The sequence below is a fragment of the Dasypus novemcinctus genome, chromosome 19 (genome assembly GCF_030445035.2).
Source record: "Dasypus novemcinctus isolate mDasNov1 chromosome 19, mDasNov1.1.hap2, whole genome shotgun sequence".
Taxonomy (NCBI): domain Eukaryota; kingdom Metazoa; phylum Chordata; class Mammalia; order Cingulata; family Dasypodidae; genus Dasypus; species Dasypus novemcinctus.
The window spans coordinates 83,872,471-83,986,923 of record NC_080691.1 but is presented as its reverse complement, the minus strand read 5'-3'; the positions used below and the strand labels follow the sequence as shown (position 1 = coordinate 83,986,923).

Sequence of the window (114,453 nt, the reverse complement as noted above, 5' to 3'; positions counted from 1 at the left end):
CCCGCAGAGGCTTCAGCTGGGGAGTGGGCAGGGCCAGGGCGAGGATCAGACCCCAAGGCCCACCCACCTCTCGTCCAGGGGAGGACACTGAGGTCTGTGAAGGAAAAGATGGCACCTTGGGAATGTCTGGGAGAGCATTTCGTTCCAGGCGGGCCCAGGCACAGCAGTGCAAAGACCCCGTGGCAGGAAGGGGCTTGGATGGTGGGAGGGAGGATCTGGACAGGGCTGGGGGCGAGGGGGCAGGCAGGACGCCGGAGCACCGCGGGGCCCAGTCCTCGGGGACTTGCACTGGAGCTGCCCGTGTGAGTCAGCCAAATGGGTGCTGATGCAAAATACCAGAAATCTGCTGGGTGTCACAAAGGGTATTTACTTGGGGTAGGAGCTTACAGACATCAGGCCACGAAGCATAAGTTACTTCCCTCACCAAAGTCTATTCCCATGTGTTGGAGTGAGCTGGACACCCATCTGCGAGGGTTCAGGCTTCCTGGGTTCCTACATTCTGGGGCCTTGCTTCTCTCTGGGTTCAAGGTTCCTCTCTTCCTGGGGCTGGCTTCTTCCTGGGCTCAGGGCTCCTCTCTTCCCGGGGCTGGCTTCTCTTTCCTCTGTGAGCTGACTTCCCAGGGCTCCAGCTTAAGGCTTCAGCATCAAACTCCAACATCAAAACTCCAACATCAAAAGCCCTCACATCAAAAGCCCCAACTCTGTCCTTTGCCTTTTATCTGTGAGTCTCCACCCACCAAGGGCTGGGGACGGGGTGGGGACTCCGTGCCCTAAGGATAACTCAGTCATGCCCAGGTACAGATCAGATTACAAACATAATCCAGTATTTCTTTTTGGAATCCATCAATTATATCCAACTGCTACACTGGCCCTGCCCCGGAGCTGGGCCCTCAGCCTCCTCCTCCACCCTACGGGCCCAGGGCGCAGCTGGACGCCAAGGCCTCAGGCTCCTGGGAGCACGTCCCTGGCGCAGCTGCCCACGCAGGCCCGAGCGCCGTGAGGCCAGCGGCCGGGGACGTCCCCCAGACCGCAGCGTCCTCCGAACGCCAGGCCCCAGAGCAGCGCGCCCCCTGTTGAAGCCTTGTGGTGGGAAGGCCGCTCTCCTGCTTCTCATCTGAGCCCGGGGACCCGTCTCGGGGGAGGCCCGGTCCCCGGCAGCGGCCTGTCTCAGCGCGGGGCCGCGCCGGCGCCTGCTGCCGCTCACCCGCCCTTCTCACGGCGGCGCGTCCGGCGGTGGCCCCGGCTTCCCGCCTTTGACAGACCCCTTCCTCGTGATGCTGGGGCGGGGAAAACCCAGGAGCAGACAGAGCCAGAGAATGTGGCGCACGCGGTGCCGCGAGGCTGAAGTTTGAGAAACACTGTGTTTCAGGCCCTGTCCCCCTGTCCTACATCAGTTTTTCGAGTTCTCACCCAAAACGTCCCGCCTGAATCGAGAGCCGAGATGCCCAGGCACGTCTGAGGGGCTCTCTCCGGGGCGCTGGCCGGGCCCCTCAGGGGCGTCCGTGCGGGAAGGCGGGCAGCTCTCGGCAGGCGAGGACGAGCTCCCGTGGGCTCGAGGTCCGGGGCGCCAGAGGCTGCGCCCCCAGAGCCCTCCCCCGCCGCCCGGCTCGCGGCTCCGCTCTGGCCCGTGGCCGCCTCGCCGTCCGAGCCGAGCCCTCCCGCCCCCTCCCTTGTAAAACGCTTGTGCTGGAGCTTAGAGCCGACCAGGTGAACTGAGCCGTCCCACCTCAGGCTCTTAACTGCATCAGCCAAGACGCTTTTTTTCCCCAAATAAGGCAACACTCACAGTTTCCAGGCATCAGAACGTGGACGTATTTTGGGGAAGCTGCCTCTCGGCCTGCCAGGATGCACCATGGCCCCTGACCATGGCCTTTGGATCAGGAAAAAAGCTGCTAAAGGATGCTCCGGGGGGCGGATGCAGCTCAGCGGTTGAGCACCTGCTTCCCACGTACCAGGTCCTGGGCTCAATCCCTGGTACCTCTGAAAATACTGCAAGAAAAGGACGCTCCGGGGACAAAGGGGACACTTGGGTGTGAACCGGATCTGAGCTGGTGATGGAGAAGGAGCTCGCTTGGACGCTCGCCGAGCTGTCTAGAGCCGGAGAGGCCCGTTGCCTGCGGCGCACTTTAAAATCCTGAAGCCGTTTGGCCGGGAAGGTTTCGCGTCTGCCTTCAAGGGTGTGACGGCTACGCGAACAGGGCACGAGTCGGGAGTGCAGCCCGAATGTTTTCACAAACCGAACACACCGGGGACCAGCCCCGACGAGCAGGAGCCCCCCCGCCCCTGCCGGCCCCCCCACCCCGACGCGGGTCGTCACGTGCATGGGCCAACGTCACACCGTGAGACCCGTCGCGCTGTGGCGTTGTTGGGAATTAGTTCTTGTTGGAGGCTGCGTCACATCTGCTCGAGTTGATTTTCCCGTCCTCCTGGTGCACGGTCTAAACACGCAGAGCCGAGGGGTCCGGACGGGGCTTTTCTTGGGAAAAGATGCCGCTGTGAGATGCCCCCGCCGGGGCAGCTGGAACCAGGCGCGTGGAGAGCGCGAGCGCCGGCGCGGCTGGGGAGGCCTGAGCTCCAGCGCGTCACTGAGGCAGCGTCCCCTGGAGCACCGACACGGGGCGCTGCATCGGGCTCTGGAAAGGTTACGCAGAGCTGCCACGTGACCCAGCAGTGAGAAATGAAAACGCGTCTGCACCCAAACTCGTACCCCAGTGTTCACAGCGTGTGATTCACAGCAGCCAGAAGGCGGGGGCGACTCCGGTGTCCGCCAACAGGTGAAGGATAAACAAATGGGCTCCATCCACAGGGCGCAACGCCAGCCACAGAAGGGAACGGAGCTTCGAGCCACGCTGCCACCTGCAGCAACCACTGCCACCCACTGCAACATGCTGCAATACGCTACAATGTGCTGCAAACCGCTGCCACCCACTGCCACTGGCTGGAACGCACTGCAAACCGCTGCAATGCGCTGCAAACTGCTGCAACATGTTGCAATGCACTGCAAACCGCTGCCACCCACTGCAACCCACTGCCACCCGCTGCAACATGCTGCAAACTGCTGCCACCTGCTGCCACACATTTCAACACGCTGCGACCCACTGCCACTGCTGCAAACCACTGCCACCCCCTGCCACCCACAGCAACATGCTGCAACCCGCTGCAAACTACTACCATCCGCTGCAACACACTGCCACCTGCTGCAACGCACTGCAACCCACTGACCTTTGCAGACACGGCACGGAGTGGAAGAAGCCACAACGAAAGGACAGTTCTGATGGCTCTGATGCGAGGCAGTGTCCAGGAGAGGCACATGCCAGGGGGGATTAGATTAGTGGCTGCCAGACCTGGGCTGGGAGTGGCTGCTGAGTGGCTGCTGATAGCGCAGGACTTCTGTTTGGGGTGATAAGAATATTCTGGAACCAGGAAGAGGCGTGGCGCACGAATCTTGTGGCTGAGCTGGAAACCACTGAGCTGCCCGCTTTAAGGGGGTGAATGGGGCGACGTGAGAGCTGCGTCTCATTCAAGCTGTTATCAAACAATCAGACACACAGCCACCCGGCAAAATCGCCTTGGGGGCCCCGGCGTCCCCATCCTGACACGCCGGCGGCAGCTGACGAGGGACCCCGCGTTGTCGCCGTGCAGGGCGAGGGCCCAGCCCCCCAGGAGGGGCAGGCGGCGCAGGAGGGCAGGGCTCCCCGGGGGGGTGCGCCAGCCCCTGCTGGACGAGGCCACGCTCCGCCCCCCGTTACCAGCCCAGGGTCCAGGGAGGAGCGGGGGCTCGGGGGTGGCCGGGCGGCGCGTGCTGGCCCCGTGGCCCCAGGGGCGGAAGGTGCTCACGAGAGCCCCCCTCCGCCGCGCCGAGGGTTCCGAGGCCCCGCTGAGCTTCTTTCCCGTTGGCCTAATTTCTGCGGCTTCCTCTGTGCTCCCTGGCCCCTGCAGGAGGTCAGCCAGACCTTCTCAGTTCTGCTTACAGGTCAAGGTCACGTCTCAAAGCAAAACTGGACCGAACGGGTGGGAACCTGCAACTTCCCAGACACAGAGAGCTGGACGTCCTGGGGCGGCGGCCGAGCAGGGGGCCGGGGGGCTGCGCCCTGCACAGCAAGTCCAGGCTGTGGACGTCCCGCCGCTGACACCCAGGCCGAGCCGAGCGCGTGGAGCCTGCGCGGGGGAGGACGCGCTGGTGCCCCCTCACGGCCCCAGCAGCGCTCGTTCTCTAACTGCCTTTTCTTCTTAGCGACCTTTTCCCTTTCTTTCCTTTTTCCCTCTCTCCCCCGTGAACACCCGGCTCCTGTTCTCACTCTGAACGCGTGTGGGGAAGGCCCCATGCCCCGCTTGCCCGAGCCGCCTTCCCACCGCGACGTGCGGGTCCTCGCGGCGCTGCCGGGCGGCCTTGCGGCAGGACCCCCGGGCGCTCCCCCGTCTCAGTCTTGGGGTCGAGGGGCGGGCGTCGCCCCCTTTGCCCCAGCCCCTGACCCTCCTGGCGGGAGGAGGGTGTCGGGGAAGCCCGGGCCACCACGAGGCACCCAGGCATCCGGCGGGACCCAGGGAGCCCCGAGGGCCCCTCGAGAGTCCCCTGAGAGCCCCCAGGCCGGGCTGGCCCCCGTCTTCACCCCATGCTGGGTGAGGGTCCTCCCACGGTGGGCAGGGGAGGGGGACATGCGGGGGACACGCCTGGGCCGGGAGCCCGGTTGGGGGCTCCTCAAGGCCCTCAGTGGAGCCGCAGTCGAAGCAGAGTGAACGATGACGGCTGGTCCTGAGCAGGCGGCCAGCGGGGCGCGGGGCAAGAGCGGGGTCTAAGGGGGCGCGCGGGGTGCGGGGGGCGGGTGCGGGGAACGAGTGGGGCTTGGCAAAGTGGGTGCGCAGGACATGGGGGGTGAGGGGAGGGGGGCGCGGGGTTGCGGGGAGCGAGCGGGGCACGGGAGCTAGAAGGGCGCGGGGGCCGCGGAGCGCGGGGGGCGCAGGGCCATGCGCCGGTGCCCGGGGCTCAGCCTGGCGTGGCAGCTGCTGGCGCGGATGCCCAGCGCCACGGGGACCCCGGGCGGGCCGCGGAGGCGCCTCTTCTCCACTCACTCCTCCTGCGCGTGCACCCCGGGGGCTGCGTACGGGGCACGAGGGCGCCAAGGCCGGCCACTGCGGCGGCGGCGCCTGCGGGGGTGGCGGGCGCGGGGCTGCGCTGGCCTGGGCGGTCTGGCCCGGCAGTGCAGAGGGGGGGCCGCCCGGGTGGCGGAGGGGCTGGGCAGTGGAGGCCAAGGACGCGGAGGACGCTCGGCTCAGGAAAAGGGGCCTGTGCTCAGCCCCGTGGCTGGGGTCCCTGGGCGAGAAACTGAGGCTCGGGGGGGGCAGCCGGGGGGGCCGTAGGGGCAGCGCTTGGTCAGGACTCAGGCCCCTCCCACTGCATAACCAGTCAGGACCCGCCCGCGCTGGGGACTCTTGTTCTTCTTTCCATGTCAGATGGGGAAACCGAGGCACAGAGAGAGGGCAAGTGACCAGCCCTGGTCCCACCGCCGGGGGGAGGGCGGAGCTGGGGCTGCAGAGCTGTGCCAGGCTGAGGTCGCCGTCCCTGCAGCCCTTCCGTGGCCCCGGCAGGGGGGCTTGGGGCCGACCGGGGGCCTCGGGGGGCAGGTGGCCCCTGGGCCGGCCTCTGCTGGCGGGCAGCTTGGGGAGCTAGGGAGGGGGCCGCCACCCGAGCCACGGGCAGCAGGTGGGTGGTCGCCCCTGCTCTCCCCCGGCTCTCGGGGCCTCCACAGGCTGCCGACAGGGTGCCAGGGGACCGGCCGCCGGTCAGCGGTGGGCGTGGCCGGGCGGGGCGCTCCGGGCAGGGGGGCGCCTGCCTCCGCTGAGCCATCCGGGACAGCTGCTGCCTCTGCCTCGGCCTCCCCATCTGCACGGCGCCCCCTCCTTAGTTAACTGGTAGTTATTAATGGGGTGCAGTTAAAGTGAACAGATAGTGTGACTTCAGCGGGGGTGCCGGGACGGCTGCTCCAGCTGGACGGTGGGGGGAAGCAGCGGGGGGCACCCGAGGGCTGCGCGGCCGGCGGGAAACGGCCTGTGCGAGGGCCCCGCGGCGGGAAAAGACAGGCCAGCCCCAGGAGCCGGGGGACGGCTGCGCGGAGCGCGGCGACCCCGTGGGGCCGCGTCAGAGGGCACTGGGCAGCCACAGCAGGACTTTGCGCAGAGGAGGGGTGGGCTGATTTGTGTCTCAAGAAAAACCTCTCTGGCCACCACGAGGGGTGAGAGGGAGGCCCAGAGGGTCAAGCCCAAGGCTGTCTGATGCCCCTCCTGGGGGGGTTGTTCCAGTGGGCAGACTGCAGCTAGACCGGAGGAGGAACTTCCTGAGCCAAGACAGGAGGGGACGGGAGCCCACAAGCCCAGTGCAAATCTGCCCCCTTTGCTCCGTCCCCAGCCCACCTCGGGGTCTTCCGGCAGGGGGAGCGGACAGGGACAAGGCTGGACCTGAGGTTGGAGTGGGCAATGCGGGTCGAGTTTGCAAACCCACGGCGCCCAGGTGCTCCCATGAGCAGGCCAAGGGGGCGGGGGGCCAGGAGAGGACAGGTCAGCCCCGTCGGACACTGTCCAAGATGCCCGGCATTGAAATACTCCCATGGCTCAGGTAGTGAGCTCCCCGTCACCCCAGGCATCCAAGTCTGGACTTGACCTCAGATTAGGCTCAGTGACTGGGTAGTCCCCGGGCAGGAACGGGCAGCTCAGAGCAGGGCAGGGCTCGCCCCGGGTCACCAGAGAGGCCGGCTCTGCCACGCTCGCAGCCTGTTTCCCCACCTGGAGTGGGCCGTCAGAGCCTCCTTCCTGGGAGTCGGTGGCTGCCGCAGCTCCCCGCACCCGCGCCCCGGCCTCTCCAGCCCTAACTGCTTGCGGCGGCGGAGGGCAAGCGGGCGCTTGGCGCAGGGACGGCTCCCGGCGCCGCAGCCCCCTCCTGCCCACCCTGGCCCGGCCCGGACCCGCTCCAGCCCTGCCTGGCTCCCGGGCCCTCCCCGCGTGCCCCCCGCCCCGCATCGTGGAGATCCGCCCCGTGCGCGGGGCCGTCGTGGGCCCGAGGCCGTCTACACGGGCGTCCACGTGGCCACGGACCGTGGGGGGGGGCGCATCTATGGTCTGTGAGTCCCCGGGGCAGGTGCGTCCCAGGGAGTGCGGGCCTAGGGGTGGGGACAGCGGTCAGGGCTGCCCCCCTGCAGGGGGTCTACACGGGCGCCTGCAGTTTCCAGGAGCGCCTTGAGGAAGGCGGGTCCAACACCGACGGGGCGCGGCGCCCCCGTGGGCGCCCCATGCTCGCCGCGCTGCGCACCCGAGGGCCCCCCCACCCCCTGACGCGGCGGCACCACCGCCCGCCCACTTCCTGCCCGCGCGGGTCTCCTGAGGCCGCGGGCCAGGTGCCCCAGGCGGGCCCAGGGCTGGACGCGGGCTCTGGAAGGTTCCGCGAAGGCGTGGCCCCGGGTGGGCCCCTGGGAGTCCATCCCAGAGGGGTGGCCGCGGGGGGCCGCTGGGTGGGGCCCGTGTGGCCGGGCAGGTCTGTGGGATGGGGAAGGCACCCCGTGGGGGCAGCGCGTGGGGAAGGGGCGGCGGAGAAAGCTTGATGCATCCAGCAGGGCCCCGGGGTGGGCAGGGCTGGGGCTGTGCCCTCACGGCAAACGGGGCTCCGGGGATGGGGCTGGTGGGGGCCTGGGGGGGGTCCTGGTGCCGTTTTTTTTTTTTAATACTCTGATGGCTTTTTTTTTTCCCTAAGATTTAATCTTCATTTCCCGCACCACCCCCCTCAGCTCTCCGTGTGTGCGGCGCCATTCCTGGGCAGGCTGCACTTTGTTTTGCGCTGGGTGGCTCTCCTTACGGGGCGCACTCCTTGCGCGTGGGGCTCCCCTACGCGGGGGACACCCCTGTGTGGCAGGGCACTCCTTGCGCGCATAAGCACTGCACATGGGCCAGCTACCCACGGGTCAAGGCGGCCCGGGGTTTGAACCCTGGACTCTCCGTATGGTAGGTGACGCTCTATCCGTTGAGCCACGTCTGCTTCCCAGGTTTTCCTCACTTCAGGGGAAAGGCCCCCCTGGCTGTCACCTGGCCGCCCCTCACCCCCCCAGCCTGCCTACTGCTCCTCTAATTCCTCACTCTAAGTTCATATTTACAAACTCTGGTGTCCTTCACATAGCACGTTTCCGTATAATTACCGTCATTTATTTTAAATCCGAGCGGTTGTGGGTTCCCAGAAGTCACATAGAAACGTGCCCTGGCGGGGGTGTCTGGGAGCGCGGGGCGACGCCAGTTTGCTTTGCTGGCTCACAACTTCCCCTCCTGCTGGTGGACGTTCGTGTACGAGTAACGAACCTCAGCAGAAAAGAAAGCAACGGGCTCCTTCGCGGGCTGGGCAGCAGAGCGTGCTGCGGGCGGAGGGACAGGCGCCTCGTTCCCCTCGGGGACCCCACGCGCCCCGCACCAGCGCCGTGTCCCATCGCCCCCGGGGCTCCTGTCCACCCAGCCGCGTGCCGCGGGGCCCCGGGGGCAGGAGGCGCACGGCCCGCTGTCCGCCTGCACGCCCCCTGCGTCTCTGCGCACCTGAGCACGCGGGGCCGTGCCAGCCTCCCCGCCTGCCGCTGCCAAACCTCGACAGTGGGTGCGCGGGGCCTGAGGGCGCAGGGAGCGAGCGCCTCTCCCCCTCCGGAGGGCCCCGGCATCGGCTCTCGGTGCCACCTGAAGACGAGCGAGCACACAGCGAGCGGACGCAGAGAGCAGAGTGAGCGCAGGGCAAGGGGGAGGATAAATACAAACTACCAGAATGGCGTCCGTCAGCGCGGTGGGACCGAAGCCCTCTCGACATGGAGGTGGAGGGGACGTCTCCAGCCCGGGCCCACGGGAGGGGGAAGAGCAGGGGGCCCAGCGGGCTTACTGGTGCTCTACCGTGAGCTGCTGCGACTAGGAACGGGAGACGTTGCAGCACCGAGGTGGAGGCCGCGGCCGCGGAGCGCTGAGGGCAGGGAGAGGGAGGGAGGAAGTGACGTGGGGCATCTTGGGGCTTGGAGTTGTCCTGAGTGATATTTCAGGGCCAGATGCTGGGCATTATACATCCTGCCGTAACCCACCAAATGCCTGGGGCAGAGAGTGAGCTACAACGTAAACCACTATCCACGCGTGCAGCAGTGCTCCAAGACGCCTTCAGCAAGCGCCGTGAGTGTGCCACGACGATAAGGAGGTTGTGACACGGGAGGAGTGGGGTGGGGGTGGCGTGTATGGGAACCTCTTATTTTTTAGTGTAACATTTTGTGTGATATATTTCTCTCTTTTAAAAAAAGACAATAAAAATAAATTTTAAAAAGTAAAATCTTAAAAACACGAGCCAGGCAGCAGGAGCTCTGCGCGAGTTCAGCACTGCATGCGCCCGCGCTCTCCCTGCGCTCCAGGCTGCCTCGCCAGCCAAGGCCCCAGGTGCCCCCGTCGCCGCGCACTGGGTCCCCGGCGCACGGGCGACCAGTGCTGCTGCTCCCCTCGTGGCCCACGGGCCTCCCTGCGGACAGCGGGGACAAGCCGCCACGAGCACAGGTGTGACTGAGCCGCAGGACGGTCTTGGGCCCCCAGACCCGCGGGCGCGTCTGCTTGTCACAGCGCCACCTCGCACTCCAGCTGGAGAACTCTTGGGCCCGGCTGGGGCTGGCTGTGCCTCAGTTTCCCCTTTGTGATGCCACCCGCCCGCCCCAGCTGGTGACGGTATGGGGTGAGGGCTCCCTGCTCCCCTCCCAGCCCCAGCATCCACTGGAGACGCGGGAAGCCCAGAGGGGGCCTCCAGGACCCCTGCCCGCCCCTGCCAGCCACGGCCGCCGCGCCCACCAGGGCGCTGGGTCCCCAGGCCTGGAGCCGCTGTGGCTGTCGGGGGTAGGGCGCCCCTGGCCTGGGGGGCGCCCGGGTGCTGCTCGGCGTCCCACCCCACAGGCCGGCGAGGCTGAGGACTGCGTCACGCAGCGGCTGGCACGGCCGGAGAACAGGCGCTGCTGTGCTGACCTGGGCCAGCCCTCGCGGCGGCCCGGGCCGGATCCTCAACGCGGCGCCCGGAGGACAGCTTGCAGGCCAGAGCCTCGAGCCTCGAGCAGCGCTGTGGGAGGGGTCCTGGGGACAGCCACGCGCAGGACGGGGACCCCGAGAAGGCCCAGCTCCCAGGACAAGGAAGTAGGGAGCAGGCGGGACAAGCAGCACGCGCGGGTCAGCAAGCAGGAGGCACTAAGTAAAACGAAAGAACGGAGGCCGCGCAGCTGGACACAGCCAAGGACACGTGGCACCAAGGACGCCCAGAATACAAAAAGAAAAAAAAGCTGCTGCAGCCACCGTTGAGGACGGCATGGAGAGTAGGGCGAGGGCACAGCCGCTCTGTGCAGCCCGATGTCCTAGTGTGAGCACTGCGGGGCGGCCGGGCCCTGTGCTCCTCCAGTGACCCGGGGCAGAGACGGCCCGCGCCACACGGGCACATGAGCCGGCGATGCCGGTGCTTCTCGGGGCTCAGGCCTGGGCGCCATATTGCGCCGAGCCCTGCGTGGCAGGCGGGGGTCGGCTCAGGCCCCCCACTCTGACAGCGGGCCTGCCCCCCCACCCCGACGACCAGCCCAGGCCCCCACCCCACCGGCCAGCCCAGCCCCACCCCCCGACGGCGGGTCCAGCCCCCCTACCCCGACGGCCGCACGGAAGGAAGAGGCCAGGCCAGCTGCTTCTGAGTCGCTGTATTTAAATAGCTTCCAGGACGCGTGCAGTCTCCCTCAAGTCCGTCTCGGCAGCCGCTCAGCCTCCGCGTCGTGGCCTGAGCCCCCCGCACGGCCGGGCCGCGGAGGCTGGCAGGGCGGGGCCTGTCCTGGTGTGACCCACGGGTCTCCCCGACGCTCCACAGACCATGCGCGGCTGCTTAGGAGCTGAACGTCTGTTTATTTAAAGCAGTAATAATTTAGAATTATAAAACCCTTTCCACTGCGAAGGCTCCGGGACGAGGTTAGAGACGAGGGCGCGGGGGCCGGCACGGCCGGGAGCCCGTGGGCGGCGGGCGGGGCCGGGCAGGATGGCGCGACCCCACACAGGGCGGGTCCTCCGAGCCCGGCCCAGCGGGCAGGAGCGGTGGCGGCCTGGGCGCCGCGAGTCCACGGGCGGCCGTGGTGCATCGGGCGCGGGGTGCCCGGGCAGGCGTGCGTCCTGCACTGGCGCTGGCGCCGCGGGCCGGGCCTCAGGAGTGGCTGGCCGCGTTCTCGTTGCCGGGCGAGCTGGACGAGGATGAGGACGAGGACGAGGAGAAGCCCATGCCCGCCAGCCCCGGGGGGTTCGTGGCCGTGTTCTGTCCCGTGAGGCTCTTCCGGCAAACAGGGCAGCTGTCGTGCTTCGTGGGGGGAGTGTGAGCAGCGGGTGCCGGGGACCCCGCCCGCTGCCCGCTGCCGCCCGCCACCCGCCCGCCGCCCGCGGCCCCGCTCACCTGCTCCAGCCAGGGCACGATGCAGCCGTCGTGGAAGAGGTGGTTGCAGGGCAGCTGGCGCACGCTCTCGCCCAGCGCGTAGTCGTCCTTGCACACGGGGCACTCCAGCCCAGAGCCTGCGGGTGGGGCAGTGAGCGCCGCGGGCCCGGGGTGCGGCGAGACCCCGCCGGGAGCGGAGGGGCCTCTGGGCCTCGGGCAGCGAGGGGGCAGGCGCATACCTACGTGCTCCTCGGTGACGGGGACGGTGGGCAGGGCCTGGATCCGCTCCTTGTCGGCGGGCGGGGGGCCCGTGTTCTCAAACTGATTGAGGAGCTGCAAGGCACGAGCGCTGGGCTGCCTGGGCTGCCTAGGCTGCCTTGGCGGCAGGGCTGCGCTCGGGGCCTGCCCGGCCCACCCCGAGGACGGCCCTCCCGGTGAGCCCCTACCTGCGTGATGATGGCGTCCAGGCCGTTGGCCCCCCAGGCGTAGTCCATCGGGTTTGAGTGCAGGACACCCCTGGGGGCAGAGGGGCCGGGTTACGGCGCCGGGCGGGGGGCGGCAGGGCGGGGGCGCCCACTACTCACCAGGGGCCCAGGCCCAGGCTGGGGATGGTGGCCGGGGTGATGATGCCGTTCACCAGCTGCTGGATGATCCTGCAACAGAGCGGCCGTCACTGCCCGCCCCGCGCCTCCCCGCCCCGCCCGCCCCGCCCCGCGCCGCCCCCTGTGCGGGGCGTACAGGCGGGAGCGCGGGGGGCGCGGCCCTTGGCTGCAGCACCGAGGCCGATGGAGGCCAGAGTGCGGCCCCCGCCTGAGAAGCCCCTCCCGGCTCCCAGGCTGCGTGCTGGCGCTCGCCCTCCCGGGGTGGGGGAGCCTTCTGGAAGAGGGAGGCGGGCGGCGGCCCAGGGCCCTCCGGACCCCACGCACCCCGGGAGTGGGGGCTCGGGCGGCCGCCCTGCCTCGCCGCACCGGGCCTCACCCTTCGAGCGTGGGGACGCCCTCGTGCCGGCCGGCAGTGCGCCGCGCCGTGAGCCGGGCCCGGGGCTGCCGGGCGCCATAGCGGTGCCGGGACTGGTGCTCGCGCTCGCGCCGGCTCTCGGGGTCCCTGCCATCCTCGGGCGGCGCGCCGGGCGTCAGCGTGGGGATCTCGAAGCTGTCGTCAAAGATGCCGAACGCGAACTGCCCGTAGCCCTGGGGCAGCGCGAACAGGTGCTGGTCCACGTTCTGTGGGACGTGAGGGCGGTGACCACGGTGCGGGTGGGCGGGCGTGCCCCCAGCCCCCGCACACGCCGGGACAAGCTGCCACGACGAGCCCCCTCGGGCAACGCGCGGGACTCACCTCGAAGGACGGCCTGCTGGGGTCCGCAGGTGCCGTGGAGGGGGCGGGGCTGCTGTCTGTGGTCCTGGGGGAGACGGGCGTCAGGGCGCCGGGGCCGTCTCGTGTGACCGGGGCCCCTGCTGCGTGCCCGGGCGGGCCCAGCAGGGCAGGGCGCGGGCCAGCGAGCCCCTTGCCACATGCCCACTGCCCCAGGAGGTGAAACGGGTGCAGGGAGACAAGTGGTGACCCCAGCCCCGGCCTCCCGGGGTCACGGCGCCCAGTCGCCCACCCCTGCCCCATGGGGCCAAAGGGAGGGCCTGGGCAGATGCGTGCCGAGGCGAAGGCCCCGGGGCTCCAGCCGGCCCCTCCGGCCTCTGGACAGCGCAGGGGTCACCTGGTCTCTTCTGGAAGCTCTTCGATAAAACCAGACTCGCATCGTGGGCAGATATAATCCTGTGGCAGAGAGAGGAGAGGGGAGGGCGGCGTGGGTGAGCGCAGGGCTCCACAGTGCCGCCAGGACGGAGGAAGCCAAGCCGCGTACCCTCAGGCCCTGCGAGGTGCTGCTGCCGTCCCCTTGCCAGTAGGCCAGCTTGACGCTTGGTGAGCGCAGGCCTGGGGCGCACAGCCGCGGAGGGCAGGCGGAGGCCGCCGGTGAGGGGGGGCAGGCCTTGAGCTGGGCGCCAGGCAGTGCGCAGAGCAGCTACGACCCCCGGAAGCCCTGCAACCTCTCACCCGGGGCCCTTGGCGTCCCTGGTTTCGGGCCGGCCAGTTGCCCTGCTCTCGGTCTCCTCGGCCCACAGCGCTCCAGCGAGCCGTCCCCAGGCAGAGGGGTGGCCCTGCCAGCCCAGGGACCCTGTGTGGCACTGTGGGACGTCCCGGCGGCCCAGGACCACTGCCGCTGCCTGCGCACGCAGGCCCCAACAGTGGGTGGGGGCTGCGGCCCCGTCAGGCTGTGGGTGGGCCTCCAGGGCCTCGGGCCATAAACGGGGCCCATTCACACGCTGGTGTCTGCGGGGCTGAGGGGGGGACGCCACGCTCGCGGCGAGGATGGTGCGGACTGCCTGCCCACGGGGGCACCAGCTAGACTGCGCCGACGGCCTCGCCGCTCCTGCCATGAGACAGGAAGGACCACGGGGGCAAGGGGCGCAGGCGAGAGCCCTGCGGGGGCGAGAAGGCGCGGGGGCGAGAAGGCGCAGGCGGGAGGGCGCAGGTCGGGGCGGAGAGGGGAGGCGGAGCGGGCGCGGGGTGGCGCCCCCTGGTATTCGTGGAGCCGCACCCGGCGAGGGGGGAGGAGGGGGCCTCTGCCCCGCGCCGGCCGCAGCAGCACACCCCCCAGACCACCAGGCCCCGCGCCCCCCACGCGGAAAAGCGGCGGCGCGCCTTAAAGAGGTGGGGCCTGCGCTTCCTCATGTGACTTTCCATTCCCTCTTCAAGAACAAAAATAATTTTGAAAAATCACAAATTGAAGAGTCCAGCACCCAATGAGAATAAAATCTCGTAACCCCAAAGGAGTGGGAGAGTGCGATTTCCAGAGTGACAACCTAACACTCAGAATGTCCAGTTCTCAGGAAAACACAAGCAAAAAGAAAAAAAAGAACTTAACAGAAACCATCCCTGAAGAAGCTCTTACCCTAGAGATACTGAAGACTTTACATCAACAGCCTTAAATACAGTCAACGAGCCAAAGAAAGTTAGCTGTATCAACAACGTAAAGAGACGGGACTTGTCAAAAGGAGACAAACCGAAATTGTGCAGCTGCAAAGTACAGTAATCGAAATGAAAAACTCATTAAACAGATTCAACGGCAGATTGGAATAGGCAGAAGAAAGGATCAGCAAACCTGGAGACAAGACAAAGGGAGTTATCCAGGGTGAAGAGCAGAAAGAAAAATAAAGAAAAAGAGCAGCACCTGGGGACCTGTGGGGCCCCATCGAGTGCCCGACACATGTCATCGTGTCCCAGGACAGGGGAGGGGGCAGAGAAAGTAACTGGAGAAGTAACGGCCAAAGACCTCCCAGCCCGATGAGCGACACGCACCCCCACACCCAGGAAGCGCGAGGACGCAGAAGCCATGGAGACACGGAACAATTTAAAAAGGGATTGCGTACTCGGTTCAAGGCTCTCATTAAAGACCTCTTAATCCTGAAAAAATAAAAATAAAAAAAGGGGGAAAAAAAAAGAAACCACAGAAGCCAGAAGCCAGTGGGATGGGCACAGTGAACGTCCTTAGAAGAAAAACTGTCAGCCAAGAATTCTGGATGCAACGAACTGTCTTTCAAAATGAAGGGGAAATGAAAAAGTATTCACAGATAAAGAAAAGCTGAACGAGTTCATTAGGAGAAGACACTACGAGAAACACGAAAGGGAGTCCTCCAGGCCGCAGTGAGGACACCAGAGAGCCGCGCAGGACGGCAGGGTATGTGACACCGTGAAGGCCACGCAGCAAGGACATCCCGTACTCCTGTACTTCGGGCTACGTCTGCTTTTCCCCCTCACAAGTCAACAGGCAAATGTGTTAGACGCCATTTAAAATCCACGTCAACGGGCAGGCAACGCATAAAGGGGTACCAAACCCATGACATAGAGAGGGAAGGACAGAGATGGGCAAGAGTAGAGTTTGTACACGACTAAAACCAGGATGGTGCTAGTCAAACTAGCTTGCAATTTTAAGGTGCTCACTGTATTTACAGAGATTACCACTAAGAAAGCAAATTAAAAATAAAGAAAAAGGGACAGGACAAGAGAATCAAAATGAGATACTACAAAAGAGCAATTAAATACTAAAAAAGGGCAGTGGTAGAGCTGCTGAAGACACACAGGAAACAGCAGCCCTACGGCAGGGGTCGAGCCTCCTTTTCTGTGATTCCCTAAAATGTCAATGGCTCAACCTCCGCCCCGAAAGGCAGGGATTGGAGGACGGGGTGAAAAGCACAATCCCTCTCAGTGCTGTCTACAAGAGACTCTAAGTTCAAGGGGACAAAGAGGTTGGCAGTAAAAGGATAGGAAAAGATATTCCATGCAAACAATAGTCAGACAGAGCCAGATGGCTGTATCACTGCCAGGCAAAACAGGCCAAGTCACAAAGATGGCGAGAAACGAAGGCCACACACGGATGAAAGGCTCGACCCAGCACGCCGACGTTGTGGCCACAAACACGCACCTCCAGCGGGGCCCTAAGGAACACGACTCAGAAACGGACAGGACTGAGGGGAGAATCAGACCGTCTACGCAGCAGCTGGAGACCCCGACACGCCACCCCAGGAAACGAGCGTACCTCAGCAGAGGGCAGCAGGCGCAGGGCCGAGCACGTCTGGCCGGGCCCGCGGGCGCCACACACTGTCCTCAGCAGGCACCTCGCGGGCACACGAGCATTGTCTAGGGCAGACCACAGGCTAGGCCTGACATCAAACCTGAGATTTAAAAACACTGGAACCACAAAATCTAGCATTTCTGACCACAACAGAATAAAGCTAGAAATCAATAGTGTAAGGACAACTGGAAGTTTTTAAAATATGTGGAAATTAAAACAACATACTATTAATCAATGGGTCAAAGGAGAAATCACAAAACACAACATACTAAAATTTATGGGATGCAGCAAAGGCAGTGCTGATAGGGAAATTTATAGCTCTAAGAGCCAACATTAAAAAAAGATCGCAAATCAGAGACCTAACCTTACAACTGGAGGACCTAGAAAAAGAGCAAACCAAACCCAAAGTGAGTTGAAGAAAAGAAATAACAATAGAATAAGTAAAACCAAAAGATCGTCTTTGAAAAGATCACAAAAATAGACTAACCTTTAGCTAAATTAACAAAGAAAAAAAGGGGATATAAATAACTAAAATCAGGAATGAAAGTGAGGATCTTACAGAAGTAAAAAGGATAAGAAAACACTATGAACAATTAATTATATGCCCAAAAATTAAAGTGTGGATGAAATGGGAAAATCCTAAGAAATATGCAAATTACCTATCAGACTCAAGAGGAAACAGAAAATCTCAACAGACCTATAACAAGTAAAGAAATTGAACCAGTAACCAAAAACCTCCCAGCAAAGAAAAGTCCAGGACAAGATGGTTTCACTACCGATTTCTAACAGACATTTAAAGACTTAACAGCAACCCTTGTCAAACTCTTCCAGGGGCCCTTCCAGTAAATCACGTCACCAAAGGGCCTTTGATCACTTTCCTTCAGTAAGGCGTGGCCCAGGTGTGTCCTCCATAAACAGCACAGAAGACCTAAAAAAAGACACAAGAAGCTGCGAGAAAAAGCCACAGATGGGGCAGCTGAAGCTGACAGCAGTGGAGCCTAGAGGAGGGACTGGCAGACACTGCCACGTGCAAGAGTCCGGGATCACCTGCAGCTGTCTGCAGGTGAGGACTCCACCTGAGGCCTCACTTGGACATTTTTCTCAGCCTCAGAATGCTAGGCTTATAAATTAATAAATCCCCATTTGGACAAGCCAACCCATTTCTGGTATGTTGCCTTGGCAGCCTTTGGCAAACCGAAACAGAGCGACTACCTCCTAACTCATTCTACAAGGCCAGCTTTACCCTCATAAGAAAGCCAAATAAAAAGAACACAAGAAAAGAAACTCACAGAAAGCAGATTTGGCTCAACGGATAGAGCATCTGCCTACCACATGGGAGGTCCAGGGTTCAAACCCAGGGCTTCCTGACCCGTGTGGAGCTGGCCCACGCACAGTGCTGATGCGCGCAAGGAGTGCCGTACCACGCTGGGGTGTCCCCCGCGTAGGAGAGCCCCATGCACAAGGCGTGTACCCTGTAAGGAGAGCCGCCCAGTGTGTAAAAAGTGCAGCCTGCCCAAGAATGGCGCTGCACACACAGAGAGCTGAAGCAGCAAGATGACGCAACAAAAAGACACAGATTCCCAGTGCTCCTGACAAGAATACAAGCAGACACAGAAGAACACACAGTGAATGGACACAGCAAACAACTGGGGGGAGGGGGGGCCGGGGAAGGGGAGAGAATGTAAAAATCTTAAAAATAAAAAAGGAAAGAAACTCACAGACTTAACATCCCTTATGAATATACATACGGGAGGTGTCACAATAGAACCCAGAACCTCACAGGTGGGAAGCAGGTGCTCAACCACTTGAGTTGCATCCGCTCCCTCCCTTATCAATAGTGATATAAAAATCCTCAACAAAATGCCAGCACACCGAATCCAACAGTGTAGTAAAAAGATTATACACTTCACCAGGTGGGATTTATTCCAGGAATGCAAGGACATATTTAAAATCCATCGTGCAATCCATATTAATAGAAAGATCTCTCAGCTGATGAAACAATGACATTGGACAAAATCCGACATGCTTTCACGGTAACAACACTCGGAAAACAAAGAATAAAAGGAAACTTTCCCAATATGATAAAGGGCACATATGAAAACCCACAGCAAACACCAGACGCGATGGTGACGGCCTGGCCTGGCTCCTGCTGCCCCGTCACCGCTGGGGCTCACCACTGCCAGACCTCTGCCCGAGCAGGCAGGAAGGCAGAAGCCACAGGCCATCGAGGGGAATGAGGGCGTCAAACCACCAGTCACAGGGGACAGAACCCTACCCAGAGAAACCCCGTAAACGAATCAGCCAAGCCGCAGGATACGAGAGAGCTGCCAAGTCAGCTGGGAGCTACTGAGTAGTAAAGAACAACCTGGAAAAGAAAAACACCCCGTCTACAGGATCGTCTAACAGACTACAACACTAGGTACAAATTTAACCAGGGAGGCGAAAGACTTGTACACTGAAAACTACAGAACACTGCTGAAAGAAATTAAAGCCCATTTTTAAATAAATGGAAAGATGACCCGTGTCCATGGATTGGTGAAAACCAAATATTAGATGTAAATATTGCCTAAAACCATCTACAAATCCAATGCAACCCCTACCAAAATCCCAGCAGCCTTTTTTGCAGAATTAGCAAAGCTGATTCTCAAATTCACATGGAATTGCAGGGGGCCCCAAACAGCCAAAACCGTCTTGAGGGAAGAGGACTGGCTCAAGCAACTGGGCTCCCTTCTACCACGTAGGAGGTCCAAGGTTTGAAGCCCAGGGCCTCCTGGTGAGGGCGAGCAGGTCCACGTGGCGAGCTGGACTGCGCTGAGAGCAGGCCCACACGGAGAGCTTGCACGGTGATGATACAGTAAGAGACACGGAGGAGAGACAATAAGATGCAGGAGACCAAGAAGCTAAAGCGGTGCGAGAGAGAGAGCACCATTCCCACGCTCCGCAAGGCCCCAGGATCAGAGCCCAGAGCCGCCTAAAGAGAAGACAGCAGACACAGAACACACAGCGAAGGGACAAAGAGCAGACAAGGGGGGCCTAGATAAACAAATCTTTAAAAACGAAACTGGGAAGTGGACTTGGCCCAGTGGATAGGGTGTCCGTCTACCACAAGGGAGGTTCGCGGTTCAAACCCCAGGCCTCCTTGACCCGTGTGCAGCTGGCCCATGCGCAGTGCTGATGTGTGCAAGGAGTGCCGTGCCACGCAGGGGTGTCCCCCGCATAGGGGAGCCCCACGCGCAAGGAGTGCACCCCCGCATGGAGAGCCGCCCCATGCAAAAAAAGCGCAGCCTGCCCAGGAATGGCACCGCCCACACGGAGAGCTGACACAACAAGATGATGCAACAAAAAGAGACACAGATTCCCATGCCACTGACAACAACAGAAGAGGGCAAAGAAGAAGACACAGCAAATAGACACAGAGAACAGACAACCAGGGAGAGGGGATGGGGGGAGAGGGAAGAGAAATAAATAAATAAATCTTAAAAAAAAAAAGAAAGAAAGAAAAAAAACAAAACCATCTTGAGAAAGAGAACAAAGCTGGAGGATGCACACTTCCCAGTTTCAGAACTTACTACAAAGCAACTCCAACAGCGTGTCCTGGCCTGAGGACAGATGCGGGACCGGGACAGCACTGCGCCTGGGGTTTGCCCCACGGCCGGCGCTGACTGAGCGCGACACGGGGGCCAAGTCCACGCGCTGGGGAGAGAGCAGTCTCCTCCACAACAGAGCTGGCCATAGAGGGCCAGTGCCTAAGAGAAAGTGGCCCCACCCCTCGCTCTGCAAGAGTTAACTCAGCGAGGCAGAGACCTAAACCCGACCCCAACTCGGACACCCCTCCAGGGCCTCGCGGCAGGCAGTGGTTTTGCCGACCTCACGGCACAAGCACAAGATAACACAACAACAAATAGGTAAGTGGGCCTTCGTGGAAGTTTGACGCCTTTGGGTCCCCCGAGGACATCCAGGAAGCAGAGCCGCGGGGGTGGGGCACGTGGAGCTGCCGGCTCTCCAGACACCGCCCCCCATCAGGCCAGCCGCCCAATCCAAGCCGGCCGCGCGGGGGGCAGGCAGGCCCTCAGGAGCAAGCACAGCGTGCGCGGCCGGGGCCACTGGGTGGCTGCCCCGGAGCCTGAGCACAGGCCCGGTGGACGTCTGCATGCCGACGCGCACAGCAGCACCGTCCACAGCTGCCACAGGGGCTGTGGCCCAGGTGTCCAGCAACAGAGGAGCAGGGAGGTGGCCCCGGGCCCGGCCAGACAGCGGGACGGTGTCCAGCTGTCAAGGAGGAAGGGGCACGGGGAACTCCCACTCGGGACTGCGTGGACACCAAACGTCCAGCACGAGGCGTCTACGGAGACGTGAGCAGAGGGCACGGGGACGAGTTTCCCTGTGGGGTGACGTGAACGTCCTGGCACCAGGTGGCACTGAACCTGAGGTGTGTGGGCACCCCGGGAAGCAGGGCTGTGCAGGCGGGCAGAGGCAGCCCTGCTCTGGCCACTGGCCAGGACCCACGGCCACTGGAGCAGCCCAAGGGGACACAGTGTGCACCAGGGCAGACCCCGCCTCGCCTCAGGCTGCTTTGTGGGGCTAGCCTCTCTGCCCGGGAGGGCTGTGCCCCGCCCCCAGGCTAAGCCACAGCCCGACAGGCGGGTCCCCACGGGACCTGTGTCCCAAGCCAGCACCGCCTCCCAGTCGGAAGCACCAGGGCTCAGGGCCCAGCTCTGCCAAGTCCTCGGTGGAACCCCACCATGCGGGCAGCCTGGCCCCTGTGGCGGAAGCCCAGGCCCCGGGCGGATGGAGAAGCCTGCCAGTGCGCCCGCCTCCCCGAAGCACCGACCCTGCCTGGGCCCTCTCGGTGGCACCCTCGCTGCATCCTCTGAAGCCGGCCCCGGGCCTGCGCCTACTGTCCCCTCAGCCAGATCGTCCTTCCCCAGATATCTACCTGGCTTGCCCCCTTGCAGAAGTCGGGTCTCTGCTCAAACGTCACTTCCCAGCTCCGAGCCTCGGTCTCCCCACCTGTAAACGGAGGATGACCTCAGCATCCGGGGCTATGAAATCCAGCTGCCATCCTGGACGCCCCAAGTGCCACGGCAGATGAGGGCCACAGGCATGTCCCCCCTGGCCTGGAGGTGCGCGAGCGGCCCCAGCTCCTGAGCCCAGTGCTCTGCTGTGGGTGAGGACGGGGCTCCCCTTCAAAATGGCTGAGAGGCACACTGTCATCTGCGTTCTAAAGCCATAGGCTAGAGGCGGGGACGCACGTCCCCTGCAGAGACAGGCCCGGCCCACACTGCCGAGCCCGCGCCCGAGGACTGGGGACCTCAGCGGCGCCAGGGAAGGCCCCCTGGGCAGGGGCTCACAGTGCCCCTCACTGCGGCCCACCTCTGAGTGCTGCTCTCCTGCATCCCAAGAGGGAGCTGGAGACTGGGTCAAACCCAGGGCCTCCTGTCCCAAAAGAGAACGCGCCAGCTGCAGGGGCCGCCGGCCATGCAGACAGGAGTAGGCGTGGGGTCTGGGCCGGCCCCCACGGCCCAGCTTTGCCAGCACCGAGCATGACCTGGGGGAGGCCTGGGGGTGTGGGCTCTTCCGTGGGTCCAGCCTGACACGGCCTGAACTCTGCCACCCTGAGCCCTGGCGAGGTCTGGCTTGACCCCAGGGTCAGCTGCAGTCGCTCTGGACGAGGCTGGCGAGCAGCTGGGGCCCAGGCCCTGATGGCGCCCACCACGACAGCCCGGAACACGCGTGGCACAGAAGCTGGGCACGGCCCCGAGCTCCCGGCCTACGGGTGCGCGAGGCGGCGAGGCCTGCCCACTTGGTACTCTCGTCCTCCCCAAGTTGCTTCTGACTCTCGCCAATACCGAGCCCACCCCCACGGCATGGCCCCGCCGTGCCGGCCTGGGCACGACGAGGCTGGGGCGCGCGGCCCGGGGAGCCCCTCCTGGGGAGCCCGACGGAGGCGGAGGCTGGACCAGAAGAAACTCAGCGCTCTTCCGCCCATCCCCAGCCAGGGCCGCTGTGTGTGGAGCTGCGGGTGGGGCTGTGGACAGGCACCCACCCGCCTCGGGCCCGCTCTGCGTGGGGCTGCAGGTGGGCTACTGAGGACAGGACCCACCCGCCTCGGGGCCCGCTCTGCAGGCCACTACGGGAGCCAGGGCAGGATGCTGCCTGAGGCACAGCACTCGGGCCGGCCCCCAAGGCCCCCAGGAGGCAAGGCCCCCAGGAGGCAGGTCCGCGAGCCTGCGGGGAGGACTCTGGACTGCGTTCTGCTGACACCCAGGAGCCGCTTTTCAGACCTGTAGGTCACCGGAGAGGAAGGACGGCTGTGGCTGGAGGTGACCAGAGGTGACCCGAGGCGTGGCGGGAGAGAGGGAGCGTGTCATTCAGGCCCCGCACAGCCCCCATCACCCACTGGAGAGAGGGAGCGTGTCATTTAGGCCCCGCACAGCCCCCCACCACCCACTGGGGGCGTGGCGGGAGAGAGGGAGCATGTCATTCAGGCCCCGCACAGCCCCCATCACCCACTGGAGAGAGGGAGCGTGTCATTCAGGCCCCGCACAGCCCCCCATCACCCACTGGGGCTCGACGGCTGCCACGAGCTCAGGGTGAGGAGACTGCGCAGGGGCGCAGAGGCACGTGGGCAGGGCTGGCGGGCGCAGACGAGCCGGGAGCACCCCATTCTGTGGGCCCCAGCGGCACGGCCAGCACGTGGGCGCCCGGGCACGGGCCTGTGCTCCACCGCCGCCCACCAGACCCCCGGGAACCACAGCACGGCCTTCCACCCGCCTCGCCCCAGCCTGCCGGCACAGGCTCCTGACGCGGACGCCGTCTGCCCGCGGGGGGCCCGCCGGGAGACCAGGGAGCGGCCCGCCTGGGCCTGGCCTGCGCGCCCAGCTTCTGCCAGGCTGCCAGCTCCCATCCACCACAGCCAAGCCTGCTCCCCTACACTCCCCGACCCTGCCCCTGCCCCTCGCGGGCGTCCCTGCCTCCCCGGCGGTGGGCTGCGCTGCACACACAGGTGCAAGGCCCACAGTGTGGTGAGGTCGCCACCCCCGTCCTAGGAGAGCGCAGTGTGGGCAGGGAGGTCAAGCCACCTGTGAAGCCAGAGCAGCCCGGGGTGCGCTTCCAGGGCCCTCGGGGGCTGGGAAGGAGCCTCTGGGAGCACAGGAGCTCCTCTGGCACTACGGGGCACTGCATGCCTCCCGGTGAGTGCCCCCACAGGGCGACCCCACTGCAGGGTGGGGCGGGCTGGGGCTTCCAGGTGTGGCCGACGCCAAATGCGGGGCTGGCCGGCCGGCCCCCCCCACTCAGAACCCAGGCTGCCCTCGCCCACCCGGCCCTGCGCGGGCAGGCGGCCGCGTCAGTCCCTCACGCGGGCAGGAAGGCCTGACCCAGCCCTCTCTCTGCTCGCAGGGAGTTTACCCCTGCCTGTGACTAAACCGACTCAGGGCGGCTCCCGCCTGCCTGTAAACCTGGTGAGAGCAGAGGCCCCCGCTGCCCGGTCACCACGGGCTCTCCAACGGCCGGGACGAGAAACAATCCCAGCTACGCCCAGTGACCGACCACAGAGGCCAAGGCCCAGGACCACACGGCCAGGAGAGGAGCCCGAGCGGCAGGGGTCTCCACCAGGCCTGCCTCGAGGGGCTGCGAGGGGCCCCACTTGCGCCTGGAAGGAAGTGACACGCAGGCCGGCAGCGGCCCGGAAGCAGAGACCAGACGGAGGCGGTGGGGCGAGTCTCGGCACCCTGGTCTGCTCCCACCCTGAGAGTTTACTTTCCCTCCTCTGGGGCCGGGGGGCGGGGGCAGGGGGCCTCAGGCCCTTTCCTTCCCTGGGACCACCGTCGTCTCAACAGACTCCTCCGGGCTCCCCTGGGCCTCCTCCTGGAGCCCCCGGCTGGGAGGGCTGGCTCCAGAGGCAGCCTCGGGGCTCCCCGGCGGGCAGCCTGGGCACGGTGCTGCCCGCCTCCGGGGCCAGGCAAGGATGCCCAGAGGCGCTCAGTGGGCCTGCACTGGGGGCGGGACTCCGCGCGTCCCCTCCAGACGCTCCCCAGCCACCACCCGCCCGCCTCCCTGGCGGGCTCTCCCGCTCCGCAGAGCCACCGCAGGCCTCGGTTTTTCCACCTGTGAGACGGGGGCGGCTGGACTGACTCACGGCGCTCTAGGCTTCAGCCTAAGGAAAGCACGTGCTGGTCAGACACGCAGATCGCTGGCCCAGACCGCGGTGGGCGGGAAGCCGCACCTTCTCAAGCAGCCCCCCCTCCGCGGCCTCGGGGGCGTCAGGTCGGCGGGGGACACAGGGCCTAAGCGAGCCGTCCCGAGGTCCCCAAGGGGCAGGGGGAAGCTGGCGCCCGACGCCTGGACGCGGGGTGGGCGGCCCTGCCGAAGCCCCCCAGCCTGCGGCGGGGCCCCAGGGGAGGAGAGGCGCCGGCCGGGAACACAGGCTGCCGCGGGCGCCCCCAGCTCCCCGGGCCGCAGCTGGTCCTCGGCCCCCGCCCGCCCCCGCCCGCGCTCGGCCGACCGCCCCGGCGCCCTTCTCGGGCCCGGCCTCCCCTCAGGCCTCTCCTCCGGGATCGCGCGTCCTTCCTGCCCGCGGCCGGGCCCTTCCCGAGCGGCGTACCCGGCCCGGAGTCGCAGGGCCCGCCTCCTGCCCGGGCCTCAGTTTCCACACCTGAGAGCGGGGCGCGCGCCCGCGCGGCTCGGGCTCCGCGCCGAGTGACCTTGGGCTGGCGCGGCCCCGGACCTCGGTTTTCCCGTCGGGGCGGCGCGCGCGGAGGGGCGGGCGCGGCGACCCCCGCGCGGCCTCGCGTCAGGCCCGAGGCCGGGCCCCGCGTCCCGCCCGCCGCCCCGGCCCGGGCCTCACCGGCAGGCGCGGAACGATCTCGACCGAGCAGCAGTGGCAGAAGTACCGTCCGGGCTGCGGCGACGCCTCGGCCATGGCCCCGCCGCCTCCTCCGCGCCGCCGCCCCCCGCGCGGCCGCCCGCCGCCGGCCGTTTGCCGCCGCCTCGCCGGCCGACGTACCCGCGCACGCACGCGTGCGCAAAGCACGCACGGCACGCACGACGTGGAGCGGGCGCGCGGGAGAGGCTCAGGCAGCGCGCGCGGTAGGCGACGGCGGCCCAGGGAGACGGTGGCCGCAAAGGGGCAAACCAGGGGGGCCGCAGGCCTGGGCGCCGCCTGGGGGCGTGGCTAGAGTGGCGGGGCGGTAAAAGAGGCTGGGGGCGTGGCTAGAGCGGTGGAGGAGGCTGGGCGTGGCTAGAGCGGCGGAGGGGGCTGGGCGTGGCTAGCGCGGTGGAGGCGGGGCTAGAGCGGTGGAGGAGGCTGCGGGCCGGGCGGGGCTAGAGGGGTGGAGGAGGCTGGGCGTGGCTAGCGCGGTGGAGGCGTGGCTAGAGCGGTGGAGGAGGCTGCGGGCCGGGCGGGGCTAGAGGGGTGGAGGAGGCTGGGCGTGGCTAGCGCGGTGGAGGCGTGACTAGAGCGGTGGAGGCGGCTGGGGCGGGGCCGTCTCCTTGGCAAGCGGCTCTGTGGGCGGGGCCACGCCGGAGGTGGGGCGGGGCGGTCCCGGGGCGGGGCCTGTGGGGCCTGCGGGGCGGGGCCGAGCCCCCTCCACAGGCGCTGAGGCCGTTGCCCTCCTCGCTGCGCCTGCCAGGTCGCCCCGTTGCCGCGCCCTGCAGGCCTCGGTGCGGCCACAGGGCCTCTGCCCCGCGCCCCGCGCCCCCGCTGGCCTGCGCGCAGGCCGGCTTCCCTTCCCAGCCGCTCTCGCTTCCACCTGATCCGCCAGGGTGGCCCCACGCTCCCGCCACGCGTGGGCGTCCGAGACGGCAGACACGGGACCCTCCCCTGGGGCGCGACTGCTCTCCATGCTTCGGCGGGATCCCGGGGATAAGGGCTCTCCTGCGGCCTGCTGGGCGAGGCCCCCTTCCCAGGGTGCCTGGCCCCCAAGCCTCCCCCTTCCCCCCCAGATTATTAGCAGACCAGATCACGGCCGGGATCATTTCTGTGGTTAGGCCTGTTTTTTATTCATTCAACAAACATTCAATGACGCGCGACGCCTGCCGCAGCCTGTGCTGGTCACCCCAGGAGAGGGACTGCGGCCCCACCAGGCACCTCCCAGGGCCTGCCCGTACTGGCTCGCAGCAGCCGACATCCTTCTCAGCAAAGCCCCCCCTTGGTTTGTTTTTTTTACATAATAAACTATTTTAAAGAGGTCTTAGATTACAGAAAAGTTACATCGCAAGTATAAGGGTCCCCATTTACCCCACTTACTATTTTACTGTTTCTTTTTTTTTTACTTTCCTTATTTGCTGCCCTTTTTTTATTTTTTACTTTAGCAGTAACATTTTTAATACAATCTTTTTTATTCTTTTAAGATTTATTTTTATTTCTCCCCCTTTCCCTCCCCCCCATTGTCTGCTGTGTCCATTCGTCATGTGTTCTTCTGCATCCGCTTGTGTTGTCAGCGGCACCAGGAATCTGTGTCTCTTTTTGTTGCGTCATCTTGCTGCATCAGCTCTCCATGTGTGTGGTGTCACTCCTGGGCAGGCTGTGCTTATTTCACACAGGGCGGCTCTCCTTGCGGGGCACACCCCTGCGCGAGGCTCCCCTGCGTGGCAGGGCACTCCTTGCGCGCATCAGCACTGAGCGTGGACCAGCTCCACACGGGTCAAGGAGGCCCGGGGTTTGAACCCTGGACCCTCCATATGGTAGTAGGACACGCTATCAGTTGAGCCACGTCTGCTTCCCTTTCTTGTCTTTTTTCAAAAGATAAACAGATGGCACCAAAGCTGCCCTTTCCTTAAAGGGCACAGACACTAACAGGGACCTGCCCCACCTCAGGGTCCCCAGCAGAGGCTTGCTGCATCTCCAGGTCCTGTTTTCCGCTTCCCCTAGGGAACCGGCTTAGCCAGCGCTCGCCACTGCGCAGGTGGAGAAACCTACACCTAATTAGAATAGTAAAAGTCACGCCCCCCCCGCCCGGCGAGCGCTGCTTTCAAACCGCACTGTGTGACCCAGCGTGACGCGGAACTCGGCGCTCCGGCTCGCACCACCCCTCCCCAGGTCCCTCCCCGGCCAGCCCTGTCCAAACCCGTAGAAACCCCCGACGCCTCGCTCAGGCAGACAGACCTGAGCCTCGGTCTCCTCGCGCGGCGGCCTCACGATAAACTCCTCCAGACCCTGGCGCTCAGCACTGACCTGTGTGTGCATCCGGCCGTGAGCCCACTCGGGCGCTAACGGCAGACAGCGGCCTGGATGTGCTTCAGAACCGAGGGAGGCAGAGCCAGACCACACCCCAGCCCAGGACTGCGGCCGGACACCGGGGCCCAGGAGGCCTCTGCCTGGGGAGACAGAGGTTTTCCCTGGGGGAGGGGCATTGGAACCGGGTTTTGAGGAATGAATAGGAGTTGGGGCTGAAACCTGCACAGGAAGGGTAGTGAAGACACAGGAACGTGACTGTTTCGCCCTTCCAAGCAGATCACAGGGACCCGGGAAACCCCAGGAATGGGGAGGGGCAGATGCAGGAGGCTCAAATTTGAGCCTGTCACGCTGGCTCATTCCTCTGTCCGTCGGTCTGCCCGTTGGCTCCACAGACACGTATGAGGCATCTTCAGTGCCGCGGCTCAGGGTGCTAGCCAAGGTTCTTGGAGCCCCAGCTTGGATTCAAATCCCACCACGCCACACACTGGCTGTGTGACCCCAGGCAAGACTCCTACCCTCTCTGAGCAGGTGGCAGTTTCCCCAGAAGGCTTCAGGGCGGATGCAGGGCCCCAGGCACCCCTCCCTGCGTTCTCTGCCCCGTGCTTGCCCCTCCCCAGGCCCGCCGGGCCCCTGGGGAGGCCAGCTGGTCCAGCTCGGGCCTTTGCCCTGGCCGTGCCCCCTGCCAGGAGTGTGCTTCCAGCAGGCCCTTCTCTGTGCCCTGCTTCCTGGAAGTCACCCGGCCTGGGGAGCCCCACCCCGCCCGGCACACGGCGGGGGCTCGACACATTCTTGAGGGAGCGGATGGGGGGCCTGGGCGGGCAGGTGCAGGGCGCGCAGGCACGAGCAGGCCGTGGGACGAAGGGCTCGGCGCGGCCGCTGCCCAGCGAGCGGACAACCGCCCAGCGCTGCGAGGAGGGGCGCGGCTCCGGCAGGCGCCCACGGCAGTCCCACTCCCGGGCCCCCGCCCGCCGGCCCCCAACAGCCCCGGCCAGGGCCAGCCTCCCACTGTGGCCTCCGCCAGAGGCGCAGCAGTGTCTGCGCCAGGCCCTGGCTTTCTGAGCCCCTGGGGTGTCCCCTGGGGGGTGTGGGGAGAGGACAGTTGGGTGAGGCTGGGTGGAGGGTGCTGGGCCACCAGGTGTGCGAGACACAGTTGTCCCCACAGAAGGGCTTTGAGCCTGGAAGCTGGAGATGGAGCGGGGTCTCCGCCCTCAGACTTCCCAGGGCAGGGCTGTGGCTCCCCCCTCAGACCCTCAAGGCAGGCTGTGGCTCCCCCCTCAGACCCTCAGGGCAGGCTGCGCCTCCACCCTCAGACCCTCAAGGCAGGCTGCGCCTCCCCCCTCAGACCCTCAGGGCAGAAATATGTCTCCCCTATCAGACCCTCAGGGCCAACTGCGCCTCCCCCCTCAGACCTTCAGGGCAGGTGCTGTGCCTCCCCCCTCAGACCCTCAGGGCAGACTGCACCTCTGCCCTCAGACACTGCGGCACAAAGCACAGCTCCCCTCCAGACGCCCCTTCCTGGTCTCCCACACAAGACCCCAGCGGCGCCGTGGCAGTCGACGGCCGCCCCTCCGGCCTCCGGACCTTTGCGCGTCCCTCCCGGCATCCAGGACCGCCCCCAGCACCGTGCTGAGCTCCTCGGCGGAGGGAAAGCCGCGACGACGCCCCACACCCTCGGAGTTCCTGTTGGGGGCGTGAGGCCCGCTCGTGCCTCAGTTTCTTCATCTGCCACACGAGGTCACCGCGGCTCGCGCTCAGGCAGCGAGGAGGACGCACGCCGAGGCCGAGGGACACAGACCGCCCACCGTCCGGCGCGTGGCCGCCCCCGTGCCACGCCAAGGGTCCTCTCAGCCTGGCTACTCCAGAGTCCGGGGTCCACCTCTAGTCACACTGCCGGGGGTCTCGGGCGGGCGCGGGTCCCACTGAGCTGGGCACGGACCAGCCTCGGGGAGGGGCTGGGGTCCTCGGGCTGCAGGGGGCCTGGGCGGGGACCACCCACCCTGCAGCAACCCCGGCCTGTCACCCGCGTGCTCAGTTTGCTTGGTCACTCTTTCATTTCGGCCTCCTGCTCGCTCTTTGGGGCTGCCTGCGTTCTGCTTCTGTCTGTCGGGGTGTGCCCCTCGGGCTTTTCGGTCTGGCCTCTCAGGCCTCGCTCCGCTGGTGGCCCTCTTCGGCCTGTCTGTCTGTTTTTCACTCCTTTCTTCTCGTGCGTGTTTGGGGTTCCGGCCCTCCCCAGAGCGGCCGCTTGCTTCCGTGGGCTTTCTCAGGAGAGCTGTAAGACGTGCCGGCGAGGCCACGGGCGCGTCTCCAGCCACCACCCCAGACGAGGCCAGACATCAACCCCACGAGTCAGGTTTGGGGGCCCCGCATTCCTCGCCCCTGGAAGAAGGCTCTAGAACCGCGGGTGGCGCCTCGAGCGACCGCTCCCCTTAAAAGAGCAAAGGCTCTGGGCTCCCCGTGGCCTCAGGCCTCGGCCCGCGCCCCGCGCCCCACCGCCCGCCCCGGCCCCAGCAGCGCCCCTCTCTTATCGCCTCTTCCGGAACGTCACACTCGGGGCACCCGAGCCGGGACCCGGCTGGCGGCGGCTTTCCTGGCCCCCCCGGGGCTCTCGGGCCACCTCCCCTGCGCGCAGGCCGCGGCTCATCACTCCCCCGCGTGCAGGCCGGCGACTGCGGCGAGCAGGACGCGGGGCGCTCCCCCCAGCCTTCTGAGCTTCAACAGCCCCCGACTCCCAGGAGGGCGGCGAGGAGAGCACACGGGACCCCCAGCCTGCCTGCCGCGTGCCGCCCGCGCGCCGTCCCCAGCCTCACTCCCCGCCCCGGGGGGCTTGTCACCCCGGGCGCGCCGCGGGGTGGCCTGCCCCCGCCCCCCGTGGACACTGGAGGCTGGACGCGGGCCCGGGGGGATGGACGAGGAGGGCGGCGCCGTGGCCGGGGCCAGAGGGCAGCTCGCGCTCGCATCCAGGGCTGAGCCCCAGAGGCCCCCAACCCGGCTCGACGTCAGCCCAGCGAGACCCCCACCCGGTGACCGGGGGACACTGACACCAAGACCCCCAGCTGGGGCTTCCAGCCCTTGGGGTTTATTCCCTGGGTCTGGAGCCCGGAGGCGGGCAGGGCCCCCGCCCCCCGAGGTGCCCCCGAACCGGCCTCCTCTGCGCACTGGTTCACGGATTCGGGGCCACCCTGCCCAGCGGAGGGGCCTCGCCGCCAGGCTCAGGGTTCCCCCCGCAGAGAAGGCCCCGCCGGCGCCCGGCGGACGTGCGTCCTGGGGACGAGCTCCGCGTTTCCCGCCAGAGGGCACGTCGAGCCACGGCGGGTGGGAAGGCACGTCGAGCCGCGGCGGGTGGCGCCCAGGTGCGCAGGGGGCCGCGGCCAGAGCAGGTCCCCTGGGTCATCCTGTGCCATCGTCTAACAAGAGAAATGATGACATCGCCACGGCCCATGCAGCCAGTCAGGACGCAGTGCCAGGCCGGGGGAGGCAGCAGGCGGGGGGTGGGGGGGTGGGACAGGGACCCCTGGAGCCTGGCCCAGAGGAGAGCTGGGGGGGCGCGGACGGGCACCGCGAGGGCCACAGGAGCCGCGGGCGGTGCTGGAGCTGGGGAGGGCGTCGGAGGGGAGCACCTGCGCCGCTGGGCCTGTCCGTGTCACCCCAGCGAGAGCCGCGGCGGGGGCGGGCGCACCGGTGTGACCCGACGGCTCCAGCAGATCTAGGGCCTGCAGGCGCTGTGCGATGGAGACGGGACCACTTGCCAGACGGCCACCCGGCGCAGCCGCACTGGTCTCACAGAGGCCCCGAGCCTGCCCCCTCCTCCTCCTCAGGCTGGCAGGACCCGCTCAGCCCCCACACCTCGGGGTGCAGGGAGACCCGGGCGGGGGGTGCCAGTCAGCCCGGGGCGGCCCCCCTGTGGCCAGGGAAGAGCAGGCCGGCCCCCCAGCGCGGGGTGCCCGCCTCGGGCCCGCTGGGCTCTGCGGGTGCCCAGGCATCTCCGGCATAAAGCAAGCTCCCGCCTCCAGCGCCACGGCGAGCGGCCAAGGGGCAGACGCCTGCCTGCTCCCCAGTGGGGACCATGCAGCCCCCGTGGCGTCTCCTGTGTTGTGCCCACCATACGGAAGACAAAACAGAGGTTCAGAGAGGACACGCGGCCTGCCTCGGGCGGCACAGCCTGGACGCCCGGTTCTCCCTCCAGGCCCCAGGGCCACGGCCTCGCCGCTGGCCGCCCATCCCGCCTCCCACACTTGGGTCCAGGCAGAGCCGGGACAGCCGGGGCTCCGGGCAGGCAGACGCCGCTCCTGGCCTCCTCCAGCTCCGGGGGCCGGCGTGTTCCCGGGCACTTGGCGCCTGCCTCCAAGGCCAGTGGCGACCAGCCGGGCCCCTCCGCGGCGCCTCTGACCGGGTGGGAAAGCGGCTCCACCCTTGTGGGGACATCACCGAATGCCCCGCTGGTCGGCCGCCGGGAGGCCCCGCCGGGCGGGAGCGCGTTCAGGTCCAGGCCCCGGGCGCGGCCGCCTCCAGCCGCCCTCCCGCCAAGCCCGGCTCCTCCCCTTGCCGGCGAGACCACCGGTCGTTTCCGCGCCCAGGCCCCCTCCGGGCTGGCTCTCAGCCCCCACTCGAGCGTCTCCTTCCTCGGAGGCGTCCCCTGGACCTCCAGGCTGGATCAGGCCCGGCCCCGGGCGCCCTCCGTCACCGCGGGTGATGCTGCCTCCTTACACGGCAGGGCCCCGGGCACGGGTAACGGGGAGCCCTGGCAGGTGTTTGAGGCGGAGAGGAGCCTGACAGCAGCGGGGTGGAGGCTGCGGCTGCGGCAGGGCGGCGAGGAGGGGGCGGCAGGGCGGCCGAGGGCCTGGGGGCTTCCCCAGGGGCTCCTCCCTGAGGGCACCCAGCATGGAGGCCGGCGCCCTCGGGTGCTCTGGGTGGGGGGAGGCACTGGGCCGGGAGCAGGGGCCGCTGGCAGCCGCCCTGGGTCTCCCCGGAGAGGCCCGGAACCCACGCCTGCCCAGACAATGCCCCTCTGATTGGCAGCCCCGGCCAGGGCAGGTCAGCTCTCGGCCAAGGCCACAGCGTCCAGCCCCCACGCGCGGGGGAGAACCAGGCCCGTCCCTGCCCAGCCCCTGGGCCGGGGAGAATCCTCGCAGGCTGCCAGAGGCCAGGGGTGACCGAGACGGGGGGGCACAGGCCCTGGCCAGGGACACATGTCAGGCTGGACGTCAGGCGCAGGGTGTGGGTGGCCGGTCCCGCGCGTGGACGCATTCTGGGGAGCCTCCGCTTCTGCGCGGAGGCGGCAGGGGCGGTATGGGGGGAGGAGGCGTGGCTGGCTCGGGGAGACACCCGGTTCCTCTTGACCACCTCCTCCTTTTTCATTCCTCGGGTAGCACCTGCCCCCCTTTGAAATTATACATTGACTTGTTTGTCTATGTATTTTGTTCAGTCTGCAGCCCCAGCAATGCTTATGGGTTATTTCTTAGGAGCGGAGAGAGAGGGGGTCACAGAACCCATGATCACGTCCAGGGGCCCCCTGGGGGCCCCTACGGTGGAAGCAGTAGGTCCACCTGGCTGCCCAGGAATCCAGGGCAGTGCGGGCACGGGTGGCTTGGGGCACCGCTGAGCAGGGTCATCGGCCAGGCACGCCTGGGCACTAGGGCAGCTGTTGGGTCCCTCCTTGGGCCGGGCCACGCCCCCGCTGTTCACACCTGGCTGTGCCCCTGGCCCCGGCGCCCAGGTGGGTGGCCTGCAGGTGTGGGCAGGTGAATGGTGGAGGTGGCGCCAGTGCCCGGCACTTGGGGACCGCGTGGCCCGCAGATCCGCCGACGCCCCCGCCGCGGGTCACCCGCCGCTCACCGCCCCACAGCCCAAGCCGCCACCCCGCAGCGCCCTGGGGACCGGGCGCCCCGCCGCCCCCCGACCGCCCGCCGCAGCACGGGTCGCCAGGCCCGGCCCGCACGCTCGGCGCAGACACCGCCCGCGGCCCCGCCCCGGCCCGCCCCAGCCGAGCGCGGGACCTTTATAGGGGGCGCCCGCTGCGCGCAGCCAAGTCGGTGCCGCCGCGCTCCAGCCGCCCGCCGCGGCCGCCGCCTCTGCGATCGCCATGGGTCCTCGGGGGCCGGGGCCGCTGTGGCCGCTGCCCTGGGGGGCCCTGGCTTGGGTCGTGGGCTTCGTGGGCGCCGCCGAGCCCGCGCAGGGTGAGTGGGGCGGCGGGCTTGGCGGGCCACCCACGTGGGCCCGCAAGGAATGCGCCCCGGGGGCTGCTGGGGGGCGTCTGGTGGGGCACAGGTTGAACGCCCCCCAGGGAGGGGGCGCCCCCTGGCCTCAGGGGCCTGAAGGGGGTCACCAGGTGGGCGGAGCAGGGGTCTCCCCGAGTATCAGCGACAGTGATAAGGACGGCTGGCGTTTATTGAGCGCTTAGTGTGTACATCTCCTTTCTGGAACGGGAGAACAGCCCAGTAGAGTGGCTTCAAGTGGGGAAACTGAGGCACAGAGCCAAACAGCTTGCCAGTGGCAGCCAGGACTGGAGCCGGCCGCCCAGGACTGCGACCCCGGGCCCTGGGCCTCCCCGGGGCTTGGCTCTTTCCGGGGCCTGGCAGAGGCCGACTGTGGGTGGGGGGTGCCGCCCGAGGAACACCCACACTCCCAGCCTCAGTTTCCCCTTTTGAAAGGGGGCAGCATGTAGCCCCGGGTTCCAGGAGCTCACCCCAGGAAGTGCTCAGCCCAGTGCCCAGGGGCCAGCGACCGCTCAGGGATGGGGGGCCGGGGCCCTCCCGCCCCCAGCCGGGGGTGGACCGCTGACGGCCCCCTGACCCCCTTGGCCCGGCCGCCCCACCCCGGCTGCACGCCGTGTGGACCGGAGCCCCTTCCCCGAAGGCCGCGTCCCCGGGGAGACAGTGAGCTCATGCAGAGAGAATGTTCCCAAGTTGGAGTGAGTAAGAGGCGGGCGGCGGGCGGGGGGGCGCCGGCAGAGAGGGGCCGCGTGCCCTGCGGTGCCGTCCAGGCGAGCGCCGCCGCCCGGGGCCCGCGCCCCCGCCAGGTCCGCTCCCGGGGTCTGCCCAGTTGGGAGGATGCCAGGCCTGGGGCCCGGAGGAGGGGGAGACGGAGCAGGGTGTCTCCGTGTTGGGGAGGGGGGCCCAGTGAAGAGGAGGGGTTCCCAAGGGACCTGGAGCCGCAGCCCCTCCCCACCACCCCTCCGCAATTACCGAGCGCCTACTGCGTGCAGGCCTCTGGGGCAGGAGCCAGGCAGAAGGGCCCAGCTGTCCCCCCGGGAGGCCGGATGGGCCCCTCCAGCCTGGCAGAACCCGGCCCTCGCCCGCAGGAGGGGTCTGCTGGCTCCAGCAGGGCCGAGAGCCCACCTGCAACCTGGTGCTGAGGACCGACGTGAGCCGGGCCGAGTGCTGCGCCTCGGGCAGCCTGGACACCGCCTGGTCCAACCTCACCCAGCCTGGAAACAAGATCAGCCTCCTCGGCTTCCTGGGCCTGGTGCACTGCCTGCCCTGCAGAGGTGAGGCCCCGCCCTATCGAGTGAGACCACGCCCACACAGCAGTGAGGCCCCGCCCCATAGTGCTGAGGCCCCGCCCCATACAGAGATGAGGCCCCGCCCCCATAGAGGTAAAACCCCGCCCCATAGAGATGAGGCTCCGCCCCTATGGGAGAGACCATGCCCCATACAGAGGTGAGGTCCCGCCCCCATAGAGGTGAGACCACGCCCCTTGCAGAGGAGACACCCCAACCTCTACCCTGCAGGGGTGACACCCTGGCTCCGGTGAGGAGCGCATTCTGCCCAGCACCAACAGAGACCACTGGGTGTGGGCGCGGGTGGTGAGCTCCCCGGCAGGGGGGTATGCAAGAGGAGGTGGAGGCTTTCAGTCTCGGAGGCGTGGGGCACTTCCCGGGTCCCGAGTCCCCTAAATGGAAGGGAACACAGTGTGGCTCCTGGCCCCTCAGCCTTTCCCGGGCGGCCCCGCCCACTGCAGCCCACCTGTCGGAGGGGGGCTTGGCTCACCCCTAACCCCTGCTGGCCTTTCAGGTTTGTGGCCCCACACTCGGGGTTCCCAAACGGCCACACTGGGACCCTTAACTGCAGGTGCCAGGGGGCTGTGGTGAGCCTCCCCCAGCAGACTGGGCGCTCCAGCGGGCAGGGCGAATAAAGGCATTGTTTGCCCTCGAGGAGGGGTCGGGGGGGGGGCCCTCCCGGCCCTCCGTGGTCAGGGCTGAGCCTGCCAGGGCCCAGCGGAGGGCACTGGGGCACTGCCTGAAGTAGGCGGACACTGGAGCTGGGGTGTTGGGGGGTGATTAGGAGTTTGCCAGCCAGAGAAAGTATTGGGGGCGAGCACTAGCAGAGACCATGGAGTGAGGTCCCGTCCTGACAGGTGGGACCAGAGCAGGAAGGTCAAAGTCACGGGACGCACCCAAAAGCCAAGCTGAGGAGCCGGGCTGGCCGCTGGGGTGTGGCTAATGGCAGCTCGGCCTGGCTGGGTGGTCCTCGATTCCCAGCTCCCCCCCCGGCCCCCCCCCCCCCCAGCTCCTGGGAGGACACACTTCAGGAAGGGCCTGGCCGGGACCCTCCTCCCCCAGCATCTGGCGCTCAGAGCCTCCCACTTCCGTTCCCGCTTGCGTGACGCTGCCAGGGCGGAGCGATTCCAGATGTGCGGGGGCGGGCGCGGGCCCAGGTGCGGCGCACATGCCCGGCGCGCGCAGGGGCCCGGGGCTGGGCTGCCGGTTCTGGCCTTTCTCTTAGGCGCACCCCCTCACTCTGCCCCAAGTGGTGGGTGCCCCCCGTTAGCCCCACTATACTCACGGGGAAACTGAGGCTGGGGTGCACACCCAGCAGCCCGGGTCGAGGGGATGCTCTGGACCCCGCGCTCACCTCTGTGACAGGCCTCAGTTTCTCCGGCTGTACAGCGGGTCTCGCCTGGGGGGATTATGTTCTGTCCAGGGCTCAGGACAGGCCTGGGAGGCGGGGCGAGGCGGGGACTCCAGGGCGCTTTCCCTTGCCCGGCCTCAGTCTCCCCGCCTGGGCAATGGGGCTAGGGAACCCCCGGTTTGGACAGGACAGGGGGGCCCCCTTCCCAAGGCACCAGGAGCCGGCGCCCGCCCTCGCCGATGCAGCCTCCGGGCTGGCGGAGCAGAACTGCCCGCCCCCCCACCCACCCCGGCCCCGGACCGGCGGCGCGCCCCGCCGCCTTCCGGGAAACGCGCCGGCAGCAGGGAGCCGACGTCAGCCGAGCGGGTGGCCCAGTGCGGGGGGCGGGACAGGCGCGGGCAGCCAGGTCCCGCCCAGGCCCACCCTGGGCCCCGCCTCCCGGCAAGCCCCCAGCCCCCGACGCAGCCCCGCCGCCGGGACCCCCGGCGGACCCCCGCCCCAGACTCGCACCGCGCCCCGCGCACGCTCCGACTGCGGACCGGCCCTCGAGGCCGGGCGGAGTCCCGACTGCCGACGGCGGGGACGGGGGCCGTGGCGCGCGGGCTCCGGGAGCGCCCCCCGACCCGCGCCCGGGCCCACGCGCGTGTCCTGTGCCCGCAGATTCCTGCGAGGGCGTGGAGTGCGGCCCGGGCAAGGCGTGCCGCATGCTGGGGGGCCGCCCGCGCTGCGAGTGCGCCCCCGACTGCGCGGGGCTCCCGGCGCGCCTGCAGGTCTGCGGCTCGGACGGCGCCACCTACCGCGACGAGTGCGAGCTGCGCGCCGCGCGCTGCCGCGGCCACCCGGACCTGCGCGTCATGTACCGAGGCGGCTGCCGCAGTGCGTGGGGGCGGGGCCTGCGGGGCGGGGCGGGGCCGGCGGGGCGGGGCCACCCAGACAGCGCGTCATGTACCGAGGCGGCTGCCGCAGCGCGTGGGGGCGGGGCCTGCGGGGCGGGGCGGGGCCTGCGGGGCGGGGCCACCCAGACAGCGCTTCCTGTACCGAGGCGGCTGCCGCAGTGCGTGGGGGCGGGGCCTGCGGGGCGGGGCCACCCAGACAGCGCTTCCTGTACCGAGGCGGCTGCCGCAGTGCGTGGGGGCGGGGCCTGCGGGGGCGGGGCCTGCGGGGCGGGGCCACCCAGACAGCGCTTCCTGTACCGAGGCGGCTGCCGCAGTGCGTGGGGGCGGGGCCTGCGGGGGCGGGGCCTGCGGGGCGGGGCCACCCAGACAGCGCTTCCTGTACCGAGGCGGCTGCCGCAGTGCGTGGGGGCGGGGCCTGCGGGGGCGGGGCCGGGGCGGGGCCTGCGGGGGCGGGGCCACCCAGACAGCGCTTCCTGTACCGAGGCGGCTGCCGCAGTGCGTGGGGGCGGGGCCTGCGGGGCGGGGCCACCCAGACCAATTCCTGCTGCCGCAGTACATGGGGGCGGGGGCTGGGGCGGGGCTGAGGGTGGGGTGGGGCGGGGCCATCCGGACCAGCGCTTCCTGTACTGAGACGGCTGCCGCAGTACGTGGGGGCGAGGCCGGGGCAGGGCCTGCGGGGGCGGGGCCAGTGAGGCGGGGCCACCCAGACCAGCGCTTCCTGTACCGAGGCGGCTGCCGCAGCACGTGGGGGCGGGGCCGGGGGCGGGGCGTGTGGGTGGGGCCGCTGAGACCGCTTCCTACTGCCACAGTACATGGGGGAGGGGCCGGGGAGCGTGCAGGGGGCGGGGCCTGCGGGGCCACCCAAACCAGCCCTTCCTGTACCGAGGCGGCTGCTGCAGTGCGTGGGGGCGGGGCATGCAAGGGGCGTGGCCTATGGGGCGGGGCCACCCGGACCTGCGCTTCCTGTACCGGGATGGTTGCTGCAGCGCCTGGGGGCGGGGCCTTCCGGAGGGCGGGGCCACCCAGACGTGCGCAGCTTGTACCGAGGCGGCTGCCGCAGTGCGTGGGGGCGGGGCTTCGGGGCGGGGCCTGCAGGAGGGCGGAGCCACCCGGACCTGCAGGTCGCGCACCGAAGCGGCTGCGGCAGCTCCGGGGGCGGGGGCGGCACCTGCCCTTCGTTACCGAGGCCGCTGCGGCAGCCCGTGGGGGCGGAGCCTGGCTTGGGGCGCGGCGGGGGCGGGCGCCGCTGACCTGTCCCGCCCGCCCCCGCAGAGTCGTGCGCGCACGTGGTGTGCCCGCGGCCGCAGTCGTGCGTGGTGGACCAGACGGGCAGCGCGCACTGCGTGGTGTGTCGCGCGGCGCCGTGCCCCGCGCCGCTCGGGCCCGGCCAGGCGCTGTGCGGGAACAACAACGTCACCTACGTGTCCTCGTGCCACCTGCGCCAGGCCACCTGCTTCCTGGGCCGCTCCATCGGCGTGCGCCACGCGGGCAGCTGCGCAGGTGCGGGCGAGGCGCGGCGACCCGGGCGGGGGGCGCGGGCCTGGCGGGCCGGGCGCCGGCGGGGGCTCAGTCCTGCCCCGTCCCCGTTTCTCCCCGCAGGCTCCCCGCAGCTGCCGGAAGCGGAGTCCGAGGAGGAGAACTTCCTCTGAGCCCCGGGCGGGCTGGGCCTGGCGTGCCACCCCCTCCCCGTCTTATTTATTGCCCCGCAGTCTAATTTATGTCCCATGGACACTTCCCAGACCCTGACCAGGGCCGCGTGGGGGGCGAGGCCCCCTGACCCAACCTTGGAAGGAGTGAGGCCTGGGAGGGCCTCTGAGCATCAGGAGCCCCAGGCGGTTACTTGCCTCCACCTCCCCCGGGGGCGCTGGGAACCCCTTGTTGGGGAGTGCACGGAGGCGAGGCTGGCTCCCCCATCGCAGGCCTTCTAGAACGAGCGGACTCAGCCCTGGTCCCGGCCTGGGGGTGTACAGAGGGGGCCTCCGGACACGGCCTCTGGCCCCCACGAGCCAAGTTCCTGGTTCTTGCTTTCCACGCTGCATCCATTTCCCCCGTGACCCTGAAAAACGCCCCGTGGACCCCCGGGTGGGCTGCCGCCTGCCCAGTGAGGCCCCTGGGTGGACCCCTGGCCCCTGGCCCCGCATGGCCAGCCCCCACAGAACTTCACAGACCCTTTCACTAGAACCTCCTCGCCCACCAGCCCAGGGGGCTTCAGCCCTGGTACCCCCGAGACTGCTCACCCCCGTCTAAGCGGACGGTAGCCCCGATATCACCTACTTTTGCCTGCGTGAAGATCAGATGGGGAGGGGGCAGAGACCCAGTGGGGAAGGAACCAGCTCCCCCAGTCGGGTGAGAGTGCGGGGAGTTCCATTTCCCTCTTCTCCCACCCCCACAAGTGCCTTGTGTCCCCCCAGGCTCGCAGCAGGGCACGCTTCCCCCACCCCAGGGTCCCGCCTTGCCGAAGAAATAAAGTCTTTAAAAAGCCACCTTGGGGCGGCCAGGCCCCGGTTTGCCTCCTTTCTCTGAGCCTCTGTGCCACCTCTCTTTGGCTGGGGACTTTCTACCTTGGGACCTGGGTGCTCTCAGGGGGTGAGTAGGAGCCCTGGGTGACACAGGTGCAAGGCCGTGGGTGGCCATGACCCACCTCGGGGCAGTGGGCAGCAAAGAGGGAGGGGAAGGGAGAGAGAAGAGCTTTGTGGGGTGGGGGCTGCTGGCCGCGTGCACCTGCCATGGTGCTAGCACTTCTCAGGACAGGGAGGCTCGATTCAATCCCAGCCAGGGGACAGGGAGGGCCCCCGGGGGGCGTGGGGGAGCCCCCGCCCGGTGTCCCTGCCTGTACAGCTGGAGGGGGGAGGGGCGCAAGCACCTGGTGGGCTGGGAGGTGGGGCGGGTAGAGCCAGAGGGTCCTGGGCATGGAAAGGGGCTGTGCGGCTGGCTCCCGTCTCAGGTGGTCCCTCTGGGAAATGCAGCGACAAGGGACCCGACTCCACAGGTGGAGGGGGGCGGGTGGGGGCAGGCGAGCGCGCCGAGGGTCCCGGGGCGCCCGTGCTCCTGGAGCCGACCCCAGAGGCCAGCGGAGGCGTGGTCAGTTAACGCTTTATTCTCTCCGCTTCGGCCCTTGTTTTCAGCGCTTGGAACTGGCAACCCCCCTTCCCCCCCCAGCTTCCCTGGGCTCTGGGGCCCCCTGCCCCAGCCACGGAAGGCTCCAGGCTGGAGCCGGTGGGTGTCATTTGCAGGCCCCGCAAGGCTGTGGTTCAGGCGGCAGCCCCCGAGGGGGCCCCCGGGCGGCCGGGCGGGGGGCCGGGGCGGCGCCGAACCACGTCCCAGATCCAGGACACGAAGGCGGACACCTGTGTGTACACGTCGGGCGTCTTGGGGTCCCCACACCACAGGCCCGAGAAGGAGACGAGGCCGTGGGCGCGGCTCCCACACACGAGGGGGCCCCCCGAGTCGGCCTGCGGGTGGAGAGGAGGGTGAGGTCAGGGCCGCGCTCCGGCCGCCGTTTCCCCAAAGAAGCTTCCCCTCGAGCCTGATCCCGGCCCTCCCCGTGTAAACCGTCCGCGGCGCCCTCTGGTGCAAAGACTAAAGTCGCCCGCCTCTGCCTTCAAGGCCTTGAGCTCCTACCCCCCCCCCCCGCCCCCCCCTTCTCTGGCTGGGTTCCAGCCACAGCAGGCTCCTCGTGCTCCCGGAGAGAAACAAGCGCACGGCGGCCCCTGGGCCTTTGCATCTCCTCGAGAGCTGCTACCACCCCCTCCTGGGCGGTGCTCGTATAACGAGCTCCCGGCGCCACGCAGGACCTGCGTGGACATGCCGGCGGCTCCTCGGGCCCCCACCCCGGGACGGGGAGGACGCGGGGCGAGGCCCTCACCGAGCAGAAGCCGCGGCGCCGGCGGTCCACGCTGCGGGTGCAGAGCACGGCGGGGCCCAGCCGGCCGCCCCAGGAGCCGTTGCAGACGTCCGTGTCCAGCACGCGGACCTCGGCCTCCATCAGCCCCGGTGGCGGCTCCTCGAAGTCCGACAGGGCGCCCCAGCCGTCCACTCGGCACCGCGCCCCGGCCCGCGGCGGGCGGGCGCCCCTGCGCGGCAGCCCCAGCAGCCCCACCGCCGGGCCCAGCGCGGCCGAGGCGTTCAGCTGCGGGGAAGGCGCGCGCTCAGGGCCGCTCCCACGCCTGCTGCTGCCTCGGTTTACCCACCGGGGGCGCCTGGCCTCTCCCAGCCTCCTCGGCCTCCCGGGGGAAAGTCGGCCCCCCAGTCCCTCCCACCGGCCGGGCCAGGCCTCGGGGCGGGGGGCTCTGCCCCCCACTCGTGCCACGTCCGCTGCCCGGGGGCCCCTTCTAGCCCCTCTCCTTCCCTGCTCTAAACCCCTCTGGGGCAAAACCTCAGCCCCAGGCCCACCCCCCAAGGCCCCCTGCCCCGGGGCCCTGAGACCCTCAGCGTCCTCGCCTGCCCCCACCCCGCTCCCCCACCCTTGTCACTGCCCTTCCTAGAGGGACCACCCGAGGTGCAGAGCCCCCGGGATCCTGCCGTGCAGCCCCGTGGGCCTCCTGGACCCCTGCCTCGGTTTCCCCGTCTGTGCGACTTGCCAGGCGGACCAGAGCAGCAGGTGCCCATTCCTTGGGCACCCCCGCCGGAACGCCTGTCAGCCTCCAGGTCCCTCAGCTCAGACACCACCTCCTCCAGGAAGCCTTCCTGGACCCCCGGGGCGGGAGCTTCCTCCAGGCTCCCACGTGCCCCCGTCAAGGCAGGTCTACCCGTCTGCCACCTCCTTAGACTGGGGGGCTCGGTGGGTTGGCATGGGGCTGGCACGTTCACAGCATGCCCTCACGCATCCAGCTGGTGCTCAAACTCCGTGTCCTTGGGCCTCCTGGGGCCCCTGCCTCGGTTTCTCCATCTGTGTGATGAGCCAGGCAGACCAGAGCAGTGGTGCCAGGCTCCAGCTCTGCCCATGCAGCCCAGGCGCTGGCGTGCGCGCCCTCTCGATTTCGCCGAGGCGGTGCCACACCCAGACCCTCCGTGCCACGGGGGCCACTTCTGCCAGGCCAGTGTCTCCCACTGTGATTTCTCCCACGTGTAGGGGGCAGGGCTCCCTCTAAAACAGAGGCCTCTGGGAAGTGGGCACGGCCCAGTGGTTAGGGCGTCCGCCTACCACATGGGAGGTCCAGGGTTCAAACCCCGGGCCTCCTTGACCCGTGTGGAGCTGGCCCATGCGCAGTGCTGATGCGCGCAAGGAGTGCCCTGCCACACAGGGGTGTCCCCCAAGTAGAGGAGCCCCACGCGCAAGGAGTGCGCTCCATAAGGAGAGCTGCCCAGCGCGAAAGAAAGCGCAGCCTGCCCAGGAATGGAGCCGCACACACGGAGAGCTGACACAGCAAGATGACGTAACAAAAAAGATACAGATTCCCAGCGCTGCCTGATAATGCAAGCAGACACAGAAGAAACATAGCGAATGGACTCAGAGAGCAGACTACGGCGGGGAGGGGGGAAGGGGAGAGAAATACATAAAAAATAAATGTTAAGAAAAAATAAGTGAAACAGAGTTCCCAAGGGGTGCCTGGAAGCACCAGGAAGGGCCAGAAGGGTCCAGAAGGTTCCGAAACGGGCTCTTAAGCCCCAGAGTGGGGATCCGGCCTTTTTCGGGATTTTAGGTTCTCGTGCCTTCCTTCAGCGTAAGTATCGAGCTCCTGCTGTGTGCCAGGCGTTGACAGGCCGTGAACGGGGCACCAGCCCCTGCCCGGGAACCAGACAACAGCCAAAGGGAGGAGGAAGCAACAAGGGCACCGGCTGGTGCTGGCAGAGCAGGGATGGGGCGCGGGGGCAGGCTGCCGGCTGAGCGGGGCCGGGACCTCGCGTGGGAGGGCGACGCTGGCGCAGCCGTGGCGGGGAGGAAGCCAGCCGAGCGTCCGGGGACAGTGGCGGGGCCGGCCCGCGGGGCGCGCAGGTGCAGGTGGCTCGAGCCGGGCCGCGTGGGAGGGTGGGAGCCGTGGAGAGCTCCGGGCAGGGGAGGGTCGTGCTGTTCCGAGAGCAGACAGCCGTGCGGGGTGCCCGGCCAACGCGGAGCCCGCCGCCGCCCCGCCGCCACCCTGCCGCCCGCCCCGCTCACCCGCAGCAGGCAGATGTCGTTGCTGTGGGTCTCGGGCTGGTAGTCGGGGTGGCTGACGGCGGCGGCGATGCCCAGCACCTGCTGGGTGGGTTCCGGGCTGCGCAGGGCGTGGGCCCCCAGCACCACCAGGCCCGTGAGGGGGTCCCTGCAGGGGCACGGGGGCGGGATGGGGCGGGGGCCGCCCGTCGTGGACTCAGCCCTCCCGTCTGCGAGGCGGGGGCGCGGCCGATCGGGGGACCCCGTGGTGGGCGGCACGTTGCCCGCTGCCGTTCCCGCATCAGCGCGACGGGACGACGTCGTGCTACGAATGGCCACAGGACGCCAGGAGGCCCCCGCCACGCCAGCGGACCCTCCCGCGTCCTGGCGCGGACGGCGGTCACTTCGAGCCTAACGGTCACCTCGACACGCCCAGTAGGACGGGCGGCGTTGAATGCCCTTGCCCTCATCGCGGCTGCTCCCGGCGTTCCTCTCTGCCGCCCGCGCCGTCCCCTCCCGTCCCGGGCCGCACGCCGGGGGCCCGCGGGCTCACCTGTTGCTGAAGCAGTGGGCGGCCGAGACCACCCAGCGGGCGCGCAGCAGGAAGCCGCCGCAGTGGTGCTGGCCCTCGAAGCGCACGGACGCCATGTAGGGCCGCGAGTGGGGGGCCACCTCGCGACCCCCGATGATGCGGGCCCCCCAGGAGCCTGCGGGCGCGGGGGCGGCGTCAGGGGTGCGGCGGGCGGGAGCACGGGGGGGTGAGCGCAGAGAGGAGGGAGAGACGGGGAGACAGAGACGAGGAGACAGAGACGCAGAGAGACAGGGAGCTAGAGAGACGCGGAGAGACACAGCGGGAGAGGAAGGGGGGGAGAAGCGAGGCAAGCCCCCGCATGTGTGGGGAGGGGGCTTGGACCCAGGAACCCTGGGCCTGCGCCCGGCTGAGCCCAGCTGAGCCGCCTCTCCCGGCAGCCAGCAAGGGGCTGCACAGGCGGGTGCCGGGGTGGGAGTCCCGGGGTGCCCAGGAGGGGGGCCGGGCAGGGGCTCCAGGGGGCCTCACCGGGGCTCTTCACGGGCAGCACGAGGGCAGCGGCGGCTGTGGTCAGCAGCAGGCGGGCCCAGCCGCCCTCCCGGCGCCCCATGGCCTGTCGCCCGCGCGTCTCCGCGGGTCTGCGGGCCCTGCCCCGCCCCCACCCAACGGCCAAAAGGGGGAAGCGGCCGCAGCCTGTGGTCGGAAGCCCCCCAGGGCCGAGCCGGGTGTTTCTGGGAAACCGACGACTCCAACCGTCCGGGCTCTCGTGCTGTCGTGGCGGTGACTGTAACTGCACAAGGTCCAGGAAGGGGACGGGGGGTGATGGGGGGCCCTGGCGGGCAGCTCCCGGCCGGGAAGTGCTGGCCCCGCTGCCTCCCCTGCCCCAGCCCACCCACAGGGCGGCGGCCAGGTCTAAGTGCGTGTGAGCATCCCGCAGCAGCGGCACACAGTTGGCACTCAATAAGTGCCCACAGCTGTCCCGGGGGGCGGCGGCTCTCCAGTGCCCTGCAGGAGCCTCATGCCCCTTGAGCCTCGGTTTCCCCACCTGCAGCCCCAGCGCTAGTCTCAGGGCTCTGAGGACTCCCAGTAAGCTCGACATCTGTTACCGCTTTAGGCGTATTTATTGAGCACCCACTGTATACCAGGCCCTGTGGCCCTGACCTTCTCAGCGGGGCACGTGCTACGCCTCGGCGTCTTTGCCGCAACTGGGCATTTTGTTTCTGGCAAAGGGCTGAAGGCGGCGGCACGGGGTGGCGCGGGCACGGGCTGTCGGCGGCGCCCTGCGCCGCACGCGCTCAGGGACAGCCCCTGGGGCTGCGAGCCTGGCCATGGCCCTCCCACGTTTGCCGCTTTCCATGGTGTGAACATCCCCCCTGCTGCCGATTTCGGTTTGCCACGGTGAACGTGGAGTCGAGCCGGCTCCTGGGCACCACCGGTCAGCAGAGCCACTGAGCTGTCATCATGGAAACGGGCCTGCGAGCGCCCCAGCCGGGAGCTTGGGTGGTCTGGCAGTCAGGGAAGGCTTCCTGGAGGAGGCAGCTCCCATCTGACGCAGGGGTGAGATGCAGAGGGAGGCCTAGGGTGCCGGGCAGGGGGGTCAGCAGTGCAGACGCCGGCGCCCCCGACCGATCTGGGGTCACGGCTGAATGAAGCAGGGCTCTGTGACCCAGGTGCTCCAAGGACCATTCAGGGACTCAGATGGGGGTGGAGAGCAGGGGTTCTCCTGAGGGTCCGGGGAGCCACGGGGGCGTCACAGCAGGGGGGAGCGGCCAAGCCTTAGCACGTGAGGAAACACGCGTGGGAGGCGCGGCGGGGGGAAAAGCTTTATTGGTGGCCGTCAAAAGTGCTGCAGCACGTCTCGGATCCAGGACACGAAGGTGGAGACGCGGGTGTAGACATCGGGGAAGTGGGGGTCCCCGCACAGCGAGGAGGAGAAGGACACCAGGCCCTGCAGCCGGCCCCTGCAGAGGAGGGGGCCCCCCGAATCACCCTGCGGGGTGGACAGAGGGCAGTGGGTGCCCCGGCCGCAGGGTCAGGCGCTCAGGGTGGGGGGTCTGGGACTGGCGGCCTGTGGAATTGGGGGGCTGCTGGGTCGGGCGCTCAGGGTGGGGGGTCTGGGACTGGCGGCCTGTGGAATTGGGGGGCTGCTGGGTCGGGCGCTCAGGGTGGGGGGTCTGGGACTGGCGGCCTGTGGAATTGGGGGGCTGCTGGGTCGTGCGCTCAGGGTGGAGGGTCTGGGGTGGGGCGCTCCGGGGGCAGGGCTGTGGGCTCCGGGGTGGGTGGTGTCAGGGGCTCTCGGGCACGGCCGCGGCTCCGCGGGCTCACCGCGCACACGCCCCGGAGGCCCCCGGCGTCCGCCGAGGCGCAGAGCATGTCGCGCGTCAGGGCGCCCCTCCACGAGGCGTTGCAGGCGTCCCGGGCCCGGATGACCACGGCGGCCTCCATCAGGGCTGCCGGCCGCGTGTGCCGGCCCGTGGTGTCGCCCCAGCCCGTCACGTGGCACAGCAGCCCCGGGCGCAGCGCGCGGTTCCGGCCCGGCAAGCCGATGGGGCGGACCGCGGGGGTGAGCCGCGCCGAGGCGTTGAGCTGGGGGGGAGGCGAGGGGGAGAGGCAGGGGAGGGGGCGGAGGGCAAAGGCGGAAACGGTGACGTGGCTGGGACGGTGGCAGCTCGTGGCCGGGTGGCGCCCAGGAGCCCCTCTGCCCTCAGGGCCTCGGCGCGGAGGGGGCGCAGCCGCCGCCCTGCGCCCCCGCGCGCCCCCTCCGCCCCCGCGCCCCCTGCGCCCCCGCGCCCCCTCCGCCGCGCGCCCCCCACCTTGAGCAGCTGCAGGTCGTGGGTGTCCCTCTGCGCGTCGTACAGCGGGTAGGGCACGGCGCGCGCCAGGGCGAAGGCCTGCTGGGTGGGCTCGGGGGCGCGCAGGCCGTGGGCGCCCAGGACCACGCGGAAGGCGCCGAGGTTCCTGCGCGGGAGGCGGGTCAGCGCCGCGGCTGGAGCGCCCCGGTCCGCAGCCCGCCCGGGCGGCCCCGGCGCTCACCCCGCCACCTCGCAGTGCGCGGCCGTCAGCACCCAGCGCGCGCGCACCAGGACCCCGCCGCACACGTGCTCCCGGCCGCGCTGCAGCGACGCCACGTAGGGCCGCGAGTGCGGCGCCACCTCTCGGCCCCCCACGATCCCGCCTCGCAGCGTCCCTGGGGGGCAGAGCCGGGTGAGAGCGGGCGTGGCGCCCCCGCGCCCCCGCAGCACGCGCCTCCAGCCGCTGTGATCCACCAGCCCAGGGACCTCCGCTGGCTGCGTGGGCCGCCTCGCGCTCGTGGCCCAGAGCCACGCGGTTGATTCTCCCCGTTCTGGGGACCAGGGGCGCCCGGGGTGGAGTTGAGGCCCCGGGGCTCCTCCACCTGGGCAGCCCCGGGGGCGGCTCCTCCAACGCCCACCCTTGCTCTGAGGACCTGATGGCACCTGGACCCCCAGTCCAGGAGCCCCCAGGCCCCCATCTGACCGGCCCACAGAGCCCCCTTTGCTGTGGGGGCACAGCCGCAGGCTGCGGGGGTCTCTGGGGACCCCAGCCCTGCCCACCCCAGGGCCCCCCACCGGGCCTCATTTCACAGACACAGAAAGGGCCCCGTAGCCTCGCACGCCGGCTGCCCCTTCCACGTCGCTCGTTTCGCCTCCGTCTTCCTTGCGATTCTTACACACGGCCAAGTGCACTGGCCTCCGCGGTCAGCTGTGCAACGAGACCCCCGAGCACCAGGACGGCCATCCCAGGAGACCCCTCTGCCGCCGCTCACTCACCCCGGAAGGCGCCGCTGGCCTGAGACCTGACACGAGTTTTTCCTGTTCTAGAAACTTCACAGAATGGGATCTAACGGGCAGTGCCCTTCTGGGAAGGAGGGAGCGGGTTTTCCGCGCGGTCCCGCGGTCCCGGGTGAGAGGCCAGCAGCAGGCGACGGACCTCGAGGGGCGCGGCGTGGGCCCCCGACATGAGAGCACGGGCGGGGGGCTCGAGCCAGAGGTCGGACGGGAACGAGGCGGGGGGGGGGGGGGCTGGCGGCTCCACTTCTCGCCCTCCCGGCGGGCTGCACGGAGGCCCCGTGTGTGAAAGTTCACGGAGCTGAGAGCGTACAGTCCGTGTGGGGCGCGGCCACGGCCCCCAAAGGCGCCCCGGAACTGTGAATCTGCTCCCCCGCATGCCAGAGGGGCTCGGCTGATGGGATTACATTAGAGCCTGGAGTTGGGGGTGTAGCTCAGTGGCTGAGCGCCTGCTCCCCGAGTTCAGGGTCCTGGGTTCTATCCCTGGTACTTCCTAAAAATAAAGGAAGGAAAACACCCAACTCTCCTTGGGGAGCGGGTGTGGCTCAGTGGTTGAGCGCCTGCCTCCCAGGGATGAGATCCTGGGCTCTAATCCCCAGGACCTCCTAAAAAACAAAAAGCAAACACAAAAAGATTCTTGGGATGGGGGCGCTCCTGGATTGGGGGTCCGATGCCGCCACAGGTCCTCGGAGGAGGGTTCAGGAGGGTCAGGGTTGGGGGAGACCCCTGGGGGCTTCGCAGATGGAGGGGACCATGCCCTGGAAAAGGCCAGAGGGGCCTGTGCCCCTGGGGCCTTGGAGGAAGCGGCTCTGCGGCTCCTCGAGTTCAGCCCGGTGGGAACCGCTTTGGAGTCCGAGGGTCAGAGAATAAAGCTCCACGCCAGTGTGAGCTGTTGTAGCGGTTGGAGAAAACCCCTGCAGCCTCGAGAGGACGCTTAGAAGAAGGGAACCGGGGAAGCGGACTTGACCCAGTGGTTAGGGCGTCCGTCTACCACCTGGGAGGTCCACGATTCAAACCCCGGGCCTCCTTGACCCGTGTGGAGCTGGCGCATGCGCAGTGCTGATGCGCGCAAGGAGTGCCCTGCCACGCAGGGGTGTCCCCCGCACAGGGGAGCCCCACGTGCAAGGAGTGCGCCCCGTAAGGAGAGCCGCCCAGCGCAAAAGAAAGTGCAGCCTGCCCAGGAATGGCGCCGCACGCACGGAGAGCTGACACAACAAGATGACACAACAAAAAGAGACACAGATTCCCGTGCCATTGACAACAGCAGAAGCAGACAAAGAAGACGACGCAGCAAAAAGACACAGAGAACAGACAACTGGGGTGGGGGTGGGGAGGGGAGAGAAATAAATAAATCTTTTAAAAAAAGAAAGGAACTGGGGGTGTGAGGTGAAAGCTGTCCCCAGCACGCAGGCCCCTCCAGCCCCCACAGGCTCTGGGAGCAGCGGTGCCGGGTGGTGGCTCATCTTAAGGTGTTTTCTCAGAGACGACCTGGGGCTCCTCCACTGGGCGGCCGGCCTCCTCTGTCGACATTTGCTGAGCAACGGGTGGGACCCCCGGGTGGTCTGGTCAGCGTTAGGGGCCTCCGCTCCGGGGTCTGCTCCCCACTACCCAGCTGCGCTCTCAGAGGGGAGCACACACCCTGCGGGCTGATACGGGTCCTGCCTGCAGCTGCAGGTGTGGGAGCCCCTTTCTTCCCCGCAGCGGCCCGAGGACGTTGGTTTTATCCCCAAGTCGGTGGGGCCGCGAGGCAAAGAGCAGTTCAGCACCCTGGCCAGGGACACGCAGCGAGGACGAGGTGGGCTGGGGTCCACTCAGTGCCTCCGGGTCGGCTCCTGTCGCCGCAGCCAGCCGATCTACCCAGAGCGGCGGCCATTTCCTTCCTCTTTGGTGAATGGTTGTGAAACTTGAGTAACCGTTCTTCACTGGTGCAAATAACCAAGTCTCGGCCCCGAGAGGGGAGTCACATTGTGTGGGGTGGCACAGCACGGCACGGCACAGGGTCTCAAACCCAGAGGTCCCAGAATGCCCCTTTGAAACGGTCTCGGTTTTCTCTATCCTCAGATACGGTCAGAGCAGTCTCCACGGCAATGACAATGACCATAATCAAAGCTCGTTTCAATACCTTTGTTGTTGATTTTTTGGCGCTCTTTATATATTGAGAAGATTAACTCAATTGTGAATGTTCCTTTTACTAACTACTGGCTACAGAGGACACAGCCCCCCTTGGGAGTGAGTCTGGATTCCGATTATCCCATGGTGAGGAAGGAAACGGTCTGGACAGGCCAGAGCTGGGCAGCCCCACCGGTCCCCGGATGGTCCCCGACCCCCTTACCTGCGAAGGCAGGGGCTCCCAGGGCCACGGCGCAGGCCAGGAGGACGGCGGGGGTGGCGGCTCCTGGCATCCTGCTCCACAGGCTGCCGGAATGCCGGCCCGGCCCCCCGCTGGGATTATGAAGCGGGGAGGGGGGGCTCCCGCCCACGTCCGCTCGCCCCCTTTCGGGGCTTGTGAAATGCGAGGTTACGGCATCAGGGCTCCAGGCGGGGCTGCCTCAGAGGGGGCAGGGGGCCGAGCGGGGGAGAGCGGGGCGGGCCGGGGCCCCCCCGAGGAGCGGGTCACCACAGGACCCCCATTGCCCCTGCACTGCGGTGGTACTGTAGGCTCATGGGGCGTCTTGCATCTGGGGCTCGGGGCCCCGTGCACACACCCCTCGTTCCATCCCTGAGGCTCCAGGGCTGGTGCCGCCCAACCTGACAGATGAGGAAACTGAGGCACAGAGCCCCCGAGGAGCCCCCGGGGTCACCCAGTGGGCGGGACCCTGAGCACCTCCCTCGCTCTCTACGCAGGCCCCGCGGTAAAGAGGTGCAGGGTCAGAAACTGTGGCCCCGGGCCCAGGTCCCATCCGCTCCAGTCTGGAGCGGGGCGTGCAGTCGGGGCTCACTGCCCATCCCGGAGCAGGGCACACAGTGAGCGCTCGTCACCCGCCCTGGAGCGGGAAAGCAGTCCATTCCCACCACTCAGCTCGGAGTAGTGTATGCAGTTGGCATTTACTGCTCAGCCTGGGGCGAGTATGCAGTCGGTTTTTAAGATTCAATGGGAACGGGGTATACAGTTAGTGCTCACTACCCAGCCCAGAGTGGGGTTTGCAGTTGGCACTCACTGTCTACCCTGGAGCTGGGCATGCGTCGGTGCTCATGGCCCAGCCCTGAGCAGGGTATGCAGTCGGCGCTCATGGCCCAACCCTGAGCGGGGTATACAGTTGGGGTTCATGGCCCAGCCCTGAGCGGGGTATGCGGTCGGTGCTGGTGGCCCAGCCCTGAACCAGGCATGCAGTCGGTGCTCAGTAGGTGCGTGTCCCCTCCCAGCAGCCTGCGCGGCCGCTGAGGGCTCAGGTGTCCACGGGAGGATGGGGTGTCGGGACCCCTGAGAGTCCACAATGCTCCCAGCAGCCCCTGCAGGCCTGGGGGGCCCCGGGCTCTCGCTGGGACCCCGGCCCGGGTGCCTCGGTGTCCCAGGGGCCGCCGCTCGGGTGCGGAGGGGCGGGCCTTGGCGCCTCGCCCGGGAACGCCCGCAGGTGCCCGGACACGCGGGCCTGGACGCGGCCGTGGAGGTGGAGCAGCTCGCGGAGAGCGGCGTGTGCCTCGTGCCGAGGGGGGAGGATGCACGGGCAGAGCGGGGGGCCCGGGGCCCAGGCCAGCGGCCACCCCCGGCAGCCCCCCGGGGCTCCGGCCCCAGAGCCGTGTGGGCTCCTCTTGGGCCCCGAGGGGCGGGGGGCGGCGTGTGAGCCCCTCACGCAGGGCAGCCCCGAGCAGGCCCGCGCGCCCAAGGGGGAAAAAGGCAGGGGCGGGGGACTGGGACCGTCGCCCTGGCGTGAGCCCCCCGGGAGCCCCGCAGGAGAAGGCCTGGGGCAGCGGCTCGGCCTCCGGGGGGTCCCCGAGCTGCCCGGGAGACCCTGCCCCCGGCTTTGGGAGCCTCGGTCTCCCCCTTACGGCGCAGCTCCGGGGGAGCTTGTGGGAACGCGGCGAGGGCCGTGCCGTGGGCGCCCCTCTCCGGGCCTCCACTCGCCCGCTTAAAACCACAGATGGGTAGAAGCAGCAACTGTTCGCTCATTCATTCCACAGGCACTTATTGAGCACCTGCTGTGTGCTGCGCCGGGCACTGGGGCACGGCAGTGGACAGACAGAATCCTCGCGCTCGCCGGCGGTCACGCAAAGGAGAGGCGGGCGGGCTGCCCCGACAGTGAGTGACTGAAACCCGGCGTCAGAAGGACGAAGAGGCCCGAGAGCGGCCAGCGCCGGCGGGGGGTGGGTGCGCTGAAGGGGGTTCTTCCGGGGGGAGGGGGAGGCAGGTGCAAAGGCCGAGGGTCCGGACGGCAGGCAGAGGAGACGGGAGGCAAGAAACGGCTTGGCTAGGCGCAGGGCACTGGGGAGCCACGGCAGGCGTTGGAGTGTGGGCGGGCTGGGCCAGATGGCCCTGGTGAGAGCGCGGGGCGGTGGGCGACGAGGCCGCAGCTAGAGCCGGGCCTGGGGGAGGGCAGCGGGCGCCACTGAGGGTGGCGGGAGTGGGTTGGGGGGCCGCGGGGAGCCCGTGTGAGGCCGGCGGGGTGATTCCAGGGGCGGCCTGAGCTGAGGGGAGGCCTGGGGCAGGGCAGGGGTGCTGGCAGGATCAGGGGTGGCCAAGGAGGTGGGAGAAAGGGGCGTTGCCGTGGAAACCAGGGGCGGGAGGGGGCGGTGACAGCTCCGCCCACCTGGGGAGGGCCCCGCCCACCTGGGAGGGGTGGGGGGGGCTGGACCCTGAGGCAGTGAGGAGGTGGCAGAGGGCAGTGGGCGCCCGGGAGCGAGGAGGGCCAGCCCCCGCCCCGGCCCCTCGGTCCCCGCCTTGCCCCGCTCCGTGCCAGCGTCCCTGCCTGGCCCCGCCCACCGGGCACCCCTGCTGGAGGCGGCTCTGGCAGGTGCTGGGTGCTCCCTCCTGCCCTCGGGAGCCGCGGGGGCGACTTTGGCTTTTGTCCTGCGCGAGGCCTGGGCTGCAGGGGACGGGCTGGCCGGGGGCGCTCGCCGCGGCCTCCTCCACCGCCAGGCCTCCTCTGACTCCTTCTTAACACACCGCCCGCCCGCCCGCCTCATCCTTCAGTCGCTGGAGAGAAGCACGGCCTCCCAGGCGGGACTTTCGGGCCCCGGCGTGACACTTCCCTTTCCCGACGCCCTGTCCGGCTATTCTCGTTTCCTCCTCGTTGTTTCGGGGGTTTTTCGCACGTATTCTGGATCGGCGCTCAGACGGCCTGTGACGGCCGGGGCACAGAGACGAAACCGCTCTCGGCTCTTCCCGCTGGCCCAGCAGGGGCGCGCGCCAGGGCGGCCCCCTGCCCGGTGCTGTGAATAAAGTTTTCTCCGGGCGGGCCGCTCCGCTGTCGGCAGCCTGGGCCGCGTGCGCCGCCAAGGGCAGGGCTGGGCTGTTGCGACAGAGACCATCTGCCCGCAATGCCGAAAATATTTACTGTCTGGCCCTCTGTGGAAAAAGTTTGCCAAGCCACGAGCGAGTGTGTCCCGGGCCGTGTTCCGAGCCCTTTGCGCGCAGTCACCCAGGAAGCCCTCCCAGCAGTCCCGGGAGGCGGGGAAAGCCGCCCAGAGAGGCTCCTACCAGGGCCGGGGTCACACAGCAAGGTCGGAGCTGAGATGCGGCTGGAGCCAGGGCCCCTGCTGTTTGCCAGGATCGTTCTGGTTCTTTGAGGTTGACTAATCTATCTCAATTGTTTTCTCTTTTTCTCTAAAAAAAAATGCGAAAAGGAACGCACATTCTTTGGAAAAATGCAAATGAAAAAGTAGCGCCTTCCCACTGCTCTGGGTGCAGCTGCCGCAGCCTCCCGCGGCACCTGAGGTCACGGAGCACCCGCTGGGTGGGGCTGTTTCAGGGGGAGAAGCCCCCTCCAGGGGCCGGGGCCCGCATCTCCCTGGTGGATGGACGGGGCAGCCCCTCCCCTGGTCCCTTCTCGGTGGCTGCCACGACGACACGCGCGGCGAGCAGGGCACAGCTGGACTCGGGCACGCGGCCAGCCCTGCACCCGCCCCCAACGGGACCCCCGCCCGGCCCGGCCCCCCTCTGCGGCCAGCCCACCCGGCGTCTCCCGGCCGCACCACAAAGACCCCGGCTGGCCTCCGCCGGCGGCGGCTCATGCTTCTGGGGGCGCAGGTGGAGACGGGGCCCTGGGTGCCCGCCGCACCCACGTCCACTCAGCAGCAGGCCCTGCGGCCCCCGCTCAGTGCGCCCGGCGTCCACCTGCCTCCCGCCCACCCCCGCCCGTCCAGCGCCCCGCGTGGCTCTCCTAGCCCGTGTCCCGCCCGGCGGCCCGAGGGGCCCTTGCGAATGTGAACTGTGCTGGCCGCTGCCCTGCGCTGAACTGGCTGTGGCTCCCCAGTGCCCTCAGGACAAGGCCTGAGCTCGCCGCGTCTCCACCCCTCGCTCGGGCCACGTCCCCGGGGCTGGTCAGCCCTTCCTGCCGGGGTCACAGGGGGCACCAGCAGGCCCGGCCCAGTGGCGATTATGCCCTCAAGCATGCCAAGCCCCTTCCCACCCGCGCGGCTCTCCACTCCCCCCCACTTCTCCCAGGCAGGCCTCCGGGGTGCTCCCGGGTGCCGGGGCCTCCGCGGGCCTCGCCCCCGCCCACCGGTGCGCAGCCTGCGGGGCTGCCCGGCCTGGACCGGGGCTGGGGGTCCGCGGGCCTCGAGAACCCGCCTGACCCCCGCACGCACCCTGGGCGCGGGGCGGGGCCGGGGGCGCTGCGGGGCGGGCGGCGGCCGGCAGGAGGCGCAGCGCGGGCTCCCGGCGCGGGGAGGCGGGAGGGGCGCGGGGCGGGGAGGGGCGCGAGAGGGAGACGCGGCGGCGGCGACGCGCGCCGAGCCCACCCCCCGCCCGCCGCCGCCCGGACAATAAACAGCCGCGCGCGGGGCGATGCCCGAGCCGGTGCCGCCGCCCCCGCGCCGCGCAGCCCGGGCCGCCAGGCCGTAGCCCGCCGGGGCCCGCGCCCGCCCCCGCGCCGCACCGCGACCCACCGGACCCGGCGGGGCCATGGAGTGAGTAGCCGCGCGCGGGGGCCGGGGCCGGGGCGGGGCCCCCGTTCCCGCCCCGCTCCGGGGGCGTCGCGGCTGCCGCGGGGCTCGGGAGGCGGCCGGGGGCGGACCCCGCGCGGCTGCGGAGGGGACCGCGCTGGGCCGCGCCTGCCCCCGGCCTCCCGGAGCCCGCACCCGCGGCCGATGCGCGGAGGGGCCCCGGCGGGCGCGGCTGCCGAGCGGGAGGCCCGTGTCCCCGCCCGCGCCCCTGGGCCACCTGTGGGCTCCCGAGCGGGCACCCCGGGAGGTCGCGCGACCCCTCCCCGGGCTGCCGGGCCGGCCCGGAGCTAGCCCACCCCTCCCCCGCCGCAGCCCGAGCGGGCGCCCCGGCTCCCCGGAGGCGTGCGGGCCGCTCCTCCCTCCGCCTTCCCCGAGGGCCTCCGGGGGCGCCCCCAGCCCCCCCTCAGGCCGAGCTGCGGCCGCCAGATGTGGTCTCGAGTTAGGGCCGCGTGGGGGGGGGAGGGGGCTTCCGGGCCCGGGGACCTGGCGTTCACCCACGGCGAGTTTGGGTGAAGGGGCCTGGAGAGAGCCCCAAGTGGTGCGGCTCCAGGGGCTGCCGGCCCCTCTCGCGTCCTCGCCCCCCACCGCCTCAGGTGGTCTGTGGGCGCAGGTGGGCGCGTGCGCGGCAGCTGCCGGGTATTGCACACAGCGGGCATCCCATCAGTGTGCAGGGCCGCTTCAGGCAAGGGTCCTCTCTTCCCCCCACGAGGCTGCCCCCCTCGCTCCCACAGGTGGGTGCCAGGAGGTCACGGGGTGCGGGAGTGAGGGGCAGGCCCGCCGCACCCCCCTCCCACCGGGTGTTTTCCAAACCAGCAACTTTCCTCCAGGGATCCGCCGGTGACCGCCCCGCCCTCGCAGGCCGCAGGGGTGGCCTCTGCTTTTCAAAACCCAGACAAAGCACCCCCCCCCCACCCGGGAGGGCAGCCAGGGGCTCAGGGGAGCGGGGCCCCCACTTGCCTGCCCCACCTCCCCCCGCTTGTTTACCTGCTCCGCAGCCGAACGGGAGAGGGCTGGGAGGGGTGTGGCCGCGGGGAGGGGGCTGCCCCTGAGAAAGACCCCTCTGCAGCAGAGAATGAGGGGACATCCCGACTGAACCCCACTTCCCTTTCCCCACTACTCTCCTCACTGGGGAAACTGAGGCCCTAGAACGTGTGACCCCAGGGTCGCCGGCCCTTGCAGGGCCCTGACGCACTTCCTGGGCCACTGCCCTGATGGGCGCTGGGTGGGGGGCCAGGTGGGGCACCGCCTGGCCCCCCCATTGCTGGCTGGATTCCGGCTACAGACATGGGGTGGGGACATGGCATTGACCGGCCCGGGATGGCCAGAAAAGAAGGTTCTTCCCCAGTTCCGGTGGCCCATGGCCCCGGTGGTTCTGCCGCCGATGCCGGCCGCTCGCCCCCCGCCTTTTGCCACGAGGATCCAGCAAGCTTCCGGCGTGGCGACAGACGTGGCTGGACCGTAGTCGCTCAGATCACCTGCTTCTGTGTCCATGGATTAATTTTTGCAGTCAGAGACACAGAGGACAGCTATGGTCTTCGGTGGTGCTGGAAGTTTCTTTTAAAAATGAATTTAAGAAGAAAAAGGATTTAACAAAAAACCGCTTAACTGTCCTCGGTGCGGTGCGAATGCGTCAGGTCGGGCATGTTTTAGAGCGGGTGGGACTTGTCAGACCACAGCCCCCGAGGGGGACCAGGATCAACCAGGATCAGCCCGGGCCTTTCACCAGCGCCCTTGGGCCTGGAAAATATCAAAGTGAGCGTCTCAATTGGGCGCCAAGTGTGTCCTGAAAGCCTCCTTGGCACTCGCTAATCTGCCTTTCTAAAGAGCTGCAGAGCCAGGACAGTTAAAAGGCAACAGTATCTGGCGCTAATTGAACTGAATAGGAGCCGGTAATTGCATTGTATCTGTTTTTTAATGTTTTCACTCTGGTGTTTGTGACAGGGGGCTGCCGGATTCTCAGTCTTGGTAACAATGTAACGTTTCCTTTTAAAATTCGGGGACTCGCTGAAGCAGCGAGTGGGCTGGAGGGAAGAGATGGGGAGATGGGGGCGGCTGGGGCTGCGCAGGCCAGGGGCAGGGAGTTTGCTAACGGGCTGTAATTTACGCGCGCCTGCTCTTCTGATATCTTTATCCCTGGTGTGTGCTGGATCTTCCCAGCAATCTTATGACTGGGGAAACCGAGGCACAGAGCTGCTCAGTGACACTTTGGATGGTTGTGGAAGGGCGCTGAGATTTGCTCCGGGGCATTCTGAGCTCTCACCCTCTTAGCTGCCAGCATATGGGGGGGGGGGGCTCGGACCTCCCAGTGCTCCACGGCTGAGGGCTGGGGCCTCTTAAGTATCTGGGCAATGGCTTTTGAGCCTGGCTTATCAACTGGGCTACACAGAAGGTGGCCTCGGCAGTGGTCGCCGTGCCTCCCCAGCCCCCACCGAGCCCCCTCCCTGGAGAGAAGGCGTGGGTAAGTGCCACCTGCTGCGGATGCGGTGCCCCAGCTCCATGGCACAGCCCCAGTTGCACGGGCCGCAGACTTTGAAGCTAAGAAGTGTGTTGATGTTCTTTCAAACATCACCTTTTTTGAGTTTGGGTCCTGGTTCCTTCCATCCTAGGAAGTACAGATCTTTTTCAATCCAGGAGAACCATGGTCTGTTCTTTGTCACATGCTCTGTGCTGACCTTTTAGGGCCAGAGGAGACCACAGTGGAAGGGAGCATCTTTCTTTGGCAGTAGGGAAGGTTTTCTGGACTGTTCCATCATGGACCTTTACTGAGAAGAGCACTTAAGGGTTTATGCCAGCAGGCAGATGGGCACACCTGATGGAGACATGGTTGTAAACAAAGGCCCAGAGGCAGGAACACATTTTGGGAAGGGTGGGCTGGTGAGGCTGGATCCTGCAGAGCCTGGAGGGCCAGGCTGGGGAGCCCTGGGGAGTCAGGATGACATCTGACAGGGGAGGGGTGCAGATCCCAGAAGAGGGGCTGGCAGCTGAGATGGGAGGAGTCAGGGCTCGGCCTGTCTGGGAGCCAGGGGGCAGCTGGAGCTGCAGGGGCAGACCCAGAGCGTGGGTGGCTGTAGACTGCCCTAAGAGCCATGTGGTGGTCAGAGCTGCCCACGGGGATGGGACAGCCAGGCCGAGGAGAGATGTCCCAGGGCTTGGGCAAGCCTGGGGTGGGAGGGCCCCCTGCAGACATGCCCTTGTCCCCCCTGTCCCGCACGGAGGGCTGAGCAGAGTCCTGGAGTCAGGCTGGAGCCAGATGGGGCTGGAACAGGAGCAGGGGCCTGTCCCAGCGAGGCTCAGGGCAGGTGGGGTGGGAGTCACCGCGTGGGCCAGGAGCGGCCGTGGACCCGGGGCCAGGCTGGGAGCCCTGGGGGGAGCGTGGCAGCAATTCAGCGCCCGGAAGGCTGGGCGGGGGTCTCTGGGAGTGGGAAGAAGGCGCCCTCGGTGGTTTGTGTTCAAATCCTTCTGACCACAGAGAAGTCTCGATGTGGGGCTGGGGCCATGGTACCCCTCAGTGCCCTCGGGGAGGGGACCGGACCTGGCCCCGCCCCGCCCCGCGAGGGCTGGCGCCCCTGTAATGAGTGATCCCATGTTCTACGAATGCCAGCCAGCGTTAGCGGGCCTGGGTCACGGGCCCTACAACGCACCCTTCTAAAGTGTACGATTCAGTGGCTTTCACTGTATTCCCAGAGCTGTGTGACCAGCACCACTAGTTCCAGAACATTCCCGTCGCTCCAAAAAGAAACCCCGCCCTGGTCAGCAGGCCCCCCCCGGCAGGCCCCCCCCGCTCTGTCCCGGGATTTGCCCGTCCTGGCTAGAGGTGGACCGCCAAGGCCTGCCCGCGCCCTGGGGCCTGGCTCTCCCTGAGCCCCGCGCGGTCCCCGTTGCTGCGCGTGGCGCCGCCTCGCTCCCGTGTCCGGCTGAGTGAAGGCCCCTGTTCCGTTACTGTGTCCCCCCCTCGCTGGCACATTTGGGTTGGGTTATGTGTTTACTTGCGGCCACCTCCGAGGTGGTCGGGGCCCGTTTGCTCTCCCTCCAATGTGCAGAGCCACGTTCTGTTTTAGAGAAACGTAAGTTGTTAGCGGAGTTTATTTTCAAGGAAAAAAATGAGGACTTGTCACAGGACGGGGGCTTGGGGGGGCAGGAGGAGGACAGGGGAAGGGCCGGGTTTTGGGGAGCCCTGGGAGCAACAAGGGCCTTCTGGGGACAGAAAGAGGCTAACCGACTTGTCCAGACAGCAGTTATTGAGCACCTGCTGTGTGCCAGGCACAGGGAAGCAGCCGGAACAAGATCTCTCAGTTGTCCTTGTGTGGAGATAACAGACCTGTCACATATGAGAAAACTAGTATAATACATGCAAGAAAACTCTCACATCTGAGAAAACTATCACATCTGAGAAAACTATTGTAATACATATGAGGGAATTAATATAATACTTACAAGGAAACTACTACATACAAGAAAACTATTATATACAAAAAACTATTATATGAGAAAACTATTACATACAAGAAAACTATTACATACGAGAAAACTATTATAATACATCTGAGACAATTAGTATAACATATACAAGGAAACTATTACATATGAGAGAACTATTACATACAAAAGCCTATTTCATATGAGAAAACTGTTACATATGAGGAAACTATTATCCATATGAGAAAATTAGTATAATACTCAACAAGGAAACTATTACACACGAGAAAACTTACATACGAGGAAACTACTTAGGAGAAAACTATTACATACAAAAACCTATTACGTGTGAGAAACCTACTGCCTTGGAGAGGGGGGTCACACACAGCGGCGGGTGGGCGGGGCCGGGTGGGCCAGGGGCGACCTGAAGGCGGGGTGACCCCTGAGGGCAGGCCACAGCTGGTGAGGTAAGACGGGCAGGGTCCCCAGGCAGGGGGACCCCAGGGCAGAGGCCCTGGAGTGTTTGCCGGGCAGCCTGGCTGGGGTGGCGCGGGCGAGGGGAGCAGGAGGGCACCGGGGCTGGTCTCTACCGCTGGATGTGCCTTGAGACCCTCCCAGGTCAGAGCCGCCTCTGCCCCTGGGGTCCCCAGTCTCGCCCCGTTGCCCCTTTCTGCTTCCAGGGCCCAGGGCGGGGCCCAGCTCCTCCCTCAAGTTAATAGGCAGTTAGTTTGCTCCCCTGGATCTGTGGTCCGCTCTGACCTCAGTCTCCTCCACAGCGTGGGGGTGAGGCCCAAAGACCTCTCTGCCTGGAACATTCCAGAATTCCGAAAGGCCCCCTGTCTGTGCAGTTCTCCAGTGATATCGGTGGCCCCGGGGCCGGGCCCATGTTCCCGCCTGACAGTGTAGGAGACCCAGGAAGGCTTCCCGGAAGGGACGGCTGCGCTCCAGCGCCTCTGAGGGTGGAGGAGGAGAAATGGGAAGGGAGGGGGAGGGGCGAGGGCGGAGGGGTTCTAGGGCACCCACCCCACAGGCTGAGGTTCTGCGGGGGTGACGGGGAGCCCTGGGGGGGGTTGGGGGGACCCCCGGGTGCGGGTGGAGGCAGGTGCACCCCGCTTCCCTCCGGGAGTTGGGAACCCGCCGGGTGGACTCGGGCCGCCCCGTGGAGGGAGGGGCCGCGTGGACTCCCGCCCCTCCCCCCGCGCGACCGGCCTGCCCCCCAGGCAAGGTCACCGTCAGCTGTTTCCTTTCAATGAGCCCAGGAATGTTCTGGGCGCCGGACCCTCGTTCCGGGCGCGGCCCCAGGCCGGGCGGGCCCCGCCCCCTCCCCGCCGCGCGCGTCCTGCCCGCGGGGTGACCTTGGGTGGGTTGCGTAACTTCTCTGGACCTCGGAAGACTCGAGCGCCCGCCCAGCGGGGCCGCCGGCTCGGGGCGCCTGAGCTCATCGCTGGGGCCGAGATTATCTCCCGCGCTCGCAGCGCCGCCCACGTCGCGCCTCGGCCCAGAGTTTTGCTCCAAGCGCGTAAAAATAATCGGGTTCGGGCCGAAGGCGGGCGCCGGCGGAGGGCGCGGGGCGGAGGGCGCGCTCGCCACCGCCGCTTTGCCCCTGTGCGCAGACCCCCGGGGCGGCGACGCGAGGGGCGCGGCCCGGGGCGCACCCCCTTTTCCCGGGACTGTTGCTGATCTCTGCGCCCCCAAAAGCCTCCCGGAGACCCCGCTACCCTCGGGGAGACCCTGTTCCCAGCGGCCCCGGGCGCGGACTGCAGCTCAGCCAGTCAGCAGCCGTGCCTCAGTTTCCCCACGGGTGACGGGGTGATAAGCCCGCGCGCAGCCCGCCCTCGCCGTCGGCCTGGGCTTGCGCCCCCCTGACGCGGGCCTGCTCTTGTTTCGCCGCCCCTTTGTTAGCTTCGGGGCCGCCTTTCCTTCTGTTTTTGGGGTGTCTGACGCTGAGCATTCTTAGCTCGTTCGGCTACCTCGGGGCAGGGGCGTGTCCAGACGCGGAGCTCGCCCGGGGCCGGCGCCCCAGCGGCGAGGGGCCGGGGTCCCCCTCCTGCAGGCGGCCCCTGAGGCCCGGGCCGGGAAGCCCCTCAGCCCCTCGGCACCCGGCCGGGGGCGGGAGATGCGCCCGCCGTCCCCGCCCGCGCGCGCCGGGCCTCAGCGTTGCCATGGGGACGGCGCGGTTACCAGGGAGACCGCCTCCCGCGGGCCCCGCCATCCATCACCCACGGCCGCGGCGCCCGGGGGCGGGGCGGCTCTGGCGCCCCCAAGCCTGGGGAGGGGCTGTGGGGGGGGCACGCAGCCTGCCCCCCTCCCTCGGTGACAGGGACGCAAGCGGGAGGGGTGGAACCTCTGTCCCCGGACGCGGTGGAGACCCCCCGCCGCTCCCCGGTGCCGCCTGACCTTCTGCTGCCCTGGCCGCGGCGGGGACAGGCGGTGGCAGGACACTGGGTGCCTTGTTGTCGCCGCCGGGCAGGCCCCCTGGCCAGCCGTCCCTTGTCGCGCTGCACGGCCAGTCGCCCGCGGGGGGGGGGGGGGGGTTGCTGCTGGGCACGGGGTCCTGGTGCTGGGTCCCCCAGCACACCTCCCTCCCCAGGTGGAGCCCTGGAGGCCACCTCAGAACTGGACAAAGCAATCTCGTGGCCCAGGAGCCGGGTGGGAGTGGGCTCGAACTTCAGCTCTGCCGCTTGCTGCTGGGTGACTTTGGGCCAGCGGCGTGCCTCTCTGGGCCCTGCTTGCCGGCCCTGGGGGAAAAGCCCCCGGCAGAGGGGAGGGGTGGGGCAGAGTCCCTGCAAGGGCTGGGCAGCAGGGGGCCCCGGTGGGGCGCAGTGGGAGGGGCGGGTGGACCGCAGGCCCCGGGGCTTCTGAGAGGTGTCTCTCCAACCGTGGGGCGGAGAGAGGACGCCGAGCCCGGGAGGTGGCCGGGGCTGGCGGCAGCCGGGGGGGGGGGGGGGGGCCGGGAACGTGCTGGACGTGAGGGGCTCGGGGATGGCCTAAACGTGGAGAACAGGGGACGGCGGCCTGCCGGTCACACAGCGGGCAGGCCCGGAGCTCCGTCTATCCGACCTGGCCCTCCGGGAAGCGCTTCTGAGCCAGACTGCTGGATCGAGCCTTTCCTGAACCCCGCCCAGTGACTCGCAGCCTCCCCAAGGAGAGGGGGAGCACAGAGGTGCGGCCGGTGCTGCCGGGCCCCTGGGCGGCACGGAGAGGGGCAGGTGCTGCCCGCCAGGAAGGGAGTTGCCGGGTGGGGTCACCTGGCCGGGTCGTGGGAGCGGGGTGACTTCACGGGTCTCAGCAGAGCCAGGAAACCGGACCCGAGTGGAGCGGGCGGGGTCTTGACTCAGCCTGGCCCGGAGCAGCTGCTCCGCCCAGTGGCTCTGGGCCAGTGTCCGGCCTCCCCCGGCCTCTGTTTCCCCTGCTCTCCAGCAGAGGGGACAGAAGCGGAGAGCTGTGCGCCGGAGGGGTCTGTGCAGTTGGGGAAACTGAGGCCCAGGGTGGGCGGGGCTCTCGGGAAGCCACGGAGCTGCTCCGGCGCAGGGTGCTGGGATGATGGCGGAACCGCGCGACAGGCTGAAATTTCAGTCTCTGGAGATAAGGGGCTGGGGCGGGGGGGGGGGGCTAGAATTGGGGGGGCCTGGCTGCCCCTGTCCCCACATACTGTCCAGAGAGGCCCAGGGATTCCGGAGGCCCCCAGGACAGGGCTGGCCCCTGCCCCCCCAGCAGCCCCCCAGGGGTCCCAGGTCCACCCTCTCGGGGGCTGCCTGTGTCCCTAAGCGCCTACTGTGTGCAGCTTCCCGGGACTTGGAGCTGAAGGCGGCAGCGCGGGGGGCGGGGAAGGGGCCGCGGCCGCCAGCTCCGTCCCGAGCTCAATGCAGGGTAGAAGCTCTGCCCCAGAAGGCCCCGTGACCTCGGTGTGCAAGCCCCTGCCTACTAGTGCAGCACGGGTATCTATTGGGCACCAACTGCATACCAGCCCTGGAGCCTGGAGCTACAATCACCCTGGTGGGCCCTCAAGCAACACCGTCTGGCTGAGAGAAGGAGCCTGGGCTTGAATCTGGCTTTGCTTTTTGCTGTGTGTCTTTGGAAGGCTCCCAGCCTTCTCTGGGCCATGAGGCTCCCAGCCCTGAGTCCCATGGCGGCAGCCGAGAGAGGAGGGCCACGGGGTTGGCTGTGCAAGCCCAAGGGTTGGGAGCCGGGCTGGTGGGTCCTTCGGTCCTCAGGGTGCCCTCTGGCCTTCGCTGCCTGGTGAACTGCTATGCAACCTTTGTAGCTCGTGGCTTGGCCTCAATGTCCCTTCCCCCACAAAGTCCACCCTGTGGCTCCAGGCCGAGCCTCACCCCCTCCTCCCAAATCCCTCAGTCCTGTCCCTCCCTTGGCCCTGCCCTGAGTGGGTAGCAGGGCGGGTTGTGGAGTGAATTAGCGAAGCAGTAAGGCTCAGGTGGAGAGGGGGAAGGTCCTGCTTCGCAGAAGAGGAAACTGAGGCTTGGAGCGGCGCCGTGGCTTACCCACGGTCGCCCAGTCGGGAGGAGACAGCCGGGCCCTGAACCGGCCAGGCTGGGAGCAGGGGGACCCAGGCCCAGGCGTGACCGCTTCCCTCCCCAGGGTCCTGGCGACGGAGCCGGCGTTCCAGCAGGAGCGGCTGCAGGCCATCGCGGTGAGTCCCCTCCGGCCCCGGGGCAGCGGGGAGGGCTTGGGGTCGCGCTCTGGGGAGGGGCCCACGGGCGGGCGTGGCTGGTCTGAGTCGTCCGGGAAGCTCGAGAGCCACGGTGGAGAAAGGCCCAAAGGGACATCACGGGGCTCGGAAAATGGCCCGGGGCCCATAGCGTCATGTCGAGGTCCAGCGCGCGGCCGCCCGCGCAGGTTCCGTCCCGTTTGTAAGGAACGCGCGTGGAAGTCCGTTCAAGGGGCAGCTGCTCCGGGGCTTCGGCAAACGGACGGACGGACGGGTGGCTGGACGGACAGACCGAGCTGGCTTGCAGGGCGGCCGGGACAGGCAGCCGAGCGCTGGCGCAGGGCGCGGGGGGCGCGTGGGAATGCTCCGGACGGGTTTTGTCTTGTGTTTGCGACTCCCCTGAGAGCTGGAGATTATCTCAAAGCAAAAAGGTGAAGGGGCAGTAAGCCCCTGCGGAGACCGGCCTGGCCGGGGGCGCGCGGACGGGGACCCAGAGCCCTGACCCGGGGGACCCAGAGCGTGACCCGGGAGGCGCTCTCAGGGCGGGGCTGCCTGGGCCGGGCTGGGGTCCGCGCGCGCTGACACCCGTCCCCGCAGGAGAGGCGCAGGCGGCAAGCGGAGGTGGAGGGCAGGCGGCGGCAGCTGGAGGACGACCGGCGGCAGCTGCAGCACCTGAAGGTACCGCGGGCCCCGCGGGGGTGGGGTGGGGTGGGGGGCGCCCCGGGGCGGGCGGGGGCCCGAGTGACCCCGCGCCCGCCCCGCCCAGTCCAAGGCGCTGCGGGAGCGCTGGCTGCTGGAGGGGACGCCGTCGGCGGCCGCCGAGGGGGACGAGGGCCTGAGGCAGCAGATGCAGGAGGACGAGCGCAGGGCGCGGCAGCTGCAGGCGTCCATCGCCAGGTGCGTGCGGCGGGCGCGGGGCCGGGCCGGGGCCACAGGGCCGGGGCGGGGGGCGGGGCCGCGGGAGAGGGCGGGGCCGGGGGCGTGGCCACAGGGCCGGGGAGGAGCCGGGGGCGGGGCCACAGGGGCAGGGAGGGCCCGGGGCATGGCCGGGGCGTGCCCGCGGGGGCGGGGCGGGGCCGGGGCCGGGGCCGCGGGGAGAGGGAGGAGCCGGGGGCGTGGCCACAGGGCCGGGGAGGAGCCGGGGGCGGGGCCACAGGGGCAGGGAGGGCCCGGGGCCTGGCCGGGGCGTGCCCGCGGGGGCGGGGTGGAGCCGGGGGCGGGGCCGCGGGGAGAGGGCGGGGCCGGGGGCATGGCCACATGGCCGGGGAGGAGCCGGGGGCGGGGCCACAGGGGCAGGGAGGGCCCGGGGCCTGGCCGGGGCGTGCCCGCGGGGGCGGGGTGGAGCCGGGGGCGGGGCCGCGGGGAGAGGGCGGGGCCGGGGGCATGGCCACATGGCCGGGGAGGAGCCGGGGGCGGGGCCACAGGGGCAGGGAGGGCCCGGGGCCTGGCCGGGGCGTGCCCGCGGGGGCGGGGTGGAGCCGGGGGCGGGGCCACATGGCCGGGGAGGAGCCGGGGGCGGGGCCACAGGGGCAGGGAGGGCCCGGGGGCATGGCCGGGGCGTGCCCGCGGGTGGGCGTGGCTGGGGCGTGGCCTTGGGGTGGGGGAGGAGCCCGGGGCGTGGCCTCAGGGGCGGGGAGGAGCCCGGGGCCGTGGCCACAGGGGCAGGGAGGGCCCTGGGCGAGGCCGGGGTGTGCCCGCGGGGGCGGGGATGAGCCGGGGGCGTGGCCTCGGGTGGGGGAGGAGCCCGGGGCGTGGCCTCAGGGGCGGGGAGGAGCCCGGGGCCGTGGCCACAGGGGCAGGGAGGGCCCGGGGCGTGGCCGGGGTGTGCCCGCGGGGGCGGGGCGGAGCCAGGGGCGTGGCCGCGGGGAGAGGGAGGTGCCGGGGGCATGGCCACAGGGCCGGGGAGGAGCCGGGGGCGGGGCCACAGGGGCAGGGAGGGTCGGGGGCATGGCCGTGGCGTGCCCGCGGGTGGGCGTGGCCTTGGGGCGGGGGAGGAGCCCGGGGCGTGGCCTCAGGGGCAGGGAGGGCCCGGGGGCATGGCCGGGCTGTGCCCGCGGGGTGGGCGTGGCCGGGGGGTGACCGCTGGGGAGGGGAGGGCCCGGGGGTGGGGCGCCCGCCTCCTGGGGGCCCCTGGCTCCAGCCCCGGGCTCAGTGCGGCAGGAAGCCGCCCTGCCCCCTCCCGGCTGGACAAAAGGCCCGGGTTTCCGCAGGGGGCCAGGCCAGAGGGAAGTGACCACATCCCTCGCTGGCTCCGGAAGGCCTGCGCGGCCGGGGAAGGGGCCCGCGCGGGGCGGGCGCCGGGCTGGGCGGCCTCGCCACCCTGCGTCCTGCCCCGAGCCCAGGTGGCGTGGCCGCGGCTGCGCGGGGAGCAGGGGTGGGGATGTGCGCCCGGGTTCCTGCCGGGGCTTGGGGTCCTGGGGCGAGCCGATCCCACTGCCTCCCTGGGCCTCGGTTTCCCCATCAGTGAAACGGAGTCAGCAGCCCCCCGCACCTTAATTTCGACCGATATTAAGCACCGACTGGGTGCCTGGCCCTGGAGCGGCCAGCAGGGGCGCCGGGACACGGGCAGGTGGGCTGGTCGGACCCTCGGTGGCCCTCGGGAGTGCTGCCAGCGCCCCGGGGCCTCCCCGGGTGCTCCCGCAGGCTGGCTCCTGCCTGCCCTGTGCCCCGGCCGAGCCGCCTCCTGCAGAAAGCCCTCCTGGCTGGCGCTGGCCTCGAGCCATGGGCTGTAGAGCCCGGCGCCCCGGCTCCACGTCCTGCCTGCCCTCCGGCCCCTCCGGGAAGGTGGCCGACTCAGCCGTCCTCCGTCTGGGCCCGTGGCGGGCGCCGAGCTGCCTCCGGCGCCCCCAGCTCTTGCCAAAGCCCCAAGGCAGGCGGCCACGTGGCCGGGATTCCACATCCCCGTTTCGTTTCTGCAGCTTGACTGGTGTCTCTGTGTTCGATACTGGGGAAGTGACGTGGGTTTTTCCACTCTCCCTGGACAGATAAAGTTTCCTGTAGAAATAAATTCATTTAAGAGGGAAAAAATGGAAGTCAGCCTCACGCAAACTGTGACGCCAGCGGCACGGGTGGTAAAGGGAGATGGTGGCGAGGCCAGTCCTGGGTTCGAATTCAGGTACTGGTGCTGCTAGGCCCTGGAATGCACTGCTCTGTGCCTCGGTTTCCCCAGCTGTAAAGGGTGTGATGAGAAAACCTCACAAGTTTAAGTCTCCTCAGGCTACCGTGAAAAATGACCACAGACGCGGCGGCTGAGAGAAGGGAGAGGAAGGTGCTCGCCGACAGCCCACGTTGCGGGGTCGGCAGGGCCGCGCTCTGAACGCGCCGAGGGCCCTTCCCGGGCTCTTCCGGCCCTGGCGTTCGTCGGCTTGCGCGGCACCCCGCGGTCGGCCTGCGCCGTCCCACGCCCCCGCGCCTGCATTTGCTCGGCACAGCCCCTTTCCGAGCAAGGCCGCGTCCAGGCGGCCCCGCGCCCGGGCCGTTAGCGGAAACCGAGGTAAGCGCGCCGCCATGCTCAGCACGTCCGGTCCCCGCCCGCAGGCTGGAGAAGGAGATTGAGGTGCTGGAGGACGGCGACGCAGTCCCGGCCCCCGCCAAGGAGAACGCGGCGGCCCCAAGTCCGGCCCGGACCCCGGCCCCCACCCCGAGCCCGGCCAAAGAGGAGCAGAAGGCAGAGGTGGTGGCGAACGCGCAGCAGGTGACGCGGCGGCTGGGGGGGTCCCCCTTGCCCTCCTCCCGCCCCCGCCGGCCACGCAGGGAGGCCACCCCTCCTCCGGCAGTGTGGTGGCGTGGAACCAGCAGGTGCCCAGCCTCTGCGCAGCTGCGCGGTTGGGGCACGTCTCTCTGCCTCGCTGGGCCTCGGTTTCTGCGTCTGTGGTACGGGGTGGGGGGCCACAGCAGCACCCCCCGTCGGGGACGCCACGAGGGTTAAATGAGCAGACCGACGACGCGTGCCCTGCAGGGGCCTTTGGAGGAACAGTGTCTGTTTATTATCGTCATGCTGGTTGTCATCTTTCGTTGAGCACTTACTGCATGCTTGGCTCTGCACTGAGCGCCTCCAGGTGCCATCGTGTAACCCTCATGGCAGCCCCGTCAGGGGGAAACAATCTCCATTTGATGGAAGATGAAGCCGAGTCCCAGAGAGATTGAGAACTGGCTCAGGGCGCAGCCGAGGCAGGAGGTTGTGGCCCGGGTCCTCAGAGCTGGACCCAGTGCTCGTCACCGCGGGACACGAGCCCAAACCAGGGGTCCCGGCGCCCTTGTCCTTATGGGACACGAACCCAAACCAGGGGTCCCGGTGCCCTCGTCATCTCGGGACGAGAGCCCGATTTGGGTCCCTGCCACACCCCTTCACTGCCCCCCCCTCGCCCGCCCCACCCCGATGAGCTCTGTCTGGGGAGCTGGTGCCCCACAGGGGGCGGGGCAGTTGGGGCCCTGGCCAGAGTCGGGCTGGCTCCCCAGATACTGGCCCTCCCTGCCTGCCAGCCTCGGCTCTGGGGGAGCCGGGGGGCTGCAGACCTGAGCCCCGACCCCACCAAGCTCACGTCGGGTGGGGGTTGGCCATGCCAGGGAGCCCGGAGTGCTGGGGCATGTGAGCCACTGGAGGGCCGGGCAGGCTTCCCGGAGGAGGTGGGTTTTGGAGGGTGAGTAGGAGTTATCCAGACACAGACGGAGATGAGAGGGGCTGACCGAGTGGGCTCTGTTGGTGGGAGACCCAGCAGCTCTTGTGACTCCCAAGTGCCTGGCAGAGGCGGCTGCTCTGGGGAGCGGCAGGCGTCTGAGGACACGAGCTAGTGACGTGCCCAGGGAGAGGGGCCCCTTTAGGGTGGGCGGCCGAGAGCTTCTACCCAGAGGAAACAGCAGGTGCGAAGGTCCTGGGGAAGCTGAAGAGGCCAGGAGGCTGGGGCCGGAGCAGGAGCGGAGGGGCTGTCAGGAAGGGTTTGGGTTTTTTTCTCAGAGCACTAGGCAGCCATGGGGCCTCTGGAGAGGGCAGGGGCGTTATCTGGCTGTGTGGGAAAGGCTCTGCCACTGGCAGGTGTGGGGGCCGGGAGGCCAGGCAGGTGGCAGCACCTGGGCGGGGGGGCGGGGAGGCGGCTGGGCTGGGGATGGTGGAGCCACCCCCGGGTGTCTGCCCTGGACTCCGGAGGACACGAGGGCGGGCAGGTGCATTTGGGGGGCCCCTTGCTCCCCCACAGGGGTCCTGGCCGGCGGGAGGGAGCAGGGGCGCAGCCCTGACCTCTCCCTTCTTTCTTGCAGACCCCGGTGGGCACGCGCCCAGGTACGGCTCCGGAGACCCGCGCGGTGGGCGGGGCCTGGCGCGGTGGGCGGGGCCCGGGCGCCCTCTGGTGGCCGCGGCGGGGGTTGCGGGGTCGGGCGTGGCCGGAGCCGAGTTGCTCGTCGGCGACGACGGGACGCTGCTCAGTACCGTATTCCTGCGACTGTTTGAGCCCCCGGTGCTGAGTGGCTTTTTATCATCGTTTCACTGAATTTTCATAAGGTCCCTGGGGAGGCTGCACCTCCTGGCACAAATGTGGAAACTGAGGCCGGGAGCCTTGTGGGGCTGGGGTCCACAGGGTCAGGCAGGGGAGGTCCTGGGGGGTGGGTGGAGGGCTTGGGCTGGGGGCGGGGGACTGTGTAAAGGTTGGGCCCCCCGACCAGGAAACAAGAAAACAATGCCAGGACTTGACCTCTGACCCCTGTCGTGCACAGAAAAATAAGTCGGCCCCAGGTAGCCTCCGCGCATGTTTGGGAATATGTCACGGATGAGGACGTATTTAAGTATACTTTAGATGTCAGCGCGGTCTTTTCCGTGTAGTGCTGTTATTAAATCGTAAGAACACAAGTTGCCCTTTAAGGTACATACTAAACATGTTTGCTGATGTATTTGAATTGTAACGTGCACTTAAATCACGGAGGGAGGGAGCCCGCCGGCGGGGACTGGAGGTGACGCCTGAAGCGTCCCCAGCCTTATTCGTCACCAGTTAATTATTCATAAGAGCGTTTTCTCGCCTTACTTGTGGAATTAAAAATTAATAACTGAAAAAAATCTGTGCAGCCCTCTCAGGGACTCTGTGCACAGCGTCAGGGCTGAGATGAGAAATGGGCTGTGGGGCGGGGGAGCTTTGGGGGGGATTTCATGTGTGTCTTTGGGGACCCAGATGCATGGGGGGGCCTGGGAGCTCTGGTGCATGTGGGGAGCCCAGGCACCTGGGCGCTCTGGGCTGGGGGGGCATCTGGGGGGGCACGTGCTCTCCCCTGACCCCCGTCTCTCCCCCCGCCTCCCGCCAGCAGAGAAGCGCGTCTCTAACAGCCCGGCGAGGACGGCGGTCGGCTCCCCCAGGATGAAGACAGGTGGGTGGGCGCTGGGCAGCCCGTGTCCAGGACCGGGTAGGGTGGGGGCTGGAGGGGGCCGCGGTGCTGCTTCAGGTCCGAGCGGGCCGTGGCGTCTGCTTTGGCACCCGCGCTTCCCTGGGAAGCCGCCTTGCAGCTGCCACCCAGCTCGCCGCGTGCCCCGGGGCACCCGCTAGCCCGCTCACCCGCGCACCCGCTCACCCGCGCACCCGCTCACGCTCTCCCGCACACCTGCTCGCCGCCTTCCTCCTCTGCCACCCACTGGGAATGAGCTCGCTGTCCGCAGAGGCAACCAAGCTGTGGCCGGGGTCGTCCGGGGTTGGAGGCCGGGCTGCTGCCTTCCTGCTGGCCCTTGCCCGTCCCGAGGCTGGGGTCCCGTGCCTCCCCTCCACTTTCCGGCTGGGCCCGGGTCTGCCTGAAGGTGGGTGGGGGTGGACAACTGGGCGCTGGCCCGGACGAGCTAGAGGAGAGCAGGGGACAAGCCCCGTGGCTGCTGCGCTGCTGCAGGGGGCAGGCGAAGGCCGGCCTGGGGGGCCGTGCGGGCGGGACATGGGGGGCGGGGCTCCTGCGGGCGGGCAGGTGTGGCCCCGGTGGCCCCGGAGGCAGGGAGGCAGCGCAGGGGGGCTCCCAGGGACCTGGCTGCCCTGCAGGAGGCCTCGTGCAGTGCGCAGCCTGCGCGGCTGAGCGGCGGCCCTGGACGCGGGCGTCGGGGTGGCCCGCTCGACCGCGGGGCTGGGGCGAAAGCACATTGGTCATCACTCAGCGTCACCCGGCGCATGCTGTGGGTGGGGCCGGGGGTTCAGCGGAGGCCACACTGAGGAGGGGGAGGCAGCCCCGGGCAGGGGGCCTGTGCAGAGGGCCTGAGGCTGGGCCTGCCTGGGTGCAGGGGGCAGCCAGGAGGGGCCAGGGGCCACGGGACGGGCAGGAGGGGCCGGGGGCCACGGGACGGGCAGGAGGGGCTGGGGGTCATGGGGCAAGCAGGAGGGGCCGGGGGTCACAGATGGGCAGGGTGGGTCGGGGGTCACGGGACGGGCAGGAGGGGCCGGGGGCCACGGGCAGAGCAGGAGGGGCTGGGGGTCACGGGGCAAGCAGGAGGGGCCGGGGGTCACAGATGGGCAGGGGGGGCCGGGGGCCACGGGATGGGCAGGAGTTGGGGCTGGGGGCCACGGGACAGGCAGGAGGGGCGGGGGCGTAGGAGCCATGGAGGGCCGTGGGCAGAGGGGGCCTCACTCCAGGGCTCGTCGTCTGGGTGCCGCGGGGGTTGGGAGGTGAAGGTGGGGGGGCGGGCCAGGTAGAGGTGAAGGCGGGGGGGCCAGGCCAGGCGGGGGCAAAGGCGGGGGGGCCAGGCCGGGGGGGGTGTCAAGGACGGGGGGGGCAGCCAGGCGGAGCCCTACTTGCAGGTGGACGGGGCGAGGGGGCGCTGGGGGGCCGGGGCTGCTCCTGAGGAGGGGGCCGCGGGAGGGGTGGGGCGGGTGGAGAGCAGGGTCCTGGCGTGGGACCCTGGAGGGGGCGTGGGGAGGCGGGGGGCGCGGGCGAGTTGGGGGGCCGTGGGGTGTCACTGCCGCAAGCCTGGGCGGGCGCCGAGGCTGGCCCGGGGGGCTGGGGTGCGCGTGGGGCCGCGGCGGCCGGGGCAGGACGAGGGAGAAGGACGCGCGGCCGAGGGGCCCGGCACCCCCGCAGCTGCCCGGCCTCGCGTGGGGACGGGGACGCCGCAGCTTAAGGAACGGGCTTTTCTGGGGTCCAGGCGGCTCCCAGCCAAGGTCGGCGCCTCTCCCCGGCCCCTCTCCCTGCGCAGGGGCGAGGGGCGTTGGGCGGGCACGCCTGCAGGGGACACGCCGGCCCGGGTTCCTCGGGGGCCCCCGCCCCCCGCCCCCCGCGCCTGCACGGCTCTGCACGCGGGCTGCCTCCCGGGCTTGGCTGTGCGCAGCGGGGGCGCGAGCGGCGGGCGCGGCGTGACCTGTGCCTCTCGTGCCAGCCATGTACGCGGTGGAGATCACGGTGGAGAAGGACAAGGCCACCGGGCAGAGCAGGGTGCTGTCCAGCGCCACCGTGCTCCCCCAGGAGGCGCCCCCGGGCGTCAAGGTCTACGAGGACGAGACCAAAGGTAGGCGCCGCCCTCCCCGGTGCGCCCGGCCCAGCCCAGACCTCAGGTCCCAGGTCTGCGGTGCTGCCGGGGCAGGCGCGTCGTCACCAGGTGGGGGCAGGTGTGCTGCCAGGGCAGGTGCGTCGTCACCAGGTGGGGGTCGTGTCCAGCCTCGTTCTAGACTCGCTGGGGAGGCTGCATAGTTCGAGACCCCCCCCACGATCTGACGCAGACCCCGGCTGGGTCCATGTCTTCCCCCGGCGCCTCCTCCGGGGCGCGCAGCCCCCCCTTCACTCACCCCGGGACCCGGCCTTGCAGCCTGACGGGGCGCGGGGCACCAGGCCAGGCCCTGGGGTCCGAGCCCGTGTGGGACTCGGCTCTTGTCCTCAGGGAGCCCCCCTGCCAGTGGCCCCAGCCCTTCACTCGAGAGCTCGCTGGTAGTTTGTTCTTACAATTGCCGCCGTAAATAAAGTACAGGGGGCTGCGGGAGGGCCTGGCGGGGTGGGGCCGGGGGCCGGGGGGCTTCTCGGTGACGTTGGAGCCGAGGCCTGAGAGGTCACCGGCACGGCCTGGGGGGAGCGGGCGCCTGCAGTCACCTCGACACATGCAAAGGCCCTGGGGTGGGAGAGAGTTGGCTGGGTTAGCAGAGCCGAGGGGAGCCCGTGGGCCGCGCCCCGGGTGGAGGGGGGGCTCGGGGCTGGTCGCGCGAGGGGGGTGGGGGGCAGTCGGGGGGTGGGGGGGTGTTGGTGAGGGGGGCCGGGCCGGGCTCCGACCCGGGCTCAAGGGTGCCCCCTGGCGGCCGGAAGGAGAACAGGCCGTGTGGGGCTGGGAGCCTAGCTGAGCCCCGGGGCCTTTTATTTTATTTTTAAGAAAAAAACTCTCCTACCCTAAAACTCACCCTTTTAAAGAGCAGTTCGACCCTCGCGTCTTGTGCCGCCATCAGCGCCCTGACCCCAGAGCGCTCTCAGCACCCCGTTAGCACCCCCGCAGCCCCCGGCCGCTTGCAGCCCTGCGACCGCCTGCTCAGGCGTTTCCCGTGAGGGGGTCACAGGCGGCGGGGCCTGGGAGACCAGCACGGTTTTCAGGTCACCCTTCCACCGCGGGCGTGGACCGTCGCCCCAACGCCCTCCACCAACGTTGCGCAGTGCCCGCCTCTTGGGCCACGGTGACGCGTGCTGCCGTGGGCGCCGCGCCCCGTGTGGACGTGCTGTCGTGGACGCCGCGCCCCGTGTGGACGCGTGCCAGTGTGTGCGCCGTGCCCCGTGTGGACGCGTGCCAGTGTGTGCGCCGCGCCCCGTGTGGACGCGCTGCCGTGGGCGCCGCGCCCCGTGTGGACGCGCTGCCGTGGGCTCTGCACCCCATGGGGACGCGTGCCGGTGTGTGCGCCGCGCCCCATGGGGACGCGCCGCCGTGGGCGCCGCGCCCCGTGTGGACGCGTGCCAGTGTGTGCGCCGCACCCCGTGTGGACACGTGCCAGTGTGTGCGCCGCGCCCCGTGTGGACGCGCTGCCGTGGGCGCCGCGCCCCGTGTGGACGCGCTCTCCTCCCCCGGGTGTGTAGCGTATCGTCCGCTCTTTCGTCCCGGCCGTCCTGGCGGCCGCGCTGGCGGGTCTTGGTTATGGTGGTGCCCAGAGCCCCCGCCCTTAGGGGTCTCCCCGTCCCTGCGCTGCCCGGGACGCTGGCAGGGGGCCCTGCCCTGGCCCTGCTCCGCGGCCGCTGGGGGCGCGGATCTGCACCCCGGCTCCGCTCTGACCCGCTGCCGGCCCTTGGCAGGGGCCCAGGGGCCGCGTCCAGCCAGGGGCGGGCAGGCGCCGCCGCGTACGGGAGTCAGAGCCTCGCCGCGGCCCCTCCGCCCACCCCCCTCCCCTGGCCGAGTCCTGGTCACCCTGCCCTGGGGACCCAGGACCCGCCAGACTGGACTCTGGTTGCTTAGCAACGGGAAGGTGATCCGTTGCCATGGCAGCCAAGGGCTCGGATTCCGGTCGGGGCAGTGGCCGGCGGAAAGCCCCGGCTGGCTCCACCGCTCACCCACCCCGGGCGCCTCGTGGCCGACAGCGAGGCTCACGCACCCCTCCCCGGGGGGTTCGAAACTGACAGTGAAACATACTTTCCTCCTGGCGGGAAGCCAGGCCCGGAGCGTAACCCTTGGCCGGCAAGGAGGCGAGCCCTGGGGCCGCCCGCTCGTCCTCCCTCCGCCCCAAGGGCCCCGGCAGCTGTGTTTGCAGAGTTGGCGGCGTAGCAGTCTGGGGCTGGGGTCAGACGGGGGGTGGGGAGCCCTCGCCGGGAGCTGAAACCTGGGCCCTCGGGGACGGCAAAGCCACCCAGAGAAGGGCGGGTCCGAGGGACACGGCCAAGGAAAGCGGAGCGGTTTGGAAATAGCATTTCACAAGATCGTGCCTGTGTCTCTAAAACTCTCCCCAGCCTTTTTAAATGTGGGTAGAATATTTTCAGAAAGTGACCGTGCCCTCAGCTGCAAAAGGAGGCTGTGAGCGCTGCTAAAAATTTCCTTTCCCCACAGTAAAAAGGCCTTCCTAAATCCATCTTGGGTCAAAGAGGCAATAAAAATGGAAATTACAAACTACTTACATTTGAAAGAGAATCACACAATCTAATTTGCGAGACATAGCCAAAGAAGAACCCAGAGGAAAATGCGTAGCCTTCCGTTCACTTATTAGAGAGCAAAAAATATTGGGTAAAATGAATTAAACTAAAACTCAAGATCAAATAAATCCAAGGAAGGGAAGAAATCTGCATCCTTGAATCTTCTATCCCCTCGCTCCCCAGGATTGGTTGTCTTCCCTCAGTAAGGGAAAGGGGCATAGACTGGGAGAAAGGGCCCCTGGCCACCTGTTTAACTTGGGGCCAATTGCTTCCTCACTCTCTGAACGTCCATTTTTCACCATCTTTCAAATGCGAAAGAAAATAACCTAGTCTGCAGGCTGATGGCATGAGAGCCAGCCCTCCTTGGGATGTGGAAATGTAAGACAGTAAGAACACACCTCATTTATTTCCAGTCTTCCTTGATTTCTCATCAATGCCTTTGCACCTATGAATTTCCCCCGTGGACGCCTTTGGCTGCATCCCAGAGGGTAAAAGGTAGCTTTAATTGCCAGTCAGTTCTGAACGTGTCTTTTAGCGTGACTTCCTCCTGAACTCTGGGGGGACCCACCCCCTGGAGTCTGTCCGCGGCCTCGTCCGGCCTCACCCCTGCCCGGCACAGCTCACTCTCTCTCTCTCCCTGTTTGCAGTGGTCCACGCCGTGGACGGCGCCCTGGAGAACGGGGTGCACCAGCTGAGCTCCTCCGAGGTGGACGAGCTCATCCACAAGGCCGACGAGGTCACGCTGAGTGAGGCGGGGGCGGCGGCCCGGGCGGCGGAGGCCCTGGGGGCGGCGGAGGAGGCCGCGCGGACCACACCGCCGCGGCGGGAGATCCCCGGGGTGCAGGCCAAGCCGGGCGAGGCCCCGCCGGGCCCGGAGGCCTCCGTCACAATGACCTTCATGGGCTACCGCGACGTGGAGGACGAGGCAGAGACCAAGAAGGTGCTGGGGCTGCAGGACAGCATCACGGCCGAGCTGGTGGTCATCGAGGATGCGGCCGAGGCCAAGGAGCCGGCACCGCCCAACGGCAGCGCCGCCGAGCCCCCCGCTGCCCCGGGCTCCAGCGAGGAGGCGCGGGCGGGACCCCAGCCCGCCCCCAGTGACCCCCAGGACCTGGACGTCAAGAAGCAGCGCTGCAAGTGCTGCTCGGTCATGTGAGCCCACCAGCCCCCGGCCCCGCCCTCGCGCCGCCCGCCACGACTGCCCCGCCTCCACCCGCAGCTCGGCCCCCTCCTCCTGGTTGTTCTCGAGGTAGAAAGAGAGGGACAGGCACCCCGCCCCCCGCCCCGACACTCATCCTGACCCGCTGAGCCAGGCGCCCCGGGCGCACCCGCCTTCCGGGGCCGCCCGTCCCCCGGGCCTTCCCGCCACCTCCGCCGAGCCGAGAGGCGCCGTGCTGGGCAGGGGGGCCCAGAGACCCTGGAAGCGGGGGCCCCGCGGGGTTCGCTGGCAGCTCGTTCTTGGGGGGGGGAGTCGGGTGAGGCCATGCCCTTTTGGGGAGCCTCGGCTGGAGACCTGGCTCGCGGTCCCCGGGCGCCCCGGACGGATGTGCCCCCATCTTGAGCCCGGCCGTGGGCGACAGAGCCCGGCGGGCGAGCCTGGAGGACTGGCCAGGGGTCTGCGAGCTGCCCTGCAGGAGCCACTTTTAGCCCTGAGCTCCCGCCCCCACTGGGCCCTCTTCCTCCTGGTGCTAATTTGGAGACCCCGGGGGGCCACTCCCCTGGCCTCTTCTCCAGCCTGTTGGGCCAGGGTCCTGGGTCTCCCATGTGACCCACACCCGAGAGGCCAGGCCCTGTCCGATGGGGGGCATTGCGGGGCAGCGGGGTGTGGGGCGCACAGCCTGAGGGAGGGAGGGCTCCCTGGGTTGGAGCAGGAGGCCCCCATTTGGCGCCAGCCTGGGGCGAACATGTCCCCCCCTCTCTTGGAAGGGGCGAGGGGCTCCCCTGGGGGCAGCCCACACGCAGATGTGCATGCGTCTCAGAAGTTGCAGCCACAGTCGCTCCCAGAGGCGCATTCGTGCACATTCTCTCCTGCGTTGGCCCCGGCACCCAGGCCCCATCTTGGCCCCTTTCCTGGGTGCATCCAGCCTGGCGCCCAGTGCCCAGTGTCCAGGTCACCTCTTGGTCCAGGTGCCCTCCCCCGCCGCCAGCCTCAGCAGGGTGGGTCCAGGGGTCCCCTCTCACCAGAGCTGGGCTCCAGTCTCAGCTCCGCCCCTCGGGGGCTGGAAGGAGAGGCTCTCTCGTTGGGGTAACCCCAGGCAGTGGCTGCGGACCCCTCCTCTCCCTCGAGCCCGCCCCGAGTCCCTCGAGCCGTGAGCCTCCGCTGAAGTGCCCTTGCCACCCCCTTTCTGCTTTTGATGTGTGACGAGGCCCCGATGATCTTGATTTTCCCAGAGAAGCAAATAAACAGTGTGAGAAGCCCGAGCTCTGCGTTCTTGGGTTTCACCTGGGAGGGGCGGGCGCCGGCGGCTGGAGGGTGGGGCTGCCCCCGCGCCCGGCCATAAAAGGCGTCGGCCCAGGTGCGTCTGCTCCCCGCCGGCCTCCCCGCGCCCTCCTCGGACTCTCCGCGCTGTGGCGGGAGGCGCCGTGGGTCTCCCCGCATCGGCCCCGCCGCTCACCTGTACCTGTGCCCACCTGAGCAGCTCCTGGACAGGTAAGGCCCAGGTGGGGCGGCTGCGGGGTGGCAGGACCTGCTTTCTGTTTCCTGGGGAGCGGGGGGTTCTGTCCCCGCCCCGCCCTGTCCTTTGGCTTCAAGGCCAGCCCCAGAGGGAAGTGGGGGAGCCCACGGCCCCCCAGCTCTGCCGAGAAACCGGGCCTTGCAAGTGGGTGGGGAGACGGGCAGGGGGGGTCGTGGGCCTTCTTGCTCGGGGGGAGTGCCCCCTCCTACCTCACTGCGTGACCTTGGAGAAGTCTCTCCCCCCAGGCGCCTCAGTTTCCCCACCTGTAGGATGGGCTCTGAACCCCGAGTGGGCGGCCGGTCCTTGTCTACACGGTGTGCCAAGCAGGCTGGGTGGCTGGCCAGTCCCCGCCCTTCTCGGGCCTCGGTTTCCCCATCCGAGCAGCAGGGCAGGGCGACGGTGGGGCTCAAACCCCAGACCCACCGCTGACTGCCCTGTCTTTGGGCAGGATTTCAGGGTTTTGGGGTGCCTCAGTTTCTGCCTCTGCAAAGTGGGGTAAAGGTGCTGGCAGGGGCGTCTGGGGGAGCCAGCGAGGCGCGGCCTTGGTCTGGGCGGCCTGGCGTGTTCGGGGCTCACACCGCTGCCCTGAGCTGGCCCTTTACCCCAGTCTGTCCCCAAGTCTCCCTCCCTGGGGAGCGCGGCCAGACTCGGGGCTGGGGGCCCGTTTGATGGAAGAGACTGAGGGTCAGAGGGGCCCTGTGGTCAGCCAGGGAGGGCAGCGCCGAGTCCCAGCCCGGGCTCGGCACCCAAGCCTCCCTGCTCCCTCCCCGTCACCCCCACACGCGCTGGGCCACCGCGGCCTGGGCCAAAGGTCCCGCAGCGAGGCTTCTGCCGCCCTGAGCCTCGGGGTCCCCACCTGTCGGGGGGCCCCACCCACGTTTCCCGGCCCGTTCCACGCCCCCGTTCCGGCTTTGGGAAACCTCCCAGCAGCCCCGATGAAGCCGCTGCGCTGATGCCCCCTGTTCTCAGAGGAGGAAACCGAGGCTCAGGGAGGGGAAGTGGGATTCGAACCCAGCCCCTGCGGACAGCCTGGGGGCGTGGGCCCAGAGGGGCGGGGCCGGGTGGGGGCTCCGCGAGGGACACTGGGGCAGTGTGCCCCCCGCCCGCCCGGGACGCCACTCTCGCCACTCTCGCTCTCTGTCTGCTCTGGACTTTGCCTCCCGGGTGGGCGGGGCAGGGAGGGGGCCGCACCTGCTTCCCCGGCGCGCCTTCTCCTGGCCACCTGCCCACAGGTGAGGCCCGGCACGGCGAGGGGTCGTGCACCGCTCGGCACCGTCTGCCCCCCGGGGGACACCCGGGGAGCAGGGAGCACCCCCCCGCCCCCTCGCCCCTCTGGACCCAGCGGGGTCTCGGGCGCTGGGCTCCTGGCGCTGCACCCCAGGAGCTCTGAGGCTTCCGGGGCCCGGGCTCCCTCCTGCCCGGGGCTCCCCAGCTGCCAGGGGAGGGACCCGGCTGTGGCCCCCACACCAGAGGACAGGGGACCCCCTTTGGTTCTGGGAATTCTGGGAGTTTCTGGGGAGACATCCCCCAGCGCCGGCCAGGCCTCGGGGCGTGGCAGCCCCCCTCAAGTGCGGGGAGCGGTGGGGGGGGGCGGGGCTGGCTGAGTCCAGCAGGTGCGGCCGCAGCGTGCGGGTGGGGTGGGGTGTCAGGGAGCACAGCTGGGGTGGGGGGTCCTGCGCTCAGCCTGGGACTCCGCGAGGTTGGAGTGGGGGGCTGGGCTCCGCTAGGGGTCGGGGGTCAGGGTGGGGCTCAGCGCCAGGGGCTGGGGGCTTGCTGGGGGTCTCAGCCGGGAACGGGGGCTTTTCCTGCCCAGAAGAGCCCGGAGCCCCTCCCCGCCGGGCGTCCGAGCCTGGGCCCCTCCGGCAGCCCTTTGCCCCCAGTGCCAGGGCCATCAACCCCCTTCTCTCTGGTCTGGGCAGGGAACAGGGAACAGGGTGGGGCTGGGAGGGGCAATCCAGGAGGCTGCCTGGAGGAGGCGGCTGCCGAGGCCTTGAGCTGCGGGGCTGGGCACCCAGCACTGGGGCAATTGGGGGAGGGGCCCCTGGTGCCGTCCTGGGGCTTTCGCAGCCAGCTGGGCGTGGAGCCCCGTCTCCTCCCTACGCACGGACGGGGAGACCGAGGCTGAGCGAGGGGGAAGGCCTGCCCCGCCGCGAACGCGTTTGTTGAGTGCCTACTGTGCACACCCCTCGGCTGCCAGGAGGGGGGATGCCCCTGAGGTCACGGAACCAAGGAGCTGCTGGGGGGGGGGGGCGCTGAGGAGGAAGCTGTGCCCCCAGCTTGACCCCACCCCCAGCACCTGACACCCACCACCCATCTCCCTGGAATTACCGTCCCGCGTGGGTAAAGCTCCTGAGCTCTCTTCTACAGCACCTGCCCGGGTGCCTGTCGTTAAGCGCCTCCTGTATACCAGGCTCGGGGCTGCAGGAGGGGACACGTGCCTGGGGCTGCAGGGAGGTTGGAGGTGGGTGAGGGCGAGGCCGTAAATAAACCCCTTGCCCTCTCAGGCCCTGGGCCACGGTGCCTTCCGAGCAGGGCGTCCCCATGGGCGGCCCTGCCTGCACCCTCCGCGGCCCCGGGGAGCCTGCCCTCCGGGGCGAGGACCCAGCCCGGCTGCCCCGGGCCCCGCTGGGGCTGCTCGGCCGGCCGCTTGCTCCTCGCCGGCTCTTCACTACTTCAGCACGAAAGGCTGCCTGGCGGCGGAGGCACGGCCTTAGAAGTTTGCTTCCTGCGCCGCCCAGGGAGGCCCGGCCTCCTGGTGAGAACGGGGGCGCGCGGCTCTCGGCCGGTCGGCGTAACGCAGGGGCCGTAAGGGCTCAGCGGCGCCAGGGGCCGAGGCCGGGGCTGCAGGAGGGGCTGGCGACCGTCGGGAGGGACGGAGGCTCGGGGGTCCCCCAGGGGAGGTGTCCTGTGAGCTGGCGGGAGGGAGGCCACGGAGGAGCAGAGCAGGGTCAAGGCAGGGAGCTGCAGGAGGCGCAGGGGTGTTCCAGAAGGTTCCTGGAAGAAGTGCTTGGCGGGAGCCCGGATGCCTGAGGGGAAGGCCGGACAACCCCCCCAGAGCACTGGGTCAGGGTGTCATCCGGGGGCCCCGAGGCCCCACCCAGGCTCTGGGGCAAGGTCCACCGCCTTCCCGCAGCGTCCTGGCCTGCTGGCACCACAGCAGGGATTGTCTGGGCTGTGACGAAGGCGTCCCAGGGGCGGGCGCAGGGCACGGAACAGCCTGTGGGGGCCGGGCAACCCGAGGCCTCCTCTCTGGGCCCCAGTTTCCCCCCGACAAGGCTTGGGGTGGGCCAACTAGGGCTGGATGAACACCTAGTGAAGGAGAGCAGGTGCAGCTCAGGGGTTGAGCACCTGCTTCCCATGTATGAGGTCCTGGGTTCGATCTCTGCTACCTCCAAAAACAAAAATTACCGAAGGAGTCTTGGCATGAGGGGAAGGCAGGAAGGGCTTTGCCTCCTGGGAGAGGGGCCGATGAGCTCACGGGGGTAAGGGAGCACCCCAGGAAGCTTTCTGGGAGGTGGCATTTCTTGTGGGCTGGTGATACAACGGGACACGATGTAGACTCTTGGGGTCGGGGTTGCCTTGACTTCACTGGGCTGCGAATGAAGCCCAAATGGGCCCATAAGCAAGGAAGGGTAGGGGTTCAGGCACGGCTGCATCCAGGAGCTCACACAATGTTTTGGGGCGCTGGTGGGTATTGGACTTGCTCCCCAGCCAGAACTTGTGTCCCCCAGCAGTTCTCCACCCCATCCGCCTACCCAGCAACTCCAACGGAAAGGGTCCAATGTCCCTCATCAGGTCCAAAGCCTCAGGTTTTCCGGTTAATTACCTGATTGGCTAATTGAGCCAATCAGAGGCCAGAAGGTAGAATGCTCTGATTGGCTGAGCTGGGTCATCCGTGGGCCAATCACAGAGGCCAGAGGGTAGAATGCTCTAATTGGCTGGGCCAGGCCACTCCCCCGTCCCTGAGCCAATCACAGAGGCCGCTGGCCCCGGGGCTGTCCCTTTAGGCCTGGAAATTGCCCCTTGACCCAGATGCCCAGGCGGTGGCCTCGGGAACCCTGAGCAAGGTCGTTTCCTCCTCCCTCAGCGAGCCCAAGGCATCCGTCTCCGCCCCACCAAGGAAGGCCTCCAGCGTCTGGCCGGTGGGCTGGGACCCCAGGAGATGGACCGAGTGACCAGATACCCCATCTTCGGCATCCCCCACTCGCCCCGGGTCACCGGCCTGGCGCTCGACGGGGACGCCAGCTACACGTTCGAGCTGGTGGGCGTGGGGCCCGAGGCGGCCGGCTGGTGCTGGGATGGGCCGCAGGCGTGGCCTGAGGCCCGGCCGGACACGGCGGGCCAGGGGACGGCCCCCGGCTGCCGCGCCCCCCGCGGCCAGCTGTCCCTGCAGTGGCCACCCTCGGAGGAGACGAGGCCCTTCCACCTGGACGCCGCGGACACCTTCCCCAGGAGGTCCCGGGGCCTGCAGTGGGAGCGCGGCGCGGCCGTCCAGGAGCAGGCGGTCAGGGCCCCCGGCACGGCGGCCACGCCCCGGGGCGCCCCCGACCCCCCGGACGGGGCCCCCCGCCCGCCCCTGGAGGAGAAGGCGGTGGACACGGAGCAGATCGACTTCCTGGCAGCAAGGCAGCAGTTCCTGAGCCTGGAGCGGGCGCATGGCGGGGACCCCCAGACCGCCCCAGCCAGGGGGACCCCTGGGGCCGTCCCCAGGCTCAGCCAGGCCCCCCGCGGGCCCCACCTGACCAACGGGTCTGTTGTCCCCATCCAGTCCCCCGCGAGGCAGGAGGTCAGGGATGAAGGGACGGCCCACGGCACGCCCGCCAGCTCCCCCGTCCCCGCCGCGGACGCCCCCGGCCAGGAGACGCCCATCGAGCGGGAGATCCGCCTGGCCCAGGAGCGCGAGGAGGCCCTGCGCGCGCAGAGGGGGCTGCGGCGGGCAGCCAGCCAGCAGGAGCTGGTGCAGGTGCCCGCGCGGCCGCTGCTGGCCCAGGCCGGCCTGGGCGCCGCCCCGCGCCCCGAGAGGGGCCGCCCGTCGCTCTACGTGCAGTGGGACCTGGCGCGGGACACGCAGCGCGAGCAGCTGCGCTGGCAGGAAGGCCTGCGGGCCGGCCGCGCGCCCAGCCCCGACGCGGTCCCCGCGGGCCCCGGGCCCAGGAGGAGCCCCAGCCCAGAGCCCACCCTGGACATGGCCGTCCGGGCCCCCGGGGCGAGGAAGGGGGGCCACCTCCCGCCCGATGCCCACCGGCGGTCCCCGGGCCCCGGGGGCACCCGGCGGGAACGCCCGGCCTTCGGCGCGGACGGCCTGCCCGGCGCTCGGTCCACAGGTGAGCCCGAGGCCCTGGGGCCCCGGAGGCACCTCTTGGAATTCTCCGGAAAGTCCTCGGAGGCCCAGCGAGAGCCCCGGAAGCCCGCCCAGGGGTCTCTGCGAGCCAGCAGGGGCGTCTTGCGGCGGGAATACTTCCTCCTGCGTCCCCTGCGGTTCCGGGTCCTGGATGTGCCCCAAAAGGACGGGGTGCCCCAGTCCCGGGGCCTGGAGGTGGCCGGTGCCCCGCCGTGGAGGCTGCACAGGAGCAGCTCGTCCGAGCTGCTGGAGAGGGAGGTGGAGAGCGTCCTGCGGCGCGAGCGGGAGATGGCGGAGGAGCGGCGCAGCATCCTCTTCCCCGAGGTCTTCTCGCCGTCGTCCGACCAGGACGGTGACCAGGACTCCAGGAGCTCCTCCCGGGCTTCGGGTGAGGACGGCCCCGGGGCGCCGGGGGCCCCCGATCGGCCACACCCCCCGGCGGGAGGCTTGGGAGCAACCGGTGTGCCTGTGCGTGGGGCGCTTTGTGGTTCGACACAGGCGGGTTTGCTTGTGCTGTTCCCCTCGGCGGCTGTGCCGCTCGTCAACAGGAAACCCCTGCCCCGGCGCTTTGTTTTTCCAAAAGGTTTATTTCATTTACTTACTTCTCTTCACCCCTCCTGGTTTGCACTTGCCGTGTCTGTTCCTTGTGCACTCTTTTCTTCTCTTCTTTTCAGGAGGTGCTGGGAGCCGAACCCCGAACCTCCCACGTGGGAGGGAGAGCCCTAATCTCTTGAGCCGCCCCAGCTCCCTGCTTGTCGTGTCTCTCATTGTGTGTCCTCTTTGTGCCTCTTGTTGCATCACCTTGTTGCGTCATTTCATCGTGCCAGCCCATCACATCAGCTCACCATCTTGCTCGTCTTCTTTAGGAGGCACCAGGAACAGAACCTGGGGCCTCCTGTGTGGTAGGCGGGAGCTCAATTGCTTGAGCTGCATCTGCTTGCCCCTGTTGCTTTTTTTTTTTAAGTTTTATTTTTTATTTATTTCTCCCACCCTCACCCCATTCCCCCTGTTGTCTGCTCTCTGTGTCCATTCACTGTGTGTTCTGTGTCTGCTTATATTCTCATTAGGCGGCTCTGGGAACCGATCCTGGGACCTTCCGGAGTGGGAGAGAGGCAGTTACTCTCTTGCGCCACCTCAGCTCCCTGTTCTGCTATGTCTTCTTATTGTCTCTCCTCTGTGTCTGTTGTTGCGTCATCTTGCTGCGCCAGCTCTCCGCATCGGCCGGCACTTGTGCGTGGGGCTGCATTCCCATGTGGGCCAGCTCGCCCTCACCAGGGGGCCCTGGGCATCGAACCCTGGACCTCCTGTGTGGTAGGCGGGAGCCCAGCTGGATCCCGCCATTGCTTCTTGATGTTTTCCTCCTTGAATGACAGCCCATCTCCCGCCCCCCGCTCCGGCCGCCCCGCCGCGCTGGCTTGATCTGCCGGTCCGTTTTCCCTCCGCTGTCTCGTCCGTCCAGCTCCCCGATGCCTCTGTGCCTCGCGGGCCGGGTCACCAGGCTCTGCGCCCCTTCCTGACGCCCCGCTTTCCTCTGCCCCCCCCCAGGCATCACGGGCAGCTACTCGATGTCTGAGTCGCCCTTCTTCACCCCCATTCACCTGCACTCGGACCTGGTGTGGACGGTAGAAGCCGAGCCTGGGCCCCCGGGGGCCCCCCTGGAGGACGCCCCCTGGCGGAGAAAGAAGGAGCTGCGGGTGAGTCCGAGCGGAGGCCACCTCTCCCGACTGAGACTCGAGTCTGACCCGGGTTCGAGTCCTGTCTCCCACCCCGCCGGCGACTGTGCCTCGGTTTACCCCATGTGTGAGGTGCAGCATGGCTAGACCGGGCCTTGCTTCCACCTCTGGGCATCTGCCCTCAGGGGCCACGGCGGCAGGGCCTGCGCGGGGGTCTCCAGGCCCCAGGCTGAAAGCGCCGCTGCCTCGAGGGGGGCGGGGCTTTGACAGTTTAGACCCTCATCCCGGTGACACCGCGCACCCCTGCCCCTGCCTTTGGCACCTTAGTGGCAAGCCTTGGCACCCCCATTTTACAGAAGGGGAAACCGAGGTACCCAAAGCCCAAGTCTTACAGCCCCTGAGCTCCTGAGTCGGGACTCGAACCCAGGCCCAGGTCAGCAGCCACGAGGCCACGCTCCTCCCTGGCTGGGGGAGGGGGCCTTGCCCACCTGACGCTCCCAGCCTGCCCCAGGAGGTGGGCCTCGGAGGACGGTGAGGACCCAGGATCGGGTGTTCAAGTCCCAGCCCCGTCCCTCGCCCACTGTGAAGCCTTGCGCAAGTCGCTGCCCCTCTCTGACCCTCGGTCTCCTCTTCTGTGACATAATTGCTATAAGCGCAGCCCCCTCCAAGCCCCCGGGTCCACCGTCTCTACGAGGGTTGAGATGAAATACTTGCAAAGGATGACGGGCTGTGTCCAGGGCAGCAGCACGACGGGTGGCTTTAGTTTGGGGTCCTCGAGGGGCGCCTGGTGGGGGACGCCTACCGATCTGCCCAGGGGGGCGGGGCGGGACAGGCGCCTGGGGCTGACGTGTTCTCCTCCCTGCAGTACTCCAGCCTCCTCGGGTCCGACCACGTCAACTCGGAGGTGAGCGCTCACCCGCGGCCTCGTGCCCCCACCCCGGCCACCAGGGCCTTTCTTCGGGGCGTGGGGGCTCTGGCACCTGCGGTGGGCTCCGCCGCCCCCTGCTCGGGCTGCCCGCGGGCGTGGGCTGGGGGAGGACTCCCCGCGGAAGCCGGGACCGCGGCCCCTCGGGGCCACGCTGACCCAGACAGAGCCCCGTGCGGGCTCGTGCGTTCCCGGCCACGTCACGAGGGGTAGGGGGTCAGGAGCGGAGGGGATGAGCTGCGTCCGCGTGGGTGGGACGGGGTCTGACGGGGCTTCTCCCGCCCTCGCAGGTTCTGGAGGCCACGCGCGTGCCGCGCCACAAGAGCCCCCTGGCCGTGCGCTGGGAGGCCGGCCTCTACGCCAGCGAGGACGAGGACTGAGCCGGGCGCTGGCCCCTCCGCGGGCCGAGGCCGCGCCCCCCAGGAACCCTCGTCTCGCCCCGACGGGGCTGGGGGCTGACTTGGGCCTGTCGGCTCTTGACCAGACGCACTGGGGGCCAGAAGGAAGGAGGCCCCTTCCCAGTCCCGGGTGTGGCTCGTCCCGCTAGTCTGAGGGCGGAGGGCCTGGTCGAGGAGGGGTCGCGGGTCCCCACCCCAAGCTGTCGAGAAGAGGGTTCTAGAGGAGACCCCCGCCCAGCCCGGCCCGGCCCCCGTGAAATAAAGCAAGCGAGCTGCCGCCTCCGTCCCCGCCTGAGCAGGCGCCGCGCCCGGAGCCTCCCCCGTCTGATTTCTCATGGCGGCCCTCGCCGTCCCCAGCTGCCTGCTGCCTCTGCCCCCACCCGCTCTGGTGCCTCGGTTTCCCCCCACACGGGGGATGACGATCGCACCGGCCTCCCAGGGGGCTCGGGGAGTTGGTGAAACGCCCTCTGCGTTTGGGGCAGTGATGCCTGAGTCAGACCCCCAAGCCGGGCTCGGGGGAGGGAGCTGGGGTGGGGGCTGCATGTGGGCAGAGCAGGGTGCCTGAGGGCGGAGGCAGGGCCTGTGGCCACAGGGAGAACCTAGTGTGAGGGAGGAGGCACGGCCCCACAACACAGGTCAATCCCAGTCTGAGGGAGGAGGCTGGCTCTGTCCACAGGGAGAGCCTGGGCCTGTCTTTCCTTCCTCCTGTCTGTCTCTCCCTCCTCTCCCCCCACCTCTTTTCCGGGTCCTCAAAACCCTGCTCTCAGCCCAGTCACTGTTTCTTTGTTCTGGCCGTAAAGAAGCTCAGAAACAGGAAACCCGTTTCCCCGGTTGGAGGCCGGCTCTGCTGCCTGTGGGTCCCGGGCACAAAGCTCCCACCCACCGTGTGCTCCCCCCGGCCTGGGGCCCCGCACGCCACCCCCCCCCCCCCGTGTGCTCCACCCTCCCCCGGCCTGGGGCCCTGCACACACACACCCCCCCCCCCCGCCTGGGGTCCCGAGCACAATGCCCCCCCGCATACACCCCCCCAGGCCTGGGGTCCTGGGCACAACGCCCCCCCATGTGCTCCATCCCCCCCCCCGGCCTGGGCCCACCCCCCCCACATGCTCTCCCAGGCCTGGGGCCCCGCACGTCCCCCCCCCCCCCGCGTGCTCCACCCTCCCCCGGCCTGGGGCCCTGCACACACACACCCCGCGTGCTCCCCCCGGTCTGGGGTCCCGAGCACAATGCCCCCCCCGCATGCACCCCCCCAAGCCTGGGGTCCTGGGCAAAACGCCCCCCCATGTGCTCCGTCCCCCCCCCCCGGCCTGGGCCCAACCCCCCGCGTGCTCTCCCGGGCCTGGGGCCCCGCACGTCCCCCCCGTGTGCTCCCCCCATCCTGGGGCCCCGCACGCCCCCCCCCCCGCGTGCTCCACCCTCCCCCGGCCTGGGGCCCTGCACACCCCCCCCCCCCCGCATGCACCCCCCCAGGCCTGGGGTCCTGGGCACAACGCGCCCCTATGTGCTCCGCCCCCCCCCGGCCTGGGGCCCCGCACGTCGTCCCCCCCCCCCACCCCCGCGTGCTGCCCCGGGCCTGGGGCCGCTCCCCCTGCCTGCCCCGCACCCCGACACCAGCTGCCCTGAGGCTCCGTCACTCCCTGGGCCCCAAGGACCCGGGACGCGGGGCAGCGTTTCTGGGAGCAGGAGATCGGGGGAGCCACACGAATCTGGAGGCGAGGGACCCCCGTGCGCCCACATGGACGGGGCCAGATACCCGGGGCTCCGCCGGCGGGAAGGCTCCGTCCCGAGCTGGGGGCCGGCAGCGTGACCGAGCCGGAGCCTCGGGGAACTTTCTCGCTCTTCTGTTTGCAATGGTGTAAAATTCACAGAAAAGGAGCGGGTGCGGCTCAGGGGTTGCGCGCCCGCTTCCCTCGTATGAGGTCCCGGGTTCGAGCCCCGGTAGCTCCTAAAAAAAAGCCCACACGTCACAAAATCCCGCCTGTAAGCCTGGCAGTTCAGCGGGTGCTGGGATCTCCACGGGGTCGTGCACCCGCCACCCACGTCAAATCCCCACGCCTCCCCGCCCCCCAGCCCCTGCCGCCACGAGCCCCTTCCCCTGCCGCGCATTTGCCCGTTTGGACGTTTCGTATAAACAGAATCGCGCACGGCGTGGCCGTCCGTGTCTGCTTCTCTCGCTGAGCGTCTCCAAGCCGTCGAGCAGCAGCGCGGCCCAGCCTCGTTCTTTCCACGGCCTCTGGGGACGGAGCCGCCCGGCTCATCTCCGGGTGGACGCGCAGGCTGTGTCCGCTTCGGGGCGCCGCGGCGAGCACGCATGAATTTTAAGCACCTGCTTCCCTGAGTCTTGACGTAGTCACAGAACATTCCAGAACATTCTGGGGGCCCAGGACGTCCCCTCGGGCCCCTTCCAGTGGGAAGGGCGGCTGACGCCAGCGGGGCGGTCCTCTGGCCTGCAGCCTGTGAACTCGCAGCCTTGAGCCCCCGGTGCCCGCGCGTCGGCCTGCCCGCGCCGCCCGCCATCCCGCTTTGACTGGCGCCGCCGGAGTCCGTGGGACACACCGAGGGTGCAGGACGCGCCTCTAAGCCGTAAACGTGGCGGAGGCAAAGCGTGTCCCAGAGGCCCGGCGGGGAGCCGTGGGCGCCCCAGTGACCGCCAGCTGCTGGGGGCTCCCGGTTCTGGAGCCACAGGGAACGAGTCCGGCCGACAGTGGCCTTGGAAGTGGAGCCTCCGGCCCGCGACTGGACACGAGCTCTGAGGGGGGCCCTCAGCAGGGGAGGCGGCGGGCGGGCCCCAATCCTCCCCCCGACACCGGGAGGCCGCAAATGCGCCCTCCTGACGGCCGATTCGGGCCGCGGGCTCCCAGGGGTCCGTGTCGCAAGGGGCAGAGATGCGTTGCAGCAGTTTGATATGGATAGGAATTCCAAAACAGATACGGATTTTGTTTGTGATCTGGTCTGTACCTGGCGTGATTGAGGTATGACTGGGGCTTCGACTGGGCCACGTCAGCAGGGCGTTGAGTCTCCGCCCCTTGGTGGGTGGGGGCTCACAGATAAAAGGCAAAGGGCAGGGCTGAGGGTTTCTGATGTTGGAGTTTGCTGCTGAAGCCTTAAGCTGGAGCCCTGGGAAGTCAGCTCCCAGAAGAAAGAGGAGCCAGCCCCAGGAAGAGAGGAGCCCTGAGCCCAGGAAGAAGCAAGACCCTGGAAGGGAGGCGCCCAGGAAGCCTGAGCCCTCGCAGACGTCAGCTGCCGTCTTGCTCCAAACAGACTTTGGTGAGGGAAGTAACTTACGCTTTATGGCCTGGTAACTGTAAGTTTTTACTCCAAATAAATGCCCTGTATAAAAACCAACTGATTTCTGGTATTTTGCATCAGCACCCTTTGGCTGACTAATACACACGTGTTCTCAGCCTCACGGTCTCAGGCTGCCCAGCTGATCTTGCTCACTGCGCGTCACAAAACCAAGACAAAAAAAGGAAACAATAGAAGGGCCTGGGAGAGAAATGGACTTGGCTCAACTGATAGAGCATCTGCCTACCACGTGGGAGGTCCAGGGTTCAAACCCAGGGCTCCTGACCCGTGTGCTGAGCTGGTCCATGCGCAGTGCTGATGCGCACAAAGAGCGTCGTGCCACGCAGGGGTGTCCCCCGCGTAGGGGAGCCCCACGTGCAAGGAGTGCGCCCCGTAAGGAGAGCTGCCCAGCGTGAAAAAAATGCAGCCTGCCCAGGAATGGTGCCGCACACACGGAGAGCTGACACAGCAAGATGACACAGCAGGGGGGGGGGTATATGTGGACCTCATATTTTTTTAATGTAACATTAAAAATAAATTAATTTTTAAAAAAAGAGAAAAAAGCAACAAATAAAAAAAAAAAAAGATGACACAACAAAAGGAGACACAGATTCCCAGTGCCGCTGACAAGAATCCAAGCAGACACAGAAGAACACACAGTGAATGGACACAGAGAGCAGACAACTCGGGGGGGGGGGAAGAGGAGAGAAATAAATAAAATAAATCTTTAAAAAAAAAAAAAAGCCCTGGGAGCCGTCCGGAGGGCTGCCACATGCTGACCTAAAAACAAAAAGCACGGGGGCGGCCCCTGGATGTCCCCTGCCTGGCGCGCTCTGTGGGGCGAAGCACGAGTTTGACGCGCTCCGTGTGTCTCGCGTCCCGTCCCACTGCGGGGGCTTTCTTTCAGTTTCAGCCTTTTAACGAGGCCACCGCTGGAAAACGGAGGAAGAATTCCACCCGCCGGCGGAGCGGACGCGTTCCAGAGGGGATCCCGTGGGCGGTTTCTACGAATCTCTCGTGGAATTCCCGAGGGAGGGAGTGTTGGGCACGAGGCAGGTGCAGCCCCCGGGGGCTGGCAGTTTGGAGACCCCGTGTCTGCACCTCCCCAGTGCCCCTCGATATGGCCTGGTTTCCTCCCGACTCAGAGAATCACAATCCGCCCTGGGGAGGGGGGAGAACTCACCAGAAAAGCTGAACCATGAGCCGAGCCTGGCGTCCTCCCCCCACGTCTCCCCACTAGTGTTTTCTCAGGGTCCCAAGGTCTCCCCCAGGCGTTGCTCTTATTTATTTCACTCCCACAGGATCCTGTTGGTTCACGCAGGAAGCGCCAGAGACCGGGCTGCCTTTCGCGGTTCCTGTAGTCGCTGCTTGGGTGTATGTGTCAGCTTTTGCTGAGTAACAACCAGCCCCAAAACTTAAGTGGCTCGAAACGGTAGCAGATCCGTGGGCTGGTGGCTCAGTGGGCATCTCTCCCCCTGTACTTGCTCACACAGCTGCGCTCGGTGTGGGGGGCTGCCTGGTCTGGGACGGCCCCCCCCCATGCCTGGCAGTTGGGGCTGCTTGGTCAGGGGACAAGGGTAGGATTGCGAAATAAAAGTCAGGACACCAGGTTAGATTCAAATCTCAGATGACAGGGGCAGAGTTTTTAGCATAAGTATATCCCAAACATCGCACGGGACATACTGGGACTGAAAAGTCATTCTTCGCTCATCTGCACTTTGAAGGTAACTGGACTTCCGGATTGGGATTGGCTAAATCTGCTGCCCGAGCTGGGGTGGCTCAGTCACGGTGTCCCGGGCTGCCCCGGGCAGGAGCTGGTGCCCCAGGCCTCCCGAGGCTTCTGGAGTCGTCCCATCAACCAATCTGTGTCACACGCCCGGCCCCGTCAGCTCGGAGGGGCCTGGGGGCAGGAGCGCGGTCCCCTGGGGAGCAAGCCGCATGGCCCGTGTTTCCTCCTCCGAGACGTACAATTGACAATAGACTCCCCTCAGAGGGTTGCGGGAGGGCCCACGGCTTAACAGAGTGGCCCCGGTATGCAGTAAGTGCCAAACTAGTACTGGCTTGGGTGGCGATTTGATTCATGTCAGTGTCCCCACCAGGCTGGGTGGCTCGGGGCGGGCAGCAGCCCGGGCTGTCACCTCCCTGTCCCCAGCGCCCGGCCCGGCACCTGGTAAACAGTAGGCGCTCAATGCCGGCACCGTTCAGATCAGCAGGCACCCCGAGAGCCAGAGGGGCGCCTCCAGCAGCCCCCGGGCTTTGACAGTCGTAAGGCAGTGCACGAGGCCCTGCAGGTGGGCCCCGACCTGAGCCCAGGACCGGCCTCGTTTGGGGTCTCGGATGGGGCCACCCTGGGTGGGCGGCCGGAATCCAACGAGGGATCTTGGAGGAGGAGGGGCCAGGCGGACACAGGGGCGACAACCACTAGCCACGGGGCAGCCCAGCCTTCGGCCCCTCCCGCACCTTGATTTCGGTGAACGTGGGAGCAGGGTGGCGAGGGCAGCCTCTCGGACGCGGGGACACCTGAGCAGAGGCCAGGAGGCGAGGAGAGGATGCTAGAAAGAACGCTGCCCCTGGGAGAAAACAAAAGCTCACCTGATTGTGGAGGAGAAAAGAGTTTTATTAACCATCTTGCAAGAAGGGACAAAATGACCGGCGCGACAAACAACAAGAAACAGTGATATTTATACCCCAAACCTAACAGCGGGCCCCTCCCCTGTGACTGGGTCCCCCAGGGCTTACAGCCTATCGAGAGCTCACGCACTTGCCGGGTTCCTGCTCTGATCCCCGCCCTCTAAGCTCCCTGCACTCCCGCAGGCTCCGGCTCTGCTTTCACCCCGGGCGCGCTTTTCAAATTTGGGGCCACATGCCCCCAGCACGCGCCACGGGCAATCCGCGCTAGAGCCCCGCCCCCGGCACTCACCATTGGCTCTCCACTCTCTAGCCACGCCCCCAGCACGCACCATGGGCTTTCCCTGCTCTACCCCGCCCCCGGCACTCGCCATTGGCTCTCCCCACTCTAGCCACGCCCCCAGCACTCGCCATTGGCTCTCCCCACTCTAGCCACGCCCCATCACTCACCATTGGCTCTTCTCATTTTGGCCCCGCCCCCAGCACTCGCCATTGGCCCGCTCTAGCCTCGCCCCAGCATTCACCATTGTCTCTCCCCGCTCTAGCCCTGCCCCCAGCATTCACCTTGGGCTGTCCTTGCTCTAGCCCCGCCCCCAGCATGCACTATTGGCTCGTCTCGCTCTAGCCCCGCCCCCAGCACTCACGATTGGCCCTCCCCGCTCTAGCCCCGCCCCCAGCACGCGCGATTGGCTCTCCCTCATTTCCCCACCACTTTCCAAATTCCTGGCGCGCCACAGCCGCTGGCTCCGCTACCCTCCCTCCTCCAACAGCAGGGCTCCGGCTTCCCTTCGTGAAAATTAAACTTGACCCTTTTCCACAAGGAGGAGCCGGGGAGCTTCCCAGGAGGATGGGGCTCGAGCAAAGGTCCTGGGGCAGGGCCGTGCCTGGCCAGCGGGGGACGGCGAGGGGGCCCGTGTGGCGGCTGAATGGGGGGCACGCGCACGGGGCAGGCGGGAGGCAGGTCGAGCAGGGCCTGGTGGGCTTTGCCAGGGAGGGGGGAGCCACGGAGGGCTGTGGGCGGAGGCCCCGGCCCTGCCTCGGGTGCTGGCGGCGCCCCCCGCGGCTGCAGGGGCGCAGGCGGAGGCCAGGGTGGGTGCGCGGGCCTGGAGGGGCGGGCAGAGCCTGCTCCTGCCCTTCGCTGGGTGAGGAGTGTCGGTGGAGGGGGCAGGAAGCGGCCAGCCCCGAGCGCCCGCTCATGGCGCCAGGCGTCCTGGGTCCTGCCCCTCCCCGGCCCGTGGACCAGGGCGCGCGGCCACCCTGGACGCTCTCGCCGCGGCCTCGAGGAGAAAGCCGAGCGCCCTGGGTCCCGCACACCCGGCCGCGAGCCCTTCGGGTGAAGCAGGCGGGGACCGTCCAGGCAGGTGGCCCGGGGGCCACGTGGCGCCTGCAGGGGCAGCGCCCGGCCAGCAGCCTGGGAGCCCGGGACGACAAGGGGCCGTGGGCGGGATTCGTGTCGCCGTTAAACTCCGCGACCTCCAGGACTCCACCAACACCGGGTGCCGGCGACGCTGTGGGGACAGGGACAGCCGCCTGCGCGTCGTCCGGTCCCTCGGGAGGCCCCACTCTCAGCTGAAAACCGCTTGAACACCCAGGCCCGGCGGCCACAGGTCCGGCTGCCCGGCGGCCACAGGGGACGCGCCAACGCCCGCGGACGAGGAGGTCAGGCCAGGAGGTTTGTGGCAGCTTCCTGGCGAGGGCGGGGGCGAGAAAGAGAAACAAGCTTCACGCCCATGTCAAGAGAAGCCCTTGCCGGAAGACGGGGAGCAGTAGCCGACCACAGAACGAGGGGGTCTCTACAGATGGGGAGAGTTCTAGAGCGTGGGCTCCTGAGCGGGGAAAAAATGCAGAGCACAAAACACGTTACCTGAGCTCACAGGGGCAGCCGTGCTCGTAGAGGACAGGCTGGCAACGTGCACACGGCGGCAGGCGCTTAGCCTGGGGGCGGCGGGGACGGAAGGGGGTCTTTGATCTGACCTGGAAATCTAATTTCAGCAGGTGGGATTGTTCTCGTCCAGCTTATGAATGTGACATCGGTTATTACAGAAAAGGAGCTTCTTGGTGAACTGGCTGTTATCGGTTAGCAACGGCTGCGTAACAAATCACTGCAACCTCAGCTGCTTGAAGCCACGCGCAGCGTAGCGTGGGATGGTCAGGGCCGAGGTCACTGGGACGTTGGCCAGGCTGCGTCCTCACGGGAGGCTCGACTGGCAAAGGACCCACTTCCAAGCGCACTCGGATGTTGGCAGAATTATTTCTTATGATAAGACTCAGGTCCTTGTTTTCTTCTAGCTTGTCTTGGGTCCTAGACAGGTGCCCCTCCCCATAAAGAGTGCACAGCATAGTTGCTTACTTCTGCCTGGTCATTTTTATTTTTTTCCCAAAGATTTATTTATTTTTAGTTATTCCCCGCCACCTCGTTGTTTGTGCTCGCTCTCTGCTCTCTGTGGCTGTTCATCTTCTTCTTTAGGCAGCACCCGAAACTGAACCCAGGACCTCCCGTGTCGGAAGGAGGCACCCAATTGCTTGAGTTACATCTGCTCCCTGCTTGTTGTATCTCTAATTGTGCCTCCTTGTTGCATCAGCTTGTTGTGTCAGCTCGTTGTCTCGCTCATTTTCTTTGGGAGGCCCTGGAAACTGAAGCCAGGACCTCCCACGTGGTGGGCGGGCACCCAACTGCTCGAGCCACATCCGCTTCCCCTTGGTCACGTTGTGAGGCTCTCCTGATTAGGCCAGGCCCACCCAGGAAAGCCTTCCCTTTGATGAACTCAAGGCCAGCTGACCTGGGGCCTTCTGAAAAATCCCTTCGCCTTCGCTCTACGACATCCTGCCGGCATCGGGGAGCTGGCACGGGACGTGTGCACAGGGAGAGGGACCCTCAGGGCCATCTCAGAATTCTGGGCATTTGGGGGGACTTAAAGAGGGCTAGGGCGTGGCCCGGGGTCAAACGCCCCCCAGCTCCTTACTCCCTGGGCCACCTTGGATGAACGAGGCACTTCCCCTCCGAGCCTCAGTTTCCCCGTCAGTAAAAAGGGGACTTACCCGCCACCCCAGAGCAGACGGCGGGTGAAGGGCGCTGCCGCGGGCGCGTCACCCCCTCTGACTTCCTCCCTCTCGAGTCTCACACCGGCGGCCCGGGGGCCAAGGACCCAGCTTGGTGTCGTCCTGGTCGGCCACCACGGTTTACAAAGTAAACATTTATCTTTAAAGATAACTCAGGACATTCTGTGTAAAGCCCTGGCTTCCCGCTCGTCTTGCGGACCCCGAGCTGCGGCCGGGGGGCCTGGGCGTCCCGGGGCCGTGGTCAGCCGCGCAGCGTCCCCTGCCACCGGCCGCCTGCAGCCCGAGGTCAGCCGCGCGCCCGGGGCCCCTCGGGCGGTTGGCGGGCTTGGAGGTGGCCTGTGCAACGCGTCTTTAGGGACACCTCTTCCCGCAGCGCTTTCACCACGTTTCCCTTTTTATGAGAGACGTGAGGAAACTATCCTTGGAGAAAACTGGGCAGGGCCTGGCGGGGAGAAATTTCTCTTTAAAAATAAACCCTCCGTGTGCCTTTTCGAGACCCGCGTCCCGGCCGCCCCCCGCCCGCCCCCGTCGCACCTGCGGGTGGCAGGCTGCCGGGCCAGGTCCTCGAGGCTTTGTGCCCGGGGGAGACGCGGCGTGGGGAGAAGGTTCGGCGGTTCCTCTGGAAGCCAAGCGCGGAGCGACCCCGGGACCCTCACTCCACCCACCGTTCAGGCCCGGGGAGCGAGGAGGGGCTCGGGTCCTCGCATCCCGACGTGGCCGCAGGCGGGGGACCCAGCGTCCGTCGGCGACGTGGGCGAGCCAGCGGGGCCCGGGCGGCGGCGGGGGGCCCAGAACACGCGCGATCGCGGCGGGCCTCGAGGACTCGCGTCGGCGCGCGGGGCGGGGGGCCGCCGGCGTGAGGGCCCCGCGTCCAGGAGAAGGGGCCCGGCAGGGACAGAGGCGACGCGCGGGGCCGGCGGCGGGCACGGCGGGCCGTTGCTTCACGGGCACGGGCCTTCTGTTTGGGGTGAAGAGGAGGTTTTCGTAACGGGCGGTGGTGACGGTTGTGCGACCTCGTAAACGTTGTGGAACACTGAAAACGGTTAAAATGGCCAAGCTGTACGTTATATGCAGGTCACCACAATAAAATAGAATTTTAGTGTTAAAAACAAAACTCGAAAACCTCAGCCCGGGGCCGTGAGGGCCCTCTCGGGGCACCTGCTCCCAGCTTTCCCGCCGCCCCCCGGTCAGAAGGAAAACCCACAGGCCCAGGCCGCCGCCACCCTCCTCCCACCCTCTCCACAAACCCTCTTCCCATCCCGTGCCTCGGTTTCCCCGTCGATAAAACGGGGTGACGAGGTGAGGAAGAAACTAGGACGTTCCAAAAGGCACTTAGAGCGGGGCCTTGCATACAGTAAGCGCTCAATAAGTGTGACTGCCACGGTCGGTCGCCGTTGCTGACCCCACATCCGAAATTCTCTTTCCTGCGGAGGCGGACGCTGCAGCCCGAGGGCGCGGTGCGTGTGACAACGTCCCGTTTCAAAGGCTGCGGGGGACACCGCCGCGCGCCCGCCGCGTCCCCCCGGGCCCCGTCCGCCGCCGCCCAGAAGCGGACTCAACCCGGCTAGGCCCGGGCGGAGGCGCGACAAGCAGAGCCGTCCCCGCACACGGCGCGCCGCCCAGCGCGCAGGGGCCACGAGCCGGCACCGACGTGCCCCCCGCGGCTGAACCCCGACGCCGCCGCGGGGCGGGACAAGCCAGGCGCCGCGGACAGAGGCCGACCCGCGGACGCGAAGAATGAGAGCAAGCCAAGGTGCGGGGCAGGGGCCGGAGCCCGGGGGGGCAGGAGCGGTCACCCCGCGCCCGGCCATCCCCCCGGGGCCCCCTGGCCGACGGGGACGCGCGGCGCGGTGGGAGGAGGGCCTCGGCAGGGCACGGGCAGGGGCTGGGGGCTTCCCAGGCCAGCTCAAGCGGGAGCTCGGGTGCTGAAAGAAGACCTAACCTGCCGCGGGTATCGGGGCATGGCTGGACAAAGCGTGTCCCCCCTAAGGGACAGGCGGGGACGCAGCAAGTCCACCTTCTCTTGGCGGTGCAGGGCACACACCACCGGTTCTGGAATTCCCACCATCTGACCTAGAGAAACAGGTGCTACGAGCAGGGAATTAAGCAAAATGCTGGAGGCCTTAGATCTTCCCATTGTCTCAATTGTTCTCTATTATTAAGCTACAGGCTGTAGACTTCTTAGTTCTCAGAGACCTTCTGTCATTTTAAACTGACTTGTATATTAAGGGAAAAAAGTGTCTTGAGTAGGATGTTTTGTACTAACGCCTGGCCCTCTTCTGCGATGGGTATTGCGTTTGATTGTTGGGATTTTCTCTTTTTAAACATGGAACACTTGACTTTATTGCCAAGGGAAAAAAAAAATACTATTCCAGTGGGGGGAAAAAATAAAGGAAAAGAGGGAAAAGAAAAGGAAAGGGGTTGCTGAGAAGAAAAACAAATCAAAAAAACAAGAGCTGCCGGGGTCGTGAGGGGCCCGAGCGCGATCTCGTCCCACGCGGGCTCGAGGCCTCCCGGCTCGTCCTCGGTTTCGGCGGCTGAAGGCCGCAGCTTAGACGCGGCCGTGCAGGGGCGCGGCCCCCGGGCCCCTGCCCGGCCACGCGGGGATGGCCCGGTCTTTGCCTCTGGGAAAAGTCCTGCCTGGTTTTGCTTTGAGACGTGGCCTTATTCCTGTAAACAGAGCCGAGAGGCCTGGCTCAGCTCCTTCAGGGGCCTCCGAGCAAAGAGGAAGCCGCGGAAATTCGATTAACAGAAAACCAGCTCCGAGCGGGCTCAGAAGCCTCAGAGCCGTGCAGGGGGCCGTGCAGAAGCACATTTTCCAGAGCGGGAGTCAGGACAGCAGGTGCAGCGTCCTGCCGGGGCGATGGCTGGGTGGTGACCGCAGCAGGTTCCTGGAAATGTCAACAGCAGCCTGAGCTGTGTCGGAAAGTGGTTAAAATGGGAAATTCTCGGTTATGCAAGTATATGTTACCAGAATAAAACGTTTGAAAAACCGTAGAATTGTACAGCAGAGTGAGCCCCGCTGTAAAGCAGGACGACGGCTAATAGCGTAATTTTAATGACGTTTCATCTGTTCGAACGAAAGTGCCACGCTAGGGTGCAGCGTTGCTAGCAGCGCAACCCGTGGCGGGCACAAGGGAATCCCGTGCTCCCTGCAGGACCCGACAATTTCTCCAGGACAGAAAGCCTGGCGGGTCGCTCCGATGCGCGCTGCGAAAAAACATGGCCCGAGAGGCCACCGGCCCTCGGACGCCGCTGGTGTGAAACGTCCAGCCCGGGCAGCGCCACTGGACAGAGGCTGGGGGAGGCGAGTGGGGGGGACCGCAGGTGGGTGCAGGCTGCTTTTTGGGGGATGAGAATGTTCTGGAACTAGCCAGGTAGCCAGTAGCACCGTCTAGTAAACAGACTAAAACCCGCGGAAGCGTACACCCCAAGGGGGTGAGTTTTGTGATTTAGGAACGACATCTCAATTTTTAAAATCTCTTTTTATTTTGTTCTTATTCTTTTTTAAAAATTTTTTTTGTATTTTATTTTCAATTTTTATTTTATTTTTTATTTTTATTTTTATTTAAAGATTTATTTATTTATTTAATTTCTCCCCCTCCCCCGGTTGTCTGCTCTCGGTGTCTATTTGCTGCGTCTTGTTTCTTTGTCTGCTTCCGTTGTCGTCAGCGGCACGGGAAGTGTGGGCGGCGCCATTCCTGGGCAGGCTGCACTTTCCTTCGCGCTGGGCGGCTTTCCTCACGGGCGCACTCCTTGCGCGTGGGGCTCCCCTACGCGGGGGACACCCCTGCGTGGCAGGGCACTCCTTGCGCGCATCAGCACTGCGCATGGGCCAGCTCCACACGGGTCAAGGAGGCCCGGGGTATGAACCGTGGACCTCCCACGTGGTAGGCGGACGCCCTAACCACTGGGCCAAGTCCGCTTCCCTCGTCTTCTTTTTCGAGAGCGCTGGGGACTGACCCGGGGCCTCCCGCATGGGAGGCGGGAGCCCAGCTGCTCCACCCACATCTGCTCCTCTAATCTCAACTTTTCAAAGTGTCCCAACACATGGAGAAAGAGAAGGTGGAAGTGGTTAAAATGGAAGGGGCCAGGGTCCATCCCCACCTGGGCAGTGCCCTCGTCGCTCTGTGCCTCGGTTTCCCTGTCTGTGACACGGGCGCCTCGGAGCCTCCCACGGCGCGGGGTCTCTCACCTAATCACCTCCGCAAAATCCGCAAAGAGCCTTTTCCAGATCAGCTGCCGCTTACGGGCTCCAGGGCTTAGGGCCGGAAAAGCCCGGGGCCCACGGCTCAGCCTGCGCCGTCGCGCGGGGAGAAGCCCCCAAGCCGGCAGCGGGGAGGGTCTACTCCCCAGTCGACGCGGAGGAGCTTTTCCCACGCACTGAACGAGAACCCCGAGCGACGGGGAGGCCTTCGCCTGCGGGGGGCAGCGCATGGGCGGCTCGAGGGCTCGAGGGCTCGCGCCCACGCCGATACGGCCCGCCGGGCGCCCCGCAGGCCCTCAGGTCACTCCTGTGGGACCGCTCGGCGGGCAGCGGCGGGGCTGGGATTAAGGCTCCAGCCAGACCTCGCAGGAGCCACGGGCAGGAAGAGGCTTAAGCGACCCAGCAGTCCCAGGACCGCTAGCTGCCGAGTGGAGGCGGATCAGCGTCAGGCTCGGCCAGCTCCAGGGGTTCAGGCCGCGTAGCCAGGATCCCCCTTAGCACTGAAAGCCCAGGCTCCAAGCCCCAGGTCTGCCACCGACCTCAGGCCCTGCGGGCAAGCCCCATTCCTTCTCCAGCCTCAGTTTCCTCGCCTGCAAAGTGGAGGTGACCGCAATTCCTGCCTCCGCACGTTCACACAGGGGCGTTATGACACACGGTTAGCACTGAATAAACATTGGTTCGTGTTACTATTGACGGAGCAAGTAAAGAACCCCACGCCAGACAACTGGGGACTTAGGTGCAGCCTCCCGGTTTGAGGCCGAGAAGAGGAAAAGGCACGCTGCCACCAGAGGGCGGCCAAACGCCAAGATGCAGCCCCAGCCCTCACCCAGCCCCAAAGGAAGTGGGACCCGACCCCCGGGCCAGAAAAACCCTCCTGCCGGCCCCTTCTAACAGGCACGTGAGCCCAGGCCCCTTGAGGGCCCAGATGAGAGCAAATGCACCCCTGGCTCGCCCCACAAAAAGCCCCCAGGCTGGTGGTGGCAACAGAGAGGGAGGCGGTAGTGGACAGGGCACACCCAGCCATACTGGGTAGTGAGGAAAGCAATCGTCCCTCTCTACACACTTTTATGTATTTCTTCAATGGTTAATGTTTTCTAGGACATTAAAGTTGCTGAAAATATCGAAAAATTGAAAAACAGACATTAAAACCCACTTCACTATTTTTAGTTTAGTTCGTTCGTTTGTTTGTGTTTTAGGTTCCGGGAGCTGGAGCTTGAACTGGGACCTTGTGTACCGGAAGCTGGTGCTCAACCGCTGGGCCACATCGGCTCCCCTGGGCTGGTTTTTTGTTTGTTTTTGTTTTTAAGAGGCACCAGGAACAGAACCCAGTACCTCCCATGTGGGAGGCAGGCGCTCAACCTCTCGAACCACATCCACTCCCCTACTTTTTAATTAAAAGAGAATCTATTATAACTTTTTTTTTAAGATTTATTTTATTTCTCCCCAACTTCCCCCACCATTTTCTGGTCTCTGTGTGTTTTTCTGTGACTGTTTCCATCCTTATCAGCAGCACCGGGAATCTGTCTCTTTTTGTTGCTTCATCTTGTGTGTGTCAGCTCTCCATGTGGGCGGCGCCATTCTTGGGCAGGTTGCACTTCCTTTTGCACTGGGCGGCTCTCCTTACGGGGTGCACTCCTTGCACGTGGGGCTCCCCTATGCGGGGGACACCCCTGCGTGGCAGGGCACTCCTTGTGCGCATCAGCACTGAGCATGGACCAGCTGCACACGGGTCAGGAGGCCCGGGGTTTGAACCGCGGACCTCCCATGTGGTAGACGGACGCCCTATCCACTGGGCCAAGTCCGCTTGCCTGTTATAACTTTATTTTTCTGGTTTTGGTGTCGGCAAACTCATCGGTCCTATATTCAAAATCGGTGTCTTGGCTTCTCTCCCTTTCAAGGAGAGGCTCTCCATTTCCACAGCTTCTCGTGACCGAGCTTGAGCTGAATAATGGAATAAAACAAAAAATTACTGATGAGGGACTCGGATGTGCTCAGGCGACTGGGCTCCCGCCTCCCACAGGGAGGCCCCTGGTTCAGGTCCCGGTGCCTCCTAAAGGAACAAGGAGGAGGAACAGACACAGCGAGTGCATGCAACGAGGGGGCGGCGAGAGACAAATAAATTAAATGTATCTTTAAAAAGCATTTGTCGGAGAGCAGGGTGCTTGGAGAGGTCCTTGGCCCATGGAGGGGTGGCTCCCTGGTGGCCCCGGTGGCCGCTGGCCGGGGCTGGCCGGGGCGTCCTCTCGAGCCGGGCTTGGGGGGGCGGCCGGCGGGGATGGCTGGCCCCCGACGAAGCCACTGGAAGGTTCCGGCGCAGCAAAGGCTCCAGAGGGGCGGTAGAGAAAACGCCTCCGGGCCCAAACCTGCTTTCAAAAATCGCTTTTCCGCCAACAGCACGAGCCTGTGGCCGCCCCCCACCCCAGCCTGGCCCAGCCCCCCTTCCCGGCCCCGCCCCCACTGCCTGTCCCTCCGCGGCCACCAGAGGGCGCACGCGAGCGCCAGGTCCCCGCGAGCGCCAGGTCCCCGCGAGCGCCAGGTCCCCGCGTCCCCCCCGCCGCAGCCCTGCCTGCTCCCACCTCCCCGGGTGAGAGCCCACGTCCTCCCGCGGCCCTGGCCCCCACCCCCCCAGTCTCCCCCCTCCCCTCACCCTCACCCCCAGTCTCCCCCCCCGGCCCCGTTCTTCAACACGCCGGCCCCACCTGCCCCAGGGCCTTTGCACCGGACCCCCGCCCCGTGTCTGCAGGACCCTCGCGCCTCGCTCTCCACCTGCAGGTCCCTCCTCAGCTGCCCCTCACCTGCGCGGACCAAGAATCGGGGCAGCGGGGGCAGCTCGCGCGGTTGAGCGCCCGCCCCCCAGTGCGAGGCCGGCTCAGGCCCAGCAGAGTGACGCACAGCAGGCGCCGCACGAGGGCTGCAGCCCCGGGGCGGCCCCTCTCCCTGGCGCCTGTTAGGGCTTCCCGCGCAGCAGCCGGCAGGCGAGGGGCGGTCCTGGCCCGCTGACCGCCTGGGCGCTCCTGCCCGGAGAGCCACCTGGAAGGTACTGGGGGGATGCTCAGAGGCCGTGGAGGCTGGCACGGCGAGCTGGCCACCTCGGGGAGCGCCCGGCCCCTCCGAGCCCCCCGCTGCCCTCGTCATCATCGGGCAGGCGCCAAGGAAGTGGCGGGGCCAGCGGCAGAGCCCCCGCCCGGCGGCCCGCGAGTCTGATCCCCGAGGCCCGAGGCCGGGCAGCCTGCGCAGCCCCCACCGGCCCTTCCCGGGACACGAAACCAGCCGAGGTCGAGCGAGCAGCTCCGCGGCGTCCAGCGCGTTCGCGACCCGGGCAGCGCCCACCTCCATCGAAGTCCATCACCCCGAGCCCCCCGAGCCGTGCCGCCCCCGCCCCCGGCTGCTCGCATCTGCGTCTGTGGGTCCACCTGCTCCAGATCCTTCACGTGCGGGGATTCCCGGGTGGGCCCTGGTCTGGCGTCCCCCTCGGCCTGACGTCCTTACGGCCGGCCACAGGGCCAGGGTCGCACCGCCCCGGCCTCTGCTCTTTTTTTGGGGGGGGCAGGGCTGACCGACCGCCCGTCATGGGCATGGCTCGTCCCGGCCTCTGGCGGCCACGAGCAGACACCTGTCCAGCCCCCGCCCCTGTCCAGCCCCCCCGCCCCTGTCCAGCCCCCCCTGCCCCTGTCCAGCCCCCCCGCCCCTGTCCAGCCCCCCCCTGTCCAGCCCCCGCCCCTGTCCAGCCCCCCCGCCCCTGTCCAGCCCCCCCCTTTCCAGCCCCCGCCCCTGTCCAGCCCCCCCGCCCCTGTCCAGCCCCTGCCCCTGTCCAGCCCCCCCGCCCCTGTCCAGCCCCCCCGCCCCTGTCCAGCCACCGCCCCTGTCCAGCCCCCCCGCCCCTGTCCAGCCCCCCCGCCCCTGTCCAGCCCCTGCCCCTGTCCGGCCCCCGCCCCTGTCCAGCCCCCTGCCCCTGTCCGGCCCCTCTTTCTCTGTCCAGCCCCCGCCCCTGTCCAGCCCCCCTGCCCCTGTCCAGCCCCCGCCCCTGTCCAGCCCCCCCGCCCCTGTCCGGCCCCCCCCGCCCCTGTCCGGCCCCCGCCCCTGTCCGGCCCCCCCGCCCATGTCCGGCCCCCGCCCCTGTCCGGCCCCCCCGCCCCTGTCCGGCCCCCGCCCCTGTCCAGCCCCGCGCCCCTGTCCAGCCCCCCCACCCCTGTCCAGCCCCCCCACCCCTGTCCAGCCCCCGCCCCTGTCCAGCCCCCCGCCCCTGTCCGGCCCCCCCCGCCCCTGTCCGGCCCCCCCGCCCCTGTCCAGCCCCCCCGCCCCTGTCCAGCCCCCACCCCTGTCCAGCCCCCACCCCTGTCCAGCCCCCACCCCTGTCCAGCCCCCCGCCCCTGTCCAGCCCCCCCGCCCCTGTCCGGCCCCCCCGCCCCTGTCCAGCCCCCGCCCCTGTCCAGCCCCCCCACCCCTGTCCAGCCCCCGCCCCTGTCCAGCCCCCCCGCCCCTGTCCAGCCCCGCGCGCGCCGCCCACAGTGCACACGTCGGGAGCGCGGGGGCCGCCCTCTCCCGGGCGAGGACTCTCCAGTGGACGCGGCGCCGCCCCAGGGGGTTTCCAGGGAACCGGGCGGTGGGACGCGCCCGCGGGCCTGCACAAAGGGGCCGAGCTCGGCGGGGCCGTCCCCGCTTCACAAGAGCCCGTGCGCGTGGCGCGTCTCTCCCCTGGGCCCCTCGGCCGCGCACATCCCAGCAGGGCCGTGAGGTCCCGCGCCTGAGAGCCCCCCGCCCCCCGCGGCGCCGAGGGCCGCTCGGGCGGCGCAGAGAGGGGCTGCCGGCCTGTGTGTGGCCTTTTGGGAACCAACAAACGGCCTCACCGCGCACTCTCCCTCCGCCCCGTCCCCAGGTGACCGGTGGGTACACCAAGGCAGGGGCTGCAAAGCCGTGCCCGGCCCCCGTGCCCCTCGGCCCCGAGCCCGTGCACCCCTGGCTCCGCTGGGCGAGGAGCTGCTGCCCCCCGGGCAGCCCCAGCGCCCCCGCGCCTGCCGGGGCCCGACCCCGGGGGGCTGGGGGCTCGTGGGTGGGCTCAGCGCCACCGAGCGCGGGATCCGGGGGCACCAGGGAGCCTGGCCCCGGGAGCAGCAAGACCCGGGCGCACGGTCCCCTCCGCCTTCACGCCTGCCCTCCTGGCCGCTGCTGCCGGCCGCTCGGGGGGCCGGGGTCTCCTCACAGGGCCGTAGCCCTGGCCCCCCTCAGCCCCCCACCCCATGTCCGGAGGGTCTGACGGAGGAGGACGGGCCTGGGCTAGCGGGGGCTGCCTCGGGGTCCTGCCGAGCCCTCGGGGAGCCCCGGCCCGGGGTGCAGGGTGGAGGGGGCTGGGCAGGGCCGGTCGCTCTCCAGGCCGGGGGGCGGGGGGGCAGGGGAGTCCCGGCCTCCCAGGGGCCTCGGGAGGGGGAGGACCGCGGAGGCCAGGGTGGGCGGGGGCGAGGGCGCGGACCCCAGGCTGGTGCCGCCGCACATGGGGGTCCCGCGTCCAGGGTGCCGGCTGGGGCCTAGGGGTAGGGGCCCTGGAGCTACTGGCCGCCGCGGGGGACCCACGCCCGCCCCGTTCGTGAGGGAGGATGGGACGTCCAGCCGAGGGCGCCTCGAGACGTCAGCGCCGTGATTCTCGACTTGAGCCCGGGGACCCGCGGGAGGGTGCCCCCAGGCCACACGCGCCACACGCGCCCCGCGCCAGGGCCACCCATGGACAAACCCCGAATCGTCCGCTGTGAATTGGGGGGCGCGGTGGGCCCGTGAGCTGTCCCCCTATAAACCACTGAAGAAGGGGCCCAGACGGGCCGCGGCCAGGGCCCGAGAGCGGTGGTCACGAGGACACGGGCGGTCAGCAACAGGGGGCCCGAGGCAGGACCGCGCGTCCCCCAGAAACGCCATCGGACGCCCAGACCGCCCTTGCCCGGCCGGAGCGCTCGGCCCGCTGTGAAGAAGGAGCTTCCATCTCCTTCCCAGGCCTCACGCTCCCGGCTGCGCCTCGAGTCAGCAGGACCCGCGCGGGTAGACGCGCACGTGTATCCCCCACTTGGGAAAAGGGCCCGGCCCGCTGCTGGCGTGGGGTCGCTGGGGGTGGGGGTGGCGGAGGCGCCTGCAGGAGAGTCTGGAAGACACAACAGAGGGAACTGGACGTTGCCCAGTGGTCAGGGCGTCCGCCTACCACATGGGAGGTTCACGGTTCAAACCCCGGGCCTCCTTGACCTGTGTGCAGCTGGCCCATGTGCAGTGCTGATGAGCGCAAGGAGTGCCCTGCCACGCAGGGGTGTCCACCGCGTAGGGGAGCCCCACACGCAAGGAGTGCGCCCCGTAAGGAGAGCCCCCCAGCGTGAAAGAAAGTGCAGCCTGCCCAGGAATGGGGCCACACACACGGAGAGCTGACGCAGCAAAATGACGCAACAAAAAGAAACACAGATTCCCATGCTGCTGACAACAACAGAAGTGGACAAAGAAGACGCAGCAAATAGACACAGAGAACAGACAACTAAGGCAGGGGGTGGGAAGGGGAGAGAAATAAATTAAACAAACAAATAAATAAATAAAAAAGACGAGGGAAGCAGAAGTGGCTCCAGCAATGGGGCTCCTGCCTAACACGTGGGAGGTCCCGGGTTTGGTTCCTGTTGCCTCCTAGAGAAGATGAGCAAGACAGCGAGCTGACGTGATAGGCTGCTGCAGCGAGCTGATGCAACAAGATGAGGCAACAAAGAGACACAAGGAGGAAAACACAATGAGAGACACAACAAAGCAGGGAGCAGAGGTGGCTCGAGCGATCAGGCGCCTCCCTCACACCTGGGAGGTCCCAGGTTCAGTTCTGGTACCTCCAAAAAGAAGACGAGCAGACAACAGCAAATGCAAACAATGGCGGTGGGGGGGAAGAAATATAAATAAATAATAAATCCTTAAAGGAAAAAAAAACATAAAAAGATTATATCTTGGGGTTGGATCCTGGGGTAGAAGAAGGACTTTTGTGGAAAAACTGAGAAACAATGAGCTGAAGTGCAGCTCACAGAGTTGAGCTAAGGTTAATTTTTTAGCTACGATAAATGTATCATGGAAATACATAAGACTTTGTTCTATTTTATTTGTTTTAAACTGTATTAAAAAATAAAAGTCGCTTGTTGCCACGTGGGACCGTGTGGGATGGAATCCTGGAGCAGGGAAAGGAAACACTGGTGAAATCCAAACCCAGGCTGGGGCTCAGCTCACAGCCCCGTGGCGTGTTGACGTTCAGATGTGCCAAACGCACCTGGTGTCACCGAGGAGACGCTGGGAGGGCCAGAGGAACGCATCGCACTCTCGTTGTGACTTTTCCGTGAATCTAAGGAATTCTAGGGAAGTGGATGTGGCTCAAGTGATAGGGCTTCCGTCTAGCATATAACGGATTCGATCCCTGGGGCCTCCTGGTGAAAAAGAAGAGAACGCGCACCTGCGCAGGGAGCCAGTGCCCGCGTGAGTGCCTGCGCAGGAAGCCAGTGCCCGCGTGGTGCGCCAGGGCCTGCACAGTGAGTCACGCAGCAAGATGATGACGCATCAAAAGGGAGACAGGGAAGCGGATGTGGCTCAACTGATAGAGCATCTGCCTACCATATGGAGGGTCCAGGGTTCAAACCCCGGGCCTCCCTGACCCGTGTGGAGCTGGCCCATGTGCAGTGCTGATGCGCGCAAGGAGTGCCGTGCCACGCAGGGGTGTCCCCCGTGTAGGGGAGCCCCACGCGCAAGGAGTGCGCCCCGTAAGGAGAGCCACCCAGCACGAAAGAAAGTGCAGCCCGCCCAGAAATGGCGCCGCACACACGGAGAGCTGACACAACAAGATGACGCAACAAAAAGAAATGCAGATTCCTGTGCTGCTGACAAGAATGCAAGCAGCCACAGAAGAACACACAGCGAATGGACACAGAGAACAGACAATGGGGGGAAGGGGAGAGAAACAAATAAAAACTAAATCTTTAAAGAGAGAGAGAGAGAGACAAGGGAAGAGTCAAGGTAAAGCACAGCAGAAACCAGGAACTGAGGTGGCACAGCTGACAGGAAACCTCTCTCCACATCAGACTCCCCAAGACTGAATCCCAGTGAAGAGGAGAAGACGAGAAGAGAAGACAAAAAGAGAAACAGACACAGAAGCTCACACAGCGACTGGACACGGACGGCAGACACGGCAGGGGGGGGAGGGGGGAAGTATTCTAAAAGAGCAAGCTATTTAGCAGCAACGAGGCAGCGACGGGTGACAATAGGGAGTGGTGCAGCCTGTGGCAAATTCACAGCCAGCATTTGGATCCCATGGAAAAAACAAAACCAGGTCAACCTAGCCCGGAGGCCACCGGTTTGAGGTTGCCGTGGGGACCGTGGCCCCTACTTCGGGGTCCAGAGAGGGTGGCGGGAAACAGGCTGCAGTCTAACTCCGGGCCCGGGGAGCCTGGTCTCCCAGGGAGCCTGCCTGTGAGTCCTGATGCAGGTGGAGCCGACGGCGCCCTCGGGGAGCCTGGCCCCGCGCAGCTGCAACAGCGTCGAGAGCCGAAGACCCCTGCACCCACCGGCCGCGTCTTCTCCGCAGCTCCCGGCGCTGGAGCGGGCAGCTCACCACGAAGGCCGGGGACGCGGCATGAACGGGCCGGCGTGCGGGAGGGAGCGGTGGTGGCGTGGGGGGTCTCGGCTGGGGCTGCTGGGGCAGGGGCCGGGCAGCAGCAGGACGGGGGCTTTGCAGCGCCGGCTCGTGCCGAGGCCCCGAGGCCCCGCGGAGCCCGGGGTCCACGGCCTGCGGTTGGGTTTCCCGCGGCCACAGCTGTGTGGGGGGAAAGCGACGGGACGTGGAAGGACGGGGCCGCGCGCAGGGGGCCGGGGCCCTGGCTGACCGCACAGGACGGTCCTTCGCGGACACCCGGCCCCCGCCCCGGTCGGCCCCCTGCGTGTCCGTGCAGTGGGTTCTCGAACGCGGGGCTCGGGCGCGCCGTGCGCGGTGAGAAACCCCACGGGCTCGCGCGCCGTCCCCGCGCCGGGTTCCGGTCCTCCCTCCTCGCCTGCCGCACCCCCGCCAGCTGCCGCCTCGTCCCGCAGCCTCGGGGCCTTTGCACGGGCGTTGCCCGCAGGGCCGCGGCCCTCGTCGTCCCAGGGTGCCCCACGCGCCCCCTTGACCTCCGTCCCCCAAGTCCGGGTGGAAAACGCTGGAAAGAGGCCACGGGGTGGGGGTCTCCGCTGGGTCCTCACCACTTGGGGCCTTGGAAACGGGGCGCTGCCCCCCCCGCAGGTCTTTCCAGCCCCCTGAGTCCACGCAGCGACTCGCCGCGCGCTGCCTGTCCTCGCCGCCATCTCCCGCCTCCCTGGGCGCAGGCGCGCGGTGCCCGGAGGTCCAGGCTGCCCCGGGGGAGGCCGCGGGCCCCGCGGGCGCGGGTGACGAAGCTGCACTGCGTTCCCGCTGGGGGAGCCGGACCTGCGGGGGAGACCCCCAGGGTTCCGCAGAGAGGGGAGCGCAGGGCCCCCCAACCTGCGCACAAAAGCGCACAGCTTTACTCACAACAGGCAAAAAAGAAACGACCCAAGTGTCCAGATGGACAGACGGACTGGGCGCTTCCTTCTCTGCGAAATGTCCAGAAGAAGCAAATCCACAGGCGTGGAGCAGAGCGGGGGCGGGACAGGGCAGGGCGGGGGGGGGGGGGGCTGGTGTTTTCTGTTCTTTTAAAATTTACTTTATTTATTTATTCTGCCCACCCCACCCCCCGTCGTTTGTGCTCCCTGTCTGCTCTCTCTGTCTGTTCCCTGTGTACTCATCTTTTTTTCCTTTTTTTAGGAGGCACCGGAAACTGAACCCAGGACCTCCCACGTGGGAGGATGGCGCCCAATGGCCTGAGCCACCTCCATTCCCTGATTGTTGTGTCTCTCCTTGTGTTTCCTCGTGTATCTCCTCATTGCATCATCTCGCGTCATCTCGCGTCATCTCACTACGCCAGTCCATCGCGTCAGCTCGCCATCTTGCTCGTCTTCTCCAGGAGGCACTGGGAACCGAACCTGGGACCTCCTGCGTGGTAGGCAGGTGCCCAACTTCTCGAGCCCCTCTGCTCCCCTCGGGCTGTTTTTTTTTTTAAAGATTTATTTATTTATTTAATTTCCCCCCCTCCCCTGGTTGTCTGTTCTCGGTGTCTTTTTGCCGCGTCTTGTTTCTTTGTCTGCTTCTGTTGTCGTCAGCGGCACGGGAAGTGTGGGCGGCGCCATTCCTGGGCAGGCTGCTCTTTCTTTTCACGCTGGGCGGCTCTCCTCATGGGCGCACTCCTTGCACGTGGGGCTCCTCCACGCGGGGGACACCCTTGCGTGGCACGGCACTCCTTGCGCGCATCAGCACTGCGCATGGGCCAGCTCCACACGGGTCAAGGAGGCCCGGGGTTTGAACCGCGGACCTCCCATGTGGTAGACGGACGCCCTAACCACTGGGCCAAAGTCCGTTTCCCTCGGGCTGTTTTTTTGAGGTGAGGTTTTGAAGCTGGAGGACGCTGGCCGGCCTCCCTCGTGACGGCCCACTGCGTGTGACATAAATATTAAAACACGGTTGGCCTGTCCACAGAGGGGCCAGCCTTCACCAGAGACCCCCCTCAGGGCCCGCTGTGTGACCAGCTCCCGGTGCCTGCGAGGTGCTGCGTGGCCGGGGCGGCGGGGGAGGCCGGGGAGAGCAGCCATGTGACCAAGCACCGCCCTGGGCCTCTGTGCCGGCCCCCCAGGGGTCAAGGTCAGTCAAGGTCACCCGGAGGCCAGAGCCGACTCTCGCCCCACTTCACAGCCCGCAGCGTCGAGGCTCACTGGGCAGTAGCTCCGAGGAACACCCGCCGCCCCCGGCGCTGGCGCTCCCGTGCGCCTGGGCTGCGAGGAGCGGCAGGAATGCCTGCCTCAGTTTCCCCCGGGGGCGCGGACCCCAGGGCTCTGGCTGGCCCTCTGCGCCTCCCACTGGTCCAGCCCCGGCGTCCACACACCCCCAGGCCTCGCGCGGCAGGAATTCCGCCTCGTCCCCGACGGCAGAGCGGGGGACCCCAGGCGAGCCCCTCGGCGGACGGCAGGGGGTGGCCGGGGCGAGGTGGTCTCGGCGTCTCGGCCTGGAAGGGTCTCGGGGCGCGCTGCCGGCCCAGAAGGACCAGGAATTCCTGAGGCTGAGATAAAGCAAACAAACAAACAATGTGGGGAAGGAGCCTGGAACGAGAGGAATGCGGGGCGGGCGGCAGGCGGGGCCCCAAGGCCGCGGGCGGGAGGGGGGAGGCGGCCGAGGGTCCCGCCCCGGGAGAAGCCGCCGCGGCCCGCTGGGGTGGGGCCGCCCCACTGCAGAGCCCAGGAGGAAAACGCGAGGCCGCGCCTGGGAGGCCGCGCCTGGGCCCGGGCGGGCGAGCAGTCTGCTTCCCCGAGCAGCCTCCCGCCCTCGCCCGCTGCACGGCGGGGAGCCCCGGGGAGCCCCCCCACCCCTTGGTACGGGAAACCCGGCAGGCAGGTTGGGGCGGGTTCGAGTCCCGCCCAGAGGTTCAAAGGCGAGAGGTCGCAGGAGGAATCCCCGTGAACTCTGCAGGCTGTTGAAGGAGATGGGATTTTTAAGAAGGGGTTTCCAGTCCAGGACAATTCCTGGAAATGACAGAACATTTCAGAACCCGAAGGCCCTCCTTGGGAGATAAACACGAGTATCTTGACATGCTTATTTGTATTGTCCTGATCCATTTTAAATTGAGAGGCAAAAAGGAAGTGGCAGGAAAAATAAGGGGCCAGGGGAAGTCAGCGGGGCCTGTGCACGCCCAGCTGATTCCAGAGTGTTCCGCCAGGCTGGTTCCTGGGAATTTTAATCCCCGTGGCTCGACCTTGAGGAAGGTTCAGTGCCGCTTTCTTGAAAGGTAGAGATGCTGGATTCCAGGGAAAGGCGATCCCCACCGGCTGCCTGGTGTTACTTCCTGTCATTCGCTGAGCTGTGCTGTTGTCATAGGAAGGCCCTTCCCCGGGTGCCCCAGCCTTCCTGGAACGTGGGCCCTGGGGCCGGCAGAAATGGGAGCGTGGCTGCCCAGCGGCCAGGGGCAGGGCCAGCCAGGGCAGGTGACCCTTCAGGCAAGTCCTGAGCGACTAAAAGAAACCAGGCCCCAGGAGAGCCACCCACGCCGTGAGGGGCCAGCCGGGGCCAGGGCAGAGACGGGGGAGCGGTAGGCGCCGCGGCGCGGCTGCGCCCGATTCGGCAGGTGCTGAGGGCGAACCTCGGTGAACTACGGGCTTTTATTAACCGTGTAATTGCAGTAATGTTGGCTCATCAGTTGTGACCAAGGCAAATAATAAATAGTAAAGCAAAAGAATAATGATAGGAACAACCCTGGGGGCGGTATATGGGAACGCTGTACTTTCTGCATGATTTTCGGGACTTTCAACTTCTATAAAAATATATAAAGATATGGCAAAACTGCCTCCCCTGCTAGGAAAAAAAAGAAGTTTCAGAAGTCATACCTGGAGAATTTCCGGATACAAAATAAGTGAGAACGTGAGAGAAGAAAGGAGTGCCTCTTCTCTAAAAGTAAATCTTTTCTTTTAAGCGGCGTGGAGGGTGCTGCAGTCCAGCCCAGACATCCATTGACCCACATTTGAATCCGTGGCCCCTGACGGGGGGAAGCTGCGCCGTGCTTTAGCGCATTGGACAACGTGCAGAACGTTCCACACATGACACCCATCCTCACTGCTTTTTTTTTCAGGAAGTCTTTCTAACAAGGAAGAATGTCTTGCTTTGGTCAACAGAATAAAGCTAGAAAATAAGCGTTTTAAAAGCTGTACAGTGTAACAGTAGCCACAGTTCTACTAGTCCTTATCTCTCGGTCCCGGCCCGGTTGATTGTTTTCTCTTTCGCTTTTGTTGTCATCGCTGTTGTTAAATGGTTTTCTACACCAGCAGAAGGACAGACGGATGTGGAATTTGCTTGTAAATGTCCCAAGGAAAAATGGATGCAAAAGGTTGAGAACATTTAAACAACCATACAGTGGAATAATGTGGAAGAGCTGGGAGTTTGGTGTCGGCTCGTAAAATTAAAAAGATGACTTTATTGTCCCCATAGGTTCCGCGGGTTGAAAATGACCCTTGAAAAAAGTCTGGAAACCAACAGCAAACTTGCAGTGGCTGGTATGGCCGAGGCTGGGTTGCAGGGTCCTGTATCTTTTTTTTTGGTAACATTGTATTCTTCTGAATTGTATGGCTTGGCAACAATGATACCTAGTCATGTTTTTTACTTCTCTTGATTGATTGGTACCTAGTAATTTTTAACCAGTATTTAGAAAATGCTGCTGATAGACACATGCATGAGCATATTTGCACGTATATGTGTATATATACACTTCTTCATTTTTTTAAACATATACTTCTATTGTTGTGGAATTTAAGAGAAGTTTAATTATCACTATCACGTACAAAATCAATAACTAGAATGGACACAGACAGCAGACAATGGGCGGGAAGGGAAGAGAAATAAATAAAATAAATCTTTAAAAACAAAACAAAATGATTAACTATAGGAAAGCTTCTGGTCTGAATGTGGTAGCAGAGAGAAGTCGGGCGTACGCGGTATGGAAGGCCAGCATGGGGGATTCCTGAGAAGGAAGATGGTTTATTTGGACCTGGACTCGGAGGATTCTTGTCCAGATAAAAACAGAGCCCCAAATAGAATTCTTGGGTTCCTTTTATACAGAGGAAATCAGAGTGGGGAGTCAAACGGTGCTTGTATGCAAAAGGACTTTTTCTTAGTTACTTCGGTGTTTTATCTGAGTATTAGGTTACCTCCGCCAGGTAAGCGTGACTAACGGATCCCCCACATTCCAGGGGGCTTGAATTAGCATATAAGCCCTACGTTCCAGGTGAGCTTTGAGCAGGAACCCCCGCATTCCAGGTGAGCTCCTCTGGCTGGCACCCTCCCTGGATACCCAAGGCCTATGGGCTTACACTTCTCAGCGGGCTTTCGAGGTGTATTTGATATAAAGTGAGTTTGGCTCTAGGCACGGGCTGTCTTAGGAAGCCACCTGAAGTTACAGGGGTTGTCGCTCACCCGGGGGGCGGGATTCAAGGCGATTTTAAATTTCCTTCCATTTGCTGACCTGATTGTTTACATCAAGCATTTAGACATTTCAAACTGACGAAGAAGAAAATAGACGCAGAAGTCTTGGGAACCATTGTTTAGAAACAGTTGCTAGGCTTTCCTTTAGGCGGGTTTTAGTTGCGCAGGAAGCAGAGAGCTCCGGGGCCGCTGCGCCCCCAGCCGCACCCGAACGGCGGTTAGTCGACGACACCTGGATACGTTCTGGGTTTTCACAAACCATCAGGTCAGGGGCCCGTCACCGCCACCCACCGAGCAGCTTCGCTGCCCCGAGGCCCCTGCACCGCCCCCCGCCCTCGCGCCCGCCTTCTTCGGCCTCAGCTGTGCCTTTTCCAGACGCCAGGCCCGCGCGGTACGGGATGTGGTCTTTGCGAACTGGCCTCATTCACCCAGCAGGCCGCTCTGAAGCTGCCTCGGGGTCTGTTTCTGAGGTGAGAACCCAATGTCTTGTTTGTTTATATTTTAATTTTATAGGAGGTCCCTGGGATCGAACCCGGGACTTCGCGTGGGAAGCAGGTGCTCAACCACAGAGCTACACCCGCTCCCCAAGGGGAGCCCGTTGCTTTTTTCTTTTTAAGATTTATTTATTCCCCCCCTCCTCCCGCCCTGCTGTTTTTGCTGTCTGTGTCCATTCGCTCTGTGATCTTCTGTATCTATTTCTCATTATGTCTTCTCATCTCCTCTCCTCCAGGATTCACCGGGATTCGTTCCCAGGGACCTCGGATGTGGAGAGAGGCTCCCCGTCAGCTGCGCCACCTCAGCTCCTGGTCTCTGCTGCGCTCCACCTTGACTGTCCCCTGGTCTCTCTTTTGGTGCATCATCGTCTTGCTGCGGGACTCCCTCGCGCGGGCCTGTGTCACCGCGAGGGCAAGCTCTCTTGTTTTTCACCAGGAGGCCCGAGGGATCGCACCCGGGTCCTCCCATGTGGTAGGTGGAGGCCGCATCCGCTTCCCCGTTGCTTTTGCTGCTGGAAAACGTCCCCTCGGAGGGCCCGTTGTCGTCCGCTCTCCCCTTCAAGGCGTCTCCGCTGCTTCCAGCACGCGCCCCTTGGGGGCCAGCGGCTCTGCGCGGCTGCGGGCGAGCCTTTGTGGACTTGAGGTTTCCGCGCGGCCCGCTCCCCGGCACGTAAACCGAGGGCCCCGGCGGGGGGCGATGGGGACGAGCCCCCCCGGGCCTCCCCGTCCTCCGCGCACGGGACGCTGCCAGCAGGAGAGCAAAGCTGCCCCGAGGCCTGTTCTCTAAGGAGGGTCCCTGTGCAGGGGCGCACAGCGTCCCCCAACTTCGTGTCTCCCCGGAAGCCGCGACCTTGCTGGCAATGGGCGTCACAGACACACTAGGCTCAGGCGCGGCCCGGCCGGAGCAGGGAGGGCCGGGAATCCAACAGGGCAGTGTCCCGGGGAGGGGGGACCCCGGATCCGGAGGGGCAGCCCCAGAGGAGACGCCTGAGGGGCGCCGGCGGCCAGGGGACGGCGCGGCCACGAGCTGCAGAAGCTGGACGGGGCGGCCGGGGGCGCGTGCGGCTGCGGTGCCGTTTGTGCCGGAAGCTGCGGCAGCTCCCGCAAGCACCGGGCCCCCAAGGC

The 114,453-nt window shown here is 67.1% G+C and overlaps 6 protein-coding genes across 11 annotated transcripts; 3 read left to right on the top strand and 3 right to left on the bottom strand.

Annotated features, from left to right (window-relative positions):
- Nucleotides 1-10,694: 10,694 nt before the first annotated feature.
- On the bottom strand, nucleotides 10,695-25,055 carry RNF126 (ring finger protein 126). 3 transcript variants are annotated; one of them, XM_058282244.2, is made up of 9 exons: nucleotides 24,898-25,055; nucleotides 13,134-13,192; nucleotides 12,761-12,824; nucleotides 12,401-12,645; nucleotides 12,007-12,075; nucleotides 11,869-11,938; nucleotides 11,662-11,755; nucleotides 11,444-11,559; nucleotides 10,695-10,903 (listed from the first exon to the last, which is right to left on the bottom strand). In XM_058282244.2, exons 1-9 carry the CDS (start codon nucleotides 24,970-24,972, stop codon nucleotides 10,889-10,891), a joined length of 807 nt encoding a protein of 268 aa, XP_058138227.1. In that variant the 5' UTR covers nucleotides 24,973-25,055; the 3' UTR covers nucleotides 10,695-10,888. The 3 variants fall into 3 exon arrangements, with proteins under 3 accessions (XP_058138227.1, XP_058138225.1, XP_058138226.1); XM_058282242.2 differs by having other exon boundaries at nucleotides 10,695-11,342; nucleotides 24,898-25,050; XM_058282243.2 differs by lacking the exon at nucleotides 10,695-10,903 and adding an exon at nucleotides 11,063-11,350 and having other exon boundaries at nucleotides 24,898-25,052.
- Nucleotides 25,056-33,257: 8,202 nt separating this feature from the next.
- On the top strand, nucleotides 33,258-39,453 carry FSTL3 (follistatin like 3). Its single transcript, XM_058282241.1, has 5 exons — nucleotides 33,258-33,401; nucleotides 34,526-34,711; nucleotides 36,735-36,950; nucleotides 38,243-38,470; nucleotides 38,570-39,453. Exons 1-5 carry the CDS (start codon nucleotides 33,308-33,310, stop codon nucleotides 38,617-38,619), a joined length of 774 nt encoding a protein of 257 aa, XP_058138224.1. The 5' UTR covers nucleotides 33,258-33,307; the 3' UTR covers nucleotides 38,620-39,453.
- A 603-nt stretch (nucleotides 39,454-40,056) lies between these two features.
- LOC131274497 (serine protease 57-like) lies at nucleotides 40,057-44,182 on the bottom strand. The gene is made up of 5 exons (XM_058281078.1): nucleotides 44,101-44,182; nucleotides 43,597-43,750; nucleotides 43,068-43,212; nucleotides 40,836-41,099; nucleotides 40,057-40,422 (listed from the first exon to the last, which is right to left on the bottom strand). The coding sequence occupies exons 1-5, from the start codon at nucleotides 44,180-44,182 to the stop codon at nucleotides 40,222-40,224; spliced, it is 846 nt and encodes a 281-aa protein (XP_058137061.1). The 3' UTR covers nucleotides 40,057-40,221.
- Nucleotides 44,183-45,409: 1,227 nt separating this feature from the next.
- Nucleotides 45,410-49,780, bottom strand: PRSS57 (serine protease 57). The gene is made up of 5 exons (XM_058281077.1): nucleotides 49,711-49,780; nucleotides 46,606-46,759; nucleotides 46,386-46,530; nucleotides 45,898-46,158; nucleotides 45,410-45,562 (listed from the first exon to the last, which is right to left on the bottom strand). The coding sequence occupies exons 1-5, from the start codon at nucleotides 49,778-49,780 to the stop codon at nucleotides 45,410-45,412; spliced, it is 783 nt and encodes a 260-aa protein (XP_058137060.1).
- A 4,485-nt stretch (nucleotides 49,781-54,265) lies between these two features.
- PALM (paralemmin) lies at nucleotides 54,266-77,013 on the top strand. Of its 4 annotated transcripts, none has more exons than XM_058282237.2 (9): nucleotides 54,278-54,443; nucleotides 63,492-63,543; nucleotides 64,159-64,239; nucleotides 64,328-64,458; nucleotides 67,099-67,255; nucleotides 68,815-68,836; nucleotides 69,850-69,909; nucleotides 71,885-72,013; nucleotides 75,240-77,013. In XM_058282237.2, the coding sequence occupies exons 1-9, from the start codon at nucleotides 54,439-54,441 to the stop codon at nucleotides 75,746-75,748; spliced, it is 1,146 nt and encodes a 381-aa protein (XP_058138220.1). In that variant the 5' UTR covers nucleotides 54,278-54,438; the 3' UTR covers nucleotides 75,749-77,013. The 4 variants fall into 4 exon arrangements, with proteins under 4 accessions (XP_058138222.1, XP_058138221.1, XP_058138220.1 ...); XM_058282236.2 differs by having other exon boundaries at nucleotides 54,279-54,443; nucleotides 69,847-69,909; XM_058282239.2 differs by lacking the exon at nucleotides 71,885-72,013 and having other exon boundaries at nucleotides 54,266-54,443.
- Nucleotides 77,014-77,085: 72 nt separating this feature from the next.
- Nucleotides 77,086-86,549, top strand: MISP (mitotic spindle positioning). Its single transcript, XM_058282235.1, has 5 exons — nucleotides 77,086-77,242; nucleotides 81,355-82,996; nucleotides 84,154-84,302; nucleotides 85,147-85,185; nucleotides 85,497-86,549. Exons 2-5 carry the CDS (start codon nucleotides 81,430-81,432, stop codon nucleotides 85,584-85,586), a joined length of 1,845 nt encoding a protein of 614 aa, XP_058138218.1. The 5' UTR covers nucleotides 77,086-77,242; nucleotides 81,355-81,429; the 3' UTR covers nucleotides 85,587-86,549.
- The last annotated feature ends 27,904 nt before the right edge of the window (nucleotides 86,550-114,453 follow it).

Bases quoted from the DNA above. Each gene is read 5' to 3' on its own strand.
- RNF126 (XM_058282242.2), bottom strand. From the start codon at position 24,972: ATGGCCGAGGCGTCGCCGCAGCCCGGACGGTACTTCTGCCACTGCTGC. The intron at 12,825-13,133 runs GTGACCCCTGCG...CGTCTCCCCCAG, and splicing joins GAGCTTCCAGAAGAGACCAG to GACCACAGACAGCAGCCCCG. The intron at 11,939-12,006 runs GTGAGTAGTGGG...CTCTGCCCCCAG, and splicing joins AGCCTGGGCCTGGGCCCCTG to GGGTGTCCTGCACTCAAACC.
- LOC131274497 (XM_058281078.1), bottom strand. From the start codon at position 44,182: ATGGGGCGCCGGGAGGGCGGCTGGGCCCGCCTGCTGCTGACCACAGCC. The intron at 43,213-43,596 runs GTGAGCCCGCGG...GTGCCCCTGCAG, and splicing joins GCCCACTGCTTCAGCAACAG to GGACCCCCTCACGGGCCTGG. The intron at 40,423-40,835 runs GTGAGGGCCTCG...CTCCACCCGCAG, and splicing joins GGCGCCGCGGCTTCTGCTCG to GCCGACTCGGGGGGCCCCCT.
- PRSS57 (XM_058281077.1), bottom strand. From the start codon at position 49,780: ATGCCAGGAGCCGCCACCCCCGCCGTCCTCCTGGCCTGCGCCGTGGCC. The intron at 46,159-46,385 runs GTGGGGGGCGCG...CCTCCCCCCCAG, and splicing joins ACGACCTGCAGCTGCTCAAG to CTCAACGCCTCGGCGCGGCT. The intron at 45,563-45,897 runs GTGAGCCCGCGG...TCCACCCCGCAG, and splicing joins GCCTCCGGGGCGTGTGCGCG to GGTGATTCGGGGGGCCCCCT.
- FSTL3 (XM_058282241.1), top strand. From the start codon at position 33,308: ATGGGTCCTCGGGGGCCGGGGCCGCTGTGGCCGCTGCCCTGGGGGGCC. The intron at 33,402-34,525 runs GTGAGTGGGGCG...CCTCGCCCGCAG, and splicing joins CGCCGCCGAGCCCGCGCAGG to GAGGGGTCTGCTGGCTCCAG. The intron at 38,471-38,569 runs GTGCGGGCGAGG...TTCTCCCCGCAG, and splicing joins CCACGCGGGCAGCTGCGCAG to GCTCCCCGCAGCTGCCGGAA.
- PALM (XM_058282236.2), top strand. The intron at 63,544-64,158 runs GTGAGTCCCCTC...CCGTCCCCGCAG, and splicing joins AGCGGCTGCAGGCCATCGCG to GAGAGGCGCAGGCGGCAAGC. The intron at 64,459-67,098 runs GTGCGTGCGGCG...CCCCGCCCGCAG, and splicing joins CTGCAGGCGTCCATCGCCAG to GCTGGAGAAGGAGATTGAGG.
- MISP (XM_058282235.1), top strand. From the start codon at position 81,430: ATGGACCGAGTGACCAGATACCCCATCTTCGGCATCCCCCACTCGCCC. The intron at 82,997-84,153 runs GTGAGGACGGCC...GCCCCCCCCCAG, and splicing joins GAGCTCCTCCCGGGCTTCGG to GCATCACGGGCAGCTACTCG. The intron at 84,303-85,146 runs GTGAGTCCGAGC...TCCTCCCTGCAG, and splicing joins GGAGAAAGAAGGAGCTGCGG to TACTCCAGCCTCCTCGGGTC.